The sequence below is a fragment of the Dendropsophus ebraccatus genome, chromosome 3 (genome assembly GCF_027789765.1).
Source record: "Dendropsophus ebraccatus isolate aDenEbr1 chromosome 3, aDenEbr1.pat, whole genome shotgun sequence".
Lineage (NCBI taxonomy): Eukaryota > Metazoa > Chordata > Amphibia > Anura > Hylidae > Dendropsophus > Dendropsophus ebraccatus.
In genome coordinates, this window is record NC_091456.1 from 41,073,490 (window position 1) to 41,217,668 (window position 144,179).

Below are 144,179 nucleotides of genomic sequence, written 5' to 3' on the forward strand. Positions count from 1 at the left end.
CTGATTGGCTGGGCAGCAGAGCAGGAAGCTGGGACCCTGTGGAGCAAGGAGACAGGTAATGTATACAGACAGCGGGAGCCGATTAAGGTGTTAAGGAGGCGGTGAATTACATACTCTCAGCGGTCTCTATGTAGTCCCAGGGGCCTGCCAGGACCTTACCTTGTAGCGGATCTCGCTGCAAAAATCGCAGCGAGATTTCTGCTGCGAGTCGTCCTGTGTGAACCCACCCTACATCAGGAATGGAGAGGATGGGAAACACACGGGCTGACAGAGACTGCAGGGAGCATGAAGGAATGAGCAGGGCAGATATGAGCACATACATGCAGCACTCTCTGTCCGGGGAGAGAGGGGTGACAGCTATGAAGAGATTACCTCCACAGTCCTGTCCCCTGATGTGAGCCCCAGCCTGAAGTGGATCTGCCATGATTTGAAAGGTGAGGGAGACTTCCTGGGTCAGAGTACAGTGCTGTAGACCCTGCTATGAAGATGGTCCCCTCCCCCTCCCACCTAGTACAGGGAGCTCTTAAACCAAGTTACAATTTTGAAAAACTGTGAGCTCTTCTTGCAAAACTCTCTTAATCCAAGTTACTCTTAAACCAAGGTACCACTGTATTTGTATGTGGGGTGTGTGGTTAGCACATTGAGCCTTATTTTGCTCTGTGCATGTTATATGTATGGTTTTTAGTGTTTTTAAATGGATCTCTTGGTTGTGCTTTAATAAAACTCATTTGACATTTTGTAGTTATTTTTGAGGTGCAGCCTGTTATTTGTAGGTTCCCCTTCTTGTTTTATTTCATGTGCTTTCGCCATGCTTGTCTTTTTTAGTTTTTGGACAAAAAAGGGGATGCTGTGACCTTTAAGAACCTTACTATAGTCTCTATTTCCCCGCCACATTGGGAAACTAGCTGAACAATATACTAATGTATATGACAAGGTATCCTTACCAAATCATGTCCATTTAGAAGTTATACGGCTTCATTTATTTCTATTTTTTGTTTGTGTGTGTGTGTGTGTGTGTGTGTGTGGGGGGGGTTAACAAATCCACCATATAGGCATACAGAAAGCCAATTAGTGGATATGGAAATATATCATGCACTGTTGTTGCCTATGTCTGTGTTTTTATTTTCATTTAAAAAAAAAAAAAAAAAAACGCTTATCTGTGCTGTGAATAGTGTCAAGGAGGTGGGGGCTTATGGTTCCCTGGACCTTAAAAATTCTCTGCCTTACTGTACGGAATGCTTGCCCCTCTCCATAATCTGTTACACACTCTGTATACAGCACAGTGAGCCTACCTGCATGTGGAATAAAGATGCACACAGCCCTATTAGATAAAATAGGGGTTTAACCCTTTACAGTTGAAGCCTGTTGTTGCCTCTGCTCTGAAACCTTACATTTAAAATGTGACATGAGTAAAGACCCTATTACACGAATCGATTATCGGCCGTATTTGGCAAATTATCGCCCATTACGGACGACAATCACTTCATATAATAAAAGGCAACAATCAGCCAACACGTCGAAAGACAAATGACAACGATAACAACGATCTTCTGCTGTCGCTCCATGTAATAGGAGCTGTCATTTTGGTCAATACATTAAAAAATAAAAATTTCATGACAATTGCGGTGGGAGCCTAGTAATGCATATCACCTGGGTCCCACTGCGAATGAAACCAATACTCCATCTACCTTCAGACATACACAACACTTGCAAACAGTGGTTCTCACTGTCTGGGGTCTATAGACACTTAATTGCCTGACCAGTTTGGAGGAGATTTATTGCACTGTCTATAAGAGTCTCTCTGATGCCAGACCAGTCAGAGATCAGCTTTCATTTACGAGAGCATTTTAAGTTCACAGAAGAAGCATGAAATATACCTTTTTCCACAACCTTTTAAACCAGGCCTATGGTCTCTCCTAACACATAAATTACCCCAACATTATAAAAATGACAACAAAAGAAAAATCTGTTGTCTTACCCCTTAGATAAAAGTACACAGCAGATCCAGGGAGGGCTTCAGCAAGTTTTTTTTTTTTTAACGACCCATATCACTTGCAGCGAGTACACTGGTCTGGAGCTTCAGCTGGAGATAGAGTATACAAGTGTAACATAAAGAGATGTTGCTGCCAATGCCTATTATAACTATATGTTTCTGTTCCTCCAGAGAGAGCTCCCGCCCTAAAAAGGGCGACTCTGCAACTCTAGCCCTTTACTACCCCTAATATACTTTAAAAATAAACTGTATGTTATGAACTGTCAGGACAAACAGGAACATGGACAAGTGTGCCCTTATTAGGGCCCCACCCGTGTCCCTGCCTGCTAACCTCAGACTGCCCTACAAAGCAGAGGGTAACTTGGCGATGGTCCCTACACTGAATAGGTGATAGACAAGACACTACAAGACAGACAAAACACAATAAAGCAGTCCAGCGGTCCGGGTCATACACTGACAGGTAGCAATGGTACTGAATCACAAAACCAAAAGCAGAGTCAAAGATAGTAGCACAAGGTCAAGGCAGGCGGCAAACAGGAAAGGTCCAAGCAACACAGCAGGGTCAGAAGCACAAGGAAATCGCAGAAGTATAGCTGCAGGCAGGAAATTAGCAAGGTAACTCAAGAACCGGCAATAAAGTGAGCCTCAGCCAAACACTTAGGGGGGCATTTATTAAGTCCGGCGTTTTTTACGCCGGACTTAAAAATGCCCCCACAGCTCCGGCGCTACGGAGATTTATGTAGAGGCGGACTGCCTCTACATAAATCCCGTGCGCGCCGGTGCGCACCGCCGAAAACCTACGCCAGCTGAGGACTGGAGTAGGTTTTCGGCGTATATTTGGGCGGAACGGATGGTAAATCGCGCGGACTCTGAGTCCGCGCCCTCCATTCCGCCCACTACACGCCCCCTTTCCGCCCCCCTGGCGTACTCGGCGTAAAGTGCCGATTTGCGAATATTTTATTTGCAGATCAGCCATTTGCGTATAAAAAAATACGCAAATCGGCACTTTCCGCCGAAAATCATCCGTTTGCAGGATGATACATGTGGCCCTTAGGGTACATTCACATTGCGGAAAAGAGGCGTAAATTCCAAACTGAATCCTTGTTGTGGACTTGACATGTCAATTCTTTGAGCTGAGAGCGGAGGCTCCCTAACACTGAGGCAGTGAGGCAGGCGGAATTCCGAGCGGAGTCTGCGGCGGGGATTCCGCTCGTAATTTCCACCTTTTTTCCTCAGTGTGAACACACCCATATAGGGAACCAGGAGACCGTCCAAGCCCCTATTGGACTAGGCTCCTGGTTCCAACCAGAATCACCTGTGGGCCAGAATTAGCAGCAGTGTTATCTCCAAGATTGCCAGAGCACACAGCAAGCGGGTGGGGCTGAACATCCAGAAAGAAACAAGCCATTGTTTATCCCCTGAGGAGTTCCCTGATGGGATGACAAAATGCATAGGGATTTGACTAATGGGCTATTGGCAGTTTTTTTTTAGAGTATATTAGGGGTAGCTAGAGTTGCGGAGTCACCCTTTTTAGGGCGGGAGCTCTGACTGGAGGGACAGAAACATATTATAGTTATAATTAGAGATGAGCGAACCTGCTGAAGTTCGGGTTCCTATAAACCTGAACTCTCGGCTTCTGACTGCCGCTGTCTGCCCGCTCCGTGGAGAGGGTGGATACAGCCAAAGGACCGCCTGGAAAACTGGGATACAGCCATAGCCATAGGCTGTATCCCAGTTTTCCAGGCGGTCCTCCGGCTGTATCCACCCCCTCCACAGAGTGGGCAGACAGCGACAGTCAGAAGCCAAGAGTTCAGGTTCATACGAACCCGAACCTCAGCAGGTTTGCTCATCTCTAGTTATAATAGGGATTGGCAGCCACATGTCTATGCTACACTTGTATGCTCTAATTCCAGCTGAAGTTCCAGAACTGTGTACTCGCTGATATCGCTCGTTCTGAGAAAAGAACAAAAAAGTTTAAAAGACCTGCTGAAGCCCTCCACGCTCCCTGGTTCTTCTGTCTACTTTCATCTGAGGGGTAAGACAATGGATTTTTCTTTTGTGGTAATTTCTGCAATTTTGGAGTAATTTATGTGTTAGGCCTGTTTTGAAAGGTTATAAGAAAAGGTATGCTTTATGCTTCTTCTGTGAAGTCTGAATAGTTTTGGTGAAGTTATATTGATCATAGCTTTTGTTAGACTGGTTTCACAGCTACAACTCCCAGCATGCTCTGCAAGTCTGCAGCTGTTGAAGTTGTAGTTGGAGGGGCATAGGTGCATTGTACACTGGATGCTTTGTGGGAGACCAGAATGTGAAATGCTTACTTACTGTGTAGAAGTACTGTACATTCGCTCATCCCTAACAGAATCTGTACAAAAAAATTCCAGAAAATCACATGGCTTGATTTTTAAGTAATTATTTTGCAATTTACTTTATGAAATAATTATTTGATACGACGCGCTATCCCCCCCTCAGTGCAAACTCCACATCTGTATTACTCTACACAGTAACAGTGCCCACATGTAGTAGTTAGGCCCCTCTCTGTATGCCCATATACTAGCTAAGCCACCTCTACGGCCCCATATAGTAGTTAATTTCTGTCCCCCTATAGAACTTAAAGGGGTAGTGCACCCAAAAAAAATTTCTTTCAAATCAACTGCTGCCATGAAGTGCCAGAGATTTGTAATTTACTTCTATTAAAAAATCTCAAGCCTTCCAGTACTTATCAGCTACTGTATGCCCAGCAGGAAGTGGTATTATTTCCAGTCTGGAGAGCAGGAGAGGTTTTCTATGGGGATTTGCTCCTTCTCTGGACAGTTCCTGACATGGACAGAGGAGGCAACAGAGAGCACTGTGTCAGACAGAAAAGAAAACACCACTTCCTGCTGGACTCACAGCAGCTGATAAGTACTGGAAAGCTTGAGATTTTTTAATAGAAGTAAATTACAAATCTCTGGCACTTCATGGCAGCAGTTGATTTGAAAGAAATTTTTTTTTGGTGCACTACCCCTTCAAGCCCCTTCTGTCCTCCATATAGAACTCTGATTGGCTGTCTAGCCACCTCTCGTGTCTGCCAGGTATCCTGACCACCACCTCCTGCCTCCCTTATAGTGGGGAAGGTACAAAGCTCAGCCTGGGAAGGTAAATTCCTGACAGTTACCAGTTAGGCTTTCATTTGCAATTATGATAAATAAGGCTTAAGGCAAATCATTGCAGGCGGCTGGCATAAATCTGGATTATACATCTTTCTTACATGGACTATAGTATGCTGCCTGCTCCAGAGTTGGATCAGGTTAAAATCTTTACTTCTCTCAAAAAAAAATTAAAGGGGTGCTCCAGCGTGGGGGCACTTTTTTGGGGGGACCGGAGAGGAGGTGGCTGAAATAAAAGACGTCCACTTACCTCCCCGGTTCCAGCGGTGGGTCCCGCATCATGGCGCTCCGGTGCCCGGTTCCCGACTGCTTCCGGGTGTCTGACGCCGCCTGAGACACTACGTCTCAGGGCCGCTCAGCCACTCAGTGAAGGAGGCGGGATCCGAGCGGACTTCTAATGGATCCCGCCTCCTTCACTGAGTGGCTGAGCGGCCCTGAGACGTAGCGTCCGGGAACCGGGCACCAGAGCGCCGTGATGCGGGACCCGCCGATGGAACCGGGGAGGTAAGTGGACGTCTTTTATTTCAGCCATCTCCTCCCCGGTCCCCCCAAAAAAGTGCCCCCACGCTGGAGCACCCCTTTAACTACGTTGTTCATCAACAGGCTGTGTCACAAAGTCCTATGACTCCACCTCCTACCTTAATTTGAGGAAATCATACACCTAAGTGACATTTATTTTGAGGTCATACAACTTGTTATTATTCAGTGGGTTTTGTCTTCAACTTTGCATTTCAAATTTGTTTTAAAATTTTAAACAAATAAAAAGTAAACCATAAGTAGATCCCAATGGACCCAATAGCCCCACTGTTTAAAGAAACTTGGCTTGTTACTGCACATGAATTGGCGCATATGAAAGTAATTAATCTCTTGTGGGTGAAATCATTGTGGAGAACTGAATTCAAATCAAGGCTGCCTTTTGGGTCTTTCAATTGTCTAGCGTGTATTATTATATCTCTAGTATCTCCATTGGAACAATTGGGAGAACTAAATATGAGAAATACACTTAAAATGTGCTTGGAAACAAGCTTCAAAATTGCAACTAACTAATAAAAATACACATGTAATACAAGTGTTTCTGTAGTTTTCTGCTCCTATTTCACAACTTGAGTACTGGGCCATAGCAAAGCAAAGCAAAGCAAAGCAAGGTGGGAAGAAGGTGTGGCCTCCTCCAATACCAGATTTATCATGATACAAATCTGCACCTGCTCCCAACTTCGCCTCTTCGCAAATCCAGTAAGGAAAATGGGGAGTCTTAAAGGGGAAATCCGGAAAATTTTTGTCCCCCTAAATGATCACTGTTTTTTAAGTGGAACCACATGGTGGCCGTGTCATGATCAGCTCTGTGTCAGTACAGTACAGTGAAGATTTAAACAGTTTCAGAGCTCCTGGCTACATAATGATACATGATGCCAGGAACTCCAAACTCCGTTGTTCCATTGCACATCGTCTGTACGTATGGACTGTGCACAGAATGTGTAAACAAGGCCTTACAGAGGTTTTTATGGTGCCAAATAAGTAGCATAGAAACTAATGGCAATCTAAAACAAACAGCTTTATTCATATTTACATGATTGTATCCCCCATACCCCACTTTTTGCCCCCAAGCTAAGCTTTCAGGGCCACTCCAGAAGGAGAGAACACACAGCAGGGAAGGCTCTTTGTGTTATTCAGAGTGCCGAAGGGACCTCAGAAAAGTATTTCTTCTCGAAGGTTATCTAAGGTTCAATAAGTCAGGTTGTGTCCTATTCATTTGGATTTATTTTGGATTACCATTAGCTTTTTGCTACTTATATGGCATTCGGCACCAAAAACTCACCGCTATTCCATCACATACAGTGCTGTATGTAAACTGAGCAGGCTGGCACAGTGCTTGGCAGATGAATTACATAGTACACTACGATATATATATGTATGTGGGGCACTAGTGGAGTTATTAACTATTTGTGGGGCACTCTGACAGTGCCAAGAACACCGTATGCACAGTGATGGGGTAAGTAGGAGAGAGGGAGCTGCAACAGAAGGAGGAGCAGGAGAGGTTTTCTATGGGGATTTGCTACTGCTCTGGACAGTTCCTGACTCTGCCAGAGATGTCAGCAGAGAGCAATGTTTCTGAATGTAAATAAAACACTTCCTGCAGGACATACAACAGTTTATAAGTACAGGAAGACTTGAGATTTTTAAATAGAAGTAAATTACAAATCTATATAACTTTCTGACACCAGTTGATTTGAAAAAAAAAAAAAAATTCGCTGGACAACCCCTTTAACCCTTAGACGACCCAGGGCATATAGTTACGGCATGGAAGTCTGTCCCCAGACGACCTAGTGCGTAACTGTACGCCCTGGGTGTTTCTCACGCTATGAAGCGTGCTCCGGAGCGGAGCGCGCTTCATAGCAGGTGGGGGCCGGCTGCAATCAGCAGCCGGGACCTCACCGGTAATGACACGCTGCAGCGATCGCGCAGCCGCGTGTCATTAACTCCTTAAACGCCGCGATCGCGGCGTTTAAGTGTAAGTGACAGGGGGAGTCCCCTGTCACTTACCGATCGGGACCCCCGCAGTGTGACTGCGGGGGTCCCGATCGGTAAAACGGGCCGCCGGAGGTCTCTCACCTGCCTCCGTGCGGTCCGATCGGCGCTCTGGTCACTGAGCCTGCACAGGCAGGCTCAATGAGCAGAGCGCCGATAACACTGATCAATGCTATGCCTATGGCATAGCATTCATCAGTGTAAAAATCCAAGTAGTGAATGTAAAAGTCCCCCAAAGGGACTTCAAATGTGTAAAAAAAAAAAAGTTAAAAACACTAACACACTACCCCAAAACCCCTCCCCCAATAAAAGTCTAAATCACCCCCCTTTCCCATTATATAAATAAAACATATAAAAATAAATAAATAGATAAACATATAATATACCGTAGCGTGCGTAATTGTCCGATCTATTAAAATATAACAAGCGTCATTGCGTCCGGTAAACGGCGTACACGAAAAGAGGGAAAAAAGTGCGCGGATTACCGATTTTATGTTACATTATATATATAAAAAAATTAATAAAAAGTGATCAAAACGTCCGATCTTCACAAATATGGTATTAATAAAAACTAGAGATCATGGCGGAAAAAATGTCACCCCATACAGCCCCGTAGGTGAAAAAATAAAACCTTTATAAGCGTCACAATAGTCCCATTTTATTTATAATTAATTGCCAAAAAAAGGATTTCATTTAAAAAAAATATATAACATTAGAGAATCTGCGTAAACCTGCATATGGTTGTGTTCGTACTGACCTATAGAGTAATGGTATCATGTCGCTTTTACCATATAGTGCATTACGTAGACACAGGAACCCCCCAAACGTTACCATATTGCATTCTTTTTTGCGATTTCACCAATTTATATCTTCATAAATAATATATTTGGAATTCCATCATACATGTTATGGTAAAATGAATGACGCCATTACAAAGTACAACTATTCCTGTAAAAAACAAGCACTTACATGGCTTGTAGATAGAAAACTGAGAGTGCTAGAGCTCCTAGAAGGGGAGGAGGGAAAAAAGTAAACACTAAGATCAAAATTTGCACGGTCCACTGGGTCATTTTGGGCCTGGTCCTCAAAGGGTTAAGAATGGAATCATGCTGGTGTGTGTGTGTGTGTGTGTGTGTGTACACTGCCAGGTAAAGGGGTTGGTTACAGAAAAAGGAGTGCTACATTGTGGTGCTAGTTTACAGGTGGATCAGTATGTGGTGTTGGGTTTTTGCAGGTGGAGCAGTATTTATTTCTGCACTTCGGTGCTTATTTGGCACTGCTCTGGGATATAATGTGCACTACATGGCGATATTTGGCATTGCATAGTAGTATGTGTTTGTTGAAGAGGCCCAAGCATCAATATGAAGCCCCAGGTGAGGCCCGAGTACAAAACGTTTGAGAAGCACTGATCTAGACAACAATCAGGAAAAGGAGGCATGTTTGCTAAATATATTTGCAACTAAATTTAATTTGACATTCCCTACAAGTTTCACTATATTAGTTGAGCTAGGAATACCCCTTTAAATATAGGAACCTCTATTTAACACAAAAATTAAAATGTAAACCAAGCTCAAAAAATGGCCAGCATCCAAGAATGTTCCGGAAAACTAGTAATTAGATCTCTTGTGTAAAATACTTGTCTAAAGAACTTTCTTAAAGTACTCTCAAAGCAAAAGCAAGATGTCACAAAAAAAAAAAGTTTAACCTATAAAAATCACACACCAGAAGCAGAGTCACTTCTTTACAAGAAGGAATAATCGCTGCATTTCCATCAGTGTAAGTTTTTCTCCTTTTTCTTTATCTCCATATCATTATGTCCGTACCCTCTAGAAATGACCTTCCTTCATAGATCTAATGATAATACTATAGAATGGAGGAACACAACCCAAGTAGCCGAATTTATTTTGTTGGGTTTGCCTTTACTTTCAAACAAGTCTGTCTCGTTCTTGCTTATCGTACTTGTCTACATCTTCACAATGGCCGGAAACGTCCTTATTCTGTTTCTTGTCTTCTTTGACCAGCGTCTTCACAGCCCCATGTATTTTTTTCTCTGTAATCTATCCATTTTGGACATTTGTTTTATCAGCACCACTATACCAAAAATGCTACACGGCTACATGCCTGGAGGGAAAACCATATCGGTTCCTGGTTGTCTAATGCAATCCTATTCATTCTTCCTTCTAGGTGTTGCAAATTTTTTACTTTTAGCTGTGATGTCTTTGGACCGCTACGTTGCTATTTGTTACCCTTTACATTACGCTACTATTATGCACCAGAAGCAGTGCGTAAAGCTCATTGTTGTTGTGTGGGCAGGAGCATTTTTCTCGATCCTTGGTCTCACTATTAGGATAGTTAGGTTGCCCTTTTGCTCCAGTCTGGTGAACCATTTCTTCTGCGACGTCATCCCCTTGCTTAGAAATTCTTGCATTAAAACTGCAGCTATCCACCTGCAGGAAGTCATCACGTCATCTATTATCCTGCTGACCTCTCTCTTTGTGACTCTAGCGTCCTATATCAATATAGTGAGGACCATTTTAAAAATCCAGTCTGTGGAAGGAAGACAGAAGGCTTTTTCCACTTGTTCTTCACATGCGCTGGTTGTTTTTCTGGCCTATGGCAGTAGTATTTTTTCATACGTAAAACCTGCCCAAGGTCAGATTAAAGACTACGATAAAAAGATTGCACTGCTGACCACTATTATCGTCCCCCTTCTCAATCCTTATATTTACACCCTGCGAAACCAAAAGGTAAGAATTGTACTGAAGGAAAGGTTGCTGAACGGGATTTTTGGCAATTCTTTTTGCACCTCAAAGCACATATCTGTTGCATAATCTTACTTGGCTATGATGGGAGTCTGCACCCCTACAATAACCCAATGGATGACAGGTGACAGATGGGAAAACGTGCTCACAGATCTACAGTACAACAGAGGATTCTTTCTAATATTCACCAAACCATGTGAGAAGATTGTGTATTTGTTTAATGTCCTACTTGACACAGAACGGGACAAGCAGCAATGAGAGGACAGACAGAGATGTCACTTGTGTGTCTCAGTCCATTTCACTCTATGCACTGATTATTTTGCTATAAACAAGTGCAGTCACTTTCCATTACCTCTTTTTGCCAATAATCTACTAGTCTAGGCTGAGGACGCCTTATTAGAAATTCACAACTTTAACCCTTTCCTCTGGGCCCCCTTTTTTTTTAGTCCAAATCACACGGGTTAAAACAGTATCTAAATCAGGTTCAGTTGCCACTGGGCATTTGCAGTATAGGTTTTTATTTTTTTACGTTAAAAAGCAAAAACAGACATTTTGTTTTGGGAGAATGTCATTGTAACACTGTTACTTCCTGCTGTGCTTTTGCTATGTACATGCCTGTGGGTTTCTTTTCACAAAGTTCAGTTAGAGAATTATTTAAAAAAAATAAAATAAAATGTGCTGGATTTATACCAGGGAATGCACATGTAGCTTTCCTTACACACCCAAAAAAAGGTCAATTTAGATAAGCATTCATTCGTTGTTTTTAATATGAATTTTGAGATCAGAATCAGAAGCCTTTATTACAAGTAGAGATGAGCAAATCTACAGTAGGGAGGAAGTTAATCGCTTTTGTTCTGATCTGCGTTTTACTCATCAGGCTGCGGGCTTAGAAATCTACTCCTCCTCTCACGAAGATGGATCCAGTCCTGGGAAACTGGGAGGAGTTTCCCAGGACTAGATCCATCTTTTCCTAGCACTTGGGGAGGACAGAGTAGACTTCAAAGCCTGCAGCCTGATGAGGAAAATGCAGATAGGAACAAAGAGAGTCGCTTCGCCCCTACTGTACATTGGCTCATCTCTAGTTACAAGCTATACTTGTGTTACTGAGGTATGCTTTTATAGAGCCAAAATAACAATAATCATGTATCTGCCAATTGTTGCCCAGACTATTCTCAGGTTTATAGGTAGTGAGAAATGACATGTTGGCGCTATATAAATAAGAGAATTATAAAACACCGCTGGAATTTTATGCTCTACATTCATAGAACTAGAATTCTTTTATCCCTTTGTTGACAGTCATATTATGGGTTGTATATTGCAGGATGAGTTGTATTTTTAAGAGCTCCATTTGGTTAAATAATTATACCAGAATAAGGGCCCTATTCCACTGGACGATTATCGTTCAGATTATCGTTAAATCGTTCGAATCCAAACGATAATCGTTCGGTCCCGGCCTGTGATTGGCTGAGCGCTCTGTCAGCTGACCGGCCATTCTGAAGATAGAGCGCGCAGGACCTGGGGATGAAGACAGCGCCGAGAAGACCTGACAGGTAATGTATGATGCTGCAGCTTGTCAAATCGTCGGTCGCCCGCCGTGCACCGCTATTCAACCGTAGTGATGCGCGGTAGGAGAACGATGATTTTAGGTCTGGCCCTAAATGAACGATCAGCCGATGACACGATCATCGGCTGATCGTTCTCTCTATTTCACCAAACAATAATTGGCCGAATCGGGCCAAATGGGGCCGATCCGGCCGATTATCGTTACTGTGGAATAGGGCCCTAAGTCTAAGGGGTACTCCAGTGTTTTCTTTTTTTAATTGAGTGGTTTACATTTTATAGATTTGTAATTTCCTTCTACTTAAAAATCTCAAGTCTTCCAGTACAGCTGCTGTATGTCCTGCAGGAAGTGGTGTATTCTTACCAGTCTGACAATACTCTGTCCAGAGCAGTAGCAAATCCCGATAGATATCCTTTCCTGCTATGGACAGAGGTGGCAGCAGAGAGCACTGTGCCAAACTGGAAAGAATACACCACTTCCTGCATGACATACAGCAGCTGATAAGTATTAGAAGTCTAGAGATTTTTTAAAGCAAATGTACCACCAGGTACATAGCTTTAAGATTTATACATCAATAGACTGGCATCGTGTGGGAATGGAGGTGCTGCGGTCTGTTTTTTGAACCACGGCCTGGTTCCCGTGCTCAGCGCTGGTGCATTCCTGGGCACCGGCCTGGTCTGAAGCACTGAAGGCGGGCCCACCTGTCTCCAGTGCAACAAAACCCCTCCCCTCTATGACGCGACAAGGTGAAGGCAGAACGTCACACTGGGGTTGGGTGGGGGGGGTCCCGCCTCCAGTGCTTCAGGCCAGGCCGGTGCCCAGGAATACACCAGCGCTGTGTGGTTTTAAAAAAAAAAAAAAAAAAAAAGGGACTGCAGCATCGGCATCCCTCACAGAGTCTATTGATGTAAAAATCTTAAAGCGATGTACCAGTCACCACTCCCTGACGTCACTTAGAACTGCACATAAATGACATACATGAATGAGTTAACATATTCCAAAATCATTACATGGATGGATACCTGGAAAGAAACGATGAGGCCCATTTATCATAGTCTCTGTGCCATTATTTTGGCTAATATGGTGTTTTTGTGCACAGTGTAAATTTCTACGAAACATTTATCAAGGCCTTTATACTGTTTTTGAGCAGTTTATGCTGGCTGCACCATTATTAACATTTTAGCCAGATTTGTAATGTTTGATTTTTTAACTTTTGTTAAATAAATTGCACAGCCGTATTTGTCAGACACCGGGACAGTTTAGCCGAGCTAAAATTGGACAAGATTTATTATGGCCCATTCACCTAATGCTAAATCATGCGCATGGACAGGAGATTTTTGCACACCAGGTGAAAAGTGCGCTAGCATTAGAAAAAAATAAAAAATTAGAGCAAGTGATAACTGTCCCCCTATATCTGCACTTGGCCGTTTAAGAAAATTAGACTTATTCTTCCTTTGAGGTGTTCTAAATGTTTTAGCTATTGTGGTGAGTGCTTTGGACAATTATATTACAATTTGTTACCTTTTCCGTTACTCTACAATTGTGCTTCAGAACCAGTGTGCAATGCTTGTTGTATGGAGAGGGGCACGTGTTTCCCTCTCTCCTTGTTCTATCAAAGTATTGCAGTTTTGCCTTGGTGAACCATTCTTTTGTGACATCATCCCCTTTGCCTAGACATTCATCTATTAATACTGCATCTATCCACCAACAGGAAGCCATTGCATTGTCCATTAACTTGCCGACTTCTCTTTATTACTCCAGCATCCTCTATTAATAAAGCAAGACTCATTTTAGAAATGGTCCATTATGTGCATTAGCCCCGGCCCATTATAGAAGTATTTTTACATCCTGTATGTAAAGCCTGCAATGGACATGAGATTCACGGTAATTCTAGTTTACATCTACAAAGCTCCCCAATTTCATACCAACTTACATAATTTCTAATGGAGACTGAACCATTGTAAAAACAACAAACAGGATGAATGTCCCTTCCCTTTTGCATTAGCCTAGTTTCATAGAAGCATAATAGATGCATTATAGGTAATCTGTATAATGGGCAGTCCTGGCCTGACTAGAAGACAAATGACCTAAACCGACAGCTCCGGTCATCAGATGCACGGATAAGCTGGGACTGGTGTCCATATGTCTGTAAAGTGGCCTTTTCCTTAAAAAGGATTGAATGAATTGAAAGAAACAGCACAAAAAAACTCAAATCTAGTTTTCTACACATTATGGTTATGTTCACACAATATCAAAAATAAAGAAAAGGCGGCCGCTTTTGCAATTTAAAATAACGTCCGCTTATGCCACGATTTAACTGACTGCCATGCAACGCATTACAGTCAATAGAAAGACGGACGTCCAATGCACACAATGTATTGAATAACGGACATTATCACCGCAGACGTCAAAATAACGATCATGATTATTTTTGGACATCTTTTGCAGACAGTGGACGTTTTTTATTAGTTGTTTACAGTTTTTCTTTTGTCACCGTTCTTCCTACGCTTTTACCATTAAATTCAGTGGACTTTTCAATTAAGACACACCCAAAGGGCAATTAGTAATCCAAACTAGAATAATGTACCAACACCAATCATTGCAGGTAGCGGAGGCCAGGCTGCTAAATGACGTCCGTTATTTTAGATTCAAACAGAGATGAAAAAAAACGTTGTGTGAACATAGCCTATCCCCAACACCTTTCCTGCAGACAAGCACAGACAGTTTTGCATATGACTGTTTTGCACTAGTTGTGGTGTTTTGTCCTTGACCCCTTCATGACCCAGCCCAAAATGGCCTAAATGGACAGGGCAATTTTCATTTTTACTTCTATTTCAGGGCCAGGTAAGAGCTTGTTTTGTTTTTTTTAGGAACAAGTGTACTTTGTAATGGTGCCTACCTTAACATGTATGACGGAAGCCTAAAATTATTATGAAATGAGTACAGATAAAAATAAAATTACAAAATTGTCCCCCCCACCACAATTTTATAATTTTGTTATGCGTCTACATAATGCACTTGAAAGTAAAAATTTAAAAATTGCCTATTAGTGTTTTATTTGTTCATCTACAGGGCTGTATGGAGCGTCATTTTTTTGTGCCATGATTTCTAGTTTTTATTAGTACCATTTGTGTAGATTGGATGTTTTGATCACTTTTTTTTTTGTGCCTAGGGGTTAATTTGTCATTACTGTGGCACGTGCGAATAAAAAGGTACATAAAGTTTTCATCAATGTTTTTAAACCTTCATAACAACCCTAAGGCCTCATTCACACGTCTGTAAAATCTGTCCGTAAGACTATGGTCCCATCCATTTGAAATGCCCCATCGACAAGCCCATACCTGTTAAGGGGCCATGATCTATGAGATGTCGCAATGCACAGACCCATTCAATGATAAACAATGCCAGGACCTGACGGTTGTTTATTTTTATTTTTTTTGTGCCACAGATAACCATTTACCAATGAATGGGTCTGTGCATTGCAGACAGCATTATGTGGATACTGCAATATGTTAGTTCCATTTTGGATTTTTGCAATCCACAATAAAAATTGGCATCAAAACAAGCTACACTGCAGATCCTTGTAGAAATTGACTTCTACAGTCTCAATATATTCACTGTAGGTTTACAAAACATAAACCCTCTAATAAAATCGAACTATTCAGCAAAGACATCATATAGACCAGAGCAGGCAAATACAAAAATACCACAGACGTGATGTTAGGGGAAAAAAAATTAACAAATAATTGTAGATTTTAATGTTTTTGTTTTTATAGAAAAAAATAATATTAATCTTCCTCTAAATAGGAGGCAACAAAAAGTATTGGCAAATAAATAAACACAATTCTGAATCTGCATTATAAATAGAACTACAGCTGGTAAAACAAAAAAAAGAGCAAGGAGTGGGAGAATAGCACAAATACAAAGCAGTAAGGAATGTGGGCACGTGTTACAGGAAGCCGCTCTAAGTTGTCTCACTGCGACAGGAGACTTGCAAGAAGGCATTAGAAAACTAACTGTATTGTACCAGGTAAGTGCAGCTTGTAAGTGTTGTCTGTGTTGTAACCCTGTCAAAGTTTATTCTTCATCACAGAACATGAGGGACATAGCAGCTCTTCTGCTTTTAAGCCCCCAATTCACAGCATTGAGGATAGATCCCACTGTCCTGCAATTACTCGCTCTGAGGTCTGTAAGCCACTGTTGCGCTGGCCTGGGTGCTTGGTCCTTGAGGCTTGCCATTAACCAACAACCGTACAGGGGAGTCAACACGTATACTTTGAAAGACAAATGTCTGGAAAAAAAAAAACAAAAAAAAAAAGGAAGAGAAAAAAAATATATATATGATGAGCAAATAGAAACATAAAATAATTATTTTTCTACAGTGACTTAATAATGCAGCAGAAAAAAAGAACACATTGAGGCTATGTTCACACACCAAAAAATAAAATAAAAATATGGCTGTAATACGGCTAAAATATGATTGTATTTTCAATATAATAATGTGCTCCAATAAATTCAACAGGAAATTGGCCGGCAGTGCACACACTGTATAGAATTATGAAAGAACAACTAACTGTAAATTCCCTGGTACTCCCATAGGCTGATGCAAGAGTTAGGGCCCTATTACACCAACAGATATCTGTTTTGAAGCCAAAGCCAGGAACAGACTATAAATAGAGAACAGGTCATAACGACTGGGATCTATCCTCTTTTTAAATCCATTCCTGGCTTTGGCTTCAAAAATCTGTCATATCTGTTGGTGTAATAGGAACATCAATCAAGACTTACCTGGCCTTTGTGTTGAATATTATGTTGTTTCAAGTGAGGTTCAGGGATAGTAACAGAGTCTGCGATGAGGACTCCCCAGCTTTCTATCATATTGTAAACCATTATAGCATAACAAGTTCCTTCTGTATCTACAAGTCCAAATGTACTGAAAAGAATCCATAAAAGAATCAATGTTACTATTTATAGGCTTGGGAGAGTTATCAATACTTCCATCAAAATAAAGTAAAATACGGAAAATGTCAAAATTGTTAAGCAAAAAAAATAAAAAAAGTGATATTGACACCCAACTTTCCCTTTTCACATACAGGGAAAGCTGTCAATCTTCCTATACTGGCAGGGTAATCAGGACCCTATATCTGGCTTAACATGGTATGAGTCGGAGAGCTCAGCTTCCATCGGTTCACTTTAAAGTGCATCTGTCACTTAGCATGAACGCATAAAACCACTGACAGAGTGTAATAGCCATTAGTGTAAGGAGTCATGCCTTACCTTTATATTGATTGTTAGTGGCTTTAATCCCCTGAGAAAAGACTTTGATGTTTTCCTAGAGGGCCTAAGGGTTTGCTGTGCCACAGGCCGAAATGCTTGTCCCATGTGATCTCACACTCGCTCCCTGTTTGATTGACACAGCAGTAACCCATGTGGAAATCATGCTCATGTGAAGTGTATGGGGATTGTTAGCCCACATGCAGTCTGAGTGGTTAGGAATCACCATCCATGGCACATGCACCGGATTTCCACATGGGTTGCTGCTGACAGGCAAGAAAGCCTTATATCACTCCTGTAACACATCACTCCTGACATCAATTGCTAGTACATTGTGTTGTCTGTTTTATGCATTCAAACTAAAAAGGCAGATGCACTTTAGGGGATTTGAGGGACATAAAAAATAGTTGTTGGCTGAACGTTCCATGTGTATACCTACACCGAGAACAGAGCAAAACTAAGTATAGTAAGAAAGACATGGGCAAATTTACAGTACAAACAAAGCTAAAAGCTTCGTTAGCTCGGCAATCACCTTTGAAGTCTGTGCTGTTCTGGGTGCCAGAAAAAGCTGGATCCAGTCCTGGGAAACCTATCCCAGTTTCCCAGGACTGGATCCAGCTTTTCCAAGCACCTGGGGCGGAGCGGCACGGACTTCAAAGGCTAAAAAGCTGATTGCCGAGAGAACAAAGAGCTTCACTGTATTTGTACTGTATAAATCTGTTCATCTCTAGTAAGAAACCTACATTTGTACAAACTGGTTTATTTCTAAGGCACTGTTTACATTACGATTACTATTTAAATTAAATCTGTCACCTAGAAAAGAATCTTAAAAAAAAGCTACAGCAACAGTACAACAGCACACATGACCGGAAAGCTGTAACCCTAGACACTCGGCTATAAACATCATGTAGTGATTGTAATGGATAACAGAGGAAACTATTGAAAATGTAAATCGTATATACCATGGATTATCACTTTGTACAACATAGTTTCAATAGCAGTCAAGTTGGATAAACTGCAATGCCCCTTAGGGTATCTCACAGGTGTAGTAGAAAAAGCAAGTTATTGGGTGCACCTGCTAAGTGCGACTATGAAATCCAGTTCTGGGATGTGACAGAAAGCATACCCTAAAAAGAAGGTGCTGTGTGGCCGATTTGTCCAATGTTATTTATATAGAGGCTGTGCTAGGGGGCAGATGCATAGGGCGTGGTCAGCTGGCCTGTAGATTCGTCTGACTGTACTGCATTTCACACTTGACTGAATATTCAAACAAAACTGTTAAGATTTGGCACATAGTTATACAACAGAGTACAGATGTGTCATTGATAAGGCTATAACTCACAATGGCACTCGTTCCTCAGGCACTAGGCTGAATACAACCCTACCAAGCACCACACAGCCAGAGTTTCTTCCGGGCTGCAGAGCACTTAAGGGTTTTAACTGGAGTCCACCAGAACCTCCATAATGGCCTAGGAGCCCGGGATTTAAACTACTCAGCATGTTCTGCAGTCGTTTCCCACGGATCTTTCCCTGCATAGGTATTGTAGAAGAAAAATAAGAACATTAGCTGGTAAAACAATACCATTTTATTTATTATTTACTAATGATTATCTGAATTCAATGTACAGGTTGTATGGCTAATCCCAACAGCTGATTAAAAGAGCTGTCAGCATGATTATTAAGCAGTGTAATGGGCTCTGTAAGTAAGTGTCAATCTAGCAGTGTCTTATCACTCACCTTCCACATTAAGGTTGCCTTTACAAAGAGAAATTTACCTGACAGATTTTTAAGCCAAAGCCAGGAATGGATTTGAAAAAGAGGAGATGATCTGTTCCCTGTTTATAGTCTGTTCCTGGGTTTGACTTAAAAAAATCTGTCAGATAAATCTCTCTGTGTAAACGCACCCTTACTCTAAAATTCTCTACCTCCACCAGTATCTCTTTAGGCTAGGGCTAAACAGCGATTTTGACAGGAGGGCACAACACCAAAAATCACTGTGTTGCTCTAACTGGACCGTGCTGCATTGTGGCTAAGGTAAATGATAGGGATCATGTTATGACTAGAGATGAGCGAACCGGGTTCAGGTTCGAGTCGTTCCGAACACGAACGTTCGGTATTTGATTAGCTGGGGCTGCTGAACTTGGGTTGTCTGGAAAACATGGATATAGTCATTGGCTGTATCCATGTTTTCCACATAGCCTTAGGGCTTTATCCAAGTTCAGCAGCCACCGCTAATCAAATGCCAAAAGTTCGGGTTCGGATCGACTCGAGCATGCTCGAGGTTCGCTCATCTCTAGTTGTGACCACAGCCCAATTGTTGCAAAAAAATTCCTGCCTCCAAGACTGCTGTGAAGTCCATATGTCCAAATGAACTCATGCCCCACCCCCAGCCTATTCAATTACCTTTTCTAGCTCAGGCTGGAGGAACAAAGGTTATGTAAACGACAAAAGGTAAAGGCCCTGTTCCACAGAATGACGGAGAGGAGCAAACGAGCGCCATCAGGGGCTGCCCGGGTAATCGCTAGATAGAGGATAGCCGCGGTCTGCTGCCACTGCTCCTATTCCACGGAGCGACGGCAGCACATCGCTGCTATCCCAGTCGCTTGTATTTCAACACGTTTGAAAAACAAGCGACACAACGATCAGCCGACATGGTCGATGTCGGCTGATCGTTGCCCTCGATTCCATGGGACGAATATCGGCTGTAACGGGCGATAATCGTTCTGTGGAATAGGGCCTTAAGTATATAGGAGGGAGAAATACAAGTTAGGCTGGGTTAACACTACGATTTTGCAATCCGTTTTTTTCATCTATTTTTAGCAAAAAACGGATGGGAAAAAAAAAAAAAAAAAAAAAGAAACGGAAACAAACAGTTTTATTTTTTACGTACACAAAAACAAAAACGTAGTCGACTTCATTTTTGTGTCCGTTAAAAAAAACGGATCCTTTTTTTTTTTGTAATTGAAGTCAATGGAAAAAGATCAAAACAGATTCACACAAAGGCGTCCTTTTTTGTTGTTGCAAAAACGTAGTGTTAACCCAGCCTTATTTGCTTACCTTGTCTAGGTTAGATAACTCATGCTTCTCCTTCCTATTCATGTACCTGCTCCAATTTAGATCAATACCCACAAAATAAGAGTAGCTAGTGATTACATGAACCAGAAAACATCAGCCGGCCTTTAGGAATGGGGGTAGTACCTTGTTGCTGAGAAGGCCACACAACCTGCCGAGGTAATCAAGTAGCTGTTCTTCCCTCATTACAGGTTCTGTCCAAGATGGCTCCAAGGCTGCTGCTCGAGAAAACCCATCCAGCGCTCCTTGATAGTTCTCCTCATACTTAGACAACTGAGTGAAAAAAAATCAATAAAAAAAAAAAGCACCAATTTTGTATGTAACTAGGACTACAATGTATCAGACCTAAAGTGTACCAACAGTATATTGGTTTATTCTTCAACAGTTTATTCTTCACAGCAGGGTTTGTGCTGCATATTAGACATACATTTCAGGACCAGTCATCAGTTCTCAGTACTGGCGGCCTTGAGGGGCTTTCAGTTTAATTTAAGAGGATTTTGGTAAGACAGTCCACTCTGAATTCGGGAGCTCAAGCGCTTAGTTATGCGTTCTGTGAAACACGGACAGCACGAACAGAGAAGTCCTGCAGTGTATTCTTTCCCCACCTGGTATGATGTATCAATATGATGCCGGAAATGCGGAAAGTGTTTAAGAACTTGCAGCTCTGTAATCACACAGCGGTGCGGCTGCTTCACGACAGCGAGAATATTCAAACACTTTCCCCGCTTCCGGCATAATATTAATATATCATGTCGGGCGGGGAAAGACTTACCTGTCTGTACTGTCCCTATTTAACAGAACATGTGAATAAACCCTAAGGGTAGCTTCACAAAAAGGATCCGCAGTGGATTTCATGCTGTGAATTTGCAGCAAAATCTGCTGTGGATCCATTGCAATGTATTTTCTATGAGAAATGAGAATGTAAATTAACCCCTTGCCGGCAGGAGCATACATGACAGACGTGTCAGAGGCACCCATCCTCCAGCCCGCACAGACCACTGAAAGGAGGAGATCTCAGGCTAAATCAAGCTCCCCTCCAGTGTCCTCAGCGCAGTGCTGCCAGGCACGGCTCTCTCCTCCTAGCTAGCGGCTCTGGACGATGCACGCACCACTCCGGCTCGCTTCGGGGTTCCCAGTGTCTACACATCCCGCTCAGCCAATCAGTGGCTGCGGCAGGGCAGCACACTGATTGGCTGAGCAGGGCGTCCAGCCAGGATCCCCAAAGCAAGCCGGAGTGGTGCGTGCATCGTCCAGAACCGCTAGCTAGGAGGAGAGAGCCGTGCCCGGCAGCAGCAGCACAGCGCTGAGGACACTGGAGAGGAGCTTGATAAAGCCTGAGATCTCCTTTTAGTTGTCTGTGTGGGCGGGAGGATGGGTGCCTCTGACACTGTCGTGTATCCTCCAGGCGGCAAGGGGTTATCAATTTGCAATTTGTATCAGACAGATGAATCAATTTTTGTTTTACTACTGGATTTTTGCCTGAAATGTTTCATTCACTTAAATCCATTAACACAATGTATAGTTACATACAAGATACCAATACCATGTATGATTATGTACACTACTGCTCACCATCTGTAATTGGGATCAATAAATGTGGAAGAAAGTGTCGAATTTATATTGTTAACGTCATTAATTAGGCACTCACAGTTGCTCGGTTGAGGTGCAGATCCGGATTACTGGAGGCAGTCTTGTCCACCCTCTCCTAGGATAAAAAGTTTTTGGTATAGGGTAAGTGGTGAAATCTCTGGAAGGAACATAACACTCGGAGACCCTTTTTTTATCATCAGATGCGTTACATTTACTGTTACATAATATTGTATTTCTATGGAGTGTTTGCATTCTAAATTCCCAAGGTATCTGCTTTGTGTAACTTCCAATACAGACTTTTTAAACTGAATGCAGGTTAAATGTATCTAACCTGCTGACAGGTTCTATAAGGGCAGTGGTCGGGGAGTGGGACCAAACTTTTATTTAGGCCAGATTAAGTCTCAGTCTCAGATTAAGTCTCATTAGTCTCATTAAGATAAACATTTTTCTTAATTAGTACCACTTCCTTTGTGAATTCTTGCCCTCCACCTGTGAGTCCCTACTTGTCCCTAGTGGGGTTTCTCCTTTCTGGCTCAAGCCCACAGAGTGAGCATTTCAATTTCTGTTCGAGACGCTTTTCTGTATCCTGGTCTAGCTTATTACCTCGCACTTACTGGTGCTCAGGGCCTTCCTATCACACACCCACTAGGATCTGCAGCCAGAGTATGCTTGGCTGAGAAAGTGTAGCTGACAAAGCATTCCCTGGGTAAAGAGCTCTTGTAATAACTCACCGCCTGTATATATGCATTTAGAGCCTGCTGCGAAATTTTGGGATTTTGCCCAGTGCAGAAGAACAGAGAAAGATAGGCATTGCCAAGGATATCTGTGAAAGCAAGTGAAAAAGAAAATACACAATGAAGCTTTGCTGAGGCCAAATGATACATGTGGAGGAACGAGATCTGTAAAAATTTCATTTAAATTTTAAAGGGTTATTCCACTCAAAATTATTTTTGGATTAAAGCAAATGAAGCACTGGGGACAGGCCCACCAGCCCCCAGAGTGACGATCCCCCCACCCCTCTGTGAGGCGACTCAATTGATTCTAATGAAGAGAGGGAGGACAGGTGATACACTGACATCACATTCTTCCTTCTGAAGCAGCTGTCCTGCATGCCACGCCCTAAAATGTAAGCCAGCTCCCAAGCATATATTGTAGTAAATCTGTCTGCACTTCAGCCCTAATCCCTTTAAGGATAAACCCTGCCTTTTTTGTGTAAAAATTATATATATATATATATATATATATATATATATATATATATATATATATATATATATATATATATATATATATATATTATACATATATACACACACACACACACATATACATACAAATACAATGGTACCTTGGTTTAAGAGCTCACAGTTTTTCAAAATTGGGACTTGGTTTAGGAGCATTGCTTTGGTTTAGAAGCTCCCTGTACTGGGTGGGAGGGCGAGTTGGGGAGGTGCATAGTCTGCATAGTAGGGTCTAGAGCACTGTTCTCTGACCATGGAAGTCTCCCTCACCTTCCAAATCATAGCAGATCCACTTCAGACTGGGGATTACATCAGGGGACAGGACTGTGGAGGTAATCTCTCCAGTGGCGTAGCTACAGGGGTCGCAACGGTCGCAGTTGCGACCCGGCCCACCAGCCAGGGGGGCCCGGCTGGGCCCCCCATGCCACCTTGCTGTGTCCCCAAAGCTGCTTGCAGTGGCGTAGCTACCACGGTCGCGGCGGTCGCCGCCGCGACCGGGCCGCTACCAAGGGGGGGCCCGCGAGGCCCCCCCTTGCCACTGCACTGCTCCCCTCCCACTCCCTCTTGTGACCGCAAGCAATGTTTTGCCTGCGATCACAAGAGGCAGGCTGGGACGGGGCCGGCTGACGTGTGGGGCTGGGAGCATCAGGTAGGCAAAAAGACAGGTCCCGCGAAGCTCCGCCCCCTCCACGGGAAGCCCCGCCCCCGCCGCGGGAAGCCCGCCAGCGCGCGTGACTAGAAGACTAGAGGAACCATTCAGGTGAGTAAAGATTTTTTTGTTTTAAAGGACATGATGAGGGGTGTAGTGGTATGATGGTGGAACAACAGGATGATGGGGGGTGTAGTGGTATGAGGATGGAACAAGAGGATGATGGGGGTGTAGTGGTATGAGGATGGAACAAGAGGATGATGGGGGTGTAGTGGTATGATGATGGAACAAGAGGATGATGAGGGGTGTAGTGGTATGATGATGATGATGGAACAAGAGGATGATGAGGGGTGTAGTGGTATGATGATGATGGAACAAGAGGATGATGAGGGGTGTAGTGGTATGATGATGATGGAACAAGAGGATGATGAGGGGTGTAGTGGTATGATGATGATGATGGAACAAGAGAATGATGGGGGTGTAGTGGTATGATGATGATGGAACAAGAGGATGATGGGGGGTGTAGTGGTATGATGATGAAACAAGAGGATGATGAGGGGTGTAGTGGTATGATGATGATGGAACAAGAGGATGATGAGGGGTGTAGTGGTATGATGATGATGGAACAAGAGGATGATGAGGGGTGTAGTGGTATGATGATGGAACAAGAGGATGATGAGGGGTGTAGTGGTATGATGATGATGATGGAACAAGAGGATGATGAGGATGTAGTGGTATGAGGATGATGGAACAAGAGGATGATGAGGGTGTAGTGGTATGATGATGGAACAAGAGGATGATGAGGGGTGTAGTGGTATGATGATGATGATGGAACAAGAGGATGATGGGGGTGTAGTGGTATGATGATGATGGAACAAGAGGATGATGGGGGGTGTAGTGGTATGATGATGAAACAAGAGGATGATGGGGGTGTAGTGGTATGATGATGATGGAACAAGAGGATGATGAGGGGTGTAGTGGTATGATGATGATGGAACAAGAGGATGATGAGGGGTGTAGTGGTATGATGATGGAACAAGAGGATGATGGGGGGTGTAGTGGTATGATGATGATGATGATGATGATGGAACAAGAGGATGATGGGGGTGTAGTGGTATGATGATGATGGAACAAGAGGATGATGGGGGGTGTAGTGGTATGATGATGAAACAAGAGGATGATGGGGGTGTAGTGGTATGATGATGAAACAAGAGGATGATGGGGGTGTAGTGGTATGATGATGATGGAACAAGAGGATGATGAGGGGTGTAGTGGTATGATGATGATGATGATGGAACAAGAGGATGATGAGGGGTGTAGTGGTATGATGATGATGATGGAACAAGAGGATGATGGGGGTGTAGTGGTATGATGATGATGGAACAAGAGGATGATGGGGGTGTAGTGGTATGATGATGGAACAAGAGGATGATGGGGGTGTAGTGGTATGATGATGAAGGAACAAGAGGATGATGAAGAGTGTAGTGGTATGATGATGGAGGGCAGGAGGATGAAAGGGGTAGTAGTATGGTGATGAAGGGGCAGGAGGAGGGGACAACATGGGGGGCATCTGTAAGGGGGATAACATGGGGGGGCATCTATAAGGGGGAAACATTGGGGGGCCATCTATAAGGTGGACTACATGGGGGGTGTATACAATAGGGCATGCACAGAGGGGGATATGTACTATAAGGGGATCACATAGTGTCAGGGCTAGCTACTAAATGATGGTGTAAAGGGGCCAATACAGATGTGCAGTGTGTATAGAGATGAGGATGGTGTCAGTGTGAGGAGACTAATATGTCTGTCTGGCAGATTCTGTGGATTCGTGGCTCAGACGTTCTCATAATGGCCGAGAGCAGATGGAGAAGAAGATGAAAAGGGAAGAACTCCGATCAGAGAAGACGTCCCCTGTGAGTCACTTGATATAACTGCACTGTAATTTATATGGTGTATAGAGCCTGTGTGGAGCTGCATCCACCTCTATATGACTGGATGAGGTGATATTGGTCTATGTACAGAGGATTATATTCAGTAGCAGTGGTGGTGTTAGTCAGTATGTGGTGGTATTAGTCAGTAGCAGCAGTGGTGTTAGTCAGTATGTGGTGGTATTATTTGTTGTTATCTGGTACTGTGTTTTATTGGATTTAGTATACTGGATTTGGTCAGTAACAATATGGTGGTGAGGGTTGTGGTGTGGCAGTAATATTTCCCCTTGTGTACTGGTAATATGGGTCTCAGTAAACAGGATTTGTTTAGTAACAGTATGGCGGTAATATGTACGGTGATAATATTTCCTGTATACTGGTATTATTGGTAATATCAGTCTTGAGATATATATCTACCAATAGCATCGAGAAAGGGGGGGGGGCCCAAGTTGACCTCTTGCACCAGGGCCCAAGAGACATTAGCTACGCCCCTGAATCTCTCCATAGCTGTAACCCCTCTCTCCCCGGAGAGAGTGCTGCAAGTATGTGCCCACATCTGTCCTGCTCATTCCTTCATGCTCCCTGCAGTCTCTGTCAGTCCTGATTGGTCCATGCTGAACACACACCCCTTCTCCATTGCTGTCATGTGACCACACAGACCACTGACAGCAGCCCTGCTTCTCTTTTCTAGCCTGTTGTACTATGCGACTGCTTTATGGGATTTTGCACCTCTATCCTGTATCTACAAACTGTGGCTCTTTTTCAGGGTTATGCAGTTACTATACATTATACTCCACATGCTGATTGCTATACTGTACAGTAACTTATAATATCACATATTAACCTGTTTTACATGTTATTCAGAATATAAAATCATTATTTTTGGGGTGTGGAACCAATTGTCTGCATTTCAATGATTTCTTATGGGAAAATTTGCTTCGGTTTAACAGTGGATTTGGATTACAAGCGCGGTCCCGGAACGAATTATGCTTGTAATTAGAGATGAGCGAACCGGGTTCGAGTCGATCCGAACCTGAACCTTCGCCATTTGATTAGCGGTGGCTGCTGAACTTGGATAAAGCTGTAAGGTTGTCTGGAAAACATGGATACAGCCAATAATGTATAATATATATTTATTTATTTTTTACTGTGGCTGTAGTAAAACAGCAAAAAGTCACACATTTTTGTACAAATAGTAGCTTTCCCACAGCAAATTGCAGATATCGGGGGTTGATAACTTTCCTCCCTAGTCAGTTCGGCTCATCAGATACAAGGTCTGACCGAGCTGAAAAGATGTGCGTGCAATACAATCATGTGAAATTGGCCTAAAGCACATTTAGCCTACATTTCAAATAAAGTTTATGTGCAAACTTTTAGATTATAGCAAAAAAGAAAAGGAAATCTGTCAGGTCTCTACCAGGTACAGAGCAGCATGTACAGGCAGATAGCCGTGGCACTTCAGCTTCCCAGAAGGAATGCAATTTTAGAACTTTTCAAGTGACCGTCAGCCAAGACTCAAATCTTTTATCTCATCACCTAAATGCCTGTTGCTGCAGCTCTGTACCTGGTATGGACCTCACAGATTCCCTAAATACCCCACACAACTAATGTAACAAGTGGTTTCTCCACATTCAACACAACATGGCACTTTGAATGACCACTGCATTCTCAGAATTATTCACCCCTTAAGACCTCATTCACACGTTCCGTAGGCCACAGGCAGACTACGGTAGTGCATCAACATTTGCAGGTGTTGTCTCCACCATTTCCTTGGAAAGGGATACAAAATCACAACTCCATGTATCGTAGAGATACACTACCTTCACTATACCTGCACATGGCAGAAAGAGGAGGCTATCACTGGCTGCCATCAGATTCCTGGGGAGGATGGTGGTCAAATTTGGTGGCAGCAGGCACAAAGGTTTCTGTTTGCATGGTAAGGCGCAAACTAAATGCTGAAGGTCTTCATGCCCAAACTCCATGACACCTCTACTGGAAACTTGCAGAGTGGAGGGCAAGATTGACTCAATCAAGTATCAGGGAATCCTGTGAAGAACCTGAACCTTCTGGGTCACTGGTCACATGATCAGGACAATGATCTCTGACTTAATGCGAATGTCCCACCAGGTGCATTGCTTTTTTTTTTTTTTTTTTTACATTAAACAGACCGGCACCGGAATACCAGTGGCGCAGTGCTTTTTTTTTTTTTTAACTGCTGCCCAGTTCCCACACGGAGACAGTGTATTTCCGAGCACCAGCCTGGCATGAAGCACTGGGGGCAGGCCCGCCGTCCCCAAGTGTGGCGATCTACCCTCTGTGACGCAGCTCCATTGATTCTAATGGAGCTGTGTCAGAGAGGGGAGGGGGTTTTGTCACAGTGGGGGCCAGTGCTCAGGATTAGACCGGCGCCATTTGCAGGAACCAGGCAGCAGTTTAAAAAAAGGACAGAGCCACCGGCATCCCCGCACCGGTCTTTTAATGTAAAAAACCCAAAGTGATGTACCTGGTAGTACATTCATTTTAACTCCATGTCTATTTCACTGAATATGTCCAGCTCAATGTTGTTGTCTTTTTGCTTACTGCACAGGGTATGGATTTACAAACCCTACTACAAAGTCCCTTTACGTGTTTCTTGTACAGTCGTCATCGGGAGACGTTAGGTCAAGAGTCATAAAGTGACAGCTTTGTACAACAGCAATGATGTCTGCCATTAATAACTTATGGTTTACATATGAATAAAGCACTAAGATCAACAAGGCTTTGTTTCAGAAAACGTCCTGAAAATACTCAAGACACTTGTCATAAAGGGGTTGAATAATTGTCTGCAATGGTCAATGTATTGCTATTTTGTGTTGAATTTGTAGAAATTACCTGTTATTTTAGTTGTGCTAAGCAAATTGATTTCCTTCTCGTTCGATTTGGCTTCAGGTTTGAGTGGTCGAGGAAAGAAAATTATTTTTACCCGGATGACACTGCAACATGAGGGGCTGCAGAACAGTCCGGTGACATAACCGATATATTGAAGACGAAACAGAGGGCACAATACTTACACCAGGAGGTGCCATCTCTTGTATCCATCTGAACAGCTTGCTTGGCTTGTTTTACACTATCCATAATATTTCGAGAATTTTCGTCAGCATCTTGTGAGCGCTGTTGCCTCATCACCATTGAGAGGTTTCGCAGTGAAACTTTGTTCTTACACTTTAAAAAGAAAATGAAAGTATATATAGTATTTACATGACCAGAAATGAATATGAAAGATCCCTACAAAAAGGTGAGCAACCACACATTTATAAGAACAACAACATTTAAAGTCACTCTGTACCCACAATCTGAACCCCCCCCCCCCCCCCCAAACCGCTTGTACCTTCGGATAGCTGCTTTTAATCCAAGATCTGTCCTGGGGTCCGTTCGGCAGGGGATGCAGTTATTGTTCCTAAAAACAACTTTTAAACTGGTAGCCCTGTGCCAAATTGGCGTGGCCTAGAGTGTCTGTGCCCTAACCTTGCACCACCCCTCCGTCCCTCCTTCCCACTATCTTCATCGTTAGGAATGCCCCTGGGCATAACTTCTCCTATTCATCACCTGTCTGAACACTGCACAGGTGCCTTAAAGATGCAACATATGTGCAGTGTTCAGACAGGTGATGAATAGTAGAAAACCTGCCTGGAGCATTCCTAATGGTGAAGAGGGCGGGGAGGAGGGACGGGGAGGAGGGACAGAGTGGCGGTGCAATCCTAGGGCATGGGTACTCTAGACCACGCCAATTTGACACAGGGCTGCAAGTTTAAAAGTTTTTTTTAGGACAATAACTGCATCACCTGCCGAACGGACCCCAGGACAGATCTTGGATTAAAAGCAGCTATACGAAGGTACAAGTGGTTTGGGGACGGCAGATTGTGGGTACAGAGTCGCTTTAAAGGGGTATTCTGTTTAAATTAAACTTTCAGCCTATTTTTACCTCTCAGCGCTACCCCAACCCCCCCCCCCCCCCCTCCTATGTCATCCTCGGGTCCCAGCTGAATGATCCCACCTCCACTTTTGAGACTCAGCCAATCACAGCCCGCTCAGCCAATCACTAGCTGTGGAGCTGTCCTGTCTCAGTCAGGCGGGATCATTCAGCAGGGACCTAAAGATGAAATAGGATGACATCGGGGGAACACGGAGAGGTAAGAACAGGCTGTTTGTTATGTTCTCCTCAAGGGCAGCCGCATATTAAAAGTTTAATTTTAGTGGAATACCCCTTTACTTACACTTTTTTTTAAAAACTATCTGTAACTTTTGATATGTCAAAGACACGTTGAAAGATTTGATCGGTCAGGCTCTGAGCGTTCAGCGATCCTAGGAAAGCAAACGACAAACCAAGGTGGGGAGAGGGGACCCAACAGTCGGGAAGCCCTGCCTTGGGGACATTGTCCACTGCTATTAAAAGCTTTTGTTTTAGCTAAAAGATGACACAGCCAGCGCTTGCAAAAGTGCACTGGGGCTCTATTCCCCCCCCTCTCGCAAGCTCTCAAATTACACTTGCTGGAGACGTTAGACCGGGTTTGTCGGGCCTAACTGTAACAATTGCCCTCTGGCACAAGGACGCTTCACTGCAGCATATAAAAAGACACAGAAAGGGACTAGCCCATAGGAGAAGGACACTCATACTGCTGGACAAGACAAACAGAACTAGGGGCAATACCACACCCTAGCACGTTTATATATGCAATGGTACTGCCTACATGATTCAGAGCACCCATAAAGCAAGTCTTTGCAGCAGTCACATCCATTTTCTTCCAGTATACTTCTCCAAGCTGATTCCAAGCTTCTACAAGCCCTGGGTCCAGTTTAACTGCTTTAGAAAGCGCTTCTTCTGCTTCTGGACAGTAGTTGGGCGTCACATTTAAAGCTTTTCCCTTTAGCATTAAAAAGAAGGTCTTGTTCTTCCAGGCATCTACAAAATAAGAAACAAAATTAGCGAGGTTCATTGTGTCTGTTAGGGTGGGTTCACGTATAGCGGAATCACAGCGGATTTCACGCTGCAATACTCGTACGATCAGTTTACATACTCACAGAATCTTCACACACACCCCCCCTTAACCTGCGGCGGCCCGGTTACATCTCGCTCAGCCAGTCAGTGGCTGCAGCTGGACACTAGGAAGTTGGGAGCCACAGAAGCAGGCAGTTAAGTATTCACAGAGCTGTGACGGGTTAAGGGGGATGAAAACCCATTTAAACTGACAGTAAGGGAATCACAGCGGATTTTGCGGCAAACTCGCAACGTGAGAATTCGCTGCAATTCTGCTGTGTGTGAAGTTACCCACCCCCTTACTAACAAAAAGCAATGCTATGGACTTTACCATCAGTTTCGTCCATCAAAGCGATGGTTTGCTCCATTTCTTCCTTCACATCATACTGTTTCCGAATAGCATCTTCAACACTGTGGGTTTCAAAATAGTGGTCCCGATAGTAATAAAGTTTGTCTACTAGTTCCTGTAACAGAAAAGTGGCCGATACAAGTTACCCGCATCAACATATGCTACTATGTTACTAACATATGCATTATTCTGGTTAACAAAAAGCATGGCCACGTCCACAGGTAGTGTGCTGTGCTACTACTCAACCCCATTAGGCTAACAATACACAGCAACTTCGGCCACAACTAGTTGTGACTAGTGTAAGTGTACGGGGTTGTGTTGTGCCTGCAAGAGAACAGATTTCTGGGGATAATCAAGTTGTGGTCACTTATGGGTTGCAACATTCACATTTATTAAAGGGGTTGTCCAGCGAAAATCTTTTTCTTTTAAATCAATAGGTGTCAGAAAGTTATATAAATTTGTAATTTACGTTTATTAAAAAATCTCAAGTCTTCTCAAACTTATTAGCTGCTGTATGTCCTGCAGGAAATATTGTTTTATTTTCAGTCAGACACAGTGCTATCTGCTGACATTGCTGGCCGAGACAGGAACATTGTCTCAGTTTTCTATAAATCCCCATAGAAAACCTCTCCTGCTCTTTTTGGCAGGACAAGCTGTACATTATTACTAAACTTTTTTTTTTTAACATAAAAAAAAACAAAAAAAAAACAATTTTCTGAAGCTTTACTCTTTATAAGTACCACAAGAGGACTTTGAAATACAATTTTCTAATTTCTCATTTGACACACTGCACTATTAGTACAATGCAGTGTATTATCACATAGCGCTGATATACATAGTATACCCTGGGGGCTTTATTAGGCCTCCTGCTACTATGGAAACCCATCCGCATCCCAACAATTGTGTCACCCCAGTGCCAATGGAGTGACCGATGCCCAGAAGCCACAATCACAATTTGACTACAGCATCTAAGAAGTGGAACTACAGGGATTAGTTAGAGCAGGATATGCTATTATGCAACAGCTGAACTCCTGTGATATTCTGCATGGCAAACCAGTGCTGGATTACATCTGCCCCACCAACAAAAGAAGCATTGTGACCATCAAGGGGTTAACAGCATTTGGAGACATGTTTTACAGCAGCTACATGGACCATAAGCACAAAAGTCTGAAGAAGACTACCTAAGCTGAGACCACTGTGACAACTATAATGGGCAAGCAGTCAGCCGGCTACTAGCCATAAAGCAAATCATATGCATATATCCGAGCAGTCAATTTTCAGATCACAAGTAGAGTATACTTACCATCCACGCTGCTTCTGATCCGGCATGCCATCCTCAGGCCGCAGCTGTATCTAGAGCTGGATGCCAGATCACAAGCAGCTTGGATGCCTGGTAAGTATGGATATATACATAGCTTGCTGTTAGTTTTAATGGTAGTCTGACAGCTCAATTTGATGTGCCATGTAAAGGTACATCTCGCTGATCAGCGCTTGTTTGCCATGTTGGGCCGTGTAAAAGAACCCTTAACGCCCCAGATAATGAACACCAATGTACACCATCCCAGGAGACACCAACGACAATGCACAGGTTTTTTTTTTTTTTGTGGAACTCTAGTATCGTGTGGGGTAGTTGAAGACCTGCCTGTAGCAGCTGTTATATGTGGGGTAGTTGAGGACCTGCCCGTTGCATCTGGTTATTTGTGGGGTAGTTGTGGACCTGCCCGTTGCAGCTGGTCACATGTGGGGTAGTTGAGGACCTGCCTGCCCGCTGCAGCTGGTCACATGTGGGGTAGTTGAGGACCTGCCTGCCCGCTGCAGCTGGTCACATGTGGGGTAGTTGAGGACCTGCCTGCCCGCTGCAGCTGGTCACATGTGGGGTAGTTGAGGACCTGCCTGCCCGCTGCAGCTGGTCACATGTGGGGTAGTTGAGGACCTGCCTGTTGCAGCTGGTTATGTGTCGGGTAGTTGAGGACCTGCCTGTTGCAGCTGGTTATGTGTCGGGTAGTTGAGGACCTGCCTGTTGCAGCTGGTTATGTGTCGGGTAGTTGAGGACCTGCCTGTTGCAGCTGGCTATGTGTCGGGTAGTTGAGGACCTGCCTGTAGCAGCTGGTTATGTGTCGGGTAGTTGAGGACCCGCCTGTAGCAGCTGGTTATGTGTGGGGTAGTTGAGGACCTACCTGTAGCAGCTGGTTATGTGTGGGGTAGTTGAGGACCTGCCTGTAGCAGCTGGTTATGTGTGGGGTAGTTGAGGACCTGCCTGTAGCAGCTGGTTATGTGTGGGGTAGTTGAGGACCTGCCTGTAGCAGCTGGTTATGTGTCGGGTAGTTGAGGACCTGCCTGTAGCAGCTGGTTATGTGTCGGGTAGTTGAGGACCTGCCTGTAGCAGCTGGTTATGTGTCGGGTAGTTGAGGACCTGCCTGTAGCAGCTGGTTATGTGTCGGGTAGTTGAGGACTTGCCTGTTGCAGCTGGTTATGGGTAGTTGAGGACCTGCCTGTTGCAGCTGGTTATGGGTAGTTGAGGACCTGCCTGTTGCAGCTGGTTATGGGTAGTTGAGGACCTGCCTGTAGCAGCTGGTTATGTGTCGGGTAGTTGAGGACCTGCCCGTTGCAGCTCCCGTGCTGACTCGTTGCTAGGACGCCATGCCTGGCACTGTTCCTACACCGGGCAGCTGGCAGCTTGGTGTGATGCCATAGGCTACAGCCCAGCAGTCAGGGACGGGCAGCCTTCCAGCCTACAGACAGACGCCGACAGTCGGGGTTGCTATAGCAACAAACACCCAGGAGAAGTGACAGAAAAGTGAGTGATAAACTTTGCAGCGGGCACGCCGGGGCTGCCATGTGCACTGCATACAATAGCGGCATCTGACAGGACCGGGAGCCACGTGCGCCGCTGCGGTACCGCTCACTGTGCATCCCTCCAGTGTAGACACGGGTCAGCATGGAGCACATACATGTAGTGCAGCAGACTTAGGGAACAAGTGGCCGTGCGCAGCGTCCATTACTGCTGCTAGTGGTGACTGAGCCTCCAGAGCACAGAGCCCCCCGGTGCAGGTCGCCCCTCTCACCTGCAGCCTGCCCCTCACTTCTGCTTCTGTTTCCGCTCCCCCTTCAGCCATAATTTCACCAGCTCTCCTTCCCTCGTCTAGTTAGTCTGTTAAAGGCTGGAGAGCTGGATGAGGGCGGAAGTCTCGGCGACAGCGCACCCTGGCGGCCAGGCGGAGTCAGAGCAGCTCCACAGACACTCACTGCAGGTTCCTAGGAAACAAGGCTACTTTCTTTAAGGGTACAAACACACACACAGTATACGCAGCAGATACGCAGAAAATACGCAGCAGATCTGCAGGTGCAGATTTGATGCTGTGTTCAGTTACTTAGATCTAATCTGCTGCGTATTTGTAGCGTATTTGCTGCGTATCGCAGCAGTAAATACGCTGCGTATACGGTGTGTGTGTTTAAACCCTAATGGACAAATTCACACTATCTGCTGCGTTTTTCTGCTAAGTGTTACAAATATGTAATAAAAATTTCTTTAAAAAAAAGTTGTTTTTTTTTCCTGGTGAGGTGTAAAACCTTGTCTAATAGCTGGTACCTTAGCTGGGGAGGTGTATTGAGTCAGGTACACTGGACATAAGACCGTCTCCTATAGTCCATCACTGTGTCATCCAAAAGTTATAGCTAAAAGGGTTTTTAATATACAGAGTACATTATATTATTATCAGAAAGGTATGCCGGCATATACTACAGCCTGCTTTCCTCCTGATGAAGTTACTTTGGTAAAGAAACATGTAGAGAGGGGGCGTTTGTTGCATATACCCTGTACAATAATAACTGCAGCCAGTGCTAGGTCTTAGCTAGTGACTTTAGAGGATAGTACTATTTCATCAGATATCGGCATACAGTACTGTATATATTGTCACAGTGCAGTGTATCGTGTGGTTGTAAAATAATTTCTTTCATCCATTACGTATATTCCTATAAAAGTTAGGCTGGGTTCACAGTACGTTTTTGCAATCCGTTTTTAAGAGAAAAAAAAAACGGATGAAAAAAACGATGCATTTGCGTTTTGATTCGTTTTTTTCCATTGACTTCCATTATAAAAAAAAAAAAAAAAAAAAAACGTACACGAAAACGTAGTCATCCTAATTTTTGTGTCTGGAAGTCAATGGAAAAACGGATCAAAACGGATGCACACAAATGCATCAATTTTTTTGCAAAAAAAAAAACAAAACGGATGAACAAAATGGATTGAAAAAACGTAATGTGCACCCAGCCTTATATTTTATAGATGTGGGGGTTATTTTATGAAGGTGTTTTTGTACCCTGGGCCATATGCCTGTGGGTTTTGTGTTTAATATGCTTGTTGGGTAACCCCGGACCCACCCATGAGAGGGGTGTGGATCACATACTACGGCAGGTCCATTTACATACTGGCCAGCTTGGGACGACGACTGATATTTACAGTATATGCAGTTCCCACAGACCCTAAGGGCCCTTGCACACTACAGAAATTGCACAGATAAGCTCCGGTGGATACCGTGCATGCTCCAGCTTGAACATCTGGCTGTCCCATTGGCTCCCTTCTATGGTCCAGCAGATTCCGTCGCCCCTCCAAAGAATTGACATATCAATTCTTTTTTTGGGTGGACAGCGAAATCTGCCTGAATAGGATGGTGCCAATGGGATGGGCAGATCTTTAAGCAGAAGTGTGTGTGTGGGGGAGTGGGGGGGCAAGCGCACGGAATCCGCCTGGAGCTTATCCCCACGATTTCCATAGTGTGCAAGGGCCCTAAGGCTGCATTCACATGTTCTTTTTTTGTGGACTGTATATTATGTTCGCAATTTTTAGTCCTCAACCCACAAATATGCAGCAGTATTGTTCTGTGGATCCATAAAAGCAGAAAGTACTCGTACCACCGTCACATGTGCAAATTATTGACGATTGACTTCGAATGGTGTGTTAGTATTTTTGTCACTGATATAAGAGGCAGCATTAAGGCCGTGTTACCACTTTTGCCTAGTGTGTAGTGAACAGAGACCAGCGAACCTCAAGTACAGTCGGGTGGCATGAAAGTAATGGCAGGTTCCCCTCAACTGATTTATGAAGATTTTCCCAAAAATCCCAAACTGTTTTTCTAATTCTCCAGTTTATAGTCATGCACATATAGTATGTCCGACATCTTTTGCATTTGACACAGTTGTAACTTGTCAGAGCGAAGGTCCATATTTTACTTGGATCGGTTTCTTCTTCCTCCCCCTTATACACATATTAGCCTAAGTATGTGATAACTGTATACTTTTCTAGTGTGCAGGGGGTGGTTGATGGTCATGTCAAGGGCTTTTCTTAACCATTTTGTCAGTTTGACATCTTTGTAGATATCCAAAGTGGATAATTGTGGGTATCTGCACCCCTTAAATGTTACTGACTAAGTGATCAAAATAAAAACTGTTATTCACCAACTATTACCAGAACTGGGGCATACTAGAGTATACAAACGATTGTAATTGCGACTGCAGTTGCGTAACTAACGGCTATGGTACAGGCTAAGAGTGAAGCGGGAGCGTGGGGACGAGCAAATCCTCTGTGTGTTTTCCTCCGTGTGCACATACCCTAACATGCTGCCTGCAGACAGTATTGCATTTTCAACATGACAGGTTCCCTTTAATAAAAAATGAGCAAATCAGTAAAAATTCTCAAATGGGGCTCTGTAATAGTGACATAAATAAAAAGTATAGTGTAGTGACATAAAAAGTATAGGCTACAAGACCAATGTGGAATGCATTCTCTTTACTTCAATTATGGTAGGCGAAAATTTCTGGTAAAATAAAAAAAATTATACTTAAGCAATACTCTTAGCTTACAAAAACACTTAACCTCAAGAACTTTTACAAGCTTACAGATTTACAGTTAGATGTCGCTAGGTTGTGGATATATAAGGTGCAGCAGTTTACATTCTCATGACTCTGAAACCCTTAGATGAAGCCATGTTGAGCCGGTCTGCTCTCATTCCAGGAGAGCCCTGTGTAGTGTTTCTGGCCTCATCATAAGGAGATGTACAGAAGAAACTCTGAGTATGGAAATCACCATCAGACGACCTTAAAGGCGGTGTTTTGGCAACTTGGAAAGTATTTCCTGAAAAATACACAACAGTGCTTAGTTAGTGCTAGACACTTGTACATCTGCATACTTATTACTATGTTGTTTCCTGCCGACATAACCACAAACAATTCAGTTTGAGAGAACTGTGTGAGCTTTCATTCATTTACAATCATCCTATACTATATTATTACTCCATTACAGTATTATTACTATTCCAGACTTAATAATAATAATAATAATAATAATAATAATATTTATTTGTATAGCGCCAACAGATTCCGCAGCGCTTGTTTAAATATATAAATACAATACAGGTTATACTTAAATTATACAATGAATAAAACTTTCTCTCCAATACGTCTCGCAATTTGACTCTAACAATTTTGTGAAGCTTCATCCATGACTTATTAGACTACTGTAAGCAAGTAGATGTACAAGCTTGTATCTTTCATATACAATTAATGCCACAGAAGCCATTTTTACACATGTAAATTGAAACCAGAAACAGGGACAGGTTCCCTTAGTACAACGGTCTATGACCTTTTATACAGGCCAATTATTGTCCAGGAGCATTGCAAGAAGCGCTCCTACAGTCGATAATGGGCCCGTATAAAACTGACAGCAATCAGCCGAGGAGAGGGCACATGCTGATCCTTGGCTGATCGGTCTTTAGAGTAAGCTTTAAAATCTATTGTTGTCAGGCACACATCTTCCTGTGTAAACAGGGTTATGTGTGGCCAATAACAATAAAAGGAAACTGACAGCACATACAAGTGGTACCTTGGTTTAAGAGCCTTTTGGTTTAAGAGATCACAGTTTTTAAAAATTGTGACTTGGTTTAAGAGCATTGCTTTGGTTTAAGAGCTCTCTGTGCTGGGTGGGAGACCCAGTGGGCGAGTTGGGGAGGGGCAAGGTCTGTATAGTAGGGTCTTCAGCACTGTGCTCAGGACTGTGGAGGTAATCTCTCTCCATAGCTGTAACCCCCTCTCTCCCTGCAGTTTCTCTCAGTCCTGATTGGCCTATGCTGAACACACGCCCCTTCCCCATTGCTGTCATGTGACCACACAGACCTCTGACAGCAGCCCTGCTTCTCTATTCTAGCCTGTTGTACTACGCTACTGCATTATGGGGATCTTCAGTTCCATCCTGTATCTATAAACTGCTGCTGTGTTATCAGGGTTATGTAATTACTATACATTATACTCCACATGCTGATTGCTATACTGTACAGTAACTTATAATATCACATATTCAGCTGTTTCTCATTGTTTGTTTCATCTGTTCTACATGTGGAACCAATTGTCTGCATATCATTGATTTCATATGGGAAAATTTGCTTTGGTTTAAGAGTGGATTTGGATTACAAGCTCAGTTCCGGAACGAATTATGCTCATAATCCAAGGCACCACTGTATATGTATATATCTGTGCTGTCAGTTTCTAGATCACAAGGAACAATGCACACTTACCATCGGTCTCTCCAGTCTTCTGGCCATCGGCTGTATCTTCAGGCCTCGCCTCCTCCAGAATGATTGATTGACGAAGGAGAGGGGTTGAAGATACAGCTAGCGGCCGGAGGACTCAGGAGACATGCCGGATCACAAGATGGTTAGTCTACACTGCTTGTCTAAAAGAACCTTTTACATTTGAAATCTACAACATTTCTGGACACAGATGCAGTGAAACAGTATGGGAGCTGTCATCAGCCCAATCCCCATTCATTTTAATACGCTGCAGGCACATGAGCCACCAGGACATGATCCCCTGCTTTGCGTGATGATATTATGTCATCAGGCCTGCTTGGGGATCCTGTCCCTGTGGCTCACAGGCTGCAGTCCAGAAGTAAGAAAGAGACCAGCTCCATGCATTTTGTGAGGTTGCATTAGGTGAGTATTATGTTGTTTTTTTTCCCCTGTTTAAGCACAGAAGCATTATTACTATATGGAGGCGCAGGAGGGCATTATTACTTTATGAGGGAACAGGGGACATTGCTGCTATATGGAGGTACAGGGACATTATTACTATATGGAGGCAAAGGGAGGGAATTATTACTATATGGAGACTCAGGAGAGGGGGTTATATCTATATTGGAGGTGTGTGTGTGTGTGTGTGTGTGGGTGGGGGGGGGGTTATTTCTATATGGAGGCACAGGGGGGAGGGGGGCATTACAGGGGGTATTATTACTATAATTTCTTTTTCTGGAGCATTGCCCAGGCCCCAGCCATCTAACCACTATTCCCAGTGGCTGCCGAACCTTAATAGAAACATTGATCAATACCAGTGGGGTGGGGAGAAGCCAGACTGGGGGCTACCCTTGGTGACTTCGAACCCCTTTCCCGGACAGCTCTTTAAGTAGCAATCAAAGACAGCTGTTATAAGGGAGCCTGTCCCTGTTTGGGTTTCAGAATTCCTATTAAAACTTTTATCTTAATAATTTAAAAATTTGGTCTTTCTTTTTTTTCTCCCCAGTAAATATGTCTCCCTTCTTAGGATACATGGTGCTTACAAGGTGAAGAGGGCAAGGGACCTCTGATGTATCCTGAATTGTTTAGTAAAAGTATTTTAAACTATACTTACAATTGTATCACCTTTCCAAGTGAAGAGATGGATAGACAGACAGACAGGTATTTTTTTTATTTATTTATTCAGTCTGTCTCTATGTGGTTACCTATAGTAAACTCAAAAGACCCGGAAAGGTCTTGCTGACCTCTCTCTCTACCTGTAGTACCCTCTCGGTTAGCCACAGCAATATTGCGGAGCCGTAATCCATCATACATCCCCTGCAGCTTATTATACTGGCGGTTCCGTTCCATCAGTTTCTCCGAGATTTCACTATATTTTCTCTTGTATTCCTCAAGGAGTTTCTTCAGCGAGTTCACTTCCCCCTTCATGGCTACTAACTCCGAATCCTTGCTTTGAACTTGGTGAGCGTAAAGTTTTTCAACTTGCTTGAGATGTCCTTCTGCCTGGCTGTAGGTATACTCCTGGTACAATCGCTCCTGATAAACCTGATGTCAATGATGAAAAGTCAATGTCAATGAATAGTTAACTTCCTAGACATACAATGCAATGGAAAAAAGCATAGTAAGAATGGAATATTTTTTTTTGTTTTAAAGTGGTATTCCAGATTTTTTTAAAATTAATAATCCATTACTACAATAAAGTTATATTACCTTGTAAAAGACCTTTATTACAATAAATGTACACTTTTTTTTCTTTTTATTGCCACTTCTGCTGCCACCAAGGTTCATGCAGGTCCCCAGCTCTGATTAAAGGGGTTATCCAGCGCTACAAAAACATGGCCACTTTTCCCCCTACTGTTGTCTCCAGTTCAGGTGTGGTTTGCAATTAAAGGGGTACTCCAGTGGGGGGGGGGCACTTTTTTGCTGGGATCGGGGAGGAGGTGGCCGAGGGAAAAGACGTCCACTCACCTCCCTGGTTCCAGCGGCGGGTCGTCAAAGGTCCGCTCAGCCACTCAGTGAAGGAGGCGGGATCCGTTTCAAGTCCGCTCAGATCCCGCCTCTGTCACTGAGTGGCTGAGCGGACCTGAGACATATCATCTCGGGCCTGCGTCAGACACCCAGGAAGCGGCCGGGAATTGCCCACCGGAGCGCCACGATGCGGGACCCGCCACTGGAACCGGGAAGGTGAGTGGACATCTTTTCCCTCAGCCACCTCCTCCCCGGTCCCAGCAAAAAAGTGCCCCCCCGCTGGAGTACCCCTTTAAGCTCCATTTACTTTCAAACCCCACCCAATCTGGAGACAAGAGAGAGAAAAGTGGCCATGATTTTAGTAGAGCTGGATAACCCCTTTAACCCCTTCATACAGAGCAGGGTCCCCCCTCTGTACTATATATACTATTACTATTAGAATATATGGTATGGGGGAAGGTGTGTGTGTGACAAACTCAGTTCACAGTGTAGTGCGGGAGGTGAACGGCTGACCAGTGGGGGTGCAGGGTTTTGGCACCCCGTCGGTCAGTGACTGACGAACTCATCAGGCTGTTTTGCCCGGAAAACTCCTTTAGTCTGCTTCACACGTACTGCGTTTGCAGCGGATATCACGCTGAAAGTCCCGCAGTGAAATCTGCTGCTATTTGCTGTACAGTTATGCCCTATAGCTCTGCATTCTCGCAGCGGATTGTAGCCCCATCATCCTTAACTAATCATCTGCAAGATACAAGATACTATGTTACCTGTCCGCGCTCCGGACAGCTTCTCAGGTTAGAGGGTCATCGGTGTCCCTGTCATAGGGCATAACTGTACCGCATATCGCAGCAGAACTCGCAGTGTGAAATCCACTGCAAATGTAATACGTGTGACCACAGACATTTACCATAAGCGGGAGATTGCTTTTTGCAAAAAAAAATGCTCTGGTTTTTAGTTAATATCTAATATAGTGATTTGGGCATGACTATATTGACAGCATCCTACACATTGATTTTTTTAAAGGGGTTATCTAGCCACTTTCTTTCAGGGACAACACGACCACGACATCCAGGTTGGGTGGGGTTTTCCATTCCAGTTCCATTTAAGTGAATGAAGCTTAATAGCAAACCCCACCTGACTGGAGACAAGAGTGGTGCTGTCTCTGGAAGAAAGTGGCCATGTTTTTTAATGATGGATAACCCCTTTAAAGGGAACCTGTCACCCCCCGTGCCGGGGTGACAGGCTCCCAACCCCCCGTTAGAGCCCCCTATACTCACCTAATCCCGCCGGGTCCCGCTTCTGGAGATGGTCGGGTGACGGAGATCTCAGCCGCTGCAGCCCGGCGCGCGCGCTGAGAGATAGAGTCCAACGCTCATAGAGAATGACGGAGCGCTGGACTCTCCTGTCATTCTCTATGGGTGTTGGACTCATCTCTCAGCGCGCGCACCGGGCTGCAGTGGCTGAGACCTCCGTCACCCGACCACCTCCAGAAGCGGGACCCGGCGGGATTAGGTGAGTATAGGGGGCTCTAACGGGGGGTCGGGAGCCTGTCACCCCGACACGGGGGGTGACAGGTTCCCTTTAAGTACTTATAATCGACACGGCGAGTTGTTCTCATTTACCTGGTAAGTCCAAAATGTCAGTGCCCGAGAGCATATATCTAGAATAATCTCAGGACGTAATCCTGCCAGCATCAAGGCTTTATGTTCTTCTGAAGGGCTAAGCTCAGTGCGCACAATATCCAGCTTACTAGAAAGGGTACTGTTACAGGCCGGGCACACAGAAGGTGATCGGTTAAATTCTCCACTGCCATGTTGGTCACAAAAAATGTGTGAACAAGCTGTGACCCAGGCCCGACTAGATAGCTTCACCCGGCATTTGGGAAAGTTGCAAAGTAAGAGGTCATCGCATATTGCCATAGTTACAGCCAGAAACACCTGAAATATAAGAATTCATCTACTGTTCCTTAGATTGTATGACAACAAATTACACATCTATATTAAGTTTTTACAGCAGGACAGATTGTCCTAAAACATGAATAGAGTGCTGCTTGTGGTGTTGTGGCCAATAAAGTTATGAGGGGAGATTTATGAAGCTGTCTTATAGTAAGATTCACTTTGTTCCCCATAGCAACCAATCACAGATCAGCTTTCAGTTTACCACAGATCATTAATTTTTGAAAGCTGGGCTGTGATTGGTCGTTATGGACAACAAAGCACTTTTCTACTATAAGGCCCTGTTCACAAATGTTAATAAATTTTCTATTAATCACAGCCGTTGTTGCCGATTTACAACAACGGACGTAATTAATAGAAGTTTATTTTTTTATTTAATCTAGAAAATTCATATAACAAATCACAAAACATTTTACAATATTTCCATTTTTCAATTAATAGAAGTTTATGTTGCACAGCAGTCAATGGAATCCCGGCCAGAGTGTATTCACAGTATACATTCCGGCCGGGATCCTTAGCGGTCGCACGGAAAAATTACATGTCAGTTTTTGTGGCCACTATTAATTGAATATGGGTGTGTTCACACGTACAGGATCTGCAGATCTGATGCTGCGTTCAGTTATTTAGTTACATTGATATCTGGACCATAAAATCTGCTGCAGATCCTGAACATGTGAACGCACCCTAAGTCTCAATATAAGGCTGCGTTCACATAGAGTAAAACCGGCGGAATTCCTGCCGCGGAATCCCCTCAGCCTCCGTGTCATACTGACAGTCTATGGGAGGCTTGTCCGCCTCCTCTATCCACACGAAAGAATTGACGTCCATTCTTCTGTGCGGAAAGAGGAGGTTCACAAGCCTCCCATAGACTGCCAGTATGACACAAAGACTGTCGGGATTCTCCAGTGCAGAATTCCGCCAGTTTTACTCCGTGTGAACGAAGCCTAACAATTCTGTATATTGTACTTTCATTTCCATTTTACAAAATCTCATTTTACCTCGTTCCCTAGTGCACAATAAATGATTTGTCCCACGAAATAAAATGCCCACAATCTTATTCATTATGTCAAATTTATAGTCTTAGAACCAATATAAAAAAAAAACAAAAAACTTTAATCTGAAAAATCTTCTAAATTCCACACGCGCCCCGTGGTTCCAGTGCTGGTGGCCGTTTACCGATGCTCTGGTACCCAGACACTTCCTGGTCTGAGTGGGGACCTGGGACATGACGAGTCAGGCCTGCTCAGCCTGTCAGTGGCCAAGGTGGGACCCTGCTACAGCGACTGACTGGCTGAGTGGGCCTGACATGTCATGTCCCAGGTCCCCTCTCTAACCAGGAAGCAGCCGTGGACCGAAGGCCTAAGTGGCCACCAGCGCTGGAGCCGGGAGGTAAGAGCATGTAATTTCTTCATCCTCCCCTTCCATGGCAGTTCTGTCTTTTTTTTTGTTTGCAAAGTGAGTGTTTGTGCCAGATGCAGGTATGATAAACAGTAAAGCAGTGGTTTACTGCACCAGATAAAACCTTCAGCACGGTTATGTTCACATTGGGCAGGTTAGCCAGGGAGATATATGCGGCAACTCTGTAATATAATAGTAAGTGTGAATTTGGCAACCTCTCTCAACAAAACACGGGCTAGATTAAATAAAAAAATCTGAAACAAGCCTCAGCAGAGTTTGTTATCGACATGTGAATGGGCTACATGACAGAGCAAAATTAAGTAAATTAGGGTCCGTTCACACTACGGATTCGGCAAATCCCTCCCGCTGTGTCTTTGAATGGGAGGGCTTGTGACTAGATACGAGCTGGGAGCCGCCTAGATGACTACCTGCTGCGCACGAGGGGATTAAATGTTATGTTCTCAGGTATAAGGCCTAGTTCACACTGAGAGAAAACGGCGGAATTCCGCGGCGGAGCTCTCTGCTGTGCAATCCCGCCGTGCTCAGTGTCCTGCAGTGAGTGAATGAGAGGGCTCGCGCGCCCACCTTACCCAGTGCCTTTGCAGAGGCTGCCGCAAACAGCCACCATGTTAGGCAGCCCCCACCCCCCATAGTATATATAATAAATTACAGTATACGGGATAATAGGTCACTACTCTGTATTACACAGAAGCAGCTGGGCAGAGCAAGTATATATGTAAATATATGTAAATAAATACATTTATTTTAATGAATTATATTACAAAGTAATATAACTTTTACTAAAATAATGTATTAGCAAAAAACCTCCAGAGTCCCCCTTTAAGAGGTGTCTGTTATGGCAGTATGGGACTCTCCAGCTGTTCCTGGGAGTGGTAGTCTCTGGGACTGCATAGGTTAGACGGTACACTATACACACACGAGGAGACATGTCTGTGACTTTTCAGCATGCCGTAAACACCACTGTTTCCCAAAGCTACAACTGCCAGGACATGATGGGAGTTGTAGTTTTCCCAGCAGCTGGGCGGCTATAGGATGGGGAACACTGAGGTAAACTGTTAGCTATGGGGCCCACACACAGGACCGTACCGAGACTTCTCACACAATGTATTGCTACTGCGCAACGAGCTTCAACTTCGTGCGCCCACGTGACGCCAAACTAGCCAATAGCACTCAAGCGTCCTTCCCTCACGCTCAGGCAGCTGCGGGAAAAGACTGCTGCAGTTGGCTGAAGCGCCACAAGAGGGCGGCATTGTAACGTTTATATTTTCTGTCCGTCTCATTGATCACGATGCTGTTCGGAAGGAAGCAGTCTGCGGCCCGTGGGTTTATACTCCGATGATGCGTATGTCAGTCACTGACCGACACCGTATATACTGTTGTGGATTGGTGCGAGGAGGCGGTGTTTGCCAAGGCCCAGCAGATAATACTACACTAGAATTTAGCAGACTATGGCTGATCTGGCAGCAGCCTGTAATATACTCCCCCATCAGTATTATTACTATACAAGCAGTATAACTGTGCACAGCTACAGCAATAACAATGGTGTGTGTTATATGCGGCCTGCAGACAGGAATCATACCAGAGACCCTCAACCTCTGTATGGATGGGCTGCAGCTGGATGGTGTTTCGGCTATTTCATAAAGTAGGATCCTGTATTACTGAGCATGGAAGTTGTCTGCATTTGATTAGCGGGGGCTGCTGAACTTGGATAAAGCTCTAAGGTTGTCTGGAAAACATGGATACAGCCAATGACTATATCCATGATTTCCACATAGCCTTAGGGCTTTATCCAAGTTCAGCAGCCACTGCAAATCAAATGCCGAAGGATCGGGTTCGGATGGACCTGAGGTTCCCTCACCTCTAGAGAAATAGGTCATAGTACCTCTTTGGGGTTAAAAATATAAGGCACGGTCTTATTTTCGGGGAAACACTGTAGTACTGATCAGCAGACCGAGCGCAGTCCTCTTCTGGCTTTGTGTCACATGATATCAGTGTGGATCCATGGACTTAGGCTGCATTCAAACATCCATAGCAGCATTTCCCAGCCAGGGTGCTGCAGGATCCCAGTGGGAATTGTGACACTCACTTTAATTTCCCTAGAAGCTTTGGCCGCGCAGCTTCTAGGGATATACCGATCAGATATACCGACACAGGCAGAACATTCAATTGAGCAGAGTGTAGGAGCAGGACCTGTCAGTGTCCTGCTGCTAAATTCAATCCCATAGGCCACCAACACTTCATGCCAGCAGCCTATGGGATACCAGGACATGACCTCTCCAGCATGCGTGATCCGTCCCCACGGCTCACAAGATGGAGCCCGAAGAGGTAGGAGAGCTGCTTCCTGAAGCCACATCCACCTGGATGAGGTGAGTATGATGATTTTTTTTTTTTTTTTTAATTGGTGCACAGCATGGGGGACATAACTAGAGGCAGAGCAGGGAGGGAGGCATTTGTGCTGAGGGGAAAAGCATGAGGGACATTATGAGGGGTATATTACTATATGGAGACACAGCAGGGGTGTTAGTATATGGAGAGCTCAGCAGTGGGGGCATTATTACTATATGGGGGCACAGCAGGAGAGATTACTACTATATGGAGGGCACAGCATAGGGCATTACTACTATGTTGGAACACAGTAGGAGGGATGATTAGTATAAGGGGGCATTGTGTGGGTGTACACAGCAGTTCGGGAGGCTATAAGATGCTAGAAATGTGCAGAGCCTAATGGTGCGTTTACACAGGCAGATTTATCTGACAGATTTTGGAAGCCAAAACCAGGAATGGATTTGAAAAAAGGAGAAATCTCAGTCTTTCCTTTATGACCCGTTCCCTGTTTATGGTCTGTTCCTGGCTTTGGCTTCAAAAATCTGTCAGATAAATCTGCCTGTGTAAACGCACCATTAGATGTCTTCCAGGAAGAGATTAATTGTATTTGGAAAAAAAATCACCAGTGGTTGGGACCAGATGGAGGGAGAAAGTAAAGTCTCAGATCAAAGACGACATCACCTGTGAATCGCTAAACAGCTTTTTTTATATTGTGTAGAACATTAGGGGTGCCCAAAGCTAAATTTTTTGTCTAAAGGGATGGCCCTAGGTGGAAGGAGGTTGGAAAGCATTGATCCATAGATTTGCAAACAATTATGGACGGTGTATGCATGCAATGGATTCTTTCCCCATCGGCACAATCAATATCATGCCAGCAAGGGAAACTTTGAATCGCTGTGACACTGTAAATGAGTCTGAGCTCCCTGTGTAGACAAGGTTTGTGCAGCCAAGGGAGAAACAGGAAACTGATTGCATGGATATGTACAGATCTGTGCAATTAGTTTCCAGATCACAATCAGCCTATACTTACCATTCTGCTTGGGATCTGGCTCTCTGGTTGCAGCTGTAATTTCAGGCTTCTGCCTCAGGAATGACACAGCTGAGGAGGCAGGGCCTAAAGATACCACAAAGATACCAGCTTCCACAAGGACCAGAGAGACAGATACTGGGTCTGAATACACTGCTTGCAATCTGGAAACTGACAGCACAGATGTATACATACCTGTGGCGTCTTACCAGGGCTGCATGAGCATAAGGATCATTCATGCAGCTCATCTGCCTGATCTCATGCAGCGTAAGGTCACTGCAAAACTAGCTACCAACCAGCACTCATTTGTGGCCCCACAGCTGAGGTGTGTCTAAAAAGACAGACATATGTACCTATTAAGGGTACAAACACACAGCAGATACGATGGTGCAGATTTGATGCTGTGTTCAGTTATTTAGATCTAATCTGCTGCATATTGCACCAGTAAATACGCAGCGCATATGCCTTGTGTGTTGTACCCTAAAGAGTTTACATGGACATTTCAAGCAGATTCCTCTTTAATTTCTGCCTGTCCCATTGACTCAATGATATTCTTTAACTTAATCCACCATCTGCCCAGAGATGTCAATGCTTTGCTTGAAATTTCCACACATTCTGCAGTGGGAACATACCCTACAGGATGAGCAAAGCTTCAGGTGAATGTTATAGTGCAGGAGGAGAAGATGAGCAGGTTGAGGGTGGAGTAAAACAAAACTTTATGTAAAACTAAGGGTGCGTTTACACAGAATGTCATATCTGACAGATTTTGGAAGCCAAAGCCAGGAGTGGATTTGAAAAGAGAATAGACCCCAGTCTTTCCTTTATAACTTGGATCCCTGTTTAAGTCTGTTCCTGGTTTTGGCTTCAAAGATCTGTCAGATAAATCTGTCTGTGTAAACACACCATAAGATAAGACCATTAAAGGGGTAGAGCGGCAGTTAACTTTTATTCACTAAATAACACATTATGACGCGGCAGAGGGGGGCCGGCGTGAGGGACGGCTGGCCTCCTGAAGATTACGTCGTCGACCCAAGATGACGGCTGGGGATCCGCAATTACAGTGGTGCCTTGGATTACGAGCATAATTTGTTCCAGGACCGTGCTTGTAATCCAAATCCACTCAAACAAAGCAAATTTTCCCATAAGTCATAGAGATACAGACAATTGGTTCCACACCCCAAAAATAATGATTATTCTGAACATGTAAAACAGATGAAACATTCAGAAACAGCAGAATATGTATTACATGTTACGTTACAGTAATGGAGTGTATGGGAAACAAGGGTGGACAGAGACTGCAGGTAGCATGAAAGAATGAGCATGACAGATGTGGGCACATACATGCAGCACTCTGTCCGGGAAGAGAGGGGTTACAGCTATGAAGAGATTACTCCATAGTCCTGTCCCCTGATGTAAGCCCCAGCCTGGTGGATCTGCTATGATTTGGAAGGTGTGGGAGAGTTCCTGGGTCAGAGTACAGTGCTGTAGACCCTGCTATGCAAACCATGCCCCTCCTCCCACCCAGTACAGAGAGCTCTTAAACCAAAGCAATGCTCTTAAACCAAGTCACAATTTTGAAAAACTGCTCTTAAACCAAGGTACCACTGTATAATGCACCACACTCGGGGTGGGGACACTGGGGCCATTCACTTAACACATTACAAAGTTGTATAACTTTGTAATGTGTCCTTATTTAGTTAATAAAAGTTAAACGCTGCACTACCCGTTTAACAGATACCAAGACCAATTGACTCAATGGCTACACCAAGCCAAATTCAATAAAGCCTTGTATGTTGAGACCTACCATTTCCCAAATCAGTAACATTTTAAGCACAGATCTATTATCTGCTGGTTTGGAAAACATGACAGAACAGTGGAGTATTCACACCATGAACAATAACCGGAAGCAGCTCACATTGCTGTATTTGTAATCACATAAGTGTTTATTAAGTGTTTATTAAGTATATTTCAGTCAATACAACAAAATGTTTACACGGTGCCTCCTTTAAAGTATTTTCCAGGATAACTGCAGCATCCACCGAGATCTTCAATGTCTGCAAAAAATAAGATATGAATCTCATTACTATGTACTCAAACAGGAGATCAAGACAGGGGAATAAAAAATAGAACTGTCTGACTTTCCCTTGGCAAGCAATCAGCGCAGGTTTCATTGATGTAAGCGATGGTGTGATGTGGTATCTATATTCTTTATGTAGGTACAATGACAGTTTGCAGCGTTCTTGTCTTCCTGGCTTAATTTAAATAAAAATTAAACCATTTTCTGACTATTCTAGTTTATTGGTACATGCCTGCATAGATCAGACCTTAACTAAAGGGGTATTCCAGGGAAAATCAATAATTTAGCAAAGGAAAGGGTTAACCAAGGTTAACACTTTCCTAATATACTTACCTGTTTTTTGGCCCCCCAAGGAGATCTCCGGTCCGGTCACGTGATCTTGCAGCTTGTGGCTCAGATCCTCTTCTCCTTCCGGTTCGGTGACGTCACCCGGCCGGCATCGCTCTCCGTATCATTAGCAGCAGAGCACTGAACCCTGACTGGCTTGGTAGCGTGCAGCCAATCAGGGTTCAGTGCTCTGCATCCCCACACGCTTCAGATTGGGAGGCCCCTGAGGCTGCAGTAAATTATCAGGGGTCGTCGGGCTCAGTGCCGGTCACCAGCTACATGGGCCGGCACTGCACTACAGCAGGTGAATGCGGGGTCTGGCGTCAATCATCACTCCGGGGTTCTGCGGAGTGATGATTGATGCTATACCCCGCATTCACTTGCTGTAGTGCAGTGCCGGCCCATGTAACTGGTGACCGGCACTGAGCCCGACGACCCCTGATAATTTACTGCAGCCTCAGGGGACCCCCACTCTGAAGCGTGTGGGGATGCAGAGCACTGAACCCTGATTGGCTGCACGCTACCAAGCCAGTCAGGGTTCAGTGCTCTGCTGCTAATGAGACGGAGAGCGATGCCGGCCGGGTGACGTCACCGAACCGGAAGGAGAAGAGGATCCGAGCCACAAGCTGCAAGATCACGTGACCGGACCGGAGATCTCCTTGGGGGGCCAAAAAACAGGTAAGTATATTAGGAAAGTGTTAACCTTGGTTAACCCTTTCCTTTGCTAAATTATTGATTTTCCCTGGAATACCCCTTTAAGTTATACAACGACAAGCCACAATTCTGGTAGATAGGCTGAATAAAGAGTCAGGCATCCACAGGAGGCCGATCAGGTCTTGGGCTGCACCAACAAATCAGCTCCATGATAGCATTGAGGCTGCTGATCAACCACTTCATCAATGAGGTCTGTAAAGGCCATTTGAAGCACATTTTTTTAAGCTTTTCTCCATGCTGCGCACTGGCACATATACTCACCAGCAATGATTGGTCCATGGTGCGGCTTTGTTCCAGTGCTGCGGCGCCATTTAAATCCAACACGCTCACGCCACCATGTTGATTGAAGGCCGAAAGTCATGCTCTCCAATGCATTCTCTATATGGCAGCTGTATACTCTCCAGCCCAGGTACTACATTGTGTACTGCAACAAGATGATTAGTTTAGGAAAGTTTTTGCTTGTCAAAAAGACCAGCTTCAACATCCATTGTAGAGGCACTAGGTTTTGTCTTGCCCCGCAAAATTCAGGAGTGTAAAGAGGCAGCCAACCCACCATTACACACTGAGTGAAAAAGGCAATGTTAATCTACGACAGCCTAAAATCTCTAAGCCCATAACTTGGGGCTAAGAAAGGAACAGCTGTCGAAATGTAGACTTCAAATCTGTTCATACGTATAGTTACACATGTAGTATGGAGTGGGGCAGACAAGTACATCTCCTTGGCACAAGAAACACCCATGTATTGGGACAAAACAGGATGTAATGAGCAGGAGACCAACAGGAGGGAAAAAAAGCTAAGCTATGCACTTGCCTATTTTAGGAACTAACATTAAAGGGGGCGGGGGGGTTTGAACAGAAATAAGCATAACAGGTGCGATTAACCACTGGATTTACTTACAGAATGTAGCAGTAAGTGTTAAGCAAGCATCACATCCTTGAGGACCTAAAAGCAAAAACAAATGTTACAGAACACACGAACTAGAAACAAAGAGCCCACAAGGTAATAACCAGAAGGCATCTCAGAGCATGAATCATAATCACAGATTTCAGGTGAAACACGGACTATGCAAACTCATCATAGTGAAGCCTTTTATGCATATGCTTACAAGTATGAAGCCAAGTTTATAGTGGTGGCTACTGAAGAGCGAGCTAATGCGCTTTGTTTGGCAGAGGTACTACCAATTTTATACCCATGCCAGAGTGAAAACTGATCTTACTCCCAATTAGACACGTCACTGAGTGTTACAATAAACCACATAATCCATGGACTCCATAGCATGGAAAGATTATACTAAATGCTGTGACAAGTCCCCTTTAGGGAGGTTCTCCCATCCAGCACTCATGGCTGCACAAAACTGCAGCCCACTCACTCCCTAGTTCGGAAAGGAGGGAAAGTCAAACTTTACTTATAGCTCAGGCCACCAGTAGTAGCCCAGCCACCACCCCAAGCATAAACATGCACACTCAGGATGTATGAAAAAAAATATATATATATATCAGGACACATTGCAGTCACAGCTCCAGGCCACTCAAAGCAGCATGGACTAAGTGATCAGGGGAGCCGACAAAGCAAATGCCAGGATCTACTCTACATCAGGCTTAATCCCCCACCAGTGCCCAGGCTCTAAGGATTTATGTAGAGGTGCATGACACTGTTAAAGGGAATTTGAGTTTTTTTGCAGCTAGCATTACCTGCTCACACACCTTCATATAAGTCATCAAAAACTAGCATCTCCTTGCATGTTGATTAGCTCAACTTTAGAAACCCCTTGACAAATACTTAGAACATCTTAAGTAAACTCATCAGTATCCTACAGCTGTATTACTTACCAGCATAGGTCACCTTTCATAGCAAATCCATGGATCCAGCAGTGATTGTTTTCTGTCTCTCATCTAAAGGAAATAAATAGGAAATCAGCCAGTTGCCTATTGCTTTAATACATTATTGCAGAGGAAAGGATACAAGCTATGAGAGAAGAGCCTGCTCAGGGCATGGACATAATCATTGGTTTTCAGGTGAAACACGGACTATGCGAGCTCATCATAGCAGGCTCTAATAAGTGCTGGCAGTATGGGTGAGGGTATGGTGCAGGGTATAGCCTGAGCAGATGACACAGTAACCAGTGTGTATTGGGCAGTATGGGGAAGGAGGGCAGGGATAGGGTATAGCCTGAGCAGATGACAGTAACCAGTGGGTATAGCCTGAGAAAATGACAGTGACCAGTGGGTATTGGGCAGTATGGTGAGGAGGGTATGAGGGCAGGGATAGGGTATAGCCTGAGTAGATGACGCAGTGACCAGTGGGTATAGGGCAGTATGGGTGAGGAGGGTATGGGGCAGGGTGTAGAGTGAGCAGATGACACAATAACCAGTGTGTATTGGGCAGTATGGGTGAGGAGGGCAGGGTATAGCCTGAGTAGATGACGCAGTGACCAGTGGGTATTGGGCAGTATGGGTGAGGAGGGTATGGGGCAGGGTGTAGAGTGAGCAGATGACACAATAACCAGTGTGTATTGGGCAGTATGGGTGAGGAGGGCAGGGTATAGCCTGAGTAGATGACGCAGTGACCAGTGGGTATAGCCTGAGTAGATGACGCAGTGACCAGTGGGTATTGGGCAGTGTGGGTGAGGAGGGCAGGGCGTAGCCTGAGCAGATGACAGTAACCAGTGTGTATTGGGCAGTATGGGTGAGGAGGGCAGGGCGTAGCCTGAGCAGATGACAGTAACCAGTGTGTATTGGGCAGTATGGGTGAGGAGGGTATGGGGCAGGGTGTAGCCTGAGCAGATGACAGTAACCAGTGTGTATTGGGCAGTATGGGTGAGGAGGGTATGGGGCAGGGTGTAGCCTGAGCAGATGACAGTAACCAGTGTGTATTGGGCAGTATGGGTGAGGAGGGCATGGGGCAGGGTGTAGAGTGAGCAGATGACACTAACCAGTGTGTATTGGGCAGTATGGGTGAGGAGGGTATGGGGCAGGGTGTAGCCTGAGCAGATGACACAGTGACCATTGGCTATAGGCAGTTACAGATCTCTCCCCTATGCAGACAGCTATAGCAGGAGATCAGGTGAGTGATTAGTTGGAGCTATATCCCCGGTAATAGCCGGGACACAGTATACAGACGGGCCTGCCTAGTAGAGCACATGTACCAGGTCTATACACATCACTTACCCTCAGGGTCACACGTCCGCCGGGCTCCTCCATGACCAGCCCCGTCACCTAGGAGACATACAGGGTTATAAGCACAGGCATCAGGCACACTCCCTTCCACTAAAAGCGTGTAAGCCTCAGGAAGACGAGTGACTACATAGCAGCGGGCCCGCGCATCACCACGTGCTGACCCCGGAAGGGCGGCCAGCGACTACACCACGTGGTCCTCACGGCGGAGCCAGACTAGGTCACCACAGACAATGATACAAAACTCAACAACACCTGGCACAAAGCGGACCGACCACGTGACGCTAGCGCGGTACCGGCTTCCTCCACACCCAGCACAGTACTCACCCCGTACAATACACAGACCCGAATGACTAAAGAACACGTGTTCCCGCTCTTATATACCTGCACACTAGGAAGCGAGGAAGGGGCGTGTCTTTGGTAATAGCCCTTTCTAATTGGCTAAAGGCCGTCTGATGACGTCATGCCCATGTGACCAGCTTATTGTGTGGGCGGGGCTATGCTCAGTTATATGCTATTGTAAATAAGGGGCTAAAGGTCCTTTGATGATGTCATGAGCACGTGACCTGCACATGCGCGGGAGGATTCACGTACGGGCGGGATTTTCACACAGTATTTTAGAATAGCAGCAATAGGCCAGATTCATGTAAAACCGAAGCTACTGTGATTTGCCCTTAGCAACCAATCACAGCTCAACTTTTATTTTACCAGAGGGCAGTAACATGTGAAAGCTGAGCTGTGATTGGTTGCCATGGACAACACATCAGTTTTTATTTTACACAGATTGATAAATGGGAGCTAATATGGATGCACTGTGTAGAATCGGAACTAGGCTCAGCCTAAAAATCAGCATATAACTTAATCCTAGGAGTTCAGCTCTGTAGACTAATAGTGTGTTCACACATACTGTATATACTGCAGATTGTATGTTGTGTAATCAGTTAAAGCATAAAAACCACAGCACACATAGTACATGTGATTACATCCTGGCTGTCAGAAACAATGGACTTTTTTTTTTTAAAGATTTTACATATTGGGGGAGATCTATCAAACATGGTGTCAAGTGAAACTGGCTCAGTCGCCCCTAGCAACCAATCAGATTCCACCTTTCATTTTCCAAAGAGTCTGTGAGGAATGAAAGGTGGAATCTGATTGGTTGCTAGGGGCGACTGAGCCAGTTTCACTTTACACCATGTTCGATAAATCTCCCCCATTGACTTAAATAGGGAAGTAAAACTGCAAGAAACCATTGTGTTGTACTGGCTGTCACACAACTACGTGGCTCATACAAGTTAAGGGGCTCAGAATTGGGGGTTGTGGTCACTTGTGAGCTGCAATGCGACCCAATGAACCGTGTGGGTGCATGACAGGCAATACGATACGGTGGTTCCTGGTCGCCATGTGGTCCTAGTCTTATTGCCATTTTACTTCCCTCATTTATATTCTCAGAAAAGGAATGTTTTCCTAATAATGAGGCAGGTTAGGGCTGTCAGACTTGCTGATAGATTCCCTTTAAACCATGCGTTATAATTTTATTATTTGAAAATGAGAGAATTGTCATGGGGAGGTTGGGTAGGCGGTAGCTCTGCGGTTTTGAGGCAACATCTGCATGGAGTGGACTGGATTTGTTCAGACTATTGGGTTGCAGTCACAGCCACTTGTGATTCACAACATTCACTTACCTGAGCTGCGATGCAGCATGATCATTGTAGTGCAACACAGCGATTTTTGGCCATGTGACCCATGTAGTCCTAATCTTTGTTCCAGTGCAGGTTTAAAATCCGCCTTAACCCCTTAAGGACAGAGCCTGAAATGGCCTTAAGGACCGGAGCAAATTTTATGAATTTGACCAGTGTCACTTTATTCATTAATAACTTCGGGATGCTTTTACCTATCCGGCTGATTCTGAGATTGTTTTCTCGTGACATATTGTACTTCACATTTCTTGTAAATTGGAGTCGATACTTATAACGAATCTTTATGAAAAAACCCAAAATAGCGTGAAAAATTGTGAAAAAATGCATTTTTCCAACTTTAAAACTTTTCTGCTTATACAGAAAATGGTTATACCACATAAATTATATATTAAATAGCATTAGCAACATGTCTACTTTATGTTGGCGGCATTTATTAAACTATATTTCATTTTTTTTAGACAATAGGAAGCTTAAAACATTAGCAGCAAATTTCCAAATTTTCAGTAAAATTTCAAAATCAGATATTTTTAGGGAACTGTTCAGGTTTAAAGTGTATTTGAGGGGACTGTGTGTTAGAAAGCCTCACGAAGCACCCCATTTCAGAAACTGCACCCCCTAAACTCTGCAAAAGCACATCCAGAAAGTTTTTTAACCCTTTAGGGGAGTCACAGAAATAAAAGCTAAGTGTGTAAGAAATTAGAAAATTTTAATTTTCTGTGCAGAGATTTTATTGTAATCCAATATTTTTCATAATTATAAACCTATTACCAGAGAAATGCACCCCAATATTGATTGCCCCATTTCTGCAGTTTATAGAAATACCCCATATGTGGCCCTATTGCGCTATTTGACGCAACCACAAGCCTCAGATATAAGGGAGCGCCTAGTGAATTTCAATGGCTCCGTTATTTTTGGTCATTTTTGACTGTACCACTTCAGGTTGGCAGAGGCTCTGGGGTGCCAAAACCTAAAAAACACCCCTAAAGGGACACCATTTAGAAAACTACACCCCTCAAGGAATGTAACAAGGGGTGCGGTGAGCATCTGGACCCCACAGGTGCTTCACAGATTTTCCAAACAATATGGCTTGAAAAAAGACTAAAGTATTTTTTACACTAAAATGTTGTTCTAGCCTTCAATTTTTCATTTTCACAAAGGGATAAAAGGAAAAAAAAAACACAAAACATGTAGCACAGTTTCTCCCGAGTACGGAAATACCTCACATGTGGACATAAAGTGCCAAGCGGGCGCAGGACGAGCCTCCAAAGGGAAGGAGCGCCAATTGGCTTTTGGAAGCTGGATTTCACTGGAATGGATTTCAAGGGCCATGTCGCATTTACAGAGCCCTCGTGCTGCCAAGACACTGGAAACCCCCCACAAGTGACCCCATTCTGGAAACTACACCCCTCAAGGAATCTAACAAGGGGTGCAGTGAGCATATGGACCCCACTGGTGACGGGCACAAATGTGGAAAAATGTGACGTGAAAGTGAAAATTTTCATTTTTTCACTTTCATGGCACAAATGTGCCCGTCATCCAGGGGTCCATATCCTCACTGCACCCCTTGTTAGATTCCTTGAGGGGTGTAGTTTCCAGAATGGGGTCACTTGTGGGGGGTTTACAGTGTTTTGGCAGCACAAGGGCTCTGTAAATGCGACATGGCGTTCATCATCCATTCTAGCCAAATCCAACCTCTAAAATCCAAATGGCGCTCCTTCCCTTCGGAGGCTTGCCCTGCACCCACATGGCGCTTTATGTCCACATGTGGGGTATTTACGGACTCGGGGGAAATTGCTCTACACATTTTGTGTGTTTTTTTCTCTTTTAACCCCTTGTGAAAATGATAAATTCAAGGCTAGACCAACATTATAGTGTAAAAAATTTAATATTTCATTTTCACGCCACATTGTTCCACATTTGTGCCCGTCACCAGTGGGGTCCATATGCTGACTACACCCCTTGTTACATTCCTTGAGGGGTGTAGTTTCCATAATAGGGTCACTTGTGGGGGGTTTAACTGTCTTGGCAACACAGGGGCCTTTTGAATGCAACATGGCCCCTCGAAATCCATTCCATCCAAATCCAGCCTTCAAAAACCAAATGGCGCTCCTTCCCTTTGGAGGCTTACCCTGCACCCGCATGGCGCTTTATGTCCACATGTGGGGTATTTCCGTACTCAGGGGAAATTGCTCTACACATTGTGTTTTTTTTTATCTTTTAACCCCTTGTGAAAATGAAAAAATCAAGACAAGATCAATGATTTAGAGTAAAAATTTTAAAAAAATTACACTAAATGTTGGTCTAGCCTTGATTTTTTTCCATTTCCACAAGGGGTTAAAAAAGAAAATGAACACAAAACGTGTAGGGTAGTGTCCCCTGAGTACGAAAATACCCCACATGTGGACATAATTTGCCATATGGGCACAGGGCAAGTCACCAAAAGGACAGAGCGCCATTTAGAGGCTGGAATGGGGGATGGAGGCCATGTCGCAATTACAAAGCTCCTGTGCTGCCAGAACAGTAGAAACCCCCGACAAGTGACCCCATTCTGGAAACTACACCCCATAAGGAATCTAACAAGGGGTGCAGTGAGCATATGGACCCCACTAGTGATGGGCACATGTGTAGGACATGTGCCGTGAAAATAAAAAATACCATTTTTTTCATTTTCACGTCCCAAATGTGGCCGTCACCAGGAGGCCATATCCCCACTGCCCCCCTTGTTAGATTCCTTATGGGGTGTAGTTTCCAGAATGGGGTCACTTGTGGGGGGTTTCTACTGTCCTGGCCGCACAGAGGCTTTGTAATTGCATCATGGCCTCCTCTAATGGGAATGGCAGCCATACCTATTTAGCTGGGGAAAAGGGACAATTCTAATTTATTTGGGGGTATTAGGGCAATTATTAGTTTATAAGGTTGGAAATGACAGGTGTCCATCAAACTCAACCTGTGTTGATCCAGAGGAAGGCAAAAACCCCTCGTGAGGCAGACGACAGTAGCCTCATCACAGGGGAAAAATTCCTTCCTGACTCCATAATGGCGATCAGAATAATCTCTGGACCAATGTGACCCCTGAAATAGGAATAAGGGACAGAATTTAGATAATGTAGAACCCCAATGACGTGTGGTGCGCCTTGGAGCGATCCAATATGCAGAGGCCGGGGGGATCAGGACAGGTGTCACACTGGTAAATGGTGTCCTTCCTGATCCCCCTGTTACCCCACACTCTGCACTTCTTCTGGGGTCTCCTGTTCTCCAGTGTGGGGGACGTCACCTGGAAAATGTTGTCCTGGTGCGATACGGGGTCCTTCATATCCAGAAGCGCTGGGTCCGCTCCATGGCTGCTAAATATTAGGGCTCTATTACTGCTTCTGATATGTTCGGATCGTGCCGCAAGCTACAGTAACTCGGGCAGCGAGGGACCGGAAGAGGGGGTGCTGGTATAAAGGTTATCCCCGTACGGGTGGTGGTGACCTTTATCCAGCAGTGGGAAGATCAGTTCCCGGACGATCTCCCCACTAACTCCGAGGATGGGGGGGGGGGAAGGGGGCATCTGGGGGCTGCATTCGAGTGTCCCTTCCTTCATACACTCTAAGGGTACGTGCACACTGCGGAATCGCGAAGGATAACCCTTTGTGCATTCCGCAGTTGGCACCCGCCGGCGGACTGATGCAGGCGCACGTCTCCGTCCGTGTCGTAGACTCCATTCTATGCACGGGCGGATTCCGCTCTGCGTCCAACGTGTTGATGGAATGACGGATAATGGAATCCGCCCATGCATAGGATAGAGTCTATGACACAGGCGGAGACGCGCCCCTGCATCAGTCCGCCGGCGGGTGCCAGCTGCGGAATGCACGAAGGGTTATCCTTCGCCATTCCGCAGTGTGCACGTACCCTAAATCTGTAAGTGTACCCTGAGGTACTCTCACAGAGTTTGTAGAATTTCACGCCATACCGTCATCTCTTATTGGGACGGTACTGGCGGAAAAGACGTGTCTGGGGGGCAGCGTACGCTACGCTACTCCCAGACACGTCACTGGATGATGAGGAGGATGAGGATGAATGGAGGAAAGAAGGATCCCCCCAATTTATCCTCACTGTCTGTTTCGGTGTCGGAGGCAATAATAATGTATGCGTCCGACACCGAAAACACCCTGGGGGCCATCTTTATATGGGGATTGGTATATGGGGTATGTAGTGGTGTAGTGTAAAACTTTATTCAATGTAGTGTGGTGTAATGTAGTGTTTTTTTACGTGTTTTTTACAGTAAGTATACAAAAAAAACCTACGCCAAAAATGGTGTTGCTGATGAATGCCGCACTTATGTTCGGCACTTATAAGCAGACCGTGGCAGTAGGATATAAAAAAAAAACACCCTACGCCAAAAAGGAGGAGTTGCTGATTAGCAGCGCACTTTCGTGCGATGCTGATCAACACTCAGCGGCGATAGGGTGCGGAAAATAGAAAAAAAAAAAATTGGGAAAAAAATTTTTTTTTTTACTACATTCTGAACATCCCTGTAGTGGCTGATACGTGTATTACACTTATCAGCCGCTAGGGGGCAGCAGAGCGCAAGATCCGAAAATAGACGACGCTGGAGCCGGAAAAATACGAAAATAGACGACGCTGGAGCCGGAAAGAGACGATCGGGACTCACGGAAGAAGCCGAAGATGAAGAGGACGCCGGGAACCCGGAAGACGCCGATCAGGACCCCGGGACAGGTGAGTAATGTACAAATACCTGCTCCGGACCCCTCAGCTACCTAGCTGAGGGGTCCGGAGCAGGTATTTATTACTTGTGGGGACTTTGATCGCCGTGAACGGCCGGCCGGCTGGCCGGCCGTTCACGGCGATCGGGACGGTGGTACCGTGACCACCATTACTTTTTACAGTAATGGCGGTCGGTGCCGTCCTCGGACAGCACCGACCGCCATTTTTTTCCGGGTCATCGGGCCACCGATGGCCCGGAAAGGTTCCGATCGCCGCTATGGGCTTATCAGCCAATAGCGGCGATCGTCGGCATGGGGGGGGTTAACAACCCTCCATGCCGACAGGGAGAGATGGCCTGCTATGTATTATAGCAGGCTATCTCCCCCGATCGGGACCCGGCCGGCCGCGGCGCCCGTTTAAAGGGATGACGTACCGGCACGTCATGGGTCCTTAAGTGACAGTGATCCATGACGTGCCGGTACGTCATGGGTCCTTAAGAGGTTAAAGGGGTATTCCCCCCAAAAGCAAAAAAATTTAAATGCTCCCAAACCTAGCTATTCTTACTCACCAGGTCCCCCGAGTATTTTGAGCCGTCTCCCATCTTTCTAGCTGCTGCCGTTCCTGAGTTACAAGTTTTTCTAAAACATGGTCTATAATCAAGATAGGAAACTACATTTCCCATCATGCAATGCTTATGTCTGATGATGAAGTAGTAGAGCTGAGATGGTGATGGCTTAGCAGAACTGAGATGATGTTGGCGGCGTAGCAGAGCTGAGATGGTGATGGCATAGCAGAACTGAGGAGATGATGGCGGCGTAGCAGAGCTGAGATGGTGATGGCATAGCAGAACTGAGATGATGATGTCGGCGTAGCAGAGCTGAGATGGTGATGGCATAGCAGAACTGAGATGATGTTGGCGGCGTAGCAGAGCTGAGATGGTGATGGCATAGCAGAACTGAGGAGATGATGGCGGCGTAGCAGAGCTGAGATGGTGATGGCATAGCAGAACTGAGATGATGATGTCGGCGTAGCAGAGCTGAGATGGTGATGGCGTAGCAGAGCTGAGATGGTGATGGCATAGCAGAGCTGAGATGGTGAGACTGTGTAGCAGAGCTGAGATGGTGAGATGGCATAGCAGAGCTGAGATGGTGAGACGGTGTAGCAGAGCTGCGATGGTGAGATGGCATAGCAGAGCTGAGATGGTGAGACGGTGTAGCAGAGCTGAAATGGTGATGGCCTAGCAGAGCTGAGATGGTGAGATGGCATAGCAGAGCTGAGATGGTGATGGCATAGCAGAGCTGAGATGGTGAGACTGTGTAGCAGAGTTGAGATGGTGAGATGGCATAGCAGAGCTGAGATGGTGAGACGGTGTGGCAGAGCTGAGATGGTGAGATAGCAGAGCTGAGATGGTGAGACTGTAGCAGAGCTGAAATGGTGATGGCCTAGCAGAGCTGAGATGGCATAGCAGAGCTGAGATAGTGAGACGGTGAAGCAGAGCTGAGATGGTGAGACGGTGTAGCAGAGCTGAGATGGTGAGACGGTGTAGCTGAGATGGTGATGGCATAGCAGAGCTGAGATGGTGAGACGGTGTAGCAGAGCTGAGATGGTGAGACGGTGTAGCAGAGCTGAGATGGTGAGACAGTGTAGCAGAGCTGAGATGGTGATGGCATAGCAGAGCTGAGATGGTGAGACAGTGTAGCAGAGCTGAGATGGTGATGGCATAGCAGAGCTGAGATGGTGATGGCATAGCAGAGCTGAGATGGTGAGACGGTGTAGCAGAGCTGAGATGGTGAGACGGTGTAGCAGAGCTGAGATGGTGATGGCAGAGCTGAGATGGTGATGGCATAGCAGAGCTGAGATGGTGAGACAGTGTAGCAGAGCTGAGATGGTGATGGCAGAGCTGAGATGGTGATGGCATAGCAGAGCTGAGATGGTGAGACTGTGACCGCAGGTGACGGGGGACAGTGAGCCGAGGACGACCGGGGGGGGGAAGGGGGGGGGCGGATGGGTTACAATTGATGAACGGAGGGGGGGGGGGGGCGCCGGTAAGCGCTGCGGGCGAGCGCCCAGCAGCCGCAAGTGACGGGGGACAGTGAGGATTCTTGCTGATAAATTCCGCCGAATTCCGTCGCTAGAATGCGCTTACGGCCGGGTGCCTTTCCGCCGGCTCCATAGACACCATTCTATGGGCCGGCTGATTCCGCTATCCGCCGAAAGAATGGATATGTCAATTCTTTCGGCGGAATGCGGAATCCGCCCGTGCATAGAATGGTGTCTATGGCACGGGCGGAGAGGCACGCGGCCGTGAGCGTGTACAGGCAACGGAATCCGCCAGATTTTATCCACGCAAATTCCGTAGTCTGAACCCGCCCTAATGGTATATTTACACAGAGAGATTATCTGACAGATTATCTGCCAAAGATTTGAAGCCAAAACAAGGAATGGATTTAAAAAGAGGAGAAATTTCAGTCTTTCCTTTATGACCTGATCTCTGTTTATATTCTGTTTCTGGCTTCGGCTTCAAATCTTTGGCAGATAATCTTTCTGTGTAAATTGGACCATATGTTGTTTGTCTTTCAACTTGTTGAAAGACAATGACAGACAACGATCAGCCAACATCTTTCATGATGGCTGATCGTTGTCTTCTGTTACACCAGGCGAATATCGACCGAATACAGTCGATTATCGTTTTGTGTAATAGGGCCTTAAAGGGAACTTGTCACCCCCTTGCAGGGGTGAAGGCCGGCCAACCCCCCGCTAGAGCCCCGGATACTTACCCCATCTCGCCAAGTCCCGCTCCTGCAGCCGGTCGCCGGGACGAGATATACTTGTTGGAAGCCCGGCGTGCGCGCTGCAGAGATGAGTCCGACACTTATAGAGAATGACGGCTCCATTCATTCCCTATGTGCGCAGACTTTTCTATGCAGCGCGCAGCGGGATATCTCGTCCCGGGACCGGCTCCAGGAGCGGGATCTGGCGAGATGGGGTAAGTATTAGGGGCTCTAGCGGGGGGTCGGGCGGCCTTCACCCTGGCACAGGGCGGTGACATGTTCCCTTCAAGGCACCCCCCCAAAAGTAAGGGTGGTGTGTAAACATAGCCTAAATTGCTAAACACTGCTCCTCACTGAATGAAAACAGGGTGGCTAGCTTTGGGTGTGAAAGTCTTCCTCATTTAACATTTCCATGGTAGGAAGCTTCTCTGTTATGCTAATGCACTGTTGAATTGATATGGAAGTAGCCTGTATTTTTCCCACTGTCTCCACATAGGGGCTATTGTACGTCAGGTGTCAGACAAAAGCTAATCGTAGAGATGCATGTTTTCTACCGACTTTTTGAAATTTCCATGCACTGATACCTTTTGTTTTAGGTATCAGGTGAGTTGATTGGCATAAATCTGACACTGCGTTTTTGCTGTTCATTTAATGTATATGTTAAAAGGAGTAAAACAGATGGTAAATATGGATGCTGCTGTGAGCCATACTACATAATCCATTTCCCATTGACAATATAAAATGAACTGATTTAAACAGATCTGGATTTTTATTTTTACGTACACAAAATGTGGTTGACCACATTGTTTTTTCTGTACATTAAAATTAGGCGTATTGAAATGGAAACAGATGTAAAACCGCAGTGTGAACCTGGGCTAAGAACTCTGTTCAGGCTCCCCTGGTGTCCTCCAGCCCTGGTCTGAGGGATTCTCCGGTCACCACAGCTGCAGCTCTCACTTCACAGCATCGCAGCCACTGATTGGCTGAGTGGTCTCTCATTTCAGAGACGGGACCAGAAGTGAGAGCTGCAGCTGTGGAAACCGGGGAATCCCACAGACCAGGGCTGAGGACACCGGGGGTCGTCATCAGGTAATAGCTTTATTATTTTAGACCAAAGAAAGGGCTGCATGGACATCGCTAAATATATATATATATATATATATATATATATATATATATATATATACTGGGGGGGGGGGGGGGGGCGACATATCAAGTTTCGCCTCAGGCAGCAGAAAACCTAGAATCGGCCCTGTTAATGATGGTGTCACACACAGCAGTTTTTTGGAAAACTGCCACTGTAGTTTTGGTTCCAAAGCTAGAGATGGATTCAAATGGGATGGAACATATAAAGGTAGGACTTGTATTGCTCTTCCCAGGTGGATCCACTTTTGGTTTTGGCAGAATCACTACAGAGTTTTACAAACAACTGCCGTATTTGAAACCAGAAGGCGTACCTGCCGTAGGTGGTTTTTAGGTAACCACGAGGACTAGCACTATATCTATTATATAACTTGTATACACCATTCTCTATCAGATTTCTCTGCAGGCTTCATCTGTAATTTTCACTTCTCTTTAGACTGGTACATACAGCCTGGCCTCTATGATGTCTTCCATACACAGAGAAGGGGATCCTGCTCTTATACCTCCTTTTAATACATCCATAAGGTGCCCACACCAAAGTATGAGGTATATGGGTGGCCTCCTCACTCTCCACCAATAGATGATGTCAATAAAGAGAAGGATCCGGTGTGCTGGACCATTTTGTTCTCAGAGGGATAAGCAGACACCAGAGCACTCTGACTATGGCTTTCTTCTCACCTTTCCATGTCTTGAGAAGACAGGAGAGATAACTATCAGCCAAATGAACATTTGGATACCAGTTATTGAAGGTGGCTACTTTAAAGGGGTTGTCCAGAGAAAATCTTTTTCTTTCAAATTTACTGGTTTCAGAAAGTTATATAGATTTGTAATTTACTTCTATTTAAAAATCTCAAGTGTTCCCATACTTATCAACTGCTGTATGTCCTGCAGCAAGTGATGTATTCTTTCCAGTCTGACACAGTGCTCTCTTCTGACATCTCTGTCCGAGACAGGACCTGTCCAGAGAAGCAGCTAATTCCCATAGAAAACCTCTCCTGCTCTGGACAGTTCCTGACATGGACAGAGGTGGCAGCAGAGAGCACTGTGTCAGACTGAAAAGAAAACAACATTTCCTGCAGGACATACAGCAGCTGATAATTGTTGGAACACTGGAGATTTTTAAATAGAAGTAAATTACAAATCTATATAACTTTTTGAAACCAGTTGATTTGAAAGAAAATGATTTTTTTGCTGGATAATCCCTTTAAGGGTCCTTTTAGACAAACAGATTTCTCATGGAGACATCAGAACTGAGGGTGAAATGAGTTCCGGCGGGGATCTTAGAGCCTGTAATGCGGATCTGCAGAGGCACAGGGAGAGGTAAGTAGTGCTTGTTTATTATGTTCCCCCTGTCGCTGTCTGCTTGCAAATTCTTTTTTTTTGTCTGAAATTCTCCTTTAGGGTGCGTTCACACATACCAGATCCGCAGCTGATTTTCATGCTGCGAGTTTGCAGCGAAATCAGCTGCAGGTCCTGTACTGTGAATCTCAATGGGTCCCATACATGCAGCGGTTCCGCTGCCTGCATGGGACCTGGCCCCTTTAACCCCTGCGCAGCCGCCGGCAGCCCGCAGCTTACAGCCACAGCCCCCTTAAACCCCCGCATGCCCAATCGCCACGACGGCCCCCCCCCCCGCACGCCCAATCGCCGCCCCTTCCCCCCCGCCCGATCACCGACCCGACCCCGCGCACGCCCGATCGCCGCCCGCCCCGCCCCCCCCCCCGCATGCCCAATCGGCGGCCCCCACGCACGACTGATCGCCGCCCTGGCCCCCCTGCACGCCCGATCGCTGCCCCGCCCCCCCCCCCCGCACGCCCGATTGCCGCCCCGCCCCCCCGCACGCCTGATTGCCGCCCCAGCCCCCACGCCCAGTACAGGATACGCAGCTGATTTTGCTCCATGAAAATCAGCTGCGGATCCGGTAGTTGTGAACGCACCCTTAAGCTCTATGCAGCTACAGCCATAACTCAATAGTTAAGATTAGAGCGATTCGAGCATGCTTGGGAAAACATGGATAAAGCCTAAGTTCAAATGCCGACCAACTGGACTTGAGCATGCTGTCGTGCTCATCTGTAGTTAAGATGAATCTTAGGGTCCGTTCACAATAAGAAAAAGTGGCAGAATTTCAATTGAAGCCCGAGGTGCGGATGCATTTTCTGCTCCACACTGACGAGGGGCAAATACCCCGAAATGGCTGTCTGTGGATGGATGCCTGCCTGCCTTTACAAGCCCTTGTCATGATCGCAATACTCGCACCTTGAGTTAGACCACGACAAAAAGGGGCCACCCAGTTGTTTCCCTATTTATGTTCCAATACTCGCAACCGAATGGGACTTAAGGGGCTATGTATCAGGGTGGTGTGGTGCTCTCCCCATCATGGAGGAACCCCGTGGCAACAGGCTAGAGATATCTGGCTATCCCGTGTTTTTTAAGACTTGCAACCGAGGCTCCACGGACTGTTGTTTTGCACATCAAAGCAAAGGCAGAAATAATAGTTGCTAGGAATATGATTTTATTTATGTATTTGTGTTCTGTGTGGTTAACCATTATATATAATTCTTGCACTTTTCCTCTTCCATTGTCGTTTTGATCCAGTGTCTGTAGGGGGAGACTTTGGTGAATAGTGAGGGTGATCTAATTGTTCCCAGATCACCATGTACAATTCCAGAAAGGTACTTGCCACAGAATAATGGGCTGCCAGAATCACCCTGCCAAAAAGAGGTGTTTAGCTCGAAAAAAACAGTAGACCAGACAGCTATGATTATGTACGACTCTTACTAACCAATGTTTTAAGGCCCTATTCCACCGTTATGGCCGATAATCGTCCCGTGGAAAAGAAGGCAACGATCAGCCGACATCGTTTATTTGTTTTTACTATAAAGATTTACAATTTTAGGCTACATTGGACCTGTAACACCTGGAATAGTGGATCCACTGGACCGGCACCAGCGATGGCACAAACCTCACCAGGGAGCGGAGTCTAAGGGGCCGCTGGTTTTCACCAGAGCCCGCCGCAAGGCGGGATGGACTTGCTGCGGCAGGCGACCCCCAGGTCGCTACCCCTGGCTTGGTTGCTGGTGTCGGCAGGCGAGGCGTGGCTGGAGATGGCACAGGCAATAGTCTGCAGATGAGAGAGCACGTGACAAGCTGGACACAGGAACAGGTGGAGTGACAGGGGAACAGGAACCAGGAACAGGGACTAGGGACCAGGTAACGGACAGGACTCAGGAACAGGGACTAGGGACCAGGTAACGGACAGGACACAGGAACAACAGGGAGCTGGGCCAAACGCTATGGGAAGCATGTAGAGGCTCCAACACTAAGGACAGGGCATGCTGGGATTTATAGGGGAGTGATTGGGTGCAACTACCAATTAGGAGCGCACTGCCCCTTTAAATCTGAGACAGCCGGCGCGCGCGCGCCCTAGGAGGCGGGGACGCGCGCGCCGGCCGGCACAGCGGGAGACAGGAGCGTGGAGAGGTGAGGCGCCCCCCGGGGCCGAGGTGACAGCAGCGCCGGGTCCCCGACTATGGACACCGGCTGCTGCATAGGGCAGGTAGCGGTCGCGGCGGCGGCCCGGAACGCGGGACGCCCCCGCGGCCGTAACAGTACCCCCCCCCCTTTGGCCTCCCCCTCTTTCTTGCCTGCAAATGGCACAGGAAGCCACAAAGTCTTTGACATCTTGGGATAGGCTGGGCCACCAGTAGTGGCGAGAGATCCGTTGGCCGGTCTTACGGACTCCCGGGTGCCCGGCCTCCAACGAGGAATGTCCCCAGTTCAAAATACCTCTTCGAAGCGCAGGGTGAACATGAGTCTTTCCGGGGGGTACTCTCTGAAGAGTGGAGGTGACGACTGGTACTAGGCGATCAGGCGGTATAACGTGGCAAGGGACCTTCTGTAAGTTCTTCCGGTGGTGAGAGGACACGACCTTAGTCTTGGGTACGGGGAGAGGGTACACCTCGGCAGAGAAGGCATCCGCCGAGTCTTGGTCTTCTGCCGGTAGGCCGGATAGAGGCTTGGCCGGGACAGGAAATGACATAATACACTTGGTCTGAGGTGACTTGAGACACTGGTGGGAACAGTCCTGACCCCAACTGAGAATCTCCCCGGTTCTCCAGTCCAGCTGAGGGGCATGTTCTTGTAGCCACGGGAGTCCCAGGAGGACCGCGGGGGAAGAATGGGGCAGGACGTAGAAGGATATCTCTTCTTGATGTGAAGGACCCACCTGGAGGACTAAAGATGCGGTCTGGTAGTACACACGGTCGGTAAGAATTTCGCCCGTGACCGAGGAGATAGTCAGGGGCCTGGCTAGTCGGGTCACGGGTAGCCGCCATCTTTGGACCAATGTTGCCGCAATAAAACTGCCTGCTGAGCCAGAATCGAGGAAGGCAGTAGTCTGATGATTTTGTCCTGAGGGAGTCCGGATGGAAACAGGCATAGACAGACTTGGAATGGTGGCATTCGCACCTAGGGACACCTGTCCCACCGGACCTAGGTGCGAGCGTCCTCCGGATGTTTGGGGACGTAGGGAACATCCCAGCCGGAAGTGATCGGAACCACCGCAATAGAGACAGAGATTCTGCTCCAGGCGCCGGATTCTTTCATCAGGCGTCAGGTGAGCCCGTTCCACCTGCATAGGAATCTCAGGAGAGGGCTGGGACATCGAAAGGTCAGGATTCTGGAAAACCGGCGCCAGCTGGGGGTGGCGACGGGAATGGGTTAGTAAATGTTCATGCCGAACCTCCTCCTCCCTCTCCGAAAAACGAGTATCAACTCGGGTGGCCAGTAGAATGAGTTCGTTCAGGGAGGTAGGCAGGTCTCGGGCAGCGAGCACGTCTCTCACTCGACTAGACAGGCCCTTCTTGAAGGTGGCCAACAGGGCGGCCTCGTTCCAGTCCAATTCAGCTGCCAGGGTGCGGAACTGGATGGCGTAGTCACCGACAGAGGAGCTGCCTTGAGAGAGGTTGAGGAGAGCAGTCTCGGCCGAAGAAGCACGGGCAGGTTCCTCAAAGACGGAGCGAAACTCGAATAGGAAGGCCCGGAGATTGGCAGCAACAGGATCATCACGGTCCCACAGTGGCGTGGCCCAGGCCAGGGCTCTACCCTCTAATAGGCTGATGATGAAAGCCACTTTAGAGCGCTCGGTGGAAAACTGACTACTCAAAAGTTCAATGTGCATGGTGCACTGAGTCAGGAATCCTCTGCACAACTTAGAGTCCCCAGAGTACTTGCTTGGGAGAGCCAGTCGGAGTGAAGAAGCAGCGTCAGGAGATGGTGTGCGCTGGGCAGTAGTCTGCTGCTGTAAGGCGGCAGTGAGTTGCTGGATCTGCTGTGACTGTTTCTGGATTTGTTGAGCCTGTTGCGCGACCACTCTGGCGACGTCACGGAGATCTGGCACCTCGCCGGGATCCATGGTTGGAGCCTACTGTAACACCTGGAATAGTGGATCCACTGGACCGGCACCAGCGATGGCACAAACCTCACCAGGGAGCGGAGTCTAAGGGGCCGCTGGTTTTCACCAGAGCCCGCCGCAAGGCGGGATGGACTTGCTGCGGCAGGCGACCCCCAGGTCGCTACCCCTGGCTTGGTTGCTGGTGTCGGCAGGCGAGGCGTGGCTGGAGATGGCACAGGCAATAGTCTGCAGATGAGAGAGCACGTGACAAGCTGGACACAGGAACAGGTGGAGTGACAGGGGAACAGGAACCAGGAACAGGGACTAGGGACCAGGTAACGGACAGGACTCAGGAACAGGGACTAGGGACCAGGTAACGGACAGGACACAGGAACAACAGGGAGCTGGGCCAAACGCTATGGGAAGCATGTAGAGGCTCCAACACTAAGGACAGGGCATGCTGGGATTTATAGGGGAGTGATTGGGTGCAACTACCAATTAGGAGCGCACTGCCCCTTTAAATCTGAGACAGCCGGCGCGCGCGCGCCCTAGGAGGCGGGGACGCGCGCGCCGGCCGGCACAGCGGGAGACAGGAGCGTGGAGAGGTGAGGCGCCCCCCGGGGCCGAGGTGACAGCAGCGCCGGGTCCCCGACTATGGACACCGGCTGCTGCATAGGGCAGGTAGCGGTCGCGGCGGCGGCCCGGAACGCGGGACGCCGCCGCGGCCGTAACAGGACCAAAGCTTTGAGTTGCTTAGGCCAGCTTTAGCAAATGTTTAAGTAAATCTTGAGATGCAACACAACTATAAAACTATTTCATAAGGTGCTCCTGCCCTCCTGTTAAATCACATAGGAGCAGTTTTACACCTGGACCACGAGGTACATTGCTTTGGGTTTTTTACATTAACAGATCGTCGCTGTTGCAGGGATGCGGGGGCGCTGTCCTTTTTTTTGAAACTCAACCCAGTTGCACATGGCTCTGGTCTATACCTGAGCAATGGCCCGCCCCGTAAAAGTGGGGGAAGGCCCGCTGGCCCCCAGTAAAACGAATCCCCCTCGAAATCAGTAAAGCCGCGGGGAGGGGAGGGGAGATCATCACACTGGGGGCCGGCAGTTCTGCCCAGTACTCCGGGGTGGGCCCCTGCTCCTGAAAAGACCGGCGCCATGCATGGGAACCGGGCAGTGGTTTAAAATAAGGACCACGCCACTGACATCCCTACGCTTGTCTGTTAATGTAAAAACCCCAAAGGGATGTACAGGTGGTACATTTGCTTAAATTTAGATTTATGTTGTAATTAGATGGAAACTTATGGTTGTATGAATCTTTTACTGCATAACGAAATTTCATGTACATATACCCAAATGCTACACAAAGTTCACACTTAGGGGGAGATTTATCAAACATGATGTAAAGTAGAACTGGCTCAGTTGCCCCTAGCAACCAATCAGATTCCACCTTTCATTTTCCAAAGAATGAAAAGTGGAATCTGATTGGTTGCTAGGGGCAACTGAGCCAGTTTCACTCTACACCATGTTTGATAAATCGCCCCCTTAGTATTTCCATCAGTCCTTTGGTCAGTCTTTTTTCAACCCAAAGCAGGAGTGGAACTGACAGGGAAAATTATAATGCAAACATCTGCACAGTTTCTGTGTTTTTAACCCACTCCTGGTTTCGGTTGAAAAATACTGACCAAAAGACTGATGGAAATACTATGTGTGAACATACAGTAGCCTTACACTGTAATTGCAGTGGAGCCTTTCAAACATTGCTCGGTCAAAAGTCATAATGTTATGCTCTCTGCTCATGAACATGAATGTGTTCACATTGTGACACACAAATTGTTACCAAAATTGCTGCCACAACCCAACGATTGCCAGAAATCCAGTCCTGCAAACTGTTAAGTCGCAGTCATGGCAACTTGTGTGTTGCAATGCATCTACAGTCACATTCAATAGTTGCAATGCAGGCACCATGACACTACATTTTTGACCATGTTATGTGAGTCATGGCCAAGGTAACCATGTAGCTCTAGCCATATCCTATTTCCACTGGAAACATTTTGGGGCACATTCATTAAAGTCTGCGCCTAGCGCAAACTTAAAGATTATACAAAATTTTTGTGGGCAAAAACTGCACTTTTTTCAGGTTTGTGCCTTGTGTGCGATATGGGCAGAGTGGCGGCATGGCATTGCACGTGCAGAGGCTTGTCCTCCCCCTGCCTAAAATTTATCAATTTTAGATTAGCCAAAAACAGTCTAAAAATCTACCCCAGCTCCAAGCTGGTGAAGATATTTTAGTTTGTTGCGCAGCAGCCTCCACGCGCGCCTCTTGATAAATCAAGCGACAGGAAATAAAAAAATTCACAGGTAAGCGTGAATTGACTAAGGCCTCGTGCACACAGAGCAAGAGCGGCGGAATTCTGCGGCGGACAATTCCGCCAGCCTCCGTGTCATTATGACACTCTATGGGAGGCTCACGCACTGGATCTCTTGGCGCTGAAGAATGAACATGTTCATTCTTCAGCGCGTAGAGAGGAGCCGCACTAGCCTCCCATAGACTGTCATTATGACAGGGAAGGCTGGTAGCATTCCGCGGCGGACAATTCCGCCGCTCTTCCTCTTTGTGCACAGGCCTCATCCACACATCAGTTTTGAAAACAGATTCTTCAGTCACCGCCAAATTGCTCTGCAGAAATAACAACTGTAGTTTGCATAATATGGTCGTATTTTTGCTTTAAAATGACGGCAATCTAAAAAGACATCAGTAAAACAGCCTAAAAGACACATAGTAGGAAGATAGCTTTAGGGTGTGTTCATGCATTTAGTTTTTTTTTAAATTGTATTTATTGAATACAAGGCCAGGAACCTAAATATGTAAACATGCCCTCAGGGCCCATACAAACGGCTGTATTACAGCTTAGTGCAAAGACCAAGGGCAGAACTGGTAAAACAAACTAAATTTCCAATTGAGCGCTGCCCCTAGCTTATGCACAAAACCATATTACAGCCATAAACATGGAGCTTACTGCAGATACACATTTGATTGTACCACATGGCCATAGTGTTAGTTGTACACACAAATCATCATGGTATTGTATAACCACCTTTAGGGACTTGCAGGGATTAGGGTTGTAATATTTCTACTGTGCATATAAAGGAAATATTAATATATGAATATAAGAAATATATGTGATGTGTATGCACGTAAATACATGATACTTACCCTGCCAGTATTTTTTCTTCCTGCACAGATGAAATCACGGTAAGAGGTAGAGCATTTTCCGGTAGAAACCACCTCTAGATTGACTTCTCGTAATAAATTTGATTGTTCGTCATTGAAGGCATTACATTCACCCCATCCGGCAACACTGCAGACACGTCCAGGTTTTAAATTGCTGTTGCTTATGTCAATTGGCAAGGGTAAGACGTATCTATTTATCTCAGCTTTCTTACCCAACTTTATTATGTGACACAAAAAAAGAAAGGAAAAAAAAATCCTGTTAACAAAGAAAATGCTCTAAAATTGGATTTATGATCACTAGACAACAAAACTGCAATGCCAATAAAATTCCTGCCTAGATCTGACTTAATTTCGTGTTCTTAAAGTGATACTGTCACCCCCATTACTCTATGCATGGTTCTTCACACCATCCGCAAGCTTAGATGCTGCACCTATGATGTATAACTGTATAAAACTTGTCTGTGTCTACTTTCTGCTCTAAAATCACTTTATTTCACCAGTGGACAGTGTCATCTAGGCGGGGCTTCATGGCGTTGTGTTGGTCCCTCTCCCCCAAGCAGGAAGATGAGGCCCATCGGCTGTGAAGCCCCGACTAGGTGACACTGTCCACTAATGAAATTAAGTGAGAGTAAGGAGGGTGACAGTATCACTTTAAAATCTTCAGCTCTACTTCTATTCCCATTGCATGATATCATAGCTCAGCAGTAGCAGTAAGAATCATCACCAGAGATCCTGGTGTCCAGTACTGTTCACACCATTTGTTTAGAGATTGTATAAATAAAACATTCTATATTATATTTAGCAGTTCTTTTCACCCAACATGTGACATATTTTAGTATTTTCTAGTAATTATTTTATATTGATTTTAACAGACTGAGGTCTTCGCTGGTCATACCAACAATTGGGGCTGTGCACATCTATAGGGTTAACTACCGGGATACGAGCGTGGTTTGGGTCTCGGCAGATGCCCAGCTATCAGTGAGAGTCAGGCCCTGCCACGGATGGCACAGACAGAGCTTCTTTGCCCTTTTGATCTGCGGATGTAACTGTATGCCCATGAACAGGAATGCACCGCAAAAATGCACGTACAGTTATGTTCCTGGTCCTGAACGGGTCAACCACAAGCAGATAAAAACAAATGCAAGAACGAAAATTGGCCCGGACATTAAGGGGTTAAGGCTGTTTCCATATTCATAGTTGAAACCACTCCCACATTTCTTCAACCAATAGCTGTGTGCTGTTGCTAATAATAACAGCCATAGGGGAGGAAATGGGGGCGTGGTTTTGACAACACACATGTGGAAGCCTCAGGCTTTTGTTGTGTTTTTGCTGCTTTTTGTTACTTTATTAACATAAACCAAGCCTAAATATTCTATAAGGTTATTTATGACAAGGAAAGACTGTTGCGGAGGCTATGTTCACATACATTTAAGGGGTTGTCCAGTGAAAATCTTTTCCTTTCAAATCAACTGGTGTCAGAAAGTTATATAGATTTGTAAGTTACTTCTATTAAAAAATCACAAGTCTTCCCAAATGTTGTTTTATTTTCAGTCTGACACAGTGCTCTCTGCTGACCTCTCTGGCCGAGACAGTAACTTTGTCTCGGTTTTCTATGAATCCACATAGAAAACCAGCAGAGAGCAGTGTGTCAGACTGGAAATAAAACAACATTTCTTTCAGGACATACAGTAGCTAATAAGTATTGGAAGACTTGAGATTTTTTAATAGAAGTAAATTACAAATCTATTTAACTTACTGACACCAGTTGATTTGAAAGAAAAAGATTTTTGCTGAACAACCCCTTTAAGAGTTTATTGCAGAACTATCGCAATGCTGCAGCATCTTCACAAAATGAGACTATGATGTGTAAAACACGAATGTGGGAACACAGCTGAAATGTACATACCTTTAGTAACATGATATCATACTTCTGATTTAGTGCGTAATTTGGATGTTGAATTGCATTACAGACTTCTATCTCTTGTCTGGAAACTTCTGCAGCCATGATGTCATGGGCACCCAGGATCACACTTATTTTTCTATGTACACAAAACATCCCAGCAATGAACAGAACTGAAATATCACTTTCATAGTTTACCAAATTAGCAGACAATAGAAACAAGAAAATGTCCCTGATGTAAAAAGCTTCCATGCATCTGAATGGAGTTGTTTCTGCATTATGTTAACTAAAAGGGAACCAATCAGCATTGTGCTGATATGGTTTCCAGCTGCACAGTATAGATCTACTGTGCAGCTCCCTGAGGTTACCAGCCACATCTGCAGCAGTAGCTTTACATAGGGGAAAAAGGAGTTTTATTCTGCTGCGCGAGGCTGGGAGAGGGATGGCAACTAGTCATCTGGGCAGGGAGCCACCCATGGCTAGTCACGGCTCTCTGCTGGCCAGCGTGCTCTGCAAGGATGATTGACAGGCAGAGGGACCAATTAGTGGTTTCTCTGCCTGTCAATCCTCCCTGCACTGCGTGCTGAGAGAGCCGTGTCTAAAAATTCTAAGAAAACTACTTTTTCTTCAATCTAAAGCTACCGCTGCAGACATGGCTGGTAGCCTCAGGAAGATGCACAGTAGATCTATACTGTGCAGCTAGGATTCATATCAACACACTGATCGGTTCTGAGACAGCTGATGTAAACAAGTTCCTGACTGGCTTTTTCTGCAACTTTGTAACGCTGGGAGGATTAATCACAGTGAGTTAATTAGCAACTTGACCTCAGAATAACCCTCCCAGCATTACAGAGAAGCTACAGTGTTGCATATAAAGCGAGTCAGGGACTTGTTTACATCAGCCGTTCCGGAATGGCTGGAGACAAAAAGGAAGGCTCACACACGGATTTTTGTGTCTTCAGCAGAAAGCAGCAGCTCAGAACTGGGAGGAGACTTTTAAACTTGCAGCTCTGGGTCAAATGGGCGTGGCTTAGAATGTCGATGCCTTAGGCTTGCAACGCCCCTCCGTCCTTCCTCCCCGCCCTCTTCACTATTAGGAATGCCCCTAGACAGGATTTCTTCTATTCATCACCTGTCTAAAAAATGCACATGTATTGGATCGTTAAGACACCTGTGCAGTATTCATACAGGTGTTGAATAGAAGAAATCCTGCCTAGGGACATTCCTAACGATGAGAAGGGCAGGGAGGAGGGACGGATAGGCGTCGCAAGTCTAGGGCATAGACACTCTAGGCCACGCCAATTTGACCCAGGGCTGCAAGTTTAAAAGTAGTTTTTTAGAACAATAACTGCATCACCTGCCGAGCGGACCCCAGGACAGATCTTGGATTAAAATCAGCTATTCAAAAGTACAAGCGGTTGGGGGGGGGGGGGGGGGGAAGTAGTGGTAGAAACTACTTGTAGAAACTACGTGCAAGCACAACCCCTGTTGACTTCCTAAAATAAAATATTTTGAGACAGTGCCTCTTTGAAATGTCTTTGTGAAACCAAAACCACAAGAAAAGCTTTTTGAAAATGACTGAACACACATTGTCTCCTGTGGTCAAAATTGCTAAATAATTTTGCATCAAAGATATTAGAAGAAAATATCTCAACTGAGTTACGACTGGACAACATTTTGTGATAGGGGCCAAATCAACTCAAAAATAGAGGAGACAAGTCTGAAAAAACTAAAAGTGGTAGTGAATCTGGAAAAACAATGGGGGGAATTTACTAAGACTGGTATTTCACCTGACATGTTAAATAAACCCACACCAGTGTATGATCACATTGGATTTATCAAGAGGCACATGTCTTTTGATAAATCCAGGTACATCTGAGCCTGCAATTGCTTCAGTGTTAGAAATGTCCACGGCCGGTACCCACCTCCAAACCGGTTTTTACACTTTATCATGCCATATCCGGTTAGGTGGTTGGCCTTTCTGTTTTTCTACATGCATGTATTGCAACTCACATTCCCCCAACAAAATATATGTGTGTGTATATAAAAACATATTTTTAAATTTCTTTTATTTTTTTTATATACATACACATATATTTTCTTGGGGGAATGTGAGTTGCGATACATGCATGTAGATATCACATCTAATCTGGGAAAGAAAGGATAACCATTAGGAAAGGAAGAAAACCTCAAATCATTTTGTTAGTGGCAGGGAGGAAGTGAATGGCTTAATAAGGGTTAATCAGCCATACTGGATGGACAAGAAAAGGTTAACCAGCCATATTGGATAAGAGACAGAATCAAGACCAGGTCATAAAAGGAAGCAACAACGGAGCCCCTCCCTGATGAAGGAAACTGAACTATTTTCTAAAACGGGCAGAAGCTTTTTGGTGCATGATGCTGGACGGAGCGTGGCCACACTCCACCTACTACTCCGCCTGCCCCTAGACTTGAGTTCTGGTGGAATATCCGCATTAACTACTGTATCCAGTGTCCATTGCCTCACGCCAGTACATCGATACTGAAGTACCATTCCCTGGCATTTCTTGTTGTGGACTGTCTATGTTGGTATGAGCACTGAGAGTCATATGCTGGAGAGGGTGAGCTGTGATTCGTGGTGCCACCGGCAGACGGATTAGCGAGAGCTTAGTGTACAGACCTTGTATTAAACACTATAGGTACTGGCATGTTTGTGTGACACTTATATACAATATATATATATATATATATATATATATATATGTATATACTCAATATATGCAATATACATGATTTATACACTCATCCTTATGGAATCAAATGCATTTTGCCTTTAGTGAGTTGCGCCGGTGGTTGCACTTAGATCACCTTACCAGTGACTTATGGTGCGTTTACACAGGCAGATTTATCTGACAGATTTTGGAAGCCAAAGCCAGGAATGGATTTGAAAAGAAGAGAAATCTCAGTCTTTTCTTTATGACCTGTTCCCGGTTTATAGTCTGTTCCTGGCTTTGGCTTAAAAAATCTGTCAGATAAATCTGTCTGTGTAAACGCACCATTAGTAGCTTTAATTTAGTCATAACTCAAGATGCTATGGCGAGTCACACAGATGTGGGCCATGAGCCACGAGTTTGGGAGCCCTGCTGCACGGAAAATTGAAAAAAAAATAGTGCAAAATCAACAACCACAAGGTATAGTGTGAAAATAGGTGCTGTAGAGGTGGTCTTCTGGTATATATGTAGTGAATGGAACCTATAGATCGGTTTGACATATCAGCTAGATGCTGCCCCAATGCACACACCAAATGAGACATAGAAACACAGTATTAAAAGTTAACATTAAAAAAAACAATTGCATGTAGACATCCATTTCTTTATCAGTACAATGTATAGCATACTCACCCTTGTGCACAGTGAGCTGCTGTTAAAACATAGTCATCTCTTATCAGCAATCCGCCACATCTGATCGGCTTTCCTCCTGGGGGTAAGATTTTCACAAATGCCATGTAAGGCCTGCTGTGCGGCTGCACCTCATCTCCACCAATAATGTCCTCAGCATCTGGGGGAGACAAGAATGTACTGTATTATATACCAATAATATAGTCCACTTACAAAAACACTTTACGGTATTTAAAGCGAATCTGTACCAGCATGTAACCACTCCTGAACCGCCAGTACCACGTTGTACAGGTCCGCACGCTCACGCTGTGTCTGGTTTCGCGGTTGACCTTTCTCACGGTGCTGGTATTTTGGAGAAAATCTAGTTTTATTTCTGCGGTCAGGCTGGGAGTCAGAGTGGTGTGGCCTACAGCATCCGTGCCCTAGGCATGCAGCTCCTCTCTCCCCGCCGCCATCCAGCCCAGAGGCATGCTGATAAGGAAGAGAGGCAAGGAGAGAAGTGCTGCATGTCTAGGACATGCCACATTGACTTCCCACCTTGCCACACCACACAAATAAAACTACTTTTTCTCCAAAATACCGGCACCAGGAGGCCAAAACCTGAACCAGACATGGCATGTGGACCTGTACAACGCGGTACCAGCGGTTTGGGGGTGCCTACATGCTGGTACAGATATGCTTTAACCCCTTAAGGACCGGGTTAATTTTCGTTTTTGAGTTTTCGTTTTTCCTCCTTGTGTATATAAGGCTATAGTTGCATTTTTACACCTACGGACCCACATAAGCCCTTATTTTTTGCATCACTAATTGTACTTTGCAATAACAGGCTGAATTTTTGCATAAAATATGCTGCGAAACCAAAAAAAAATTATTTGCGAAGTGAAATTAAAAAAAGAAACACAATCCTTTTTCTTTGGGGGGGCTTCGTTTTTTCCGCCGTGTGTCCTATGGGAAAATTGACGTGTTATATATGTTCCTCAAGTCAGTACGATTAAAACGATATGTAACATATATAACTTTTATATTAATTGATGCCTCGTAAAAAAAATAAAACCTTTTACAGAAAATAAACGTTCCTTAAAATCGCTCTATTACCATGCTTATAGCGCTTTTATCCTTTGGTCTATGGGGCTGTGTGAGATGTCATTTATTGCGCCATGATCTGTACTTTCTATCGGTATCTTGATTGCGCATATGTGACTTTTTGATCGCTTTTTATTACAATTTTTCTAGATTTGATGCGACCAAAAATGCGCAATTTTGCACTTTGGAAATTTTTTATGCTTACGCTGTTTACCGTGAGGGATCATTACGCACGCAGCGATACCAAACATGTTTATTTATTTTTATTTATAAAATTGGAAAGGGGGGGGGGGGGTGATTTGGACTTTTATTAGGGGAGGGGATTTTTTATTAATAAAAACACTTTATTTTGCTTTCACTAACAGTAATTAGAAGCCCCCTGGGGGACTTCTATAAGCACAGCACTGATCTCCCACTGAGATCAATGCTGTGTATATAACAGAGCACCGATCCATCAGATTGGTGCTCTATTAAAATGGTCTGCTGCAGACCATCTACATCAGGGGTCTCAAACTCGCGGCCCGCGGGCCAACTGCGGCCCTCGGGACACTAGTTTGCGGCCCCCACCTCAATGGTATCTTCCCTGAAAGTGCGGCCCTCATCAGCTGCTCAGCCGCGATTGGCTGAGCTTAACTTTATGCTCAGCCAATCGCGCCTGAGCAGCTGATGACGCGGCTGAGGGGGGCCGGCATCAGCGACGGTTGCAGCTGTACTGCCAGCCTCCCGAAGACGACGGAGAGGTGGGCGGTGGTGGTGGGGGTGGGAGGCGCCTACAGCCGCCTACAGCCGCCTACAGCCGCCTACAGCCGCCTAGCAGAGCCTCCGCCCCCTAGCGTCCCTGCCGCACATGCAGCTGCCCGGTCTCTGGAGGAGGAGGCCGCAGGGACTGCAAGGTGATCGCAGCGCTGCAAGTCCTGGGGCTGTTCAGCAGGATCGGGGGATGCAGTGCAGACCCCCGATCCTGCTTTACAGCCCCAGGGCTTTCAGCGATGCGATCACCTCACCCTGCAGTCCCCGCGGCCTCCTCCTCCAGAGATCGAGGAGCTGCATGTGCGGCTGAGAGGAGAGCGCCCGTGCTGGGGGTGAGAGGAGGAGGAGGGGTGTATGCCCAGCTTCCCCCAATCCCCTCTCAGTGACCCCCAGCTCCCCCCAGTCCCCTCTCGGTGACCCCCAGCTCCCCTGTGTCACCCCCCAGTCCCCTCTCAGAGACCCCCAGTCCCCTGTGTCACCCCCTGCTCCCCCCAGTCCCCTGTGTCACCCCCTGCTCCCCCCAGTCCCCTGTGTCACCCCCTGCTCCCCCCAGTCCCCTGTGTCACCCCCTGCTCCCCCCAGTCCCCTGTGTCACCCCCTGCTCCCCCCAGTCCCCTCTGAGACCCCCAGTCCCCTTTGTCACCCCCAGTCCCCTCTCAGAGACCCCCAGTCCCCTGTGTCACCCCCCTGCTCCCCTCTCAGAGACTCCCAGTCCCCTGTGTCACCCCACAGTCCCCTGTGTCACCCCCAGTCCCCTCTCAGAGACCCCCAGTCCCTTGTGTCACCCCCTGCTCCCCCAGTCCCCTGTGTCACCCCCAGTCCCCTGTGTCACCCCCAGTCCCCTCTCAGAGACCCCCAGTTCCCTGTGTCACCCCCTGCTCCCCCCAGTCCCCTGTGTCACCCCCTGCTCCCCCCAGTCCCCTCTGAGACCCCCAGTCCCCTGTGTCACCCCCAGTCCCCTCTCAGAGACCCCCAGTCCCCTGTGTCACCCCCCTGCTCCCCTCAGTCCCCTGTGTCACCCCCTGCTCCCCCAGTCCCCTGTGTCACCCCCCTGCTCCCCCAGTCCCCTGTGTCACCCCTAGTCCCCTCTCAGAGACCCCCAGTCCCCTCTCAGAGACCCCCAGTCCCCTCTCAGAGACCCCCAGTCCCCTCTGTCACCCCCTGCGTCACCCTCCAGCTCCCCCCAGTCCCCTGTGTCACCCCCTGCTCCCCCCAGTCCCCTCTGAGACCCCCAGTCCCCTTTGTCACCCCCAGTCCCCTCTCAGAGACCCCCAGTCCCCTGTGTCACCCCCAGTCCCCTGTGTCACCCCCAGTCCCCTCTCAGAGACCCCCAGTCCCCTGTGTCACCCCCTGCTCCCCCAGTCCCCTGTGTCACCCCCTGCTCCCCCCAGTCCCCTGTGTCACCCCCTGCTCCCCCCAGTCCCCTCTGAGACCCCCAGTCCCCTGTGTCACCCCCAGTCCCCTCTCAGAGACCCCCAGTCCCCTGTGTCACCCCCCTGCTCCCCTCAGTCCCCTGTGTCACCCCCTGCTCCCCCAGTCCCCTGTGTCACCCCCCTGCTCCTCCCAGTCCCCTGTGTCACCCCCAGTCCCCTCTCAGAGACCCCCAGTCCCCTCTGTCACCCCCTGTGTCACCCTCCAGCTCCCCCCAGTCCCCTGTGTCACCCGCCAGCTCCCCCCAGTCCCCTGTGTCACCCGCCAGCTCCCCCCAGTCCCCTGTGTCACCCTCCAGTCCCCTTCTTGTGGAAAACCTGATGCGGCCCAGCCTCACCCAGACTCTACCTCCAGCGGCCCCCGGGTAAATTGAGTTTGAGACCCATGATCTACATAGATTGCCGAGTCGGGATTAGCGTCATTCCGACACTGAGCCCCGGCCGGTTCATTACAAGGGATCTCTCTCCCCCCCCCCCCACTAGACACCAGGGACAGGGGCCCTCTCTGATCCCCCTTAATGGCCGCATGATGGGTATACCCGTCATGCGCTGTTAAGGGGTTAATTGTATATCCAATATTCATCCATTTCAGGTCTATATGTCGATTTAGGAATGGAGGAGGGGGAGTGAGGAGGCATTCCAGCTTGCAGCATTTAAAGGGTTTGTGAAAGCTGTTGGGAATGTAAAAATCAGCAAATAGATTCCCTTTAAATTACCATCCCTTTATTATTGTCATGCCTCTGATACATGTGGCATGATCAATAAAGATAAATTTGGAGATTTTTCAGTGGTCTCCTTTATTCACACTGGTTAATTATCACTAACATAGTAAAAAGAAAAAAGTTTCTAGTTCAAGCTAACATTCTGCTGTTTTGATAAAGAGGATGGCAAAACACCTATGATTTAAAGGAGGAGTCCAGTGAAACTAAAAAAATGGCAGTAAGGCATGGGGTGCAGGAAAATTTATAAACAAAGTATACTTACCCATCCCCATGCCTCGCAGCATTGCCATATTTAAAATGTTACTTTTACAACCAAACAACATACAGGATATCCTTATTTTTATCTTACATACTTACTTTTATGACATATACATGTATTTTCTATCTATTTATTAGATAAAATGACTGACGACTCAAAGAGTTGTCCATTAGATCTCTATTCTCTAGATTGCATAGAAGTAATATGTACCTACCTGCACATCCACTAAGTAAAAGGCAAATAAACAGAAAGAAGATTCTTAAACCCATTATCATCTGAAGAATGCAGCTAGAAAGATTTCAGTATATATATATATATATATATATATATATATATATATATATATATATATATCTAGACCACCTACCACTGACCATATATGTGAAGTGAACAACCTGTTCTCCTAGAAGCTTGTATGTGGTCTGGTTGGTGGTTTGTCACATAGACCTGGGTGCGTGCAGAACAGTTACACAGAAATGAATCATAACTGGAAGGCTTTCCGACTTCACAGAAGAAGCCAGTCAAACACCATCTTGTGACACACACTACACTCATAAAGTCTGACTCTTTCCAAGATCTAATTGCTAAAGTGTTAATTTAGACTTTTAATTAAATTTTAGAGCATGCAATAGTCACTCTTTGCTTATACCGCATTTCCCCGAAAATAAGACAGTGCCTTATATTATAATTTGCTCCCAAAGAGGCACTATGTCTTATTTTTAGGAGATGTCTTAATTTTCACCCCCTGGCCTCCCCTTGGCTCTTTCACCGGCTCTCCAACCCCGGCCTCCCTTTGGCTCTACCCCCTGGTTCTCCAACCCCGACTCAACCCCCCCCCCGTCTCTCAACCACCGAACAAACCCCCCGGCTGTCAACCCTGGCTCACCCACCAAGGTTCAAGGTGAGGACCCGAAGCATGCAGCAACACGTACAGCGGAGCCTGCAGCTGGACAGACGGCGGAGCGTGCGCCAGGACAGCCGCGGCTGTGAAGGTCCAAGAAGGGATTAGGTGAGTAGCGGGGGTCACAGCCTTACTTTTGGGGGGTGCCTTATCGGGGGGGATGTCTTACTTTACACTAGTTGGTAGGATTGTGGGGGTGTCTTTTTTTAGGAGGATGTCCTATTTTCGGGGAAACAGTAGAAGCTTACTGTATAATACATGTTAATAAGCTTTAGATGTATAAAAAGGACCAATCATACTGCGAAATGTCAGATCCATCGCACGCTCACAATGTTGCAGACATGTTTACAGTGGTTTTATACAGTGAAACCTTGGATTACAAGTAACTTGGTCTGCAAGCGTTTTGCAAGACAAGCTATATATTTTTAAAAATTGTAACTCTGTAAACAAGCAAGATTTTGTGATACGAGCAATCCGTGTGTACCCATCCTAATACTGGGTAGAAAGCTTTCTCGTTTTAACCCACTGCTATCTGATCAAATCTACCCGTGATCGGGCGGCTTTCGGCCTTACCTTGGTGACTGTCAGCGTTAGGTACCCTGTAGAACTGCGGTGATCCTCCCCCGGCTGCTGGAGGACTAAGTGTGAGTAAGGGTGCGTCACCCCCTACTCTGGTTTTAAGGCAGCCTAGATCCTGCGTGCACAGATGTAACCCAAGCGGTGAGTGCACCAGCAGGTTTGCAGCCACAGGGGAAATTGTGTGTGGAAGGAGATTGAACTGACTAAGGGTGCGTTTACACAGAAAGATTTATCTGGCAGATTTTGGAAGCCAAAGTCAGGAATGGATTAGAAAAGAGGATGGATCCCAGTCTTTCCTTTATGACCTGATCCCTGTTTATAATCTGTTCCTGGTTTGGGCTTCAAAGATCTGTCAGATAAATCTGTCTGTGTAAACGCACCATTAGGGTGGGTTCACACTAACCAATCCGTGCAAAGAAGTTCCCGCGGATTCCTCCACTCGCCCCCGCTCTCATTTCCAGCCGTGCCACAGACTCCATTCTATAGTCGGGCGAATCCCGCAGTCCGAGTCTATGGCACAGGTGGAAATGCGTGCAGGCACGAGCGGGGGATTATGCGCCCCTTTTCCGTAGCGCGAACCCAGCCTTATGGTGCATTTACACAGAGAGATTTATCTGACAGATTTTTGAAGCCAAAGCCAGGAACAGACTATAAACAGGGTGCAGGTCATAAAAGAAAGACTGAGGGTACTATTACACGGAACGATAATCGGTCGGCTGATTATCGCTCCATGTAATAAGTACAACGATCAGCCGATGACATCGGCTGATCGTTGATATAGGTTTGGACCTATTTTCGTCGGGCGCTAACCGCGCACCGTTATGTGTAATAGCGGTGCGCGGCTGGCAACTGACGATATACATTACCTATCTACGTTCCAGGGCTGCTGCTGCGGTCTTCTTCTCCCCGGGTCCGGCACGCTCTAGCTTCAGAATGGCCTGTCAGCTGACAGGCCGCCCGGCCAATCACAGGCCTGTGATTGGCTAAGTGGCCTGTCGGCTGACAGGCCACTCTGCAGTTAGAGTGCGTGGGACCCGTGGAGAAGAAGACCGCAGCAGCAGCCCTGGAACGTGGATAGGTATTGTATATAGTTAAGCAAGGGCTGCAAGGACATCGGTAACGATGTCCCTGCAGCCCTTGTTTAACGATTATCGGGCTGTGTAATAGGTCCAGTAAATGAGCTACGATCTAGCAGATCACTGCTCGTTTACAGGTATTATCGGGCCGCCATCGGCCCTGTAATACCACCCTGAGATTTCTCCCCTCTTCAAATCCATTCCTGGCTTTGGCTTAAAAAATCTGTCAGATAAATCTCTCTGTGTAAATGCACCATTACAAGGAATGATAATCTGCCGATTCAGTCGATTATCACTCAGTGTAACGGTGACAATGATCAGCCCATGAAACAAATCGGCTGATCGTTTCTTTAGGTCCAGACCTAAAATCATTGGCCTCCTATTAAGCGTAGCAATGCACGGCCAACAATTGCCCAAACAGTTTATACTTTACCTGTCCACGTTCCCGGTCTTCTCCTGCTCTCTGTATCTGTCCTGGCACAGCGCATGGCAGCGTCAGAGCGGCCTAAGCTGACAGGCTGCTCAGTCGGGACCACCGCGGCCAGTGATTGGCTGAGCAGCCTGTTAGGCTGTCACACATGGTGCCGGGATGGATACAGAGCGCAGGAGAAGACTGGGAACAAGGTAAAGTATTAACTGTTTGGGCAATCGTCGGCTGTCGGCCGTGCATCACTATTAAACGTACCTAAAGAAACGATCAGCCGAGGAATGTTTCATGGGCTGGGCACTGCTGTCTTATTACAGTGCCGCAAAGATTCAAACAATCTCTCCATTCCCGGCATTATATTTATACACAGCTTACCCCTCCGTAGGTTCTGTGTTTCATGGAACGTGTGAATGCCCCCTTAAGAGGGGCACAAGTGGGGGAGAAAATAAAAACGGACAAATGTGATTAGGGTATGTTCACACACGTTGGAATTTCATTGCAGTAAATCCGTGAGGGACAGCTGGGCGCCAATAAAATGATTAATTATTGCAACAAAAAAACATAGCCTAAGCCTAAACATAGCCTAAGGGTAGCTTCACACACCGTATCGCAGTGGATCCGCAGCTGATTTGATCTAAATAACTGAACACAGCATCAAATCTGCTGCGGATCTGCTGCAGATCCCGTGTGTGAAGGCACCCTGAGGGTGCTTTTACACAGAGACATTTATCTGACAGATTTTTGAAGCCAAAGCCAGAAACAGGCTACAAACAAAGAACAAGTCAGGAAGGAAAGACTGGGCTCTATCTTTTCAAATCCATTCCTGGCTTTGGCTTAAAAAATCTGTAAAATAAGTCTCTGCATAAACGCACCATCACAATAGGCCATCAACTGCTCATTGGCAGCACCCCTGCTGATCCGCTGTTTGATACCTGCACTGCACAATTAGGCCGCATTCACACACTCCGTGGAATGCCTGTAACGGACTCCCCGCCCGGGCAACCTCTGTGATAAGATGCTGGGCGCGGGGGAACTGTATACATATGGACCGTGCAGTTCCCACGCTTCTAGCATCTTATCACAGATACTGCCCGGGGGGGGTGTCAGTCCGTTACAGGCACTCCACGTCCATGTTCTGTGTGGAACACGGAACATGTGAAAGCAACCTAAGCAAGATCTCTTCACTGGGTAGTGATAGTGATATGTTAGGGCCCTATTCCACCGGACGATTATCGTTTGCATAATTGTTAACGATTAGCGATCTCAAACGACCGCTATTGCGAAAGACCTGAAAACGTTCACTCGTTTCCATGAAACGATAATCGTTACTTATGATCGTAATTGCGATCGTTTTTCTTCACTATTTCTTCGTCTTATTCAATGCGAACGTTTTGCGAAAGTTTTGAGAACGAGCAACAATAAAAATAGGTCCAGGTCTTATAAAGCGATCAGCGATTTCTCGTTCGGTCGTTAATTGTTAACTGCATTTCAACCGAACGATTATCGTTTAGATTCGAACGATTTAACGGTAATCTGAACGATAATCGTCCGGTGGAATAGGGCCCCTAGGGTGGGTTCACACCACTGAATTGGGGCGGATAATCCGCTGCGGATTCCGTCGCTCGCCACCGCGTGCATCTCCGCCTGTGCCATAGACTCCATTCTATGGTGGCGTGGATTCCGCCGTCCAATGAAAGAATTAACATGTCAATTATTTCGGCGGACGGTGGAATTCACCCAATAATCTGGGGATCAGGGAGAACGGAATGGGCACAGTCCTGCGTCATTTTGTGTCATGTGAGTATGGGGGGGCTGTACAGGATTCATGGGGCCCGTACAGTTTCTATGGGGCCCCATGAATCCTAGAGACTTAGGGGAAAACAACTAAAAAAAATATATACGGCGGGGAAAAAGACCGTCATGGACAAAAAGCCACAAAAGAGTGGTAAAAAAAACAAAAACATTAGTACTAAAATTTTTACAAAAGCTGTGGATGGGGCAAAAAAAAAAAGTTTTTTGAGCCAGCCACCCCTCAGTGTGACACTGCTGTGACGTCAGACAGATGCTGCAGCGATAGGGGGCGCACTGCATGGATGTAACCTATGTACACCACAGAGGAGACGTCACTGCACCACAAACTGAGGGTGTGTAAACTTATATCCACCCTGATGCCAGTCTATATACGACATTCAGAACGGAAGGTAACGCCGAGCAGTGCGGGCTTTGTGAACTGTAACAATAGGCTGACGTCATAGCTAGGAGAACGCGAGCGCGTGCACGAGCCGATGACCTCACACAGTGACGTGCCTGTGACGGGGAGCGCTTCTCAGCATCGTAGGGCGCCAGGTGTGAGCGGGAAGGTGGTCGGATCTCATGTGGAGACGATGAGGGCGGTTTCCTGTCAGGGCTGCTGCGTGTGGCGGGAAACAGTGATCGCTTCATCACAGGAACAGCACAGCACACCGCAGCTTAGTCATGAGTCCCCCGCATTCTTAATAAACGCTGCAATGTGAATATAATACAATGCGCACTATACATAACACATAGGTGTAAACTCGTCACCAGTGTATAACAAAAAAAACATAACAATTAGTTTTTCAAAAGAAGGGCTCGTCCGGGATTTGAACCCGGGACCTCTCGCACCCAAAGCGAGAATCATACCCCTAGACCAACGAGCCGCTGTGAAGGAAGGAGGAAGTGTTGGCTGACATGGCTGATATGAGAAGACTGCTGGACTGTTCTATGTACTCTGCCCACTCTCCTGATAGTCGGTGTGTTGTGAGGAGGAGACCCGAGTCACAGCAGCTATCGGCTTCACAGTGACAGAGCTCAGCAGCCTGAGCTGATACACTGGTGTGTGGGAAGTCTATGGCATACACTGAGTGCTGACACTTAGCTCCTATAGTTTGATTTTTTTATTTATTTTTGAATTAGGAATAAAAGGAATGTTTAAAAAAAAAATAAAAATAAATAATAATCCATGTGTCCTATTAGAGGATATAATGATAGAGGGGAGTCATCCACTTGGGGCCACACTCTCGGAGCGGCCATTTCTTTGCTGGAGTCCACACTGTCATGTATTACAATATGATTGCCCATTACTTTTAGGCTATGTTCACACAACGTATATTTTTGTAAAACCACGGCTGTTGTTGCACATTTCAACAACGGCCGTGATTATTATGAAAATATATGTTACCTTGCCGTCTATGGGATCCCGACCGGAGCGTATACACATAGTATACGCTCCGGCCAGGATCTCTACCGGCGCCGCAAACAACTGAACATGTCAGTTTTCTGCGGCCGCTATTCACTGAAACCCATGTCAGTGCACACTATGGAGCGAGCAGCTCCGGCCGCATGCTCCATAGTGTGCTGTGGGGAGTTCTGATGCGGGCTCGCACGGATGCGCCCGCATAAGAACTCTGCGGCGCTAAAGATCATCCGGCTGGTACAGCCCGGATGATCTTTTCAGAGACCAGCCATTCTGTGACCCATCGAGGTCACGGAACTGCCAGTCTCTTACGTTGTGTGAACATAGTCTAAACAGGGGCCATGTAAAGGTCCCCATACACTTCTGCTGACTTTGCTGGGTACTCCTGACTCTGACATGTATGGGGGCCTCCCTACTCTGCAGACATAGACGTGTGGCCTAACATCACTTTTCTAAAAGAACTCCAAAACCTGTCCTTTTTGTTTTGAAAAAACTGCCATGTGTGAAAGCAGCATTAATGGAGCAGCAGTCAATTGTGTGCCCGGCTGCTCCATTCAGAGAGGAGCTTTGGGATTCCTGTTCTGGACTTTGCAGGGGATCCCGGGTATCAGCCCCCTATGCAATCCCACCCATCCTATGGATTGTTCAGTATAAGGTTACAATAACACTACGGAATCCGTAGCGATTACGCCGGGTGGCCTCCGCCTGGAATGCCAAAGAGTCAATGATATTTGGCTGCGAATTCCGCCAACCGCTCAAAGAATGCCGACAAATAATTTTTGACGCTATGGAATGGGCGTAACTTCAAAGAGGCCGCCAAGCAGAATCCGTAGTGTAAATGTACCCTTAGGCTGGGTTCACATGCTGCAGGTGTGAAGCCAAGAACTGCCCAAAACTGGCATTTTAAAGGAAGTACATATGGAATTAATATAAACTATGGCCTAGATTTATTACAACTGTGATAAATCTATGTCTCCCAGGGCAACCAATCACAGACTAGATTTTATTTGTCAAGTACAGAATACAAAATGAAGGGTGCACCGTGATTGGTTACCCCATGTGCCTGACAGATGGTAAAACATTTACAGCACACTCCTGCCATGCAGCAGCAACGTAAGCCCAGTCTAATAAAGCTCACGTTACACAGTTGAACAAAACCTTAGGGTATGTTCACACTGAGTAAATGTCAATTGTTTGAGCGGAGGCACATGAGACCTCCCATAGACAAACAGTGACACACTGAGGCAGTGAAAATGAAGGAACAGAATGAGCTCTCCACCACATTTACTCAGTGTGAACATACCCTTAAAGTGTAACTACATTTTTTAAAAACTTCTGACATGTCATAGTGATATGTCAGAAGTGCATATCAGTCTGGGTCCAGCTGCGGAGAACCCTCTTGATCGCTAGAATAAAGGGGCAGGCACACACGGGAGCGCGCGCTCTGTCCCTTCATCTTCGCTACAGGGAGATAAATTCGTAGACAGCTAATTCAAGCAGTCTACGGAAATTATCTCCCTGTAGCAGAGATGAAGGGACAGAGCGCGCATTACTGGGTTCTCAGCAGCTGGACCCTGACCGATACGCAGTTGTATGTGAAGTTTTTAACCCTTTAAGGACAGAGCAAATTTCGATTTTTGCGTTTTCGGTTTTTCCTCCTTGTGCATAAAAGGCCATAGAACTTGCATTTTTCCACCTAGAGACCCACATGAGCCCTTATTTTTTGCGTCACTAATTGTACTTTGCAATGACAGGCTGAATTTTTGCATAAAGTACACTGCGAAACCAGAAAAAAATTCAAAGTGTGGTGAAATTGAAAAAAAACCCGCATTTTGTTTATTTGGGGGAAATGTGTTTTTACGCCATTCGCCCTGGGGTAAAACTGACTTGTTATATATGTTCCTCAAGTCGTTACGATTAAAACGATATGTAACATGTATAACTTATATTGTATCGGATGGCCTGTAAAAAATTTAAACCATTGTCAACAAATATACGTCACTTAAAATCGCTCCATTCCCATGCTTATAGTGCTTTTATCCTTTGGTCTATGGGGCTGTGTCAGGTGTCATTTTTTGCACCATGACATGTTCTTTCTATCGGTACCTTGATTGCGCATATACGACTTTTTGATCGCTTTTTATTACAATTTTTCTGGATTTGATGCGACCAAAAATGCGCAATTTTGCACTTTGGGATTTTTTTGCGCTGACGCCGTTTACCGTGCGAGATCAGGAATGTGATTAATTAATAGTTCGGGCGATTACGCACACGGCGATAGCAAACATGTTTATTTATTTATTTACTTTTATTTATAACCTGGGAAAAGGGGGGTGATTCAGACTTTTATTAGGGGAGGGAGCTTTTTACTAATAATGACATTTTTTTTTAAAACTTTTACACTTATACTAGAAGCCCCCCTGGGGGACTTCTAGTATAAGTGATCTGATCTCTCATAGAGATCTCTGCAGCATAGATATGCTGCAGAGATCCATGAGATAGGCACTCGTTTACTTCCGGCTGCTGCAGCCGGAAGTAAACGAGTGCCGAGCCGGGGACGGCGCCATCTTGGAGCGGTCCCCGGCCGGCTTCATTTACGGAGATCGCTCCTCCGGGATAACATCCCGGAGGAGCGATCTCCCCACTAGACACCAGGGATGAGGCTGCGTCCGGTAATCGGATGCAGCTGTCATGTTTGACAGCTGCATCCGATTACTGTATTAGCGGGCACGGCGATCGGACCGTGCCCGCTAATACCTACGGTCCCGGGCTACACGCGGCACCCGGGACCGGCGCGGTTCAGAGCGGGGCCGCCGCGCGGCCCCGCTCTGAACTCCCTTACCGGCATCAGGGCGTAAATTTACGCCCGATGTCGTTAAGGGGTTAAAATCGGTAGTTACAGTTTAAAGGGGTCATCCAGCATTCGAAAACTTTAAATATATACCTGCTGTTACATAGAAACTACACCTATGCTTGCGTCTTTGCGCTCAGCCAATAAGAGACCGTGGCGCTTTCCTATCCCAGTCAGTAATTGGCTGAGCGGCCTTTCTCTGGATCAGTCCACCTTGAATGTGACGGCAATTAGTGGGGGACACTGGAGATACCATAGGAGAACACCAGGGGAGCGTGGAGGGGTAAGCAAAGAGCAGATTACCAAATCCGAGGAATGGCTGTAAATCAATGTAACTATCAGGGTGCAGAGTCATTGCTGTCACTACTAGGAGTGGGGTATGGGCTGGTGGAGTGGGGTAACTGACTACTGATTTGGTGACTGGGCCGGCTGTGACTACTCAGGGAAGGGCAAATCAGAGAAAGGTTGTGCTTTAACTACTGAGAGGTTGGAGCTCTACTGTGAGTCACAAGAGGGTTGACAGTAGTCCTTCGTCAACTATGGAAACAAGGGTGAGCAGGGGTACAGGAGTCCCTCAGGGGAGTCCTACCGTACCTAGTTTTGGTCAGTACTGGAAGGGTGGAAGCTTGCTGTAACCAATGGGTATAACGGCAGTGGGAATGCTGTGGCTTCTGGGAAAGCATGAGGGAGGGTCCTCAGCTGATAACCCTTTGGACCAGAAGTTTTTTCTTGGGGAAAATAAAATATAGAAGTAGACATCATAAAAGAAAATGAAACACTTCAGTATTTTCTTAATTTATTAGAAAAAAAAAGATAAACAGAATACTTTAAATAACATGTAATGTGCAAAAATAGCAAGTATTTCCCAGGTAGAGGTGTGTAAATTACAGCAGTTTTTACCTTTTCATTGGTAATAACTGAAAAGTCTGTACTTAGCACAAGATCCACTCGTCAGATGTTATTTTCATCCGACTTAAAACCACATGAACACAGAACAGCATACAGTCACTTTCAGCTGTACTTTAGCTTATTACGACGTTTGGCACTGAACGCCTCCTCTCGGCCTTTCATCCTCATGGTACGCTTCTCCTCTGTATTCTTTATTGTACTGTTTGGGATCAAACTCAACAAGATCTACAACTTCCATGTCATCAGTGACCATCAAATCTTCTCTGGGTGGAAGCAATTTTTCCAGAAGAGGGAGCTTGCTCGTTGGAAGCCAATTGTTTTCTGGGAAAATCACCTGAAACGATGAGATAACAGAATCAGACAAGGGTCATAAATAGCAGAGTGCATACAAAAATAATAATTCCCTCCCCCTCACTGCTGAACACAGAAGTACAACTTTAAAGAACATTTCCTTAATCTTTTTTATTTGATTGTATTTTTTATTTTGTTGTCATTCAAACAAAAAAATATAAAACTAAATATTTTGTGTCTCAGGTCCCCTCCTCTCCACCCTGTACATAAAAACATACCCATACACATGAAGGTTAAAGAGAATGGATGATATTAACCAAACAAGCAGGAACTCTGTAACAGCTGTATACAGATGGTGTCTCTTTCTTTTGGAGGAGTTTCTGGCTGGGCTAATCCTCATTTATGAGGCTATTAAAGGGGTTATCCAGCACTACAAAAACATGGCCACTTTCTTCCAGAGACAGCACCACTCTTGTCTCCAGCTTGGGTGGGGTTTTGCTGCTCAGTTCCATTAAAGAGAATGGAGCTTAAGGGTACGTTCACACTTACCGGATCCGCAGCGTATTTTCTGCTGCAGATCCGCAGAAGATTTCATTTAAATAACTGAACACAGCATCAAATCTGCACCATCAAATCTGCTGCGGATCCTGTAGGTGTGAACGCACCCTAAAGGGGTTATCCAGCGCTACAAAAACATGGCCACTTTTTTCCAGAGGCAGCACCACTCTTGTCTCCAGCTTGGGCGAGGTTTTGCTGCTCAGTTCCATTGTTCCATTCCAAGTTAATTGAGCTTAAAGGGAACCAATCACTGGAAACAAGCATATAGAGCTTTTGAAATGTGCTGTTAGAGCACACAGCACACTTGCCACACGTGTTTCCATAGCCTCCGTGCCTTCCCCGTGTAAGCCGCAAAGTAACTTTATAAAACTGGCGCCCTGTATGCTAATTACCTGAGGTAGTCACCTGGGCGGTGTTCGGCTAGCAGGTAGTCACGGTCCCCTGGGCGTTCTTCCGCTGTAATCACGCCCCTCTGGGCGTGATTCAAATGGCAGAGTGGCTGTGGCGTCACTTGGGAGCGCGCCGTACCCAACGTCGGCGCGCTTACGTACTGATGCCGGACGCCGCCGCACATGTGCAGTGCAGCCGCTTCCATTCCGGTTGCACTGCGCCTATGCAGAATAGCCTCGAACTCCGGCTAACAGGCTATTCGAGGCTATTCTGCACAGGCGCAGTACCGCCGGAATGGAAGCGGCTGCACTGCGCATGTGCGGCGGCGTCCGGCATCAGAATGTCACAGCTACTCGGCCATTTGAATCACGCCCAGAGGGGCGTGATTACAGCGGAAGAACGCCCAGGGGACCATGACTACCTGCTAGCCGAACACCGCCCAGGTGACTACCTCAGGTAATTAGCATACAGGGCGCCAGTTTTATAAAGTTACTTTGCGGCTTACACGGGGAAGGCACGGAGGCTATGGAAACACGTGTGGCAAGTGTGCTGTGTGCTCTAACAGCACATTTCAAAAGCTCTATATGCTTTTTTCCGGTGATTGGTTCCCTTTAATTGCAAACCGCATCGGAACTGTCGTGTTGTCTCTGAAAGAAAGTGGCCATGTTTTTGTAGCACCTTTAAAAGGGACTAAGAATAAACATGCAAGGACAGTATCTCCAACAGATGGCACCAGAGTAAACTTTTATATCTGTAAGGGTATAAACACACACACCATATACGCAGCGTATTTACTGCTGCGATACGCAACAAATACGCAGCAAATTAGATGTAAATAACTGAACACAGCATCAAATCTGCACCATCAAATCTGCTGCAGATCTGCTGCGTATACGGTGTGTGTGTTTGTACCCTAAGAAAGCTACTTTGTGCATATGACAGAAGTATATTCAGGAAAACAGACCAAACGTAGCAATGAATTCTGTCCAAATTCAGACTATTAAGAGTGTACCACTGTGGTATACATCTTGAAGCTTATCGGCAAAGGTGGTTGTCTTGTTGTAAAGATGGACACTAATAATGCCTTTGCCTGATATGTTCCTGAAGTGGGAACATAGCTTAATGGTGCGTTCACACCTACAGGATCTGCAGCAGATTTCATTTAAATAACTGAACACAGCATCAAATCTGCTGCAGATCCTGTAGGTGTGAACGCACCCTCAGGGTATAAACCCACACACCGTATACACAGCAGATATGCAACAAATACGCAGCAGATTTGTTGGTACAGATTTGATGCTGTGTTCAGTTAATTAGATCTAATCTGCTGCGAGTTTGCTACGTATCGCAGCAGTAAATACGCTACATATACGGTGTGTGGGTTTATACCCTTAGGGTGTCTTAACAAGTACCGAATCTGCAGCGGATTTCACACAGCGAGTTTGCAGCAAAATCCGCGGATATGTGACCCGGCGCTAAGCATACATTACCTGCTTGGCGCTGTAGCTGTGTAAAGCTACCGGCTCCCCTCGCTCCTCAGCCAATCAGTGCACAGCAGCGCTGATTAGGAGTGACGAGAGCTTCACACGGCCACCGCGCCGAGCAGGTAACGTATGCTCCGGGCCAGGGGCCGCCATCGTAAGGACCAGCCTCCTTTCCCCGTCTGTAGACAGCAAGTAGTCTGATTCCCTCAGGAAGCTGACTTGACTCAAAATAAATTCTTATTGACTGGAAAGGAGCCTGGGAAGTGTAAAAAATGTGCTTGCACTACTGAGTCATGGAGAGTTTGTGGAAAAGTTTGTGTCAATTTCAAAATGAATCTGCAGGATTTCTACAAAACATGCAGAAAGTCTCATAGACCGATAAACAGAGATATGGTTCTCCTGTTTATTTTATTGTGAGTCTTTCAGCTGCAATTCACATTACAAGCTGCTGACTGTTATGGTGCCTTTACACAGAGAGATTTATCTGACAGATTTTTGAAGCCAAAACTAGAAACAGATTATAGACAGGGAACAGGTCATAAAAGATAGATAAATATTTCACCTCTTTTCAAATCCATTCCTGGCTTTGGCTTAAAAAAATCTGTCAGATAAATCTGTGTAAACGCACCATTAGGCAGCTGTTCGGTCAAAATGACATACGGTACCTTTGATATATTTGTCTATGCCTCCAGAATTTAGAAAAATGCTTTTATTCTTCAATGTAAATAAGTCAGAGGCTTTCTCGTGATCCAGATCTTCAGAGGGCTGTAATAGGCCTTTTGACTCCCCCTCCCATCCCTGATCCTACTTGTCAGTAAGGTCAGCTTCTTCCCGACTGACAATCATGCAGAAATAGGAATAAGGATGGGGGGACTGACGACATGTCAGAGCCCTCTGAATTTGAACTCGGCAGAAGCTTGGAAAAACCTCTGATTCTTTACAATGGAAGCACAGATGATATATGAAAAGTACCATATGTCTCCTACCCAACAGTCAGTGGTTTGGAATGTGAAATGCAGGTGACATATTTTAAAGGGGTTGGCCACTTTAAAGAAAAATTTCTGAGTATACAGTATTAGTATTACGCAGCACAGGCTGTCCTCCTGTGGTTAGTCTGTCCTTAAAATGGCTGAACATGTAGAAGCATGTGCCCCACCCTCAGTGTCCACCCTAGGCATATACAAGCTCAGTGGGGGGGGGGGGGGGGGGGGGCAGAGCATGGTCACATGCCCCTATATGCTCGGCCATCTTATGGACAGACTCAGAGCAGAAGTTGACAGCCTGGAGAAAGGGAGTCTGATTTTAGCTCTATGGGGTACTTAGGAGTTGCTGTCAGTAAGTGCACTGAGCACACTTAGTACTGTACATGGAACAATTTTAGTGGCGAAATGTGACTAACCCCTTTAAAGAGAACCAATCACCTAAATATAACTGTCCCTATTATGAAAGTACATCTATCCCTAAGTCTATTCATGAAGATACAGACTGCATTTGCAGTCTGTATCTTCATACTTTACCTGATCCTCTGTTCCCTGGCTGTTCCGGTGGGCGCCGCCATCTTTATGACGTCACTTGTGTTCCAGCGGTGCGTTCCAGCGTGATGTCATCAAGATGGTGGTGCCGCCGGAACAGAGGATCTGGTAAAGTATAAAGATACAGACTGCAATGGCAGTCTGTATCTTCATAGATAGACTTCATGAGGATACAGACTGCATTTTTTCTGCAGCTATTTCTGTTAAAATCAGTTCTGTTCTGATCGGGGTTGTTTTGGTGGCAAGCACGTGGATTTCTGCAAGCTCAGTTCAGATGAATGGGGCAGTCACAGCTATGACTGCAGCAGAATCGGTCGTGCATTCACCCCAATTGTAACGCAAAAAAACAACAAAAACAGATAATTGATAAGTCACTTACATGAAATTGGATGATTAGAAGACCCTTCTCAAATGGAGCTCTCTCTAAGGGCATTCCTTCATTCTGAATGCATTTCAAGTGCCCATGACTAATGACTTCACCTTAAAAAAAAACAATATCTACGTGAGCAGATATTTACAACAATGTAAACTATGAATTTCAAGAGTTAAAGCCAATGGGAGACATGAGAAATTTGCCAAAGCATTAAGTTTTTTTACTTCCATAATTCATATTGACTTCTATCTTAGAAAAACTGCCCCAATACCCATATGCTGTCACACCCTTACCAATGTGTATCTACTTAAAGTGAGACTGTCACCCCCTTTGTGCATTCTGACATCTCTACACAGGTGTAAAGGGTAAATTTAGCGTTTTTTCATACCTTATTTCATATCATACGTCATGGTGTTTGTTCAAGTAAAAACAATTTTACCCTTTACACCTGTGTAGAGATGTCAGAATGCACAAAGGGGGCGACAGTGTCACTTTAATATGCCACAACAATTAAGTTATTATATCACATTGTTCTTACTAACCTGGAAGAGATGTGATGAGGAGAGTTCGTCCATCCAATGTCTCTACCGTTTTCTTGAACCCACACAAAGCTTCTACTAGTAAAATCTCCATCTTCATAATTAAATCCCTATCTTGCCTTTGGAACACTTCATGGTCCCTCTGATCCAACACAATGACAACATCTCCTGGCTCTAGACCCGGTTCTTGATCTCCTTCCCCGTGAAAAACAATTTTCTGCCCATCTTTCATGCCTGAAAATTGCATAATAGTATAAAATAACTTGTACAAAGAACTACACACTGAGGTACGTGTAACATGCATCTACTTTCTTACTAACCCTTCCCAATGTGAACCTCCAGGATCTTCTTTTCACGTACAACCTTCTTTCCATTGCACTGTTTGCAACGATCTTTGGGGTTAATGCGCTCACCCTCTCCATGGCATTCTGAACACATTGTCTGAATCTGCTGTACCATGCCAGGCCCAATCTGCTGAACATGAACTTGGATGCCACGACCTTTGCAGTTTGTACATTTCTCTACTGCTCCTTTTTTGCCACCACGACCTGAAAGGAAAGCAGAACACATTAAGTGCAGGCAAAACAGAGTGGAGTGCCCTATGTTCCTACTGAAGACACTGAGATATGACATTTCCATTAGAAGCTTATAGTATGGGCCACAACATGAACAATTTCCTGCAATTTTACAATGGGTTATAATTAGAGATGAGCAAATCTAGAGCATGCCTGGGTTCATCCGAACCAGAATGCTCTTTCTTTGATTAACTGTGTCAGAAGTAGTTGGATGCAGCCCTCTAGTTATAATTCAGTTACACTGCCATACGGTCCTATTACATGGGCTGACTACAGCTCAATAATTTTAGTAAATGAGCGCCATCTTCAAGATTGGCGCTTAAATACTGGACCTGTTAGATGGCCTGATAATCGGGGAGTATGGGCTGCATGGACATAGTTAACAATACAGCGTCTAAGTGGCCTGTCAGTTGACAGGCCGCTCAGCCAAAGGCTGGGACCGCCGCGGCCTGTGATTGGCTGAGCGGCCTGTCAGCTGAAAAGCCGCTTAGACACTGCAGCCGCAAGGGCCAGGAAGCTGCGGAGTACAGGATAGTACAGTAGAGCAACAATGTAAACTTATTCGGAGCTTCCCAGCATCAACATGTCGCCAGGAGTCCCCCAATTCTGCTCGGCTTAGTAGCACATCTTTCATGCATGAACCATAGTCATGCATGGAGCATGTGAATGCCCCCATACCGTAAAAAGAAGCTTCTACTATGAATCTTTATTATCTTATTTCATAGCTATTAACACATAGATGTCTTACCTTCACATTTGTCACAAATCACATTCTTCTGTAACGCTAGCTTCCGACTCACACCGTTATACATCTCTTCTAGAGATACAGATAACTGGTGAACAACATTTTTACCTAAAAAGAAAAAAATTAGACAGTCACAATTATCAGAAATAAATATATTATTTTCAGGGGATCCTCTTTTTCCATGAAGAATTAACAATTTACCAAAAATAATAATTATATACTGTACAGTAGTTGTCGTCACGAAGCAGCATAACCCTGGTGGCAGAGGGGGGTCTTACGTTCTTAGGATGCCGTATTTTCAGGGGGATGCCTTATTTTAAGCTATCCTGTAAATCCTCCACTATGCCTTATTTTCGGAGGATGTCTTATTTTAGGGGAAACAGAGTATATAGTGAACACCCTTTCTTTTAAATTTAGGATTACCTCTCTTCTCTCTGTTCATACGCCCACCTCCACCAAAGAACATATCGAAGATGTCCATAGGGGAAGAAAAGTTTCCTCCACTTAATCCTCCTTCTTTGATGGCTTGTTCTCCACCTTGGTCATAGAGATCTCTCTTCTTGGGGTCAGACAGCACCTCATAAGCTTGGGAGATTAGCTTAAACTTAAAAAAAAACAAAGCATTCATTACATGTCATGTGCTGACTGAATACCATTGCTACTTTAAGGCTGCGTTCACACATAACGGATTGGCTTGTTGCTTGTGATCCAGCATCTTGTTCTCCAGCCAGAGGAGGCAGGGCCTGAAAATACAGCCGGTGTGAGCCCTGAAGAACCAGATACTGGATCACAAGCAGCGTAGCTGGTAGCTATAGACTGCTCGTTATCTCAAAAGTGACATCTTTACTGTTAATTTCCAGAGCTGCACAAACAATACAAGGATTGTTCATGCAGACCATTTGTTCTATTTCTCATGACACGTAAAGACACAGCAAACAAGCTGCCAATCTCATGGCCCCCACATCCAAGAGATCTGTCTGTCCAAAAGGACCCTAACCCAAAGGCACCCCAATGTGGCACCATGCTAGTCCAGCAATCCCAAGGGAATCCTTCTCCCCATTCAGTTGGTGCTTGTCATAGATTTTTCCTTTACGCCAGTTTATTTCCATAGACAGCAACTAACCCCCTACAGCCATTGAACGTAAAGACCCCTTCATCCTTGTGAGAAGACCCCCACTACTATCTCTTTCATGGTATTGATAATGTATGATAACAGTAGCCATTACAGACATATTACTTACCCGCTCTCCCTCACTGGGGTTCTTGTCCGGGTGATACTTCAGTGCCAGCTTCCTGTACGCCTTCTTTATTTCATCAGCCGTGGCATTTGGCTTTACCCCGAGGGTATCGTAGTAGCCAGACTCCTTCACCATCCTGGCTGCCTAGCACATAATAAGCCAATAATCAGTAGGTGCAGTAACTCCTTTAAGTACATACAAATCCAGGTATAATACTCCTGGTAATACAGGAAGGGTGAGTACAACATCAATAGAACTGCTAACTCATATATGATGACTGAAAGAAGGGCTGTGAGTATGTGTAACACAGTGATGTGCTACAAGTAACAGCAACTACAGATCATGTAAGAACAGTCCTGATGGTTACCTCAGTGTCCTGGGCTCAATTCCTCTGTAAGGCGCAGTACAGACGAACAGGTTATATGTAAGCCGCAGTCTATAAAATAATGACGACGTCCGCAGTGTATAGAGTCCCGCACAGCAATGATGATTACCTCAGTGTATAGAGTACCGCTAGTCTCCGCCGGAGTTCTCTCCTACCCTCATTAGTATACACCGATGCTTGTTATATACACATTAGCCCCGCCCCTTCTTAGCCAGAAGTTTCTCGAGCCGGCTGTGCGGCACTTCGGTCGCCTTCTCCAGCTTTCCAGAAAGCTCCTCCGTTGCCCTGGTTACACAGGTGGCATCAGTCACGGGGCGCGGCTAGTGAGGGAGGCGGGAAATGTAGGGGCGGGGCGTAGCCGGCGTTACCAGAACCTTCCCGGCACTTCTGTCAGCTGCTGCTATGGCGTACACTATAATTAGATATCGCTGAGTGTTAATGAGGGGGACAGAAACGGAGCGTGTATAAGGAGGACAGTGTGATGTGGGGCGGGCTGTGGCTGTGAGGGAGGGTAACGCCATTAGAGTTACCTCATATGGAGACAGGCGCCGTCTCTTCCTAGCAGGGATCAGGAATCTTCCAGAACTAGTTGGTGTTCGCTACCAGATTATGGTGGTCTTCTGATAGAAGCATTGCTTCTGGGGGGATACCTCAGTGTATGGCAGCTGTGGTCGGTCACCTAAACGTCACAGTGTTGATAGCAAATAATGTGGAATCATATGAGGGAGACCCTGGTGTACCCTGCTTGATTTGTCTCACCCCAGCCTGGAAGCAGTATAGAGGGTAGTTTGGCATTAGTACCGCACTTACCCTTGATGCTTGTTGAATTGCTGGTACCATTATATTTTGATGCCACTGAGCCTAGGGCACTGCTGACAATGCAAAGGATAGAGAAAGGGAACCCTAAAGCCGCTATTACGTGGGGTGATGCAGAGAAGCAAACCAGCGTTGTCAGCGCTTGCTTGCTCCTCATTCCCCGCTTGCTGCTGGTGCTATTACACACTGTAGCAAGCAGGTAAGAGCAGGGGGGCCACGGGGAGGCTGCCCGAGTGATCGCTAGATTGTCCGGGCAGCCCATAGAAGATAGCAGTGGTCCGCTGACGGCGCTCCTATTCCACCGAGGGACGGCAGCAGATTGTTGCTATCTTAGGGTATGTTCACATGACGTTTTTGGCCGCACGTCGGCCTACAAGCACAAATCAATGATAAAAGGATGCTGACGTGCAGCCCGAAGTGCGGCCGGCTGCCACATTGACTTAAATGAGCAGGACGGAGTCATTATGTGACCGTGTTTTGCTCATTTGCGGGACGCACACGGATTTTGTGCAGGACTCAAAAGCGTAGTCGTCTACGCTTTTGAGCCCTGCACAAAAGCTGTGTACGTCCCACAAATGAGCAGAACACAGTCACATAATGACTCCGTCCTGCTCATTGAAGTCAATGTGGCCGCCGGCCGCACTTCGGGCTGCACGTCTGATTTGTGCCGTGTAGCCTGACGTGCGGCCAAAAACGTCATGTGAACATACCCTTAGTCGTTTGTCTTTCAACATGTTGACAGACAACAATCAGCCAACTTCGTTCATGTCGGCTGATAGTTGTCTTATATTACATGAGCTGATATCGGCGATAATCGTTTTGTGGAATGGGCCTTTAAGGCATGTCTCCATGACTGTTCGGCCACAACAGTGCTATGCTTCACAGGCAGGTACCAGCAGTTTACTATGCCTGGGGTTCACAGATTCACTTGGGTTCACAAGTACAGGATCTGCAGAAGATTTGCTTTGAATCTATGGCATCAACTCTACTGCAGATCCTGTAAATGTGAACGCATCCTAAAGAATCCTTTTTAGGGTGTGTTCCCGCCCTTGAAAAGTTTTATTTAACCCTTTGAGGACCAGGCCCAAAATGACCCAGTGGACCGCGCAAATTTTGATCTTAGTGTTTTCGTTTTTCCCTCCTCCCCTTCTAAGAGCTCTAGCACTTTCAGTTTTCTATCTACAAGCAATGTAAGAGCTTGTTTTTTACAGGAATAGTTGTACTGTGTAATGGCGTCTTTCATTTTACCATAACATGTATGATGGAATTCCAAATATATTATTTATAAAGATATAAATTGGTGAAATCGTAAAAAAGAATGCAATATGGTAACGTTTGGGGGGTTCCTGTGTCTACGTAATGCACTATATGGTAAAAGCGACATAATACTATTACTCTATATGTCAGCCCGAACACAACCATATGCAGGTTTACGCAGATTCTCTAATGTTATATATATTTTTAAATGAAATCCTTTTTTTTTTGGCAATTAATTATAAATAAAATGGGCCTATTTTGACGCTTATATCAGAGTTATATTTTTACCTACGGGGCTGTATGGGGTGTCATTTTTTCCGCCATGATCTCTAGTTTTTATTAATACCATATTTGTGAAGATCGGACGTTTTGATCACTTTTTATTCATTTTTTTTTTTTATAATGTAACATAAAATCGGTAATCCGCGCACTTTTTTTCCCTCTTTTCGTGTACGCCGTTTACCATTCGCAATGACGCTTGTTATATTTTAATAGATCTGACAATTACGAACGCTACGGTATATTATATGTTTATTTGTTTATTTATTTTTATATGTTTTATTTATATAATGGGAAAGAGGGGTGATTTCGACTTTTATTGGGGGAGGGGTTTTGGGGTAGTGTGTTAGTGTTTTTAACTTTTTTTTTTTTTACACATTTGAAGTCCCTTTGGGGGACTTTTACATCCAGTACTTTGATTTCTACACTGATCATTGCTATGCCATAGGCATAGCATTGATCAGTGTTATCGGCGCTCTGCTCATTGAGCCTGCCTGTGCAGGCTTAGTGCAGCAGATCGCCGATCGGACCGCAGGGAGGCAGGTAAGAGACCTCCGGTAGTCCGTTTTACCGATCAGGATCCCCGCAGTCACACTGCGGGGGTCCCGATCGGTAAGTGACAGGGGACTCCCCCTGCCACTTACACTTAAACGCCGCGGTCGCGGCGGCATTTAAGGGGTTAATGACACGCTGCAGCGTGTCATTACCGGTGAGGTCCCGGCTGCTGATTGCAGCCGGCCCCCACCTGCTATGAAGCGCGCTCTGCTCCGGGGCACGCTTCATAGCCGGAGAAACACCCAGGGCGTACAGTTACGCCCTAGGTCATCTGGGGACAGACTTCCATGGCGTAACTATACGCCCTGGGTCGTCTAAGGGTTAAAGTGCAGTGTTTTGGCTGAACAAAGCAGTCATTCTCAAGTGTGCATGCGCTGCCATTGTAGCAGAAACGAGGGGACACATGTTATTGCACTCTCCCTTCCCTTCCTTTTTAGCAGTTGGCATGGGGTCACAGACTCCCAGTGTTGCAAACCTTTGACGTCACTATGAGATGTCAGAATTTTGTCCTTTAATGCTTTGATCTGCTTACACATGTCATTAAAGTGACTGTACCACCAGGCCCAGGCTGAAGCACTGGAGGCGGGCCGACCCACCCTTAAAGGGAAGAAACCCTAGCCCCTCCATGATGTGACTCCATTAGAATCAATGGAACCCTATCCTAGAGGGGCTGGGGTTTCCTCCAAATAAGGGTGGGTCGGCCCGCCTCCAGTGCTTCAGCCTGGGCCTAGTGGTACAGTCACTTTAAGTTCCTGAGATTAAAGATCCACTGAGGGTTACTATGTGGGAAAACGGGTAGCTCCAGTCAGAGAATGAAAATAGCCAATAATGGTGCAGCAATATCCAAGCTCACTGCTAATTTCCCAGTGTAAGGGTGTGTTTACACAGAAAGATTTATCTGACCGATTCTGTACACACTCAACACAGAGGCTGCATTCAGGCAAGGTCCACCCAGGGCCAGAAAAACAGGAGATGCCGCCTGCCTTTACTTTGACATATAATCACATAAAATAAAATAAATACCTATCCAAGCTCACTGCTAATTGCCCTTTATAAGAGGGTGACATACAATATATACCTGCAGTTACCCACAGATTTTATACGACGACCTCCAAAAACTAGTGTGACCAGTATATTTTCTGCTTTTTTCATTTCTTTGTGTAGTCATATCCAAGCTCACTGATAATTGCCCGTTGTTAGAGGGTGGCATACAGTATATAGCAGCACTTACCCACAGATAGTATTTGACAACCTCCAAAAACTAGTGTGACCAGTATATTTTCTCATTTCTTTATTTCTTAGTGCAACCATATCCAAGCTCACTGCTAATTGCCCTGTGCAAGAGGGTTGCATACAGTATATAGCAGCACTTAAACTTAGCTTCTGAGGCGGAGGCAAGGTCAGTCACCGGTTGGAAGAGGAAGAGAGGTGGGCAGAGGGAGATGCAGGGCCAGAGCAAGTAGATCAGCAACTATTTCACAGAGTCAAACTCCCGTGGCCAGGCCTAGATGTTTGCAAGTCTGAAGGGTTCTTTAAAGAAACTGCGGATGACCGAAGGACTAGTGTGCAACCTGTGCCACGCCAGGATCAGCAGGGGAGCCACTACTACCAGCCTTACCACTACCTGCATGCGCAGGCATATGAGTGCTAAACACCCCACTCAGTGGAACCAAGGCCGTTCAGTTACTGTGTCACTTGCTGGCTCTGTCAGTTCCCCCGCCCAGGCCCCAGGTAAAAGCGCCTCCTGCCTTACACCCACCCCTTTATCTCCACTGTGCTCCACACCCTCCAGCAAGGTGTCCAAGCGCAGCGTTCAACTGTCCCTACAACAGAGCTTTGAACGGAAGTGCAAATACACTGCCTCTCACCCACATGCACAAGCCCTAAATGTGCATACAGGCAAACTACTGAGCCTGGACATGCTGCCCTATCGGCTGGTAGGGACAGTGGCTTTTAGGAACCTCATGGCGGTGGCTGCCCCTCGGTACTCTACTGTGTCAGGCCTAATTTTTGGGAGGTTACACGCCTGCCTTATCTACCTTGTTCACTGAGTTCTCACTGCCATGCTGTGTCAGGCCTAATTTTTGCGAGGTTACACGCCTGCCTCACCTAAAGGCCAGTAAAGTGCTATTTTGTAGGGCTGTCAGGTCATCTATTGTATCTCCAAGATACACGCCACAGTTCAAAGGAACAGACAGTGAAAATGGTGAATCCTAATTTAGCATCCTTGTGTTATCCATTTCGAACCATACTATCTGAGGATGTCAACTTGCGGGTGTCCTCTGACGTCCTTTCATTTTTTAGCTGTTTCAAAGGCAGTAGTCAGCTAGTAGTCAGTTGAGTAATTTAAAAAAAAGACAAGTTATTAAGGGGGGGAGGAGAGGAGCAGTCAGCTTGTCAGGCACTGGCACAGTTTAAAGGAACAGACAATGAAAATGGTGGATCCTAATTTAGCATCCTTGTGTTGTCCATTTCGAACCATACTATCTGTGGATGTCAACTTGTGGGTGTCAGCTGCTCATTAAAGGCCACTTTATGGCCTTTTTTTTAATCTTCAGTTTTCAAATCAACTTCAATGTGACTAATAGTTGAATTCAAATTCGACTATTTTGCAGAGCTGTCTGGTCATCTATTGTATCTCCGTGGTGTCAGGCTAAGTTTTTGGGTGGTTCATATGCTACCTCTGTTTTAATAGTTCCCTGTGTTCTCACTGCCATGCTGTGTCAGGCTAAATTTTGGGGTGGTTCACATGCCCACACGGTGGAATTCCACCAGCAACGCAGAGCCATTGTGGAATGCCAGATGTCAAGCTCAGCAAGAAGCGGTAGTCAGGTCAGTCAGCTTCCTCAAATCTACAATGAGGAGTGGATGTCTGCTATCTGTCAGGTACTGGGCCCCTTTGAGGAGTCTACACAGATGGTCAGCGGCAATGCCGCCATCATCAGCCTCGCCATCCCGCTGCTGTGTCTGCTTCAAACCTCCCTGCTCAGCCTGAAGTCTGAGACTTTGCCTTCGTCTCAGGAGACAGAAGAAGAACATCCCCCGCTAGATAGCCAGCCCACCCTCATGTCTGTTTCTCAGCACAAAGTAAAGGAGGAAGAGGAGCAGACTGCTGCTGCGACTGAAGAGGGTACCTATGCTCAATCCTTAGCTGTTGAGCTTGTATGGCCTGAAGAGGAGAAATTGGTGGAGGAGGAGAAAATTGAAAGTCAGCCTATTGAGGAGACGGAATTCTTGTGTGTTGGGACCCTGGCGCACATGGCTGACTTTATGTTAGGCTGTCTTTCCCGTGACCCTCGGGTTAAAAATTTTTTTGACAACACTGATTACTGGGAGTTCACCCTTCTGGATCCTCGGTACAAGCAGAACTTTTCCACTCTCATTCCTGCCGAGGAACGCAGTATGAGAGTGAATCAATATCAACAGGCCCTGGTGCAGAAGCTGAAAATTTACTTCCCATCTGACACCACTAGCGCCAGAGGACGTAGTTCTGTGGGCCAAAAAGCAGGGGAGAGGAGGGGTGGAGCAGGCAGCTTGTCAAGGGGCAGGGGAACACTCTCCAAAGCCTTTGACAGTTTCATGGCACCCGTCCCCAGTCTAGACAGAGTAGTGGGGAGGCCTTTAGGAAGATGCTGAGGGAGTACCTTGCTACAACTACTGGGTTGCAAAGCTGGATACGTGGCCCGAATTGGTGTTTTTACGCCTTGGAGGTGCTGGGCTGCCCTGGCGCTAGTGTATTGTCAAAGCGGGTCTCCAGTGCAGCTGGTGGCATCATCAATGATAAGCGCACCTGCTTGTCAGCTGATGTAAAAATGTACAAATGAACAAAGCCGAGATTTCACCTGAATTCAACTGCCCACCCGAGGAAAGCAGCTCAACATGAGGAATATTTGTATGTCCTCTCTTCCTCCTCCTCCTTCAATTCTCAGCCAACAGCCTATTCTTGTTTCGTCATGCTCTGTCTGGCATAATGTTTGGGAAGCTCACCTGCTACCACTTCTACCTTGGTCACTCTGTCCTCACCGCCATGCTGTGTGTGGCATAATTTTTTGGAGGCTCACCTGCTACCTCATTTTTAATGGTTCTCTGTGTCCTCACCGCCATGCTGTGTCTGGCATAATTTTTGGGAGGCTCACCTGCTACCGCTTCTACCTGGGTCACTCTGTCATCACCGCCATGCTGTGTCTGGCATAATTTGTGGGAGGCTAACCTGCTACCGCTTCTACCTGGCTCACTCTGTCATCTCTGCCATGCTGTGTCTGGCATAGTTTTTGGGAGGCTCACTTGCTACCTCACTTTTAATGATTCTCTGTGTCCTCACTGCCATGTTGTGTGGCATAATTTTTGGGAGGCTCACTTGCTACCTCACTTTTAATGGTTCTCTGTGTCCTGTATTCAAACCGCAGCAGTGTGAACAGGTGATCACGTGGAGAGAACATACAAACTTCATGCAGATGTTGTCCTTGGTGGTATTTGAACCCAGGACTCCAGCGCTGCAAAGTTTCCGTGGTAACCACTGAGCCACTTAAATTTAAAATCAAACTCAAAATCAAATCAGCAGTGGGGAGAAGTGGTGAGTCACATGATACAGGGAAAATTATCCTAACTGCTAAAGTTGTCAGGGGGTGTCATGCCCCAGCCCAGGTCAGTCTAGTAAATTAAAAAGCAAAAGTTATGAAGGGGGGAGGAGGGGAGCAGTCAGCTTGTCAGGCACTGGCAGGGGAACACTCTCCAGACCTGTGACCTTCATGCCTTTGACCATGGACGCATGGGCCTTGCCCATCTTGGTCTTGGATAGCACTATTGTCTTGAGGTTGTCCACTGGGCTGTTGCCCAGAATTTGGTGTAATGGTGCGATTAGGCAGCCTCAGAGGCATCCATGCATGCTTCCCCTGCTGTTTCCTGTCCATTTCCGTGGGGTTGTTCATATGCTACCTTTGTTTTAATGGTTCCCTGTGTCCTCACTGCCATGCTGTGTCAGGCTAAATTTTGTGGTGGTTCATATGCTACCTTTGTTTTAATGGTTCACTGATCACTTCCATGCTGTTGCCCAGAATTTGGCGTAATGGTGCCATTAGGCAGCCTCAGAGGCATCCATGCATGCTGCCCCTGCTGTTTTCTGTCCATTTCGGTGGTGTTTCCATAATTTTCTGAGGTTGACAGGTTTTTACACAACCTTCCCTGTGCTAATCTTGGGTCCCCTGCAAAAATGCTCGATTTTCCCATTGACTTCAGTGGGGTTCGTCACTCGAAACGAGCACCCGAGTATCGGGAAATATTCGTCTCAAGTAACGAGCACCTGAGCATTTTAGTACTCGCTTATCACTAGTGATGTCACAACTCAACTTCCAGAGCTGTGCGGGCTGTGTCTGCTGAAGAGGATGTTGGCAGGGGGACACTGAGGGTCACGGGGCACTGAGGGACACAGAGCATCCCTCTGCCATCATTCTCTCCAGCAGCCACATACAATATAATACTTTAATAAAAATTTTCGGCGGACTTGTTCAAATTCTCAGTCTGGGAGGCGTTATATACAGTTCTCTAATACTGAATAAGCCCAGAAATTCAGAAACATAGTAATAAAAAGTGATCAAAAAGTTGCATATTTGCAGACAAAGTACCGATAGAAAGAACACAACATGGCACAAAAAAATACATAAAAGTTATACAAGTTACATATCATTGTAAACGTACCAACTTGAGGAACATATATAACATGTCAGTTTTACGTAAACACAAAACCAACGTAAACCCCACCCCAAAAAATGTGTTTTATTTTCCATTTCATCACATAATAATAATAATAAATTTTTTTCTGGTTTCACAGCATACTTCATGCAAAAATTAAGTCTGTCAGTACAATTAATGGATCTATAGGCTCAATGGATGAATAGGCTAGGTACCTTATGCTCCATTTTTATAATTTAATCTAAAGATGATAATGCTCAGTTCCCTTACGTCCTATTGGCATCACAACATATGGGGTAAATTCGCCCCTGCGAGCCCCTGGGACAAAGGAATATTTAATGAAAAAAATAATTAAATTTTAATCCCCTCCTCCATGAGGTATTTTTTACTTCGTTGCTGTTAGCCCTAGGGGACTTTGTCCCTCCTCCGTTTTTATGCTTTGTTTACCTGTTGAATTCAGGTTTTCTCTCCTGGTAATGATTGCTGGGATGCCGCTGGAGCCGGTGTCCAGGTAGTATCCTGATATTTGCTTCTGCAGGTCTTAGCTTTTAAGTTTTTCTTACCTAGTGCTTGGAACGCACTGTACGTGTCACCGAGCCGCTAGCGTCTCTTCCGATCGCGTTCGACTGTGGAACGCATCTGCGCTGCGTGCGTTTCAGCACTGCAGCGTCGGCGTGATGTCACTTCCGGGGGCCGGCAGCGGCACGCGCGCTCTCTGCACGCCGGATTAGCTGTTGTTCATTTATAAGGCAGAAGGTAAGCTGTTGCTACCTCTAGGTCTGGCTGTCTTCCTATGGAAGGATTTTCTGTGGTTCATCCGGAGCTAATAGAAATCATCTGAGTGCAAAGTGCTGTGATCTCTCTTCTATATACTTAAAAGTAAGTGTTGCTGCCACCTAGTGTCTCTTTCCGGTATCACTCTAGCCAGGCTAGTGGTTTATATGTACTGTAATACATTGATTATTTGCAGATATCTGAAACGGAGACCGGTCCTGCTGCTGGAAAAAGACCTTCTAAGGAAGCACTTTATGTGCCGAGTGTGAGACTCCTCTACCTGACGGCTATGGATACTGTAGGAGGATCATTTTTCCCAGATAAGATTCAGCCTTTCTTTCATACAAATATTTATGAATGCCTATGTGTTTCAGTACGTTGTCCTTCTTGCAGACCTAAACCTATGAGTAGTCTGATGTTCAGGATGTAGTTGTATGGGTCAAGGACTATGTGCAAAAGACTTTAGCGGCTAATGAGAATCGCCGCCCGTGTCTTAAGATAAAGACCAAACAGAGTATTTCTCCCTCTACTCCCAGCCTGGGTCTTAATTTACTGTGATTGATGAAGTTAAAGGGAACCTGTCATCCCCGTGCCGGGGTGACAGGCTCCGGACCCCCCGTTAGAGCCCCCTATACTCACCTAACCCCGCCGGGTCCCGCTTCTGGAGGTGGCTTGCAAAGCTGTGCAAGCTGAAATACACCCTGAGGAAATAGAAGAGGATAAGGGTTCGTCCTCCTCAAAAAAGCCTAGGGCTTTTTCTGTGGGAAAGATTTCATTGTCTATTTTACAGGCGGAATGGAAGGAACCGGAAAAGGCTCCGGTTTTGAGCAAGAGGTTTAAAACCTTATATGTTCTCAAGGAAGAACAATGTAAGGACTGGATTGAGCCTCCAAAGGTGGACCCGGCCATAGTAAAACTGTCGAAATATGCTGTGCTGCCTGTGGAGGACGGATCCAATCTTAAGGATCCAATGGATAGAAGGGTGGAGGTAGCCATCAAGAGATTATATACGGCAGCCCAAGGGGCAGTTTCCATATCTTCTTTTGAGGTTTCTAGAAGCCTAAGAAGATGGCTGGCCAAGGTCCAGGAAAATTTTGAAGGTGGAGCAAGCAGGGACAAGGTCCTTCGCTCCTTTAAAAAAGGTCATTATGGCCATTGACTTCCTCTGCGATGGTGCATCACAGGGAAGCAGGTTAGCGTAAAAAAAACTAGGGCGCTCTTGACCGCTGCCGAAGGGCGCTATGGTTAAAACCCCTCAAATTCAGCTCTGTAATATGGAGTTCCAGGCAGGTAGGCTGTTTGGCTCTGAGCTGGATAAATTAATGGAGGGGAAGTCACTACCATTGTCCTATAAAAGCCGTAATTCCTTTCACAGAGCAAAATCTCCTCAGCGAGGCAAAAGGAGATACCAGTACAGAGGTCGAGGAAGAAACTAATCCAGAAGAGGTTGCGGGAAGCAGCAGAATAAGGACACCAACAAGAAACCAGACTTCTGACGCCAGAAGCAGTCCAGTGGGGGGACGTCTGAGTTTGTTTTTCGGCTTATTATAGATTTGCGATATCTCAACAGGTGCATCGTAAAGAAGACGTTCCATATGGAGAACATAAGATCGGTAAAATCTATCCTCCAGGAGGGAGACTTTATGGTCACCATAGATCTACAGGATGCATATCTTCATGTACCGATTCTGAAGGCTCACAGGAGATTTTTAAGAATCGCCATCTAAATCCAGAGGAAGGTAAGACACTTACAATTCAAAGTCCTTCCATTCGGAATACCTCCGCACCCTTTGTTTTCACAAAGGTAGTGCCACCATGATGGTTCGCTTCCGTTTATAGGGGATAAAGATTATCCCTTACCTAGACGATTGGTTGATTATGACTCAGACTCAGGATCTTCTGAGAGTTCAGTTGAGATATCTCCAGGACATACTTCAACAATTAGGTTGGCTCATCAACATAGAGAAATAAGACTTAATTCCTAATTTCTCCTCGTCAGGTATCCATAAAAACATTAATGCGCTTTCTAGGGCTCCTTGCCTCAGCTGCAGACACGGTGCCATGGGCGTTATGGCACATGAGATTTCTTCAGAGAGAAGCACTAACAGTATGGAACCGAGGACTCAAGGACTTGGATGCGATGCTTGTCCTATCGACTCGAACAAGACGTTCTCTAATGTGGTGGAGACAAGTCAAACTGGAATTTTAATTTCAGAACCACACTGGGTAACCATCAAGACAGATGCTTCAGGAACAGGTTGGGAAGCTCATCTGACAGTCATTACGACTGCAGGATCTTGGAGTCAACAGGAATCCGCTCTGCCCTCCAACGTGAGGGAGCTCAGAGCAATTTACCCAACTCTTCTTCATTTTTTCTCCTCTTATTGTACAGAGAGCAGTCAGAATCCGGATGGACGACATGGCCTGCGTGGCATACCTAAACAGGGAGGTACCAGATCCCCTTCTCTCCTCAGGGAAGTAGAGAAGATTTTCTGTTGGGCAGAAACCAGAATAACCAGACTCTCTGCGATTCATATCAGGGGTGTCGACAATACATTGGCGGATCGACTGAGTCGAGGCCTGACATTTCCGGGGGAATGGTCTCTCAAGGAGAGTGTTCATTCAGTTAACCCAGAGGTGAGGGCTTCCTCAGAGAGACTTCATGGCATCAGCAAGCAATGCCAAACTGAGGAGTTTCTGTTCCCTTTACAGGGCGGACAATCCCACAGTAGTGAATTCAATGACAATACCATGGACATACCAGATGGCGTATGTCTTTTCTCACATAGCCATGATTCCCAGAGTTTGACGAAGATCAGTCTAGATCAGTCGTCAGTAATAATATTAATAACTCCCTTCTGGCCGAAGAGGTCATGGTTCACCCTGCCCATGAATATGAGCAGAGGGGAATTTTGGAGGTTACCTCTGCATCTGGATCTAATATCCCAGAGTGAACATCTGTGCAGGAATCTTTCCAGCCTCAGCTTGACAGCTTGGAGACTGAGAGGACCGTATTAGACTCTAGTTTTTCTGAGAAGGTATGGTATACCCTTTCTCATGCTCGTAGTAGCACTACAAATAAATCTCATGCACGTATTTGGAAGATTTTTCAAAATTGGTGTGCGAGCAGGAGTATTGATGGACTTAAACCTTCTACTCCACAGTCATTGGAGTTTTTACAGGAAGGCTTCTATAAAGGATTAAAACCTAGTTCCATCAAGGTGCAGGTAGCAGCCCTCTCTGCACACCTAAACTCACGTTTTTTTCAGATCTTGGAGGTAAAGAATTTTGTTAAGGCTAGACTAGGCCTAACCTGGTAAAGCAGGTAGACCCATCGGACTTATCCTTTGTGTTGAGACGCCTGTGTCTTCCTCCCTTTGAGCCGTGGGAGGAATTAGTCTTCAAGTTAACATTGAAAGTTTCTCTTTTACTAGCCATTACCTCTGCTAAGAGAGTTGGAGAACTTCAAGCCCTTGTCTCCGCACCTCCATACGTGATTTTTTTCCCAAGACAAGGTCATCCTTAGGTTCCTTCCAGGATTCCTGCCTAAGGTGGCTTCATTTGCCAACATCAACCAGCCTATAGTATTGCCAGTATTTTCTCCTACTGGATCATCTGAAGAAGACTTGGATCTTTCTTTATTGGACGTATCCAGAGCTATCAAGATCTATCTACATAGAGTAGGTGATTTTCGTAAAGACGAGAATTTCTTTATCCCTTTCGCAGGAAAGAATAAGAGGAGGAAGGCTTCAAAACCTTCAATATCCAGATGGATCTGTGACTCCATTGCCTTATGTTACTCCTCTGCAGATCTGGATCCACCAGAATTTACCAGGGCTCACTCTACTAGAGCTGTGGCCTCCACTTGGGCAGAGTATGCCGCTGTGCCACTTGAGGACATATGCCAGGCAGCTACCTGGTCTTCTTTGACTACTACTTGACTAGTTTGTGAGATATTTCAGGCTGGATACTTCTTTCTTGTCAAGAACAACCTTTGCAAGATCTGTTCTTAATGCGGATGTAATAAATATCCCGCCTATTGGGGATAATGCTTGCTAATTCCCCATATGTTGTGATGCCAATGGGACGTAAGGGAAGCTAAAATTATTATGTTAATTTGTTTTCCCTGAGACCCATTGGCATCACAAGACTCCCACCCTGTGTTTTATGTTTCTTTATAATTGGACTGAGGTCTAGGGGGAGGTGGAGCCTATTTATACCTCATGGAGGAGGGGATTAAAATTTAATTGTTATTTTTTCATTAAATATTCCTTTGTCCCAGGGGCTCGCAGGGGAGAATTTACCCCATATGTTGTGATGCCAATGGGTCTCAGGGAAAACAAATTAACATAATTTTAGCTTGGCGATAGAGAGATAAAAGGGGAGACACGTCACCTAAAAGGATAATCGCATAAGCTTAGACAGCCCAGGAACCGCGGGTGGACCAACAATGAAAAGTGATTGCCCGTTACATCCTATGGCTGGGTTCACACTACGTATATTTCAGTCAGTATTGTGGTCCTCATATTGCAACCAAAACCAGGAGTGGATTGAAAACACAGGCTCTGTTCACACAATGTTGAAATTGAGTGGATGGCCGCCATTTAATGGCAAATATTTGCTGTTATTTTTAAAATACGGCTGTTATATTGAAATAATGGCAGTTATTTACTGTTATATGGCGGCCATCCACTCAATTTCAACATTGTGTGGACAGAGCCTTTCTGTGTTTTTAATCCACTCCTGGTTTTGGTTGCAATATGAGGACCACAATACTGACTGAAATATACGTAGTGTGAACCCAGCCTATAGATGTAACATTCCAGGAAAATTGTAAATGAAAAACAATATCAAACCTATACACCAAACAAGGAAAAGATACAGAGGAGAAAAGTATTTCCAGCCGAGAGAGAGATATAACATAACAACCAGACAACAACAGAGGCAACCCATAACCTACACTGATTCTCAAGTGGCCCCTCGACAAATACTGTATGTACATCTATAACCTATTTCTCTGTATCACAACTTGCACCAGTCTTATCTGCACCGATTGCATACACGGCACCACCAGCTACAGCAACAGTAAATATGACGAATTCCCAACCAATAGTGTTTCCAGTTCAAACGTCAGCTCCTGTACAAACACAGCAACCTTTTTTATGGATGACAGTAGCACAACTGAGAGACAGAACCAAAGGAGGATATGGGTACCGAGTCTAACCCAAGGGACAGTAACAAACAAACCTCAAATATGCAATTTATCCAGAGAAACATTCAAAGAAGATGAATTAAGACTACTATAGAAAGGCCTGTCATTTACACCCACACCCAAATTTAATAGCTTTACATGGGTCAAATACTTCACAATTTTGCGAGAAAATTTGTACTGCATAAGTACTATAAAAATATGCAAACCCCAGAATTTATTATGAATAGGAGGGAGCGTGAGGCACTCTCACTCCTATTCGAATTCCAAGTAGAAATTGAGACGGGAGTACGTACCTTTGAAGCACCCGCATCCACATTGAAACCGAAGTCACAGTTCACACCATCTCTAGCGACATGTCACACGATTGATCAATTTGTGCACCTAGTCTGCAATGAAATCGAACAAATGTGCAAGATCACAGACCTTAATTCTAATAAAACATCAGAGGAGAGAGAGTCCTTGAGTAATCTGTTAAAAAAGAAAGAGGTGGTTATTAAACCATCAGATAAAGGTGGAAATTTGTTCATTCAAAATAGCGAAGACTACAAACAGATGGCCTTAAATCTATTGGAAGATAGCAAAACCTACAGAGTACTAAAAGGGGAACTCTACCAAATAATTCCTGGCTAAACTAAAAACCCTGTTGATAGAGGCTAAAACAACTTACTTAATAATAACGGATGATGAATACAAGGTCATGTACAATGCAACACGGATTCTGGCAACATTCTACGCTCTACCTAAACTACACAAAGAGTGCATACCCATTCCTGGATGCCCTATAGTATGCGGGAATAATAGCCTCACGGAAGATGCCAGGAGATATATAGATCAAATGCTAGCCCCAATTGTGGGCTTCTTTGCCGTCATTTTTGAAGGACAGGAAAGAAACAGTTAACTGCAGGAAATTACAGTGCCTCCGAGGACAAAAATAGCAAGCCTAGATGTCGAAGCCCTATACACCAGTATTCAACATGAGTTGGGAACACAGGCAGTCAAGCACTTCTTAAAAACAAAAAGGCACATTATTGACCCAACACAATAAATTTGTCCTTCAACTTCTAACTTTCATTCTTACGCACAATTATTTTGTTTTCGACCAGAAATTTTATTTACAGGAACTGCGATGGACACGACTTGCGCTACAAATTACGCAAATCTCTTCTTTAGGTGGTGGGAGTCTGATCACATTTTCACAGAGTCACTTGCCGAATTCTCTCACTAAGGTCATTCGCTGCATAGGCACTTACGACGCATCCCATTAGAAAATATGCCAAATTCTCACTAAATATTGGCCACTATTAACAGCAGATCCAGATTTAAAGAAGTAATCACCCCAACCCCAAGTGTGACATACAGGAGAAGAAAAAAACCCCGGGACCTCCTGGTACACAGCCATTTCACACAAACAGACACGCCAGATACAAACAGCTCGTGGCTAAAATCAATCAAGGGTTCACATCCATGTGGTATGTGTTAATTCTTTCAGTATACGCCCAAAATGAAGGAGTAACTAACACTAGAAACTCCAAAATCTACAAAATACGTGACTTCACTAATTGCCAAACCTGCAACGTTATTTTAGCCATCAAGTGCTCGTGTGACCTAACCTATGTCAGCAAAACTATGCAACAATTGCGACAAAGACTAGGGTCACACATAAGTAATGTACATCATGAAATTGACCCAAGCTTAGCCAAACACGTGAATGAAAAACATGGAGGTGACCCGAAATGTGTGAAAGTTTGGGGAATACAAACTGTTAAGTTGGGACCTAGAAAAGGAAACCTAGATATCAAAATGCTTCAGATCGAAGCTCAATGGATCTATAGGCTAGGTACCTTAACCCGCATGGATTAAATGAAGGTTTTGCTTATGCTCCATTTTTATAAATTAATCTAAAGATGATAATGCTCAGTTGGGGATAGAGAGGTAAAAGGGTAGACACGTCACCAATAGGGATAATCGCATAAGCTTTAACAGCCCAGGGACCCCGGGTGCACCAGCAATGAAAAGCGATTGCCCTTTACATCCTATAAAATCACTTACCCATGATGACTGTAGATGTAACGTTCCAGGAAAATTCTGAATGAAAAACAATATCAAAAAGTGACATAAGCATACTAAAAATTAATCGAATAAATCAGAAACAAGGTGCAGGGTGTAAGATGTCCATGTCATATATCTATGTACACACATATATACACTCACCGGCCACTTTATTAGGTACACCATGCTAGTAACGGGTTGGACCCCCTTTTGCCTTCAGAACTGCCTCAATTCTTCGTGGCATAGATTCAACAAGGTGCTGGAAGCATTCCTCAGAGATTTTGGTCCATATTGACATGATGGCATCACACAGTTGCCGCAGATTTGTCGGCTGCACATCCATGATGCGAATCTCCCGTTCCACCACATCCCAAAGATGCTCTATTGGATTGAGATCTGGTGACTGTGGAGTCCATTTGAGTACAGTGAACTCATTGTCATGTTCAAGAAACCAGTCTGAGATGATTCTAGCTTTATGACATGGCGCATTATCCTGCTGAAAGTAGCCATCAGATGTTGGGTACATTGTGGTCATAAAGGGATGGACATGGTCAGCAACAATACTCAGGTAGGCTGTGGCGTTGCAACGATGCTCAATTGGTACCAAGGGGCGCAAAGAGTGCCAAGAAAATATTCCCTACACCATGACACCACCACCACCAGCCTGAACCGTTGATACAAGGCAGGATGGATCCATGCTTTCATGTTGTTGATGCAAAATTCTGACCCTACCATCCGAATGTCGCAGCAGAAATCGAGACTCATCAGACCAGGCAACGTTTTTCCAATCTTCTACTGTCCAATTTCGATAAGCTTGTGCAAATTGTAGCCTCAGTTTCCTGTCCTTAGCTGCGAGGAGTGGCACCCGGTGTGGTCTTCTGCTGCTGTAGCCCATCTGCCTCAAAGTTCGACGTACTGTGCGTTCAGAGATGCTCTTCTGCCTACCTTGGTTGTAACAGTTGGCTATTTGAGTCACTGTTGCCTTTCTATCAGCTCGAACCAGTCTGCCCATTCTCCTCTGACCTCTGGCATCAACAAGGCATTTCCTCCCACAGAACTGCCGCTCACTGGATGTTTTTTCTTTTTCGGACCATTCTCTGTAAACCCTAGAGATGGTTGTGCGTGAAAATCCCAGTAGATCAGCAGTTTCTGAAATACTCAGACCAGCCCTTCTGGAACCAACAACCATGCCACGTTCAAAGGCACTCAAATCACCTTTCTTCCCCATACTGATGCTCGGTTTGAACTGCAGGAGATTGTCTTGACCATGTCTACATGCCTAAATGCACTGAGTTGCCGCCATGTGATAGGCTGATTAGAAATTTAGTGGTAACGTGCAGTTGGACAGGTGTACCTAATAAAGTGGCCGGTGAGTGTATGTTTATATACAAAACGTAGGTGCACTATAATAAAGTAAAAAATTGAAGAACATACACATATATAACAAATCCGTACACAATCAAAGATAAAGGAAGGCTAGGAACATACACACGGCGCACTAAATTCAGTTGGCGCTGAGATTAATAGTAAGTTTAAGGGTGAACTAAGTCCCCAAAGTATATACACACAACATCAAAAGCTAAAGCCTGAACAAAGTCTAAATACATGCGCACAGGACAAGTCAAAAAACATGCGCAGTAGGAAAAATGAACAGTCACCTGGTAAATTATTTACGCAGAATCAGTAGAATTATCGGCATCAAGAAACAACTAAGTCTAAAGACATGCGCAGACCAACATCTAGGAACACTTACACTCTACGGTATACAAAGTTAGGAGATAAAGTGCGGATCCCAGGTGACATGTGTTTTATGCTTATCACTGTCATCTGAGTTGTGCGAGTTGATGGAACGATAGTTCATTTGCCTAGCACAAGGCCTAGGTGCTCCCACGGACCGCTTCTCCGCTCAGTATACCGTTATTCACCCACCAGATACAAGTATTACTGTGTATATATACCCCACCATACCCGATTTCTATTTTAAATGTTAATTAAAAGCTAAGTTTTAAGCCTCCAAGCAACTATAGGTACTTAGGGTTAATTCCCACCGTACAGTCTGTATATCGTATCTCTTGGACTTGACTGGGATCTCCCTCCTAAGCAAAGTACAATTAGTGGCACAAAAAAGGGCTCATGTGGATCTCTAGGTGAAAAAATGCAAGCGCTATGGCCTTTTAAGCATGAGGTGGAAACATCGAAGGCGCAAAAATTAAAAATCGCCTTGTCTTCAAAGGGTTAAGGCAAACAATTGGCGGGTCTTCAAAGGGTCAATCAATGAGGTCCCACATTATTAGTAATTATTCATAGTTACATACAGAGTGAAATATATTGTTAGAATGATGAAAAATGCATAGCTTTACAAAGAACAAAGTCCAGGCTTACATACAGCAGCTGGTGGATATAAAATAATTAGAGATGAGCGAACCTCGAGCATGCTCGAGTCCATCCGAACCCGAACTTTCGGCATTTTATTAGCGGTGGCTGCTGAAGTTGGATAAAGCCCTAAGGCTATGTGGAAAACATGTATATAGTCATTGGCTGTATCCATGTTTTCCAGACAACCTTAGAGCTTTATCCAACTTCAGCAGCCCCCGCTAATCAAATGCCGATCGTTTGGGTTCGCTCATCTCTAAAAATAATACATCTAAGGTTAAGTGGTGCTATTGCAGCGAGGCCCCGCCCACTTAACACACACTGCAGTTGATAAAAGATTGCTTTTTACTTGAGCAAGCACCATGACGTATGATATAAAATAAGGTATAAAAAACGCTAAATTTACCCTTTACACCTGTGTAGAGAAGTCAGAATGCAAAAAGGGGGTGACAGTGTCACTTTAAAGAGTGGTGAACGCTCACTTGCATAGTGTTTATTTAAGTTGTTAGCGTATTTGCAAGATTTAATAGGGTTACCAATAACTGAGTTTCATGTTGGTAATTATAAAGAAACAAAACGTTTGATAGATGCCCCTCTGAGTTTTGGACTACCAAGAATCTGAATTTTTGACTGTACAGGAGAGTAGCTGTATATTACTGTCACACACAGTGGAAACCATGTACTACCTATTAGTACAATATTGAAGAACAAAGAGATGACTGCTACATAGAAACATAAGTAAAGTAACAGAATACAAGTGATAGCTTTTACAGCAGATATACTAGCTTCTATACTTAGGACGCTTATACCACTCAAGTTCTTTTGTAGAAGTCTTACATTTATACAAAGTGCTCTTAAAGGGGTAGTCCACCCAAAAATTTTTTCTTTCAAATCAACTGGTGCCATAAAGTGCCAGAGATTTGTAATTCACTTCTATTAAAAAATCTTAAGTCTTCCAGTACTTATTAGCTGCTGTATGTCCAGCAGGAAGTGGTGTTTTCTTTCCTGTCTGACCCAGTGCTCTCTGTTGCCTCCTCTGTCCATGTCAGGAACTGTCCAAAGCAGGAGCAAATCCCCATAGAAAACCCCTCCTGCTCTCCAGACTGGAAATAATACAACTTCCTGTTGGGCATACAGCAGCTGATAAGTACTGGAAGGCTTGAGATTTTTTAATAGAAGTAAATTACAAATCTCTGTCACTTCATGGCAGCAGTTGATTTGAAAGAAAAAAAATTTGGGTGGACTACCCCTTTAAAGTGTCATTGTCATTTCATTTATTTATTTATTTTTTTTAATTCAATAGTACAGGCGATTTAAAAAAAACTTTGTAATTGGGTTTATTAGCTGAAAATTGCATTTTTATCATGAAAAAGCAGTTTGAAGCTCTCCCCCTGTCTTCATGGTTCTCTATGGAGAGGGGAGGGGTGGACAGATAAGGAACTTAAACAGGACAACAAAGAGTTAATTTACAGCTACATCTCCTCTGAAGTCAGCACTGACCTCTCTGAAATCTTTATACCGGCTTTTACACAACTCCCACTGTGTAATCCCTTGTTCTCTGCTCTCTAACGCTGACTAATCTGCCTCCTACTTCCTCCCCTCTCCATAGAGTAGACAGGGGCTCGACTCATATAAACTAGTCGAGATTTCCTGATAATGAGCAGTGAAGGAGAGGTGGGGGGGGGGGATCTGGGGAGAGTCTCTTTGAATGCAGATAATGGCAATATTTGCCTAATAAACCCTAGCCAGCCAGGTCCTCACTGTTAATGACGGGCCGCCGCGGCACTTACATCAGTGGCAAGATAGCAATGCTCAGTGTTAAAAATCCAATGTAAAAATGTTAAAGTTAAGAGGACACACAAAAGTGTGTTAAATTTTTTTCTTTTTTTAAGTAAAAAAAAAAAAACTATAGCCCCTCCCCCAATAGAAATTTACATCACCACCCTTTCCCATTTTATAAATAAACATATATACCGTAGCGTGCGTAATCATCCGATCTAATAAAATAAATCAATATTGTTACAATACAAAGACATTGGTAACACCAACTCGAATAAGTGGAAGGCAGCACCCAAACATGCTGGCGATCAGTAAATATCGTGGGCTGATTGGAGATTGCCTTTCATCCACAGAACTGGAGATATTGGTGACATTTGTTGACACTTCAGTGCTTCTGCTTTTGGAAATGGTACAGGAATGCTAAAGATCAAGGATATTAGGACTGACATCTGAGCTGTGACAAGAAGCAGTTTTTAAACGAGACAATGTTAACATAGTAAAATGCATAAAGACATACAGTAAACCAAAAACTGGAGAAGAATGTGAAAAGAAGAATGAGACATAATGTTGACTGGACCTTTTCTGAGAAGAACATGTCAAAGGAAAAGAACAGTAACTTTGGCTAAAAGGGTGCACTGATAAAATATATTGAACAATCCAAGGATGGAAAGGATAAGTTCTCTTGGGTTTACCTTTCTTCTGTTGAGTATATCTTTGCCATGATTCAGTATGATAAATGCATTTGTGAAGAAGCCAATGAAAGAACTGACACAAAATGCCACAATAAACAATGGCAGCATGGTTGGTCTTATGAGAGGTATCATGTATCCTAAATTTATGTCTTCTACAAGTATATTTATCTGGAGAAGTAAACAATTTGCTAGAAATTGTTGTACCAACTATGCATAGTGTAATGCCCAGAGAAAATAGAAAGTGAGAGCGGGAAAAAGCAGTTTTTTTTAAAATGGAAGTGTAGAAACACAAACCTCTAGACAATTAGGTTATCTTCATGCAATGTAAAATAAAATAAAAGTTTGGATTTGATCTTGAGATTAAAATTTGACTGTATTTTTAATAGAGTGGTTGAGACAGGAACTCAAAACTTGTTTGCTTACATTGACCCCAAAATGTCAGCCCGGGGTAAAAAAAAATAAAAAATAAGCACAAAATAGTACAGATAAACTCAACTACAACTTGAATGTTTAATAATGGACTGTTTGGGGACTTTTTGGTAATTTTTCACCTGTAAAATGGTGAAAAAATACATTGTGTGAACACAACCAAAAGCAAAACTACAAGTCCCAGCAGGCTTAGAAAGCCTGTCATGCTGAGACTTGTAGTCCAGAACAGGGGAAATGGGGATTGCTTTTACTGTAGAGAACTTGCAGACAAACACTCCCTAGTGATACATTACCACAAAGAAGGAAGTCTTTCTTCTTCAGCAGCTCCCCTACAGTCATTCTTTTTTCAGTCTGTCCTCTAGCTTAAGGACCTGGGAGATCATGGTCCATATTTGCCGGAGTTTAAGGACCTTTGATGTCATCAAAGGTCCTTAAACTTCAGGAAGTACAGATCCTACATTGATAATACTGAGACGCGATTATTAATGTAGTCTCTGCTAGGGGTGCTGTGTGCTAATGTTGGACACAGTCAGGGCTATGCCCGCTCACTTCATTGTGTGCACTGTGGAGTTCTGAAGCGGGGGCGCATGGATGCGGCCGCATCAGAACTTAGCGGAGATAAAGATCATCCAGCCAGTACTGCATTACCGTCTGCAATGATTTTTTTTCAGACACCGGCCGTTCCGTGACCCAGCCGGGTCATAGAACGGCTGGTCTCATACAGCGTGTGACCATAGCCTGATCACGGATGTTCTGTGATCCGTCCAGGTCACAGAACGGGCGTTGTCTTGCACCATGTGAACATGGCCTTGAAAAAGAATGTTCTCGCAGCCCATACAGAGGTATTGGCTGCAGGAACGTGCAGAGTGCAGCTTCATCCAATACAAGCGTACATTACTATGCTGACCATGCTGGTAAAGTGGGAACATAGCCTATGTCTGTTCACTTTGACAAAGGATGGGGTCTTTCACAACAGCGCAAAACATGACGGCCGTTGTGAAATTGTTGAAAAGTTTTTGTTCTGTGATACACTCCGAATTTATGTATGCCACAGCATTCTCGACTTCTTTACAGCATACAGACTCAATATTAGTAGTCATTGGGGAACATCTTCCACAACTACACCAAAAAATCGTAACCAATTCTTTTGGGCAAATATTGGTTCAAACAATACAGATTTTTCATTTTTATAACAGCCAGGATTATTAGGCAAGCATGTTTGCTGTTGGATATGATCAACATATTTGAGGTAAATTAGAGATACCTCTTAGTATTAGTTTGATGTTGAACACTGCTCTCTGTTTTCGTGGAAGATGTGAAATGTCATTGTCTTAAACTTGTATTATCTAACAAAATTTGATTGTGTTGGGGAGTGTTGAGAAAAAAAAATAAATTTTATTTTTGTTTTTCACTTACCTTAATTAAAAAAACTTTTCACTTCGTGGGTTTTGATGCCTTGATACTAATTTTGTAGAAAACGAGTACCTCATGTTTTCCAGTATCATCTTCGATCATACATGATATAATTTCATAATTAGTCTCTATGGTAATTTCATTGTGTTTACTGCTGCTTATCTTTAATACAAGATTGTTAGTCCCAAGAAAAGTAACACCCTCTTCAGACTAAAATTCCAAAAACATAAATAACAAGAATTTATTATGCACGTGGTGCATGGGGCAATATGGTTTGATCTAATTATATACCAACATCCTGATGTTGGTTTTTAAATGTAGCCGAGTGGCATTGGTGTCAGCCATGGGTGTGAGGTGCAGCAGCTCCTTCTCTCTATGTCTGTATAAATAACAAGAATATTGTCAGTCGAAATCTCAACATAACGGCAGGGATTAGGCTTGCCAAAGATGTTATCTTATACATTTGTAACAATCTCACCTTTAGAAAAAAGCTGCTTTGATCCTCTTCAACTGTCCGATCTTGAGCAATTATGTGAGTCACAGTATTTTCTGCCATCTAAACAAACACATAATTTGGCGTAAAATTAGAAGCTATGTGCACACACTGTTCTGCAAGGTTCCCACTATGTCTAAACAGCATAAGTTGCTATTCTCAAAACATTGTTTCGACTGTTGAAGACTGGACGGTGTCAGACCGCTGACAGACCTAGTTACTTTGCCATGTCCAATTTCATTGCATTCACCCTTGTGTGTGCAGGGGCGGATTAACTTTACCATAGGCCCCGGGCTGTTCACCAAACCTGGCCCCCCAGCACCCCACTGTAACTATGGCAACACTAGCGTGGTGTATATAGTACAGTGATTGTTTGCAAATCATGGCAGAACTGTATGCAGGGACAATACACCACTAAAAGTATAATTTTTTTTGGGTGGCCATGGGCCCCCCTGGAGCTCAGGGCCCCGGGCTACCGCCCGAAAAGGACCTATTATAATCCGCTACTGTGTGTGTGCACACCACACCACAATGTAAAGGACGGTGGTGTTACAGGTGATATTTGAATGATATTGTTAGAAGAGAGTGTGGCAAGTGAGAAGGGAGAGAAAATGAATGCTGTAGTAAAGTGAAATTCTAGTGCAAGGCATGTGTTAGAAGGATATGTATACCGACATATGATTCTATCCCACAATATATACATACTGTATGAGTTGTAAGACACATAGAGAGTGTAGTAAGCAGATCAACTTTGGATGTTATGACTACCAATATACATCCACCAAAGATGTAAAAAACAAAACAAAAAGTTCTATACCTTCTTTGAATGTTGTTACTGCTCATAATTACAGCCACCAAATCTTAAAACTTGTTTGCTCAGGATTTCCAACTTGTTCGGTTTGCAATGTTAGGCTGCAGTGTTTGAGCTCGGGAAGACCACTCAGAATGTATCTTGCCTTGTGCTAGTTTTACGACATCAGCACATATGTCCAAGATAAAGGAAACATAAATTTTATCATAGACATTCCTAACTGTCCACCTTGAGCTTGATTTTCGCCAAACGAGCTTATTTCTTTTTATGCCAATCTTCCCTGTAATTTTTTGGGGAAAATGCACAACTGCCTGTCCTCGGCCAACATTGTTGTGGTGAGGGCCGCCAGCTTGGTTAATGCCTCCATGGAATCAAATCCAAAATGGATCCGCTTAGTACGATATTTTAAAACAAGGCTGTGGAAATTCTCCAACTTGCCGGTGAGCTTTGAGTTCTGAACAATTTTGGCCACATTCAGGTAGGGTGGGGTTTCTTTCTGCAGCCACAGAATATCTCGCTCATCTTGGTTTAAAGGTCCATGTCCAGAGGAAGAATAAACACTACCCTCCCATTTATGTATATTGTTGATATGATTCAGAACTAAACACCCCTTTGCCTTTAGTATTGCCTTATTTGTGCTATCATGTTTGGATTGACCACCAAAAGTGTAAGATTACCTGGTCAATCCATGGTGTTATTTCTTGACAGAATTTTAATCGACTGGCAGATGTTAGGTTTTTTTTTTTTTAAGGGACTTGGCATAGTGCCACACATCAAACTGATGGCGTATTCTTGGAAAGTCTAGTCGCATCATTTTTCTTACTCCCACATGACGGTCTGATGCAAACATTTTCACTTTATACCCATCTTTCAATATTCTCCTGAGGACAATAGAGAAGGCCAGATTTTCCATTACCACAGACAAACTACATTGGGTCTTTTGCACTACCTCAAAGTCAAGTACTTTTTCGGACACATTATCCATCAGTGTGTATACACAATACTTTGCATTGTGACCTGGTGTGTCACACTGCCCATCACAGATACAAATTAGCTTTTAGTCTTGATTTCTTCCGCTATTTTGCTTTTTCTTTAATCCAGGCTAGGTCAATTGCAGGAAATAAAATTTTTATTTGCATATTATAGTAAGTTTTCTCACCAATTCCCAAAGGCCCAAGAAAATTCATAAGTTCTTGAACTTTCATATAGCTTTGGCCAGTACATAGAACTGATGCTGCAATTAGTAAGTTTCCTGCCCAATAGGAACCAACATTTGGCTGGCTTTCAAAGTTTGTAAAACTATGTTGAGTATGGCATTCTCCACATACCTTTTGGAAAGAACTCTCCCTACATTTTTGAAAGGATTTCACCATTTACGGGCCTTTTGGGTCTTCTTGACACTTGACTTTATAAAATAAATTATCTAGACATCTCTCAAACACAATGAGCCTAGGATCTTCTACTATTTCTTCCTCCGATCGGTATTTAACAGTTACACTAGGTAACTGTCTTAACTCAGGCAAAAATGTGTTACATGTTTGGTTTTCGGATTTACTTAGGCTGTCTAGGTTAGGGATATATAATAATTAGTCAATTCTTTCTTGTTTTGTTTTTTTAATGAAGAATAATGATCTCTTCTCTGTCTACAGGTTTTTCAAGCAAGCCCAAAGAACTCGAAAGTCCCTGCATGTCAGACACTAGCAGGAGATCTTTCCCGAAGCCATCTTGGAAGTTGTATTTTTCTTTTTTTTTTTTTTAAACTCGTTTTATTGAAGTTTGTACAAAGTAATATTTTACAAACAGTATTGCAACAAGTGGAATGCAGTCCACAGAAGTGTAAATGTACAAACAGTGCATATTCTGCCAGATCATACAGAAATCCTTATAGAATTCAAGAAACAATATAGGGTAACCCATACAACATGATATATTGATGTTCGATCAGGGCTGTACACGTGCTCGCCGCTCTCCAGCAAACAGAAAAAAAAACAGTTTTTTAGGTAACCACATCTCTCACTCCTACAGAACGCATGTACTGATTAGGTGTATAATTGGTCAAGGGGGAAGTACACCACCCACCCCACACTTTTTGGAATTTGCCCTTGCACCCCCTGTTTTTATAGGTCACATATTCATATGGTAATACAGCATTCGTAAGGGATAGCCATTTTCTAACTGTAGGGGGCCTCGGGTCCATCCACCTGACAGCGACCGTTTTCCGAGCCATAAACAGGGCCTCCTTTAAAAATATCCTCTGGTGGTGAGGCCATTGGTCTTCCTCTAGTAGGCCAAACAAGCATACCTTTGGATCCAGGGGAATCCGTGTATCTAAGACCGATGATAACATATCCATCACCCCTTCCCAAAAAGTCTGGACCATCCCACATGCCCACATCATGTGCCACAAGTCTGAGTTTGCGGCACGGCATCTATGACAGTCTGTGGTCGGGTACCTCCCCATTTTATGTAGCCGTATGGGTGTCAGATAACTCTGGTGTGTAATGTATAGCTGAATAATTTTATTATTAGCCGCAGGTGACACATATATGTGAGAGGATAACATGTCTAGCCATTCATCCTCAGTGATATCTGGAATCTTGGCCTCCCACTTACTCTTAACAGGCATATTCTCCATCTCTATTTTGGATCGTATCAGGTATGAGTATATGGCCGAGATGAGTCCCCGCGGTCCCTGTGACCTAATAATACCTATTAATGGAAACTTGGAAAACGGTCTGCCAGTCTGTGGGAACTGACTAGTGAAAGCATGTTTAAGTTGCTATCTATACAACGCCTCCCGTGGTATGTCATGTTTAGATTGAAGAGTCTGGAATGTTTTAAACCCCCTATCATCATACACGTCCTTAATAAAACTCACACCCTTCCCAATCCAAAACGTTGGTTCCAGAGCCTCAGTTAAATGGGTAAGCTGGGGGTTATACCATAACGGCATATCGAGCATAGTATCTGAAAAACCCAACAGTTTTTTAGTTGCCTGCCAGACCTGGGCTGCCAATTTGTGCAATGGAAGCAGTTTTGTCCCTCTAGGCAGTCCCCCCTCCAAAACAGGCCACAAGTGTCTTAATCCTAGGTAGTGGGCGAGATGATGCTCTCGATTAGGCAAAATCCCGGCCTCCACCCATGTGTGTAAGTACCGTAGCTGTCCCGCCAGTCCTCCCAAGTCTTTAGGCCTTTGCAAAGTGGATTGCTTCAATTTGGACCTATTCGAACCCCATATAAACGGGTGGAATAGCGAGTGTAGGCGTTTAAAGAAGTATAACGGGATTGGAGTTGCTGTATGTTCTATGATGTACAAGCATTTGGGTAGTATTATCATTTTGATTAGATTTATGCGGCCGGTGACCGCTAGAGGCAGTGACCTCCAGTTACTAAATTTGGTCTTAACATAGTCTAGTAGGGGGAAAACATTAGATGCTAAATCATTTACAGAGGACTTGTTGATTATAATCCCCAAATATTTGAAACTATGTACGACTTTCAAGTCGCATACAACGGGGCCCCATCCCCCCTCCTGCAGTGGCATAAAGAATGATTTGTTCCAATTAATTTGGAGACCGGAATACACCCCGAACTGTTCAATTGTATGGATGGCTACAGGTAATGTGTCTCTGGGTTCACTCATAAACAGTACCATGTCGTCTGCATAAAGACCAATTCGATCTTCTCTAATGCCATTAATCACGCCTTTATATATCCTGGATTGTCTAATCATTAGGGCGAGGGGTTCAATAGCTACCGCAAACAGTAGAGGGGATAAGGGGCATCCCTGCCTGGTCCCTCTAGAAAGACCGAAGTATGGGGACAGTAGTCCATTAACCAGAATGTTAGCCCTTGATGTGGAGTATAGTATAGTAACCCATTTAATGAATACAGGCCCAAATCCAAATCGTTTGAGAACCTCTACAAGATATATCCATGTATTTTTCTTTTGCCTGGACAAATTACATCCTGGTCATTTGCCTCAGGAATATTTAGTCCCTCAACAGTTTGTCCAGTTGTCGGCTCAGCTGGCATGTTAGTCTTTGTATATTTACCAGCCTGATAAACATTAGTATTTATGTTAGGAATGTATACTACTGAGTTTATTAGATTGCATTCAGTCTGTGTTCCGGTTCAACTCCAAAAGTGTATCAACATCATACTCTATGGTATCTTGAATAGGGCTTGATGATGTAGGGTAAAGTGAATGATGTTCCTGACATTTCTTGGCCTTACTTTTTTTTAAAGATTTTCAGGAAAAATTTCCCCACCTTTGGGCACAATCTCAAGGCCATGTTCACAGGCAGGAGAGGTGAAGAAGGGCCATGAGCGTCTTTACCATGGGGCGGGGATGGCGATGAGAGGACACACCACAGAGGCGGCGCGACACAGCTTTTTCCAAAAAAACACTGTGCAGGCGGACAGAGGGCGGAACGGGAGGCAGGGGAAGACAGAGACCAACACCACACAGGCGGCGCTGGCCTAGGGCCCGATCGCTCTAGGCAACGCCTCTTTGACACGGCTACAGCTCTACTAAAGTATGATTTTCGCCCTCATAAAAGCACAACTAGCGTGGATAAAGATACCACAAGAAAGTACTTTGCATCAGCTACAAGAAGGTATAAGTAGTTGGGGGGGGGACCAAAAGTGGGTACAGAGTCGCTGTAAGAGTTTTAGGAGTAAGGATATACTGGGACGAAAAAAGGCTTGGTAAAAGTTATGAGATACTTGATTAATATCTATAGGGTCCAAGACTGCTATGTCAAGTTCTACCCAAAATTTTAAATAGTTATAAGAATTATAAATATCTGATATTTGCATAGTTACATAATAAGATATCAAGCTTTCATATGATACCAAATACATTTTTCAATTTCAACTGGAATTCCAACTGCAAAGATAGAACTTGAAGGCATCCCAGTTAAATAGAGTCCCTGACAGCCAACAGGTCTTCCCTTGCTTCACTAGTTTTCTAACACCAGTGTTGCAGAATCCCATGTATTCTTGCAGGGTTTTTTACCCTGCAAGATCTTCCACACTGACAAAGGTTTTGCTGCATGCTCAGCCATAAGATGGACTAGGTGGCAGGCGCAGCCAATTCTGGACAGCACACTGTTATCTTTTCCCTGCATAGTGAATGGAATACATAGTACACTTATTTCAGTCTACTGTTTTTTAACATGGTGTCAACTGCATCAAAAAGGTCTTGTGCTCTGCATGATGGACATGAAACCAAGTCTAAAAATCTTGTCACAATTAGACCTGTTTCTTGATGTGCATATGTGATAAGCACTGGAAAGTGTGTATTAAATTGAGATGCCAAAAATATTCTCTGTTCTTCAATGACACCTCTAACTTTGGAAAGTACCTCTGATGCTATAGCCCCTGAATAATATGTGTGGTCTTAGTTGCTGATCATGCATATTTTTCTGCAATCTTTGAATCTGGAAACTTCCTCTTGACTAAGGGGCATATATGGTCGCTAGCTATTGAAATAATGTGCTTCACCAAAAACCCAGTGAAAAGGACTTCTGCTTTTATCGATTTAGCCTCTTTCTAAAGCGATATGTTAAACTGCTCAGTGAGAAGGCAAAGTCAGGAACTTCTCAGCCTGCTCCTGTATCTTGTGGTTTGAGAGGAAATTGTTGCTACGGGGGTCTCGATTCCCAACAACCAACATAGCCTGGTAGAGGGAGGGAAAAGGGGCTCAACAAACACACTGGCACACAGTTATAGTATTAAGTTACAGAACAGGCCTGCTCTCCTATGTTAGTGCAGCGATAAGGCATAGCCAAGAACTTTTCAGCCCGCTCTTGTATCTTTAGGGTGGCCATTGTAATTTGATAGGAAAATTGCTGTTACAGGGGCCTCAAATCCCAACAACCAACATAGCCGGGTAGAGGGAGGGCAAGGGGGCCTGACAAACACACAGAAGATAGTAAGCATTTTAAGCTGCTGACCTAACCTGTGCTAAGACAACTGTAATGTAAACTAAAAAATGGCACACATTTATAGTTTTAAGTTACAGAGCAGGCCTGCTCTCCTATGTGAGTGCAGCATATTACAGGAAAGACTGTCTTAAATAACTGAACTTCACTCTGGTGCAAGTGTGCTAAAGAGGAAAAAGTATAAGCAAAATATTAAACAGTGTTCTAATTAAGGATCACAATATCTTCATCCTCATAATCTGCAGGAGCTTGTAGTCCCTCCTTTGGTACAGTAGTGGATTTTCATCAAAGATGCCAGTGTCTTGGCTGGGAAAAATATTCCTGGTTAACTTTCCGAACTTGCTTCAATTTCTTGTATACTTGAAGATTCCCTACCATGGGCTTCAATGTCCCAACCCTTACTCCCAAAAAAGCACAGACAACTTCTAAATTTGGCAACAAATGGCCGCAGTGTTTATTTATGTTTACATAAATACAATTGAATAAAAAAAAACAACCATAAATAGAATAAATAAATAAATAGGTAAATAACTAAGATATATCCAAACTCAGTCCAACTGTCCTCCCAGTGTGAGTTGGGAGTCCGCCACCAGGCAAATCAGCCAAGGGCTGACCTGGCACAGCCAAACAGCGCAGCCTGCTCAATTAGAGACTGGAGGCCTAAAATTAAATATATTCAGGCCAACATCTGAGAGATGGACACCATCCCTCAGATATAGTCCGGCAACAAAACCCTCCAAGTCAGTATGCCTATAGCTTACACCCCGCAATCTAGGCAAAAATTTCATGCCTCATTTATGTGTCTCCGGATCTTGTCCTGCAAAAACGACTCGCCTGGAGGACTAAACCAGCCGTGGCACATACTCCAAAAAACAAAGTATTATGAGGAAATATGGAACTAAAAGATAAAATCAAGGACCTAAAGCGACTCTGTACCCACAATCTGTCCCCCCCCCCAAACCACTTGTACCTTCGGATAGCTGCTTTTAATCCAAGATCTTTCCTGGGGTCCGTTCGGCAGGTGATGCAGTTATTGTTTTAAACTTGCAGCCCGTGCCAAACAGGAGTATCTGTGCCCTAACTTTGCACCACCCCCTGTGCCTCCTCCCTGCCCTCTTCATCATTAGGAATGCCACTGGAACATTTTCTCCATGCTGAACATGTGCTTAACTATCCAGCCCATGTGCCCTGCTGACACAGCTGATGAATAGGAAGCAATCTGCCTGGAGCATTCCTAATGATGAGGAGGTTTATTTAGCCGAAAAATGCCTTTTTATCATGAAAAAGCAGTTTGAAGCTCTCCCCCCTGTCTTCATGGTTCTTTTATGGAGAGGGGAGGGGTTGAGGGAGATGAGGCACCAAAACAGGACAACAAAGAGTTAGTTTACAGCTACATCACAGGGCTATCTCCTCTGAAGTCAGTACTGACCTCTCTGACCGCTGAATACCAGCCTTCACACAGGCCCCGCTGTGTAATCCTTTGTTCTCTGCTCTCGGCTGGTGACTAATCTCCCCCTCCGCTCTCCATAGGTTAGACAGGGCTCGACTAATGTAAACGAGTCAGAGGAGGGAGGGGGGGGGACCTGGGGAAAGTCTTTTTGAATGCAGATAATGGCATATTTGCCTAATAAACCCGATTTAAAGTTTCTGCAAGAAAAATAAAATACTACAGTGACACTTAAAGTAAATATGCAACAAATGAACCGGACAAAACTGGGATCCGAGTTCCGCACTCAATACCGCGGAATCCTGAAAGCAAACTTCAGACAACAACAGGGGTGGGACGGCTAGTTTGTTTTGGGCCACTAACTCCCCAAGCCGGAATGCCCCAAACAACGCACATGCAAAAGCCAAACAGAAAAGAAACAATTCAAAATCCAATACACAAACTTCTCGGCAGACCATCAACATGCGCTGTAACAAACTATAGGTAATGGACCTCAGACAAAGACCCTTATACAATAACCCCTTAACAGCTGCTTAACCAGGAACTGAAGGGCCTGATGTTATACCATTTCTGGAAAAATGATACCCCAGCCACCGTCTTGGAGACATGGCTGGCCGATAAACCTTCCAGAAGCATAGAGACAAAATTTAAAGGGGTTGGCCACTTTATAGTAAAATTGCTCAGTGTACAGTATTGGTAACTGCACTCACTGTATATACTGACAGCAGCTTCCTGTGTACCTCATAGAGCTAAAATCAGAGCCCCCTGCTCTGCCCTGCTCTGTGGTGTTTTCGTCCATAAGATTGCTTACATGAAGGAGCATGTGACCATGTCCCGCCCCCACACTGAGCACACTGTCCACACTGAGCCTGTATATGTCTATGGAGGACACAGGGGACAGGGCCTGGTCACATGCTCCTCCATGTCGGCCATTTTATGGACTGAAACAAAACAGAGCAAAGCAGTACAGCCTGGTGAAGGGGAGTCTGATTTTAGCTCTTTGAGGTACACAGGGAGCTGCTGCCAGTATATACATTGAGTACACTCACTAATACTTTGTACTGACCTATTTTACTATAAAGTGGCCAACCCATTTAAAGCAGGAGTGAGGTCACCTGAAAAGCACTCCACATCCTGTAAAGCATAAAAAGATTGCCACCGACAGCAGGAAGACCAGTAGCTATCCCAGGTCTTGTCAGCCACGGACTGTCGGAAGTAGTGTAAGGTTACTCCCACACCAGCTCCCAGAGGTGGCGGGGGCAGTTGATTTCTTCGGCATCTGCCTTCGGAACCTGCAGCTGGAATCTGTTGAACTGTCTTTTAATACATTAATATTAGAATAACCAGGTACATATTTCGCTTTTAACAACACATCAAGCTGAAAACATAACAACACCAAATGCCTTAACAACTTAATAACTGGATCTGATGAAGAAGACGAACAATTAATGGCATAAAGGACTCCCTTATTGTCGGTACGCACCACAATTCTACGGTTTCTACACTCCAGACCCCGAACAACTAATGCAACAACAACTGAAAACAACTCTAACAAAACTATATTACCCGTCAGGCCTTGATCAACCCAAGACTGGCCAGGGATGAGCACACCAGTGGTTGGCATAAAAATGCCCGCCAAAGGAACCCCAAACTTCCGACATACCTCAAAGAAAGTTGACAGTAAATGAGAGCAAACATCAGAGCCAACCAGGCCTACAAGCAAAAAGTCGTCTAGGTAATGTAAAATACCCCCATCCGTACAACGAAATGTAACCATCCACTCCAAAAACATGGAAAAGGATTCAAAGTAATAGCAGGACAATGAAAACCCCATGGGCAAAGGCTTTTCAAAATATTAAAACCCTCCAAACTGAAACCCCAATGAGTTAAATCCACAACTATGAATTGGGAGCAGTCTGAAAGCTGATTTAATGTCCGCCTTGGCCATAAGAGCCCTTGGTCCGGCAGTGCACAAAATCCCTGTAGCAGAATCAAAAGACGAATAGTGAACCTTTGCCTCATCCAAAGTGGTGTTCACGGTTGTTTCCTAAGCTAGCATAGCAGGTGATTTCCCTTGCTCATCGAGCCCACCAAGTAACATGTATAGAGGTTTCAGACCTTTAAGTTTCAGTGTAAACAGTGTAACTATCTTAGTATTCCATATCACAGGAGTAGACAGTAGTTTTGATAGTACGCTTCTGACCTGCAGGTTTAGAAAGAAATCATGTTTAGGGAGATAGTACTTGTCCGACAAGGACTGAAAGGACTGCAATCCCTTACCATCCAACAGGTCAGAAATATGCGTAATACCTAATGAGAACCATTTATTCACCACTTTGGAGAATGTGGCAGGCAAGCTAAACAGTAACATCTGAAATGGAAGAGCAGTAGAAGACACGGTATGGGAAGAGCCCCTTTTGGCATGGAACATTTGCAGACCACCATTCCTTTAATTGGGCCATCAACGTAGCTGTGTAATATGTAAAGGTGTCAGGAACTCCTAGACCTCCTTTGTCGAGTGGGCACATTAACACTGAGTAGGCAATACGCGGGGGACGATCCGCCCACATAGACTTGGAAATAAGTTTACTAACTGATTTGAAATAATACTGTTGGATATGTATGGGGAGGCTCCTGAAAAGATAAAGCAGCTTGGGTAGGAGGAGTATTTTAAAACCCGCTATTCGGCCTGTCCAAGCAGTCTCAAATTTAGTCATTTCCTCCACTTGTTTCTGCAATGCTGTCAGTAAGAGGACAATTACATTGGAATAACCGGCCAGGTTTAGCTGTAATGTATGTGCCTAAATACTTGATAGCATCAGCTTTCCAGTCTCGAGGAAATTGTGATTTCATTTGTGCTAATTGGGGAGGGGGAATATGAATTGGCAAAATTTCCGAATTGAGTGTATTCAGTTTATAATATGACACGGCGCTAAATTCACGGAGGACGTTAAGGGCTGAGGACAGGGGGGAAGTCAGTGTTAATATGATATCATCTGCATACAAGGAAAGGACGTGGTCCTTGGGGCCTGTTGTGACACCTTTGACATGTGGATGAGAACGAAGAAGCTGGGCAAGGGGTTCCAATGATATTACAAAAAGGAGGGGGGGCAAGGGACAGCCTTGCTGGGTACCATTAGTAATCCAGAAGGGGGAGATAGGGTGCCATTATGAATACTTGGGTGGAGGGGGCCGAATATAAAGCCTTAATGATTCTGAGCGTGTCACCCTCCACACCCAACCTCTGGAGCACCGAAAAGGGGCAGTCCCATGATATGCGGTCAAACGCCTTCTGTTGAGCTTTCTTAAAGCAACGGGAGGCATGATGTGCTCCGTTGCAGTGAGAACACTCATGCTGGTACTTGCAATTATTAGTCCACTACTGTTATAGGCAAAACAGTAGCCCTTCTGAGAGGGTGCCCCTCTGCCAGCTGGCCTACTGCTGACCGATTAATGTTGAGGCAACATCAAATTCAACCACACTCCTATAATTTTGAACCTATTTAACTGTGGGGTGAATCGATAGCTTTTGCCGGTACATCTCATCATATATAATCCAGGCTGTACCGCCAAAATGCCTACAGGCTTCGAATATGATGTCCAAATGCTGGAACAGCAAAGGACGACGTTCAGGGGCTCTTTCACCCATAACTGAAGAGAATATGAAGAAACCCTGCAACCAATTATAAAAAGAACGAGTGACAATAGGTTCTTCCTTTGCTGAAGGTAAAAGAAAAAATATGTCCACAAATTCATTGCGTCATATGTTTTCTTTCACTGCTGGCGCTAAATGATAACCTAGTGGGGAGACCTTGCAAACCAGGGCCTCCTTCAAACACACCTCAGCCACCCCAACTTTATTCACATTCTCCATAGAAGATTGAGATTTAGCAGCACTATGAGATTACACGGTAGACATACGCTTCCCCTTTACCCATACCAGACAACAAGGGGTTAACAGTAGGTAAAGAAAAATCACAAACTCCCCTGGGAATACTAGAACCAGGAGGCTCACTTATAGATGTATTTGGCACTTCCCTACTGGAGGATTAACACTTTGTGTGATGATAGAAGACACACTACTCCCAGCCTGCATAGCAGCAGGTGGATTAACCTATGCAGCTGCACACGGAGGAAGCCCCTGCTGTGCACTGTGTCCCAGGAAATATCGGCACAGGGCTGTAAAACCAGCCCAGAGCTGCGGGTCTGGCACATTATGTGATGGAAGCTGCCCCGGGGTAATAGGCTGCATCAGTTCTGCTGGTACATCCCTGGCCTGGTCTAGTGGTGCTGAGCCCCCAACGCTGCGCTGACTGTGCCCAGCTGCGCAAATAGCCCACAGGCACTCACCAACTATCTGTTCTCCAGAGGGACCGGTCACCCCCTGACTGCGCTCGGCGCTTCTCCTGCCAGCTGCCTCTTGGCTGCCCGGCTTTTGCTCTTCCTGGATGGTAGGGAGGGGCACCTCTTCTGAAAGTCTTCCCGGGGCCAGCGCCTCTTCTAGCGCCTCCTCTTCCTCTGGCTGGTTTAGAAGCTCTTCCATGGCAGGCACACTCTTCCTCAGTGACATCTTCACACGGCTTGACCACATAGCTAATTTCTTCTCCCTTCCTCTTCACAGATCCAGACACACTGATGAAGCAGCTTGATTTCTCCAGAACTCCAGGCCCGCCAGAACCGTCAGCTTCTCCTCTCCAGGGAATTCAGGGGGTCACTACCAACAACCAACTTCACTTCACGATAAATGACCAGGAGGGGGAACAAGGGGGTCCTTGACCGCCCATGTTGCCCCTTCATATGCATCTCAGGGGGCCTTTTCAGTAAGTCTACCTATGGAGTCAATGACAATTTAGCTTTCATTCCTACTGGACCCAGCTGCACTTGCTCTATCTTCTTGGCATAGTGTATCAGATTAATTTCTGCTGCATAAAGCCGCAAATGTAGCAGTTTTAGCTTTTTTGAGCATCTGTGGAGAAGGATTCCACTTGTCACATGCTTTAGTGGAGAATATATTAATTTTGCTGGCCAGTATAGCACAATGTGTATTTCTGACTGTAGTTACAGTCTCATACACATGTGGACCTGGCTGTTGTGTGATTAGGGTTTATTCCTAACGTACTCTGATGATCAGTGATGAACTTGCAGATAATGCTGAACAACCTCTCACCTGAAGCATTGCTGTGAGGAATTAATAGAAGAAATCTTACTAATTTGCACAGCATACCATACTGATACTGCCCCGTTACTGGATCCTTAGTTTGAGAGAGTTGATGCAAAAATTCTTCAATAAAACATCACTTTTTTCTAAAATGGAAGTACCTTCTATATTCTCTGTCCTAGAATAATTCTGTGTTTCGAATACATGACCGTCCTCCTGGGACAATTGCACTGATGCGTCAGAATAGTCAATATCTAGGATGTTTCCATTTGTAGCAATTAAAGTTGGCTTGACAAATCTGATTAGCAATTCTCTGCAGAGATTGAGCATTGCCCAGTACAAGTGATGTACCATTGGGGCTTCTGTTTGCCGGAGTACATTAAAAGAACTAAATATAGGCAGAATAGAGTGCAAAAACAGAAGATACAACTTTATCATGTACTGCAAAAATAGGACTTAAGGGCATCCCAGTTAAAGTAATTTCATCAGTCTTTTCAAATGACAGCCAACAGGTCTTCACATGCTTCACTAGTTTGATTAATATGGGTCTATCTAAAATAACAAAAACACGCAGCACTCCAGATAGCAAGTGTAATAAAGGGTGTCAGCCGTCTCACCTCGGTCCACTGGTAAGTATTCAGGCAGGAAACAAATGACGTAGCACTCCAAATATTGTTACTTCAGATAACGATTCTTTCAAAGTACATGACACCCCTTGACCTTGATGTTATGTTTATTCATTATGTCTCTGCATATTTATGAATATGCAAGATAGTGTGGTGAGGTCCTCAGGTATCTGATAATGATGAGATATATAGTGTACAATGTTTGTCTATTTATTAAATAAATGCTAAATAATGAAATATGTGAGTGGTAAACAATACACTTATGACAGTTCTAATACATTGAAAACATTTCAGAGATCTGTAATAAAAACATGAAGAAAATAAAGATAAAAATGCAAGACCTACAAAAAAAGGGTCTTGATAAATATCAAAGAAAAGAAGTGTAAAATAGTTCATAAATACTTTTCATGTACGTAGATCATATACTGTACATTGATCTGACTGGTTGCTGATGTTATAGCATTGATTTGGCAATCATTAGTAGCAGTAGTATCGGAGAGTATTGTGGCTAGCGTTGTGCCGTTGTAAAGTAGTTCTTAAACACGCTAATTTATATAATTAGTTAATGATGAGTTCATAGGTGGTTTTCGATCTTGTTAGAGTGGTTAGCTACATTGGTATTGTGCCATAATTGAATGGTTTCATCTTATCCCAGTTCATACAAGCAATAATAAATTCATAAACGTTTAAAAACTTTGCTGTATTAGCGTTGTGCCATAATGGTTTATACAGTAGATGATAAATTCATAAGTGGTTTGTTACCACTGATCTAAGTATCTAGCTCTGCAGCGTGCAGCAGCTAGTGTTTCTGTTGTTTGCTTGTTTTGAACCAGCGCTTTGCAGCAGTGGATATCGCTGGCTACATTAGCATATAAGCCGCAATATGATCGTTACAGTGTTGTTACAACACAGTCAATGGAAATGCTTGTATGAGATAGGCAAATATTTGTGGTGTCACAGACACCTTCCACCCGTCCGGTGTAGCGGTGGGATCCCGAATAGTGGCGGGTTAGATGGAAAGTCATCCTGACAGCGGTGGTCCTCCTTCTGACAGTGGAGCACTAATAGCGCTATCGGGTGTTCAGTTTGTACGGAGGATGATCCACGCTTGCGCAGATCAATCTGTTGCCCGCTGGACCTCGTGGATAGTTGGCGCCAAAATCCAAATACTTGCTGCTTCTCAGTGTAGTGGCATTAGATGAATGAATGTAAGGTAGAAATAGTATGGAAGTCCTTATTGTGAGGAAAATCAGGTGGCTGGACGCGTTTCAAAGCTCTCATTAGCTTTTTCCTCAGCAGCGGGGTTAGTGTCTATAAGATACCTGCAAGGTTTTTATAGGCGTTCATTAAAGTGCTTGATTGATAGGTGGGTTGCCCCTAAAACCCGGAGTCTGTCTTTTTTAATACTAATGCATACCTAATTCATTAATAGGTAAAATAAATAGATATATATACAAAGAATATACAACAGAGTAAGATTTAAATTACTTGTGCCTAAAACTATATTGGGATGTACATCTGAGGACTGCATGTTATTAATTAATATAGCGACATTCCTCTTGTAGCATGATTTAATTATCGATCTTATATACATATTTGTTACATATATAGCTCGTGTTTATATATCTTATGTTGTTTCATTAACCCCTTAACGACATCGGGCGTAAACTTACGCCCTCGCGCCCTGGTACTTGGCGCATCAGGGCGTAAATTTACGCCCGATGTTTCCCCGATCGCTGCGTGTTCACACACAGCGGTCGGGGAAGATGGCCTGCTATAAATCATAGCAGGCCATCATAGCTTCACGGCACGGGGGGTGGTTAACACCCCCCGTGCTTACGATCGCCGCTATAGGCTGATCAATTCAGATCAGCCAATAGCGGCGATCGGAACCTTTCCGGGTCATCGGCGACCCAATGACCCGGAAAAAAATGGCGGTCGGTGCTGTCCGAGGACGGCACCGACCGCCATTACTGTAAAAAGTAATGGTGATCGCCGTGCCACCGGCCCGGTGGCACGGCGATCAGAGTCCCACAAAATAGTAAATACCTGCCCTGGACCCCTCAGCTAGGCAGCCGAGGGGTCCAGACCAGGTATTTGTACATTACTCACCTGTCCCGGGCTCCTGATCGGCGTCTTCCGGGTTCGCGGCATCCTCGTCTTCGTTCGGGTCTTCGGCTTCTTCCGTGACGTCACGTTCGGCTTCTCTCGGCTATTTTCGGCTCCAGCGTCGGCTCTTTCCGTATTTTGCGCTCTGCTGCCCTCTAGCGGCTGATATGTGTAATACACTTATCAGCAGCTACAGGGATGTTCAGAATGTAGAAATTTTTTTTTTTTTTTTTTTTTCAAAATTTTTTTTTCTATTTTCCGCACCCTATCGCCGCTGAGTGTTGATCAGCATCGCACGAAAGTGCACTGCTAATCAGCAACTCCTCCTTTTTGGCGTAGGGTGTTTTATTTCTATATTCTACTGCCACAGTCTGCTAATAAGTGCCGCACATAAGTGCGGCATTTATCAGCAACTCCTTTGTTGGCGTAGGTTTTTTTTTTTATACTTACTGTAAAAAAACACGTAAAAAACACTACATTACACCACACTACATTGAATAAAGTTTGACACTACACCACTACATACCCCATATACCAATCCCCGTATAAAGATGGCCCCCAGGGTGTTTTCGGCGTCAGAGGGATACGTTATTATTGCCTCCGACACCGAAACAGCCAGTAAGGATGAATGGGGGGATCCTTCGTTCCTCCATTCATCCTCATCATCCTCATCATCCAGTGACATGTCTGGGGGTAGCGTAGCGTACGCTGCCCCCCAGACACATCTTTTCCGCCAGTACCGTCCCAATAAGAGATGACGGTATGGAGTGAAATTCTACAAACTGTGTGAGCGTACCTCAGGGTACACTTACAGATTTAGGGTACGTGCATACTGCGGAATGGCGAAGGATAACCCTTTGTGCATTCCGCAGCTGGCACCCACCGGCGGACTGATGCAGGCATGTGTCTCCACCCGTGTCATAGACTCCATTCTATGCACGGGCGGATTCCATCGTCCATCCAAAGAATGAACACGTTGGACGGAGAGCGGAATCCGCCCGTGCATAGAATGGAGTCTATAACACGGACGGAGACGTGTGCCTGCATCACTCCGCCGGTGGGTGCCAGCTGTGGAATGCACGAAGGGTTATCTGTCGCGATTCCGCAGTGTGCATGTACCCTTAGAGTGTATGTAGGAAGGGACACCCGAATCCAGCCCCAGATGCCCCCAGATGCCCCCTCCTCCCCCATCCTCGGAACAAGTGGGAAGATCGTCCGGGAACTGATCTTCCCACTGCTGGATAAAGGTCACCACCTGTACGGGGATAACTTTTATACCAGCACCCCCTCTTCTGGTCCCTCGCTGCCCTGTAGCTTGCGGCACGATCCGAACATATCAGAAGTAGTAATAGCGCCATAATATTTAGCAGCCATGGAGCGGACCCAGCGCTTCTGGATATGAAGGACCCCGTATCGCACCAGGGCAACATTTTCCAGGTGACGTCCCCCACACTGGAGAAAGGGAGACCCCAGAAGAAGTGCAGAGTGTGGCGTAACAGGGGGATCAGGAAGGACACCATTTACCAGTGTGACACCTGTCCTGATCCCCCCGTCCTCTGCATACTGGATCGCTCCAAGGCGCACCACACGTCACTGGGGTTCTACATTTTCTAAATTCTGTCCCTTATTCCTATTTCAGGGGTCACGTTGATCCAGGGATTATTCTGATCGCCATTATGGAGTCAGAAAGGAATTTTTCCCCTGTGATGAGGCTACTGTCGTCTGCCTTACGAGGGTTTTTTGCCTTCCTCTGGGTCAACACAGGTTGAATTTGATGGACACCTGTCATTTCCAACCTTATAAACTAATAATTGGCCTAATACCCCCAAATAAATTAGAATTGTCCCTTTTCCCCAGCTAAGTAGGTATGGCCGCCATTCCCATTAGAGGATGCCATGATGCAATTACAAAGCCTCTGTGCGGCCAGGACAGTAGAAACCCCCCACAAGTGACCCCATTCTGGAAACTACACCCCATAAGGAATCTAAGAAGGGGGGCAGCGGGGATATGGCCCCCTGGTGACGGCCACATTTGGGACGTGAAAATGAAAAGAATTGTATTTTTTATTTTCTCGGCACATGTTCTACGTAAGTGCCCATCACCAGTGGGGCCCATATGCTCACTGCACCCCTTGTTAGATTCCTTATGGGGTGTAGTTTCCAGAATGGGGTCACTTGTCGGGGGTTTCTACTGTCCTGGCAGCACAGGAGCTTTGTAATTGCGACATGGCCTCCATCCTCCATTCCAGCCTCTAAATGGCGCTCTGTCCCTTTGGTGACTTGCCCTGTGCCCATATGGCACATTATGCCCACATGTGGGGTATTTTCGTACTCAGGGGACACTACCCTACACGTTTTGTGTTCATTTTCTTTTTTAACCCCTTGTGGAAATGGAAAAAAAATCAAGGCTAGACCAACATTTAGTGTAATTTTTGTAAAATTTTTACTATAAATCATTAATCTTGTCATGTTTTTTCATTTTCACAAGGGGTTAAAAGATAAAAAAACATTTAATGTGTAGAGCAATTTCCCCTGAGTACGGAAATACCCCACATGTGGACATAAAGCGCCATGCGGGTGCAGGGTAAGCCTCCGAAGGGAAGAAGCGCCATTTGGTTCTTGAAGGCTGGATTTGGATGGAATGGATTTCGAGGGGCCATGTTGCATTCAAAAGGCCCCTGTGTTGCCAAGACAGTTGAAACCCCCCACAAGTGACCCCATTATGGAAACTGCACCCCTCAAGGAATGTAACAAGGGGTGTAGTGAGCATATGGACCTCACTGGTGACGGACACAAATGTGGAACAATGTGGCGTGAAAATGAAATATTACATTTTTTACACTATAATGTTGGTTTAGCCTTGAATATATCATTTTCACAAGGGGTTAAAAGAGGAGAAAAAAAACAAAATGTGTAGCGCAATTTCCCCCGAGTCCGTAAATACCCCACATGTGGACATAAAGCACCATGCGGGTGCAGGGTAAGCCTCCGAAGGGAAGGAGCACCATTTCGTTTTTGAAGGCTGGATTTGGATGGAATGGATTTTGAGGGGCCATGTTGCATTCAAAAGGCCTCTGTGTTGCCAAGACAGTTGAAACCCCCCACAAGTGACCCCATTATGGAAACTACACCCCTCAGGGAATGTAACAAGGGGTGTAGTGAGCATATGGACCCCACTGGTGACGGGCACAAATGTGGAACAATGTGGCGTGAAAATGAAATATTACATTTTTTACACTATAATGTTGGTTTAGCCTTGAATTTATCATTTTCACAAGGGGTTAAAAGAGAAAAAAACACACAATATGTGTAGAGCAATTTCCCCCGAGTCCGTAAATACCCCACATGTGGACATAAAGCGCCATGTGGGCGCAGGGCAAGCCTCCGAAGGGAAGGAGCGCCATTTGGATTTGGCTAGAATGGATGATGAACGCCATGTCGCATTTACAGAGCCCTCGTGCTGCCAAAACACTGGAAACCCCCCACAAGTGACCCCATTCTGGAAACTGCAGCCCTCAGGGAATCTAAAAAGGGGTGAAGTGAGGATATGGACCCCTTGATGACGGGCACATTTGTGCCATGAAAGTGAAAAAATGAAATTTTTCCCTTTCACGTCACATTGTTCCACATTTGTGCCCGTCACCAGTGGGGTCCATATGCTCACTGCACCCCTTGTTAGATTCCTTGAGGGGTGTAGTTTCCAGAATGGAATCACTTGTGGGGGGTTTCCAGTGTCTTGGCAGCACGAGGGCTCTGTAAATGCGACATGGCCCTTGAAATCCTTTTCAGTGAAATTCAGCTTCCAAAAGCCAATTGGCGCTCCTTCCCTTTGGAGGCTCGTCCTGCGCCCGCTTGGCACTTTATCGCCACATGTGGGGTATTTCTGTATTTGGGAGAAACTGCGCTACACATTTTTTGTCTTTTTTTGCCTCTTATCCCTTTAAGAAAATGAAAAATTGAAGGCTAGAACAACGTTTTAGTGTAAAAAATAAATTTTTCTTTTTTCACGCTACATTGTTCTGAAAATCTGTGAAGCACCTGTGGGGTCCAGATGCTCACCGCACCCCTTGTTACATTCCTT

General features: G+C 45.1%; 5 protein-coding genes and 3 non-coding genes across 17 annotated transcripts; 1 reads left to right on the top strand and 7 right to left on the bottom strand.

Annotated features, from left to right (window-relative positions):
• Positions 1–9,500: 9,500 nt before the first annotated feature.
• Positions 9,501–10,499, top strand: LOC138786465 (olfactory receptor 6M1-like). Its single transcript, XM_069963453.1, has one exon. The coding sequence runs from the start codon at positions 9,501–9,503 to the stop codon at positions 10,497–10,499; it is 999 nt and encodes a 332-aa protein (XP_069819554.1).
• A 5,227-nt stretch (positions 10,500–15,726) lies between these two features.
• Positions 15,727–34,299, bottom strand: TTC5 (tetratricopeptide repeat domain 5). Of its 3 annotated transcripts, none has more exons than XM_069961554.1 (10): positions 34,174–34,299; positions 31,091–31,223; positions 30,473–30,684; positions 28,796–28,946; positions 22,659–22,750; positions 21,986–22,042; positions 20,464–20,610; positions 18,608–18,795; positions 16,780–16,924; positions 15,727–16,282 (listed from the first exon to the last, which is right to left on the bottom strand). In XM_069961554.1, exons 1-10 carry the CDS (start codon positions 34,222–34,224, stop codon positions 16,163–16,165), a joined length of 1,296 nt encoding a protein of 431 aa, XP_069817655.1. In that variant the 5' UTR covers positions 34,225–34,299; the 3' UTR covers positions 15,727–16,162. The 3 variants fall into 3 exon arrangements, with proteins under 3 accessions (XP_069817655.1, XP_069817656.1, XP_069817657.1); XM_069961555.1 differs by lacking the exon at positions 34,174–34,299 and adding an exon at positions 33,566–33,858; XM_069961556.1 differs by lacking the exon at positions 31,091–31,223 and having other exon boundaries at positions 34,174–34,248.
• Positions 34,300–36,860: 2,561 nt separating this feature from the next.
• On the bottom strand, positions 36,861–45,167 carry CCNB1IP1 (cyclin B1 interacting protein 1). Of its 5 annotated transcripts, none has more exons than XM_069964149.1 (4): positions 45,093–45,167; positions 42,255–42,569; positions 39,873–40,212; positions 36,861–37,238 (listed from the first exon to the last, which is right to left on the bottom strand). In XM_069964149.1, exons 2-4 carry the CDS (start codon positions 42,549–42,551, stop codon positions 37,054–37,056), a joined length of 822 nt encoding a protein of 273 aa, XP_069820250.1. In that variant the 5' UTR covers positions 42,552–42,569; positions 45,093–45,167; the 3' UTR covers positions 36,861–37,053. The 5 variants fall into 5 exon arrangements, with proteins under 5 accessions (XP_069820250.1, XP_069820249.1, XP_069820252.1 ...); XM_069964148.1 differs by lacking the exon at positions 45,093–45,167 and adding an exon at positions 44,923–45,048; XM_069964151.1 differs by lacking the exon at positions 45,093–45,167 and adding an exon at positions 44,923–45,045 and having other exon boundaries at positions 39,912–40,212.
• Positions 45,168–49,291: 4,124 nt separating this feature from the next.
• Positions 49,292–82,399, bottom strand: LOC138785520 (mast cell protease 1A-like). The gene is made up of 9 exons (XM_069961557.1): positions 82,339–82,399; positions 77,884–78,040; positions 74,510–74,642; positions 72,586–72,819; positions 53,645–53,692; positions 52,307–52,369; positions 51,375–51,419; positions 50,738–50,900; positions 49,292–49,412 (listed from the first exon to the last, which is right to left on the bottom strand). The coding sequence occupies exons 1-6, from the start codon at positions 82,397–82,399 to the stop codon at positions 52,316–52,318; spliced, it is 687 nt and encodes a 228-aa protein (XP_069817658.1). The 3' UTR covers positions 49,292–49,412; positions 50,738–50,900; positions 51,375–51,419; positions 52,307–52,315.
• LOC138787735 (small nucleolar RNA SNORA79) lies at positions 50,980–51,121 on the bottom strand. Its single transcript, XR_011362469.1, has one exon. It is a non-coding gene; the product is annotated as a small nucleolar RNA SNORA79 (small nucleolar RNA).
• On the bottom strand, positions 52,455–52,529 carry LOC138787738 (small nucleolar RNA SNORD126). The gene has a single exon (XR_011362472.1). It is a non-coding gene; the product is annotated as a small nucleolar RNA SNORD126 (small nucleolar RNA).
• Positions 82,400–87,713: 5,314 nt separating the features above from the next.
• TRNAP-UGG (transfer RNA proline (anticodon UGG)) lies at positions 87,714–87,785 on the bottom strand. The gene has a single exon. It is a non-coding gene; the product is annotated as a tRNA-Pro (tRNA).
• Positions 87,786–91,951: 4,166 nt separating this feature from the next.
• LOC138787048 (dnaJ homolog subfamily A member 4-like) lies at positions 91,952–100,508 on the bottom strand. Of its 4 annotated transcripts, none has more exons than XM_069964157.1 (8): positions 100,301–100,508; positions 99,810–99,946; positions 98,992–99,172; positions 98,572–98,676; positions 97,569–97,796; positions 97,252–97,482; positions 96,716–96,816; positions 91,952–92,415 (listed from the first exon to the last, which is right to left on the bottom strand). In XM_069964157.1, exons 2-8 carry the CDS (start codon positions 99,939–99,941, stop codon positions 92,203–92,205), a joined length of 1,191 nt encoding a protein of 396 aa, XP_069820258.1. In that variant the 5' UTR covers positions 99,942–99,946; positions 100,301–100,508; the 3' UTR covers positions 91,952–92,202. The 4 variants fall into 4 exon arrangements, with proteins under 4 accessions (XP_069820258.1, XP_069820255.1, XP_069820256.1 ...); XM_069964154.1 differs by having other exon boundaries at positions 99,810–99,950; XM_069964155.1 differs by having other exon boundaries at positions 100,174–100,508.
• Between the last annotated feature and the right edge of the window lie 43,671 nt (positions 100,509–144,179).

Excerpts from the sequence above, each read along its gene's own strand:
- LOC138787048 (XM_069964157.1), bottom strand. The coding sequence starts at position 99,941 with ATGGTGAAGGAGTCTGGCTACTACGATACCCTCGGGGTAAAGCCAAAT. Across the intron at positions 97,797-98,571 it reads GATTTGTGACAAATGTGAAG|GTCGTGGTGGCAAAAAAGGA; the intron begins GTAAGACATCTA and ends CTTTCCTTTCAG. Across the intron at positions 92,416-96,715 it reads TTCTAATCATCCAATTTCAT|GTGATTTTCCCAGAAAACAA; the intron begins GTAAGTGACTTA and ends TCATCGTTTCAG.
- LOC138786465 (XM_069963453.1), top strand. The coding sequence starts at position 9,501 with ATGACCTTCCTTCATAGATCTAATGATAATACTATAGAATGGAGGAAC.
- LOC138785520 (XM_069961557.1), bottom strand. The coding sequence starts at position 82,399 with ATGATAATGGGTTTAAGAATCTTCTTTCTGTTTATTTGCCTTTTACTT. Across the intron at positions 72,820-74,509 it reads ATGATATCATGTTACTAAAG|TTGGGTAAGAAAGCTGAGAT; the intron begins GTATGTACATTT and ends CACATAATAAAG. Across the intron at positions 53,693-72,585 it reads GAAGAAAAAATACTGGCAGG|GTGACGGGGCTGGTCATGGA; the intron begins GTAAGTATCATG and ends TATGTCTCCTAG.
- CCNB1IP1 (XM_069964148.1), bottom strand. Across the intron at positions 40,213-42,254 it reads TGACATTTTGGACTTACCAG|GTTTATCAGGAGCGATTGTA; the intron begins GTAAATGAGAAC and ends CATTGACATCAG. Across the intron at positions 37,239-39,872 it reads GTCTTTTGAGTTTACTATAG|GAAATACTTTCCAAGTTGCC; the intron begins GTAACCACATAG and ends TGTATTTTTCAG.
- TTC5 (XM_069961554.1), bottom strand. The coding sequence starts at position 34,224 with ATGGCTGAAGGGGGAGCGGAAACAGAAGCAGAAGTGAGGGGCAGGCTG. Across the intron at positions 22,751-28,795 it reads AAGAGATGGCACCTCCTGGT|ATATCCTTGGCAATGCCTAT; the intron begins GTAAGTATTGTG and ends TTGCTTTCACAG. Across the intron at positions 18,796-20,463 it reads GTGGCCTTCTCAGCAACAAG|GGAAAGATCCGTGGGAAACG; the intron begins GTACTACCCCCA and ends ATACCTATGCAG.